General features: G+C 42.0%; 1 protein-coding gene across 1 annotated transcript; it reads right to left on the minus strand.

The window, feature by feature from the left end:
• Positions 1-1,063: 1,063 nt before the first annotated feature.
• On the minus strand, positions 1,064-118,549 carry LOC122565425 (semaphorin-4E-like). Its single transcript, XM_087975981.1, has 15 exons — positions 118,419-118,549; positions 77,599-77,973; positions 76,153-76,298; positions 48,607-48,669; positions 42,632-42,730; positions 41,073-41,172; positions 38,513-38,623; positions 31,333-31,481; positions 29,471-29,646; positions 22,318-22,474; positions 20,943-21,165; positions 16,555-16,670; positions 16,304-16,470; positions 16,079-16,131; positions 1,064-7,169 (listed from the first exon to the last, which is right to left on the minus strand). The coding sequence occupies exons 2-15, from the start codon at positions 77,705-77,707 to the stop codon at positions 6,376-6,378; spliced, it is 2,463 nt and encodes an 820-aa protein (XP_087832107.1). The 5' UTR covers positions 77,708-77,973; positions 118,419-118,549; the 3' UTR covers positions 1,064-6,375.
• Positions 118,550-137,591: the final 19,042 nt, after the last annotated feature.

The following is a 137,591-nucleotide window of genomic DNA, read 5'->3' on the forward strand; positions in this document are numbered from 1 at the left end:
AGTCCTGCCCATCCCTGAGCCAGGTTTCTGTAATTGCTATGATATCCCAGTCCCATGTTCCTAACCATGTCCTGAGTTAATCTGCCTTCCCTGTTAGGCCCCTTGCATTGAAATAAATTTATTAGTCCTACCTTGTCTCTGTCTGCCCTGACTGTTTGACTTGCTTCTGTTCTCAACTGTATCAGTCTCAGATTGACCTCTTTCCTCACTATTTCCTGGGTCCCACACCCCCACCTTACTAGTTTAAATCCTCCCGAGACGCTCCAGCAAATTTCCCTGCCAGTATGTTAGTCCCTTTCCAATTTAGGTGCAATCTGTCCTTCTTATATAGGTCATTTCTACCCTGAAAGAGATTCCAATCATCCAAAAATGTGAATCCTTCTTCTATACACCAGCTCCTCAGCCATGCATTCATCTGCTGTATCCTGAGCCCTCACTAGCTCATAGCACTGGGAGTAATCCAGATATTACTATTCTTGAGGACCTCCTTTTTAAATTCCTGTCTAACTCTCTGTAATCTCCCTTCAAAATCTCAACGTTTTCCCTTCCTATTTCATTGATTCCAATGTGGACAATTACCTCTTGCTGGCCTCTCTCCCCCGTGAGAACATTCTGCACCCTCTGAGACATCCTTGATCCTGGCACCAGTGAGGCAACACACCATTCTGATTTTTCGCTGCTGGCCACAGAAACGTCTATCTATACCTTGGACTAGAGAATCCCCTAAAACAATTGATCTCTTGGAACCCGATGTACCCTTGTTGCATTAGAGCCAGTCTTAATACCAGAAACTTGGCTGTTCGTGCTACGTTTCCCTGAGAATCCATCCCCTCTTACATTTTCCAAAACAGCATATTTGCTTGAAATGGGTATAGTCACAAAAGACTAGCTGCCTACCTCTCTTACCTTTCCTGGAGTTAACCCATCTATGTGACTGTAAAGTGATAACCATAGATAGATAAGTCTGCCTAGGTAGAAAACAACTGAGTGGATAGGGTCATTTATGCAGTTCCCATTCAGTTACTGAAAAAGCGAAACGAAAAAAGCAACACCTGGAGAAGCTTTAAAATCCCTTTTAATCACAATTTCTATACAAGAATGTTGCAAGTGTTTGGTAACAAGTAAAAGAAAAGTACGCTGTTTTTAAAACAATACTAGATTAGTAAATAGCATTTGATAGTATTTGATGGAAGAAACATATGCTGTTTAATAATCATTGGCTACAGCTTATCTCCAGCAACATTACATGTAAATTATCAAAAAATGTTATTCATGCAGAGTCTCCACTATCTCTGCACATACCTACAATTCCACTTTAACTTTGTTTGGCATTACTATACTTTTAAAAAGGCAGCCACCTCTTTGCTGGTTTTAACAAAAAAAACATTTAAAACAAAATATTTGCTGGTTGCACATTGAAACACTCACTAAGATTTTGACAGCTTTTACAAAACAGAGTGAACAACCTTTAAGCAATGTCAATGCAGAAAGGGTCCGTGTCGTAAGTCAGAGTTGACCAGAGTCAATAAAATGCAACAAGAATCACAAAGCTGATACTCCAAATGTGACTTCTTCTTGGTAGCTTTGTGCCTAAAATCAAATCCTTTTTGGATACCAGTTTCATTTTTGGTATTACATTAAGGCTGACTTACCCTCTTCCCATCTAGATTCCCCTTCTGCTATTCTGAACAAAAGAACTCAAGACTGGGATACAGTTCCACAAGCATCAGTCCATTTGGGCACTTCAAAGTAGTTATTTCTCTGATGGGAATTTTCAACGATTTTTGATTGTTGAGGCCATTACAGCAAACACGAACCTTAATCTTGTCCATCACCCACTGCCAGAAAATCAAAAATCAAGCATAATGAACAGGACCACCATCTCATTCTTTCCCCTCACCCTTGAGATTTCCCTGACCATGTGATAGAGAGATCAATTACAGGTCTGGTTGTGACCAGCTAACTCAAGGTACATGGGAAACTTGCTTGGATCTTCTGGTCTCATCCAAGGCAGGTGCATATACACATCTAGCCAAAAGAAAACTTTCCTTTAATAAATAATGGTGTGGATAAGTGATCCCATTGATGTCTATTAGTATTGTTGATCGCTGCAGTAATCTGATGAAAAATTATTACTTAACAGAATCCAGTCCAACAAGATGCATTTGAAATGCCTCCTTTCCATGTTTCTAAAGCAAGGTATTTCTGAAGGGGTAATTTTTTATTGGCTTGAAAACAGAGAGAAATTTAGTTTTTTTAAATTTCTAAGTGCATGAAATGCAGTTAGGATTATAGTCATGGCAAAAAAGTGAGATTTTACGTTTTGCATTGCAAAGCCCATTCTAAAATAAGACACACCTTCCGATTTAACTAGTATATTGTAATAATTGCTTTTTCTCATTCTTCCAGCTTTTTGGCAGATTATACCTTCTGATTCCTGCTGGCAGCACGAACTCATTCAGCCTGGTCTGTGCAGTATTTGCGACAAAATACCATCCACTTATAATATTCTGTACTATGAAGGTAGTGCATTATGCCCCACAATAGAACAGCATTCTACATTTTCCCTCCCCAGTCCAGAAAGGAAGGAAACAGTAAGCAAAGGGAAACATTCACACAAGATGTTTGTTGAGGGCCAAATTATCACTCTTATAAGCCATTCACGATGATACCTCAGCATGGATCTGAGAATGCTGATCAGTGGGTCACGCTAATAATATTAATGCAAAGTTCCTGAATTCAACTCTGCCACTGTAGCCAGTGAGTGAGTACAGGTAGAGAAGGGCAACTATCCCATCGGATCAGAAAGCTCGATTTAGGTAATTCCTTTCTGAAGACATCAAGAATATTGATGATGCTATGATTTTTCTCTTATTGCAGAGCAAATAAATTTCTTAAAAATGCAATGAATCTCAGTTCTATCAGCATCCCGTGACCCAGAGAACCATAAAGAGGAAGCCATAAACTTAGAAATATGGAGCAAAAAACTTAGAATAACAGTAGGGATGGTGGAGGGGTGTGGTGATGAGGTTACTAGCAGTTCCCCAGGTGTATTAATAGGATCAAAAAACATACAGATCAGGTTGTAGTATTATCCAAGTCAACAATAGCGTTTCAGAGATCTCTCGGGTCATAACTTTTCAATGGGATATACAATTTTCGCCCTTTTAAAAACAATCTAAGAGGAGTAAATACCAAGCATTGTGCTGTCGTGGTTTTATATGAAACAGGGATGAATATGTGCTGAAAAAGTGATAACTTACAAAAATGTATGTATAACACACAAACAAATAAAGCAGCCAGAAAACAAAAATAATCAAGTACAAAAATATAAATTTGCCTGTACAATAAAGAATTTGAGCAGTCAGGTGCAAGTTCACTATAAAGAGTGCTACAAATATCAGCTAAAGCATGTATAAAAAATACAGATTTAGTAACACACAACCAGTTTTCCTTCACTAGAAATAAAAGTGAAGGAAATCTGCATTTTAAAAAAATTTCAGTATACTGTCAAGACAGTACTGTAGATCATGTAACAACAACTACTTGAGTTTACCACATTGTAAATTAGGTACTTAACAAGTGTTATTACCAAACAAAATTCGTTACTGAGCCATACGAGCTATAAAGAGGTGATTCATAAAAAGCTTAGACAAGAGGTAGGTTTCATGGAATGTGGCTCTTTAAGGAGAGGGCATGTTCAAAGAGATTTAGGGAGGAAATTTCTGAGCTCAGGGCTTTGACAACAGAAGGCATGGTCACCAATGATGTAATAATTAAAATCAGAAAGCACAAGATTTGGAAGATTGCGGATATATTGGAGTTTTGTAAAATGAAGTTACAGAGTTGGACGGGTGAGTCTATAATGGGATTAAAAACAAAGATAAGAATTTAAAAATGAAGGATAGGGAGCCATGTTGGTCACTGTACCGAGGGATGATATGTGAATGGGCCATGTGATTTAGGATGCAGGTAGCACTAAATGATCTGCCTAGAAAGATGTTTAAGATTTTGTATTGATGGACAATTTTTAAAAGCCTGATGCTTACTAAAATTAAGAAAGCTGCTCAGTTCAGGGACAAGGCTTTGTTCTGTATTCAATCAGCCATGAATTTTTTAAATCACACTGCCAACATTTTCTTGTTCTCCAATTCCTATCCTCCAACTCTTAATCTTGAAAATCAACTCCCCGCTTTTGAAGTAGCAATTTATGCTGTACTTCCACAATACTTTTCTCGCACCTCACTGGCATTCCCATTCACCCTGTTTCAGCTGAGGCAGCAGAATCCAGTGGGATATCACTTCCCAGTACACAACAATTACATAACAGGTCAGACAAGGAAACTCTGGTTGTTTTTATCATGTCTACAAGTCTCAAAGATAACCTCAGTGCTCAACACATTGAATGCTGAGTATGACTGTGGCCATCTCTAACGGAGATGGTGAAATTATAGATTTGTCTTCAGCCGTTAAACAAGAATGAGTGTCAGACAGGGTCAATGGACAATCTACCAGATTGAATCCACAAGCTACTCAATCAAGCTTCTTGGGCTTTTTGTTTCTCTTTTCCGAACGAAAACAAAGGGAAACTTTTAAAACCAAATATTATTATTCCTGGTTTTACTAAAAACATTAGGTTCATTAGTTCATGTGGTGAAAGATTTAAAATTGCTCTAAATATTTGACACTTTTGAACTTTTCACAAAACAAAATTATTAATTTTGCAGACTGACCCCTGCAGTTTAGGCCACTGCTGTTCAAATCATGCCAATGTTATTGCTGTGTAAATAAAGTGATTTGCAAGGTGACTTTACAAATAGGATACACTTGGGGTTATTTTGGATATGGTTCGTCTGTAATTTCAGTAATGCCAAAGCCTATCCTGATAAGTGCGAAAATAGCTGATCAGTAAGATCAGAGTTAAAGGAGGTCATTGGATACTATTTAATCTCTTCACTATGATTTCGTAGTTTGTGTTAAATTGAGTGGTGTGTTCAAATGTATGGTGTTCAAAGTTAAAAATCACACAACACCAGGTTATAGTCCAACAGGTTTATTTGAAAGCTAGGGCTTTCAAGTTAGCCTGTTGGACTATAACCTGGTGTTGTGTGATTTTTAACTTTGTCCACCCAAGTCCAAAACCAGCTCCTCCACATCAAATGTATGGTGTTTTCTTTGGTTGCTTTTATTTTCTGAACACTTTGGGGGTAACGTTCCAATCTCTCTTCTATATCTTTGTCAAGCTGTTTTATGTGCATGAGCATAATTTCATTACTTACCACACGAAATCCCAATCAGCCTGATACTGGCCTTACTTAATAACAATGTGTGTACATTCTACCCTGTACAACTCAGCTAAATGCTGACTAACTAAGCTATTGTGACTGCTCAAGAGTATTTTGGGGTTACTCTGGGACCCCAAAAGATTCTTTCATGGTTTTAGACTGCAGGGCCACGGTGACTGTTCCGCTTCAGAGGATATCAAAAAATACAGAAATTAGGAAAATAATTTAAACTAAAATGTAACAATTTTAAAACAGGATAACAAGAAAGATTTTGATGTGAATAATATAAATATGTTCAAGGAAAAATTAGATGTTAGAAAGGTTTGAGGAATACAATGTTAAAGCTGGAATATAAAGAGGCTTACTGGACTTGAGAATTATGGTACTAGGAACGGGGGGGAGAAGGGGGGGGGGGAATAAAAATCATTATGTTTTACATTACAATGGTTTTCACCAAAGCTATTCACAAGAGCATAAAGCTCAACAAATGTGTGGTCACTGTGGATTTGATAATATGACTGCTAATATCAGTAATACAAGTATGCCATAACAACAGGGGAGAAAACAAATTAAACAAAAACAGAGTAAGACTGAATCACAGCAGCATAGGTATCATATGGTCCTTTTAGAAGAGTGATGGGAAAATTCAGCGAATCCATGCTCCCAGAGGATAGCTACACAGAATGTGAGTCAGAGAGTTGGAAATTGTATTCTTATTACCAATCCATAGTGCATTCAATTATGGTTTCCTTGCTGGGAGTGCTGGACTACTGAGTTAACCTTATAGTACCTTTTCAATATAATGTTTTAGTATTTGAAAATTGTAGATTTTTAAGTGTAAAATGATATAAAGTAGAATTCCATATCTTTTGTAAGATCTCTAAGTCTATGATCTGTTGTTGAACGTATAACTCATATTCTCACATTAACATTAGTCCAGGTAAAGTAGCTCCTTTCAAAAAGATGTGCATTAGTTTGTCAAAGGCGATGTAAAGGATAGGAGAGTTAAAAAAGATCCGACAGCATTGCCTGGTACTTCTCACACAGCAATTCACACCTTGAGATTTCTTGAACCATTAGTATCCTTTCCTTATGCTTTTGATTCAGTGTGATCCGCATCAATATATTCTAACTCATCAAGGACAAACAATGGCCTTGCAGAGCTGGAGTTAGCATTTTCTAGTGGTATAGAGTTATTATTGCTATTCTTCTCAACTGAACCTTCACTCACAACAGCAGTAAGCGGGAGGTCAACATTGCTGACTGCAGCTTCTAATTGAGGGGGCTTAGGTGATGGTGGTTTCTCTTCTAATTGTTGCACTGAGTTGCTAGGAAGGGCTGTTGGCATTCTTCTTGTATTTCCATTCCTTGATGGACGTAAAGGCAAGGGCACATGACCTTTATAAAGATTCCATGCTAGGAGAAGTATGAACATCATGACAAAAAGTACCAGGAAACCCTTTAATGTAAATTCAGTCTGAAGGTAACTCCGTGTCATAGACAAGTTACCCACACGAACATTATTGCCTGCAGAGATTGGCACAATGGAAATTGCAGGTTTATCATCAGTAAGTGCTTCAGTTGGAATTGGTTGTTGACCCATGTGAGATCTGTGCACAGAATGGAGGAGGTATCTTGCCGTGACTTGCCCAAATGATTTCCCAGCCACTGTTTCAACAGATCTGCAATCATATTGTCCTTCATCTGCTACAGAAACATTAAATATTAATAGCCCACCAGTGAAGTAGAGATATTTTGTATTTGTTGCTGGAATCACACTAGTATTTCGTAACCATTGAATGTGAGCCAAGTTAGATGTCGACTGGCAATCCAACACAAGACTGTTTCCAGGAATAATGTTTCGGATTTCTGTTTTCAATTCTTCTGAACAAATAAAAGCAGTACGTGTTAACAATAAAAATAATATCACTGTTGAAATACTTAGATTTTTAAAAATATTGAAGACTACTGTACATTTTAACAGACATTTGCCAAATAGACAATAGGTGCAGGAATAGGCCATTCTGCCCTTCGTGCCTGCACCACCATTCAACTTGATCATGGCTGATCATCCTTAATCAGTATCCTGTTCCTGCCTTATCTCCATAACTCTTGATTCCACAAGCCTTAAGAGCTCTATCTAACTCTTTCTTAAATGAATCCAGAGATTGGGCCTCCACTGCCCTCTGGGGCAGAGCATTCCACGCAGCCACCACTCTCTGGGTGAAGATGTTTCTCCTCATCTCTGTCCTAAATGGTCTACCCTGTATTTTCAAGCTGTGTCCTCTGGTTCGGCACTCACCCATCAGCGGAAACATGTTTCCTGCCTCCAGAGTGTCCAATCCTTTAATAACCTTATATGTCTCAATTAGATCCCCTCTCAGTCTTCTAAACTCAAGGGGAAACAAGCCCAGTCGCTCCAGTCTTTCAGTGTAAGGTAATCCCGCCATTCCAGGAATTGACCTCGTGAACCTACGCTGCATTCCCTCAATAGCCAGAATGTCTTTCCTCAAATCTGGAGACCAGAACTGCACACAGTACTCCAGGTGTGGTCTCACCAAGGCCCTGTACAGCTGCAGAAGAACCTCTTTGCTTCCATATTCAATCCCTCTTGTTATAAAGGCCAGCATGCTATTAGCCTTCTTCACTACATGTGTACCTGCATGCTTACCTTCATTGACTGGTGTACAAGAACACCCAGATCTCTCTGTACTGCCCCTTTACCTAAATTGATTCCATTTAGGTAGTAATCTGCCTTCCTGTTCTTGCCACCAAAGTGGATAACCATACATTTATCCACATTAAACTGCATCTGACCACTCACCTAACTTGTTCAGGTCACCCTGTAATCTCCTAACATCCTCAACACATTTCACCCTGCCACCCAGCTTAGTATCATCAACAAATTTGCTAATGTTATTACTAATACCATCTTCTATATCATTAACATATATTGTAAAAAAGCTGCGGTCCCAGTACTGATCCCTGCGGTACCCCACTGGTCACTGCCTGCCAGTCTGAAATGGAGCCGTTTATCACTACTCTTTGTTTCCTATCAGCCAACCAACTTTCAATCCAAGTTAGTACTTTGCCCCCAATACCATGAGCCCTAATTTTGCTCACTAACCTCCTATGTGGGACTTTATCAAAAGCTTTCTGAAAGTCCAGGTACACTACATCTACTGGATCACCCTTGTCCATCTTCAGAGTTACATCCTCAAAAAATTCCAGAAGATTAGTCAAGCATGATTTCCCCTTCATAAATCCATGCTGACTCTGACCTATCCTGTTACTACTATCCAGATGTGTCGTGATTTCATCCTTTATAATAGACTCCAGCATCTTTCCCACCACTATGGTCAGACGAACTGGTCTATAATTTCCTGCTTTCTCTCTCCCACCTTTCTTAAAAAGTGGTACAACATTAGCCACCCTCCAATCCGCAGGAACTGATCCCGAATCTATCGAACTCTGGAAAATAATCACCAAAGCATCCATGATCTCTCGAGCCACCTCCTTCAGTACCCTGGGATTCCAGCAACAAATACAAATCGATTTTTTGAATATGCAGTTTTCAACAGGTGAGCATTATAAGGCCATTGGGCCACTGCGTGCAGCTTAAATGTTCTTCCCAGTGAAGGGCCGCTAATTGACAATCTGCAGGAGAAAACCTGTCCAATTCTCTTTTCTTAGCCCAATGGTTGTGAAGCTATTCATACTATTTCAACTTTATATTAGGCTTAAGAAGTTGGCAATTCAGTTTCTACAACTTTGTTCAATTTGGGATTGTTTCAAATGCACTATGTGGTGCTGGAAAAACACAGCAGGCCAGGCAGCATCCGAGGAGCAGGAGAATCAATGTTTCGGGCATAAGCCCTTCTTCAGGAATCCTGAAGAAGAGCTTATGCCTGAAACATCGATTCTCCTGCTCCTCGGATGCTGCAGGCCTGCTGTGTTTTTCCAGCACCACATTTTTCAACTCTGGTACTCCAGCATCTGCAGTCCTCACTTTCTCCAAATTGAACAATCCCAAGAAGCAATAAAATAATTAGAACTATATCTAAGTCAGTCAGAAAAACAGCTTAAAAAGTTGTACAGCTAAATGATACTGTTCGTTCTGAAAATTAAATTCATTTATTCACTCACATGTCTGACAACTGCTTGCAGACATACTGATGAATTTATTTCCAGTTAGTGGTGAAATTGTACAATATATTTAATCTTATTCACATACTGCCTTACTGTGCATTAGCACAGGAATAGATAATTCAGCTTCTCAAGACTGCTCCAACCTATAACATCATGGCTGACCTGCCCCAAGCCTCAACTCCTCTTTCTTACCAGTTCATCATAGCCCTCAACTCCCCAATATTTCAAAAATCTATCCACCTCCGCTTTAAATTACTTTCAGTGGTCCAGCTACAACTCTCTGGGGGTTCAGAATTCTAGATATTCACTACTCAGAAAAGAAATTCCCTTGTCTTTGGTTTTAAAACAAGTGTCCCTTATTCAGTAACTATGTCCTCTACTTCAAGAGTCCCCCATTAGTGGAAAATCTTTTCAACATTTCCTTTGTCAAGTCCCCTCAGGATCTTCTATGTTTCAATAAGACTTCCTTCTTCTAAATGCTAATGAATAAAGGCATAACCTGTTTCATCATTCTTGATAACCCCTTCATCAATGGAAACAGTCCAATGACCTGGTTGGTCAGTGGAAGGAATTAATTTGATTGGTGGCAGGGAACAGCAGAAGGGAGGGGGAGGGGCTGGGAAGAGAGGTTATTTGAAATTGGAGAGCTCAATGTTGAGTCCTCCAGGCTGTAGGCTGCCCAGTGGAAGATGAGGTGTTGTTCCTCCAATTTGCACTGTGGTTCATTTTGGCAATGGAGGAGGCCAAGGATGATCATGTCAGAAAGGGAGTGGTTGGAGGAATTGAAGTGGGCGGTCCAGATGAAACAGGTAGACCTGCCTTTCTTCCAACCTAGTTTACTGCATCAGGTGCTCCTGGTGTGGTTTTCTCTACATCGGGGAGACTGAATGTAAACTCATGAAATGGTTCACTGAGCATCACAGCTGGGCCAGCAAGGGCTGACCAGACCACCCAGTCACTGTTCATTTTAATTCCTCTTCTCACTCTCTTTCCGACATGACCATCCTTGGCCTCCTCCATTGCCATAACAAACCACTGAACAATTTGGAGGAACAACACCTCATTTTTTGCCTGGGAGCCTATAGCCCAAAGGACTCAACATAGAGTTGTCCAATTTCAAATAACCTCCCTTCCCATCCCCGGATTCCCTTACAGCTCCTCCCCCTCCCTTCCACTGCTCCCTGCCACCAACTGGATTCATTCTTCCAACTGACCAACCATGACATTCCCTCTACCGTCTTCACCTATCCCCACTTCACCACCCTACCCCCAGCAGTCCCTTTAACTGTAGCTCCCCCAAAGCTCACTCCCAGTCCTGAAGAAGGGTTACACCCAAAACGCCGACTTCTCCACCTCCTGATGCTGCCTGGCCTGCTGTGTTCTTCCAGCCTCCTGGCCTGTCTATTTGGATTCCAGCATCTGCAATCTTTTTGCCTCTAACCAGTGTTTAAAGACCAGCATTTATTAAACTCAAAGTAGCATCATTGTCACAACTTTGACAAATGCCATACTGCACAGAATAAGTTATGATGACATAGATAATCAACATACAAAACGCCCAGATTTAAACTCAGCCACAAATTAAACATACGCTGTAGGTTTGTTGACTTAAAAAATCCCAAATTTCAGCAATGCAGTCACAGCAAGCCATGTAAATCAATAACTGGCAGAAGTAAAGATCCTATCTTCCACCTACTCTAGTCCAAAGCCATCCCCAACGCTGAGGAATGCTTTCCTTTGCCTTGACCCACACTCCAGAACTAACCTTTTTAAATACTGCCCCTCAAACTCTAATCCACTTTCATGGTTCTTGGTAAAACCTTTTTGTCAAACATTTCATCACTCTCCTTCATATCTCTTTGACAGGCCTTGTATCCTTTCTTAATTACAGCTATGCAAAATATTTTGAGATATTTATCAATATTAGATTAAATTCCCATCAGTATGGAAAGAGACCCTTCGACCCAACAAGTCCACACCAACCCTCCGAAGACTAACCCACCTTAGACCCATTCCCCTGTTCTATTTTTACTCCTGACAAATTCATCCAACACAATGGGCAATTGAGCATGGCCAATTCACCTGAGCTGCACACCTTTGGATTTGCCCTTGTTTTCTGTGCACTACTTTATCATAAATTGTTGTAGGCACTTCTGATTTAGTGCAATATCTCCACTATCCAGCAGAGGGGACAAATGTGTAGTTTAAGGTTAATTCTCCAGGCATTGATTCTCCTGTCAAAGATCAGCTTTCGATTTGGCAATGGTCTATTGGTTAAGGAACTATATTAGAAATTTTGACTGCTACTGACAAGAGCCCACTACTCTCTAGATTTAGAGAGAAGATCTAGTTGAGATTTATAAGGTGCAAAAGGGGATTGACAGATTTCTAGTAGTCAGGATGTTTCCTCTTGTGGGGCAATCTAAAATAAAAGATCATAGTTTTAGGATAAGAGTAGCAGATTTAAAGCCAATGAGGGGAAATTAATTCCTTCAAAGGGTTGTAAATGAGGGGCAACTTTTTCCACAAGAGGATGGTTCTTATGTGGAATGTACTGCCAGGCGAAGTGGTAGATGCAAGTACAGATATAACATTTAAAAGACATTTTAGTTAGGTACACAAATCAAAAAGGTTTAGAGGGGTATTGGCCAAATGCAAGCAAGTTGGACTAATTCAGGTTGGGAAACGTGGTCGGTATGGATGAACTGGACTGAAGGGTTTGTTTTGTGCTGTATGACTCTATGACTGATCCTTATGGCATTCCACTTGTTACATCTTTCTATGTGTTAGAGTGAGATCCTTTCTTTTAAAAGAGGCCATTCAGTCCACTGAGTCTACATCAAACTCCTGAAGTGCATCCAACCTAGATCCTGTCCCACTACCCAATCTCTAATCCCACATCATCATGGCTAAATCACCTAACCTCATATCCCTGGACACTATGGGGCCATTTAACATGGTCAATCGACCTGACCTGCACATCTTTGAACTGTGGGGAGAAAGCAGAGGACCTGGAGGAAACCCAGACTGACATGGGGAGAATTTGCAAACTCCACACCGTCACTCAAGGCTGGAATTAAACCCAGGGTCCTTGTGCTAACCACTGAGCCACCATACCATCTATTTTGTAACAACTTTTCATATGACACCTTATTGAATGCCTTCTGAGAATCCAAATACACATCTACTGATGCTGTTTTATCAAATCTCTTCGTTGTATCCTCAAAGAACTCTAGCAAATTTTATCAAATGTGATTTCGCCTTTCACAAAAGCATGTGCTCTCTGTTTGTGTTTACCTTTTCTAAACATCCTACTATTCCTTAATAATGAAGGTGCATTTCCCATTTTACACGTTAGGCGAACTGGCCTACAGTTTCTTGCTGTCTCCCTCTCAACTTGAACAGGGCATCACATTAGTTTTCCAATCTGCTAAAATCCTTCAGGAATCCAGTGAGTCTGGAATATTTCAACCAATGCCTTCACTATATCTCCAGTCACTTCCTTTAAACTCTTGGATACAGGCCATTAAGCCTTGGTGATTTGTCTGCCTTCAGTCCCATTATTTTGTCGAATACACTACTCCTCGTGATACAGTTACAGGACTTTTTCTCCCATTAGCACCTTGCTTATCTGATGTCTTTGGATGATTAGACCATAAGACCATAAGACATAGGAGTGGAAGTAAGGCCATTCGGCCCATCGAGTCCACTCCGCCATTCAATCATGGCTGATGCGCATTTCAGCTCCACTTACCAGCGTTCTCCCCGTAGCCCTTAATTCCTCGAGACAACAAGAATCTATCAATCTCGGCCTTGAAGACATTTAGCGTCCCGGCTTCCACTGCACTCCGTGGCAATGAATTCCACAGGCCCACCACTCTCTGGCTGAAGAAATGTCTCCGCATTTCTGTTCTGAAATGACCCCCTCTAATTCTAAGGCTGTTTCCACGGGTCCTAGTCTCCTCGTTTAACTGAAACAATTTCCTAGCATCCACCTTTTCCAAGCCATGTATTATTTTGTACGTCTCTATTAAGTCTCCCCTTAATCTTCTAAACTCCAACGAATACAATCCCAGTATCCTCAGCCGTTCCTCATATGTTAGACCTGTCATTCCAGGGATCATCCGTGTGAATCTCCGCTGGACACGTTCCAGTGCCAGTATGTCCTTCCTGAGGTGTGGGGACCAAAACTGGACACAGTACTCCAAATGGGGCCTAACCAGAGCTTTATAAAGTCTTAGTAGTACATCTCTGCTTTTATATTCCAACCCTCTTGAGATAAGAGACAACATTGCATTCGCTTTCTTAATCACGGACTCAACCTGCATGTTTACCTTTAGAGAATCCTCGACTAGCACTCCCAGATCCCTTTGTGCTTTGGCTTTATTAATTTTCTCACCATTTAGAAAGTAGTCTATGCTTTTATTCTTTTTGCCAAAGTGCAAGACCTCGCACTTGCTCACGTTAAATTCCATCAGCCATTTCCTGGACCACTCTCCCAACCTGTCAAGATCCTTCTGTAGCCTCCCCACTTCCTCAATACTACCTGCCTGTCCACCTAACTTCGTATCATCGGCAAACTTCGCTAGAATGCCCCCGGTTCCCTCATCCAAATCGTTAATATACAATGCGAACAGCTGTGGCCCCAGCACCGAACCCTGTGGGACACCGCTCGTCACCGGCTTCCATTCTGAAAAAGAACCTCTTATCCCAACTCTCTGCCTTCTGTTAGACAGCCAATCCTCAATCCATCCCAGCAGCTCACCTCGAACACCATGGGCCCTCACCTTGCTCAGCAGCCTCCCGTGTGGCACCTTATCAAAGGCCTTTTGAAAGTCTAGATAGACCACATCCACTGGGTTTCCCTGGTCTAACCTACTTGTTACCTCTTCAAAAAATTCCAACAGGTTTGTCAGGCATGACCTCCCTTTACTAAATCCATGTTGACTTGTTCTAATCAGACTCTGCTCTTCCAAGAATTTAGAAACCTCATCCTTAATGATGGATTCTAGAATTTTACCAACAACTGAGGTTAAGCTGATTGGCCTATAATTTTCCATCTTTAGCCTTGATCCTTTCTTGAACAAGGGGGTTACAACAGCCATCTTCCAATCATCCGGGACCTTTCCTGACTCCAGTGACTCTTGAAAGATCTCAACCAATGCCTCTGCTATTTCCTCAGCCACCTCTCTCAGAACTCTAGGGTGTATCCCATCGGGGCCAGGAGATTTATCAATTTTAAGACTTTTTAACTTTTCTAGCACTATCTCTTTCGTAATGGCAACCATACTCAACTCAGCCCCGTGACACCCTTTAATTTTTGGGATATTACTCATGTCTTCCACTGTGAAGACTGACGCAAAGTACTTGTTAAGTTCTCCTGCTATTTCCTTATCTCCCATCACTAGGCTTCCTGCATCAGTTTGAAGTGGCCCAATGTCTACTTTTGCCTGTCGTTTGTTTCTTATGTACTGAAAGAAACCTTTACCATTATTTCTAATATTACTGGCTAGCCTACCTTCATATTTGATCCTCTCCTTTCTTATTACACTCTTTGTTATCCTCTGTTTGCTTTTGTATCCTTCCCAATCTTCTGATTTCCCACTGTTCTTAGCCACTTTATAGGATCTCTCTTTTTCTTTAATACATTTCCTGACTTCCTTTGTCAGCCAAGGTTGTCTAATCCCTCCCCGGTTAATCTTTCTTTTCTTGGGAATGAACCTCTGTACGGTGTCCTCAATTATACCTACAAACTCCTGCCATTTTTGCTCTACTGTCTTCCCGGTTAGCCTCTGCTTCCAGTCTATTTTAGTCAGTTCCTCTCTCATGCCCTCATAATTACCTTTATTCAACTGTAACACCATTACATCCGATTTTGCCTTCTCCCTTTCAAACTCCAGACTGAACTCTATCATATTATGGTCGCTACTTCCTAAGGGTTCCCTTACTTTAAGATCTTTTATAGAGTCTGGTTCATTGCAAAGCACTAGGTCCAGAATAGCCTGCTCTCTTGTGGGCTCCATGACAAGCTGTTCCAAAAAGCCATCCTGTAAGCATTCTATGAATTCCCTTTCTTTAGATCCACTAACAACATTATTTACCCAGTCCACCTGCATATTGAAGTCTCCCATGATCAATGTAACCTTGCCTTTCTGACATGCCTTCTCTATTTCCCGGTACATGTTGCGTCCCTGGTCCTGACCACTGTTAGGAGGTCTATACACAACTCCAATTATGTTTTTTTTTGCCTTTGTGGTTCCTCAATTCCACCCACACAGACTCCACATCATCCGACGCTATGTCATTCAATACCATAGATTTAATTTTGTTCTTAACTAACAAGGCAACCCCACCCCCTCTGCCCACCTCTCTGTCTTTTCGATAAATTGAAAAACCATGGAGGTTTAACTGCCAGTCCTGACCCCCATGTAACCAAGTCTCTGTGATGCCTACTACATCATAATCATTCACTATTATCTGTGCATTGCATTCAATTACCATCTGTTATTCTGTACACAGGAAGTTATGTTCACCAAAGGCACAGCATTACGAAATAAGCAGCACAATATATCAAAACATTAAATTTTTGAGGGAAACGAGAAGAGTGCAAACGATTACTGAAACTGTAAATAAGGAAATCATACCATGGGTGGAGCATTCTGAAGGATCTCCGTTCTCTATGTTTTGAATTAAGTTCCTAAGGAATGTAAACGTAAACATTAAAATGGACCAAAGACTATTATTTGTTGGTGCAAATATATCTTAGGTAGATGAATCAAAATTGTGCAGCAAACTGTCCTGGCCAAATTAGCATGATACATTTAAACTTTAGCCTTATGGGTACTCATATTGTTGCATAGTTTACTTACAGAACACCAGTTTTTTTCTTTGAAATGTCAATACAATGCCTTGTATTTTTGTCCCATGCACAGTAAGGGTCTCTTGCCAGCACACAGTCCCAACAATTAACATACTGTGTGCAAACAGCCACAGGCACTTGTACAACTTGTGATGGAGATCCAATGTATAACTGACCCTATCAGAGAAAAAATACAATTACAAAATTGATGAAATATATAAAGAAATGTATGTTAAAAGTGAAAAAAATCACTTGTTTTACCCTTTGCGAAGAAAGCTGTAGGTTTTCAACTGGTTCTGCGGAAATAAACAGCTGCACCTGCTCAATAATAAATGTTTCTGTCTTCAAACTGAGTGTCTTATGCAGGTATCCACTGTCTGAAAAAGAGTATATTAACTTTTTGATCAACAGTTTTATGAAAACCGAAACAACAATATTGTGCAAGATATACAATTATAAATTCTCACGTATTTTTTCCAGAAACCAATTAATTTACCCTACTGATACAAATATGGAAATTGTTTAAAACTACAATGAGGAGGAATTAGAATGTAATGCATTAGGAAGCCACTGTCTAGTCTTTGGTTTGGTCCATTTCATGGGGTGAAACTTTCTTCTTTCTCCTTGTTATAAAGGATCTATATGAAATGATGCTGAGTATTAACTCCAATTCCTTTTTGGTTGGTGATACGATTTGAAAGCTCACTAAACTTGTGGTGATCAATTCACCATATTCACCATTTTTAACAAAACATGTAATAAAACAAATGTTGCACCTTTTGAAACTAGTGTAAAAATATGTCTCAAACCTATCAGCAACCTACCAGAGCCAGGTGAAAAGTTTCAAAAGAATTTTGCAATCAAACTGTTAGAAAATGCAAATCTGCTGTGTACACTGTCAATGGATCTGTTAAATGAAAAAGTTCTTTTTCTGTTACTGTGGACCCATTTATTAAGAACAAACTAATTTTTTTGATTTTATCAAAATTAGAAGACTAGAAGAGAGAAAAGAATTGACAAATCTCTATGAATTGGCTTCTGTGCAGTGTTACGACATGTGGTAAACACTCCTGCTTAATTTAAAACAGCAACGCAGAAAAGATTTATCCTGTGCAGTAATCTGTGAAAATTTGAGAGGCCAAGCACTATGTAAAGTAAAAATTAACAACTTTATTTCTTATCAGTGTAACAGAGGATAATTAATTAACAACTATTTACAAGTCCGCCCTTTAACCTATCTTTTACCTTACCGTTCTACAATACTTGTCTGATAAAACCCCTGATTAAGATTTACAAAACGTCTTATCTCAAAACTAGGCAGCTTTCAGTTTTCTCTGTATTCCTGTCTTCTTCAGGATTCTGCTTCACAGGTTACTGATCGATAAAGGTACCTTTAAGAGAGCTATTTTTCAGACAGTCTTTACATGCTGCTATCTTGGCAGTTCTCTCAACTGTTCAATTTCCCCAGTCTTATACCGCCCAAAGCTTTGGATTATGTCATTGGCTTTTAAGATCGTCAATATACTGGATCCAAACTGGATTGGAGTTTGGCATATGTTTTGGGGTATATTTAGACTGATTGGCTGAATTCAAATCTGTTTTTGTCTCCAGGCAACTAACTACCCCAGTAGCTGGACCACATGTTTACATTACATCTTATTGAGAACACTTGGTACTGTCTCTACTATCTTTTTTACTCTCTTAAAGGTACAGCACACCTACATTGTCATAACAGCAGTGACTCTTGCCTCGCTCATGCCATTCCCTTTGCAGTTTCCAGACAGATTAAATGAACATTTCACATCTTTAACTTAGAGTTATACAGTATGGAAACAGACCCTTTAGTCCAATTCATCCATGTAAACTGACATCCCAATCTGACCTAGTCCTATTTGCCAGCTTTTGGCCTATTTCCCTCTAAACCCTTCCTAGTCATATACCCTTTTAAATGTCATAATTTTACCAGCCTCCATCACTTCCCTGTTCCAAACAGGCACCACAATACAGCCCCCTTACATTCAATTGCTCATTTCAAATGGATCTATTAAGTTGAAAGCTGAACACATTTGGAAGTTGCTGCACGCTCAATGCATCTGCAATTGCAATTTCAGCCCTCTTTGATAGCCATGCACACCTCAATTGTTTTGTGAAAAATGCCAACTAGAAGCTAAACAAAATCAAATTCTTCAGTGAGCATGCTCATCATTACCAGATTTCCCCAGAAAACTTTGAAAGAAGATGATCACTGTTATTCCAATCCCAGTATTGCACATGTAAAATCATTGAGATATACCAGAATAAACTGAAACAGAAGTAGTAACAAATGGCAGGCGATTTTTCTTGTATCATTGAACAAATGACCCCTCAGCTTCAGGTCACAAGAATCCTGACACTAAACTATATCCAGAGGATGAGAATAGAAGTCACATTTATCACTTTGAAAAGTGTTTGGAGGAAGCCAAAGAAGTTGCCAGGAGTGAAAGTAAGTTGTGGGAAAGGCTGGCCTTGTGTTTTGGCATTTGTGAAAATAAGAACAAAATAAAACAAAAAAAAAGTCCTTCAGCCTTTGTCCCTTGTGTATTGATATTTTCCAGAGGCCCCATCTATTGGACCCTTCTTCACTTCATGCTCTCAAAGGTTCCTAATATCCTTCATAGCAACTAATGTCCCACACCTAACAACTTTTGTCTTTTCACCTTCCAAAGCAATTTAACCACTATCTACTATGGCTTTAACATCCAAACTGGAGATCAAATAAAGGTCTTAAATATATATGAGTGAACTATTTTTATAAAAAGCCTTAATAATCCATTCACTGCATTTAACTTCCTTGAATTCCATATTAAAAACATTTTGCATTCATGGACACACTTTAAGGACTTTACAAGCACATAGAGCTTGATTACCTCAGAAGAAGCAAATTCACCTTGAAGCCATATCCCATCAAAAAGCACATCTAATTGGAGTACAGAGATTCTAAACAACTACTTCATATTTACCCAAAATATGAAATACTTCATGCTACAAATGAAAATTCACAATACTTAAATGAGGCATTTTCAAATTCAAGGAAGATTAAATGTTTCCATTTACAATTAAGACAAACTTGAGAGACATGGACAAAACAGCTGAACTCAGGAGGGGAGGCAACAGTGACTGCCCTTGTCATCGAGGCAGCATTTGACTGAGTATGGCATCCAGGAGACTTGGCAAATTTGAAGTCCATTGGATTTTAGTTAATACTCTCCATTGATTGGAGTCATACCCAGCACAAAGGAATATGGCTGTGTTTTGAGGTGATTAGTCATCTCATCTCTCAGATATTGCTGCAAGAGTTGCTGAGGGCAGATATTTCTGAATCAACTATCAATATATTATGAACTTCTACTGCACCACAAGGTCCTCCAGAGTTCTTCAGGGTAGTATCCTAGGCCCAAGCATTTTCAGCTATTTCATCAATGTCCTTCCCTCCATCATGAGGTTACAGGGGGTTGCTAAGAAATACACAATGTTTCATACCATTCTCAACTCCTCAGATACTGAAGCAGTCTGTGCCACTATGCTGGAAGACCTGGAAAAATCCAGGCTTGGGAGGAAAGTGACATGTAATATTTATGTCAAACAGATGCCAGGCCATTTCCAATATAAATCCAAACAATCCCTTGATATTCAATGGCATGATTATTGCTGAATGTCCCACTATTCAAACCTATGAGTTATAACTGACCTGAAACTAAACTGGACCAGCCTTAGTAACACTGCAGCTACACAGCAGGTCAGCTAGGAACTAACACAGTTATCTCAGCTCTTGACTCTCCAAAGCTTGTCTACCAGCCACAAGTAAGGAGTTTAATGGAATATTTTCTTCCTGCCTGGAGGAGTAGTAACAACAACCCACAAGAAACTGAACTCTGTTGAGGACAGAGCAGCCTGCAAGGTCGAAGTGGGTACGGCAGATGCTGGAGATTAGAGTCAAGATTAGAGTGGTGCTGGAAAAGCACAACAGGTCAGGCAGCATCCGAGGAGTAGGAAAATTAATGTTTTGGGCAAAAGCCCTTCATCAAGAAGCCTGCATGGTGTATCCTATCCACTGATGATATGGAAATAAACTGGTTTCATTGAGACTTGAAGAAAGGGTACCCCAATTAGACAATGCAAAGTGAGTTTCAATCTATATCTTAGTCATTCTATGCTTGTCTTAGGCATGCTTAATGCTTAAAATAGAGTTTTAAGAATGCAAAAATATTTAATTCTCTAGCATTTATGTCTCGTATCTTAGTGGACGCAAGCACAGCCAGCTGGGAGGCGAGTTACTTCCTTAATGTTACTTTATCTTCAAGATATTCAATCTCCCCAAATACCACAGCTTGATTTACTCACATAAATCACTCCCCTGCAGTTCAATGTTAGCTAACCATTGTAATTGGTTGTATGTCGGATATAATGCAATGTTTCTCTAGTTATTCTGCACATTTTCTTTATAATTTAGTTTCTGAGCCTGTAAGCCTCACTTTCTCAAGAGCCAATTGTCCATATATAATGGCCCTTTTCTCTTAGTCCTGTCAAAGAACAGTAAAAATGTAATACAAATATACATTGTATGAAACAGAGGTTCTCAACAGTGTAGTATGTGCATAAAAATATTTTACCCGTTCCCAGAAAAATTATATCATATTCTTTTTGATTGGCAGCAACAACTCTATCCACAACAATTTGGGTGTACTTTGTTGCCTCTTTAATTAACTTTGGTTCATTGTTGATAGGGGTAACGACATCATCCATCAAAGGATGTTCCCTTACAAACTGGAGTGTCGTGTCTGGCAGATCTAGAGAACTCTTGAATCCATTTGAACGAATATTATTGTTGATACACTTTGAGAAAAGAAAACTGTATTAGCTGGGCTTTCAAATTTAATGCATACTGAACTTCCTGGAGATAACATGTATGAACTTTATTCATTAAACAAAGAAAAATCCACTATTGTCAGATATATTTCTTTTTGTCAATATATAATTTTCTTGCTTCCTCTCCCAAATGTTAGTATGCAAGCCAGAGGTTAGTTTCACAGGTGTCAACAGATTCCACTGCAGGAGCCTAGATGGTGACATTTGGCTGGCTATTTGGCTGTGAAACCAACATAACTGGGCACAAATCTTGATCTCACCAAACAGTCACATATTTCAGCCAAATATGAGGAGTTACTGGCCAGTATTCAGGAGTTATCACGATGGCCGCTAGGCATATAGAACAGCCCTTTGCTCATTTCATGACCAGACCTGCAACTTTCATGGTTTGTAGAATTTTTTTTGAGGGGGGGGGAAACTCTGCTAAAATGATGAAAATGCTTTCATGAAATTATTAATTGTTTGGAGCCTAGCCAAGTTGCATAAACCACAAAGTTCAAATCACTCAACTGGAAAATCACTGAGGTACACTTTATTGAAACTGGATGTGATGAGTATGAGAATCAAAAGGTGCCTTTATTAAAGGATATCCTAAAAGACTCCTCACTGTCAAAAATTTTTTAAAACTTCCCTGATCTATACACGAGTAGCTAATTTCAGCTGAATGAATGGCTGGGGAAATAAAAATAAGCTACTGCACATAGAGCGGAATAAAAACCATCATAATTGCAGTTCCTGATATCTATTTAGTGCCCCTAAACAAAATCCTAACAGAATGTGCCAGAATTTGGATTTATCTTCATAGAATAACACCGACTTAGGACTTGCAGTTAGCAAAGCTTATGGTGGAGCTGAGGGCAGTTCCATGACTAATGAAACTATAGACCCAGCATGAATCAGTACCTTTTAGAGAAGAAGAAAAGAAACAGGGGAAGAAACTACATGTCATGATGATTCAAAGCCAGAGTCAATTTTATCATCTGAATAGCCTTGTAGTGAAATGAAACCATTACTGACAGAATTTTTTAAAAAGCTGCATGGAAAGCACAGAGATGTACTGCAGTTCTAGGTTACTTTGAAAATTTGCTGGCTTTTAAAAACAAAAGATTTAATACTTACAGCTCCAGGACGAGGACTGGGGACTGTTCCTCTGTACATCACCCATTTCATTTCAGATTGTTCTACCATTACATGTGACTTGTATTTCCCTTCATTGAACACTTCCTGAATTTTTTCCATACTGAAGGCACAAATTGCAGAAATGTCCTGTTTTCCCCTATGCAAATAAGAATTTTGAATTATTGCTTTTTTAATAGGACAAAATTAACAAATGCTGATACAGACATATATATATTCCCCTGGATTATAAACGTTTCCTTTCCTCCTGTTGTGGCCAAACAAGTGGCTGCCAGTTTTGTGGACATCCTTGCATATCCAGCATCGTGCTCATTGGTCACGAGACGACCCACAGAAAACAATGATATCACAGTTTGGAGACACAAAAAACAAAAGGTCACAGTTACTGATAGACTGTTTTCAATTATTAAATCAAACTTATTTTCTTCTCTAAATTCTTCTCAGTAACTCGGTGTGGGCATCATCTGCTTCCGTGCTGTATGACTATGACTCTAAATAGAACCATTGAATCCCTAGTGTGGAAACAGGCCATTTGGACCAACAAGTCTACCAACCCTCCGAAGAGTATCCCACCCAGACTTATTTCCTTACCCTATTATTCGACATTTCCCCTAATTAATGCACATAACCTACACATCCCTGAAAACTACGGGCAATTTAGCAAGGACAACCCACCTAACCTGCACATCTTTGGATTCTCAGTTCCTTGAATCTGCTTGGCCAATCAATAGGATCACGGCTGACCCTCTAGCTCAATGACATAATCTTGCTTTCTCCCCTTACCCCTACACATTTCTTTCTTGAATATATTCAGTGACTTGCTCTCCTCAGCCATTGTGGTAGAGAATCGCATTGGTTCATTTGAGATGAAGAAATGTGTCCTCATCTCAGTCCTAAATGATCTAACAACTTGAGATGTGTCCCATGGTTCTGGACTCTCTATCCAGGGGAAACATCCTCCCTGAATCTAGTCTGACCAGCTATGTTAGAATTTTAAACATTTCAATCAGATCCCCTTTCATCCTTCTAAGTTCTCGTGAATACAAGGCCAGTCGAACCAATCTCTCCTCAAAGCTCATCCTGCCATCCCTCTATCAGCCTAGTGAACCTTCACTACACTGCCTCTTATAAGAAATATATCAACACTTAGGTTGGGAGATCACAGCTGCACTCAATACTCTAGGAGTGGTATCATCAAGGCCTGTAAAACTACAGTGAGATATCTGAACTCAAATTAGATTAGATTACTTACAGTATGGAAACAGGCCCTTCGGCCCAACAAGTCCACACCGCCCCGCCGAAGCGCAACCCACCCATACCCCTACATTTACCCCTTAGCTAACACTACGGGCAATTTAGCATGGCCAATTCACCTGACCTGCACATCTTTGGACTGTGGGAGGAAACCGGAGCATCCAGAGGAAACCCACGCAGACACGGGGAGAACGTGCAAACTCCACACAGTCAGTCGCCTGAGGCGGGAACTGAACCCGGGTCTCTGGCGCTGTGAGGCAGCAGTGCTAACCACTGTGCCACCGTGCCGCCCACAATTCTTTTACAATGAAGCCCAACACAGCACTTGCCTCCCTAACTGCTCCCTGTACCTGCCTGTCTGCTTTAACTGACTGGTGTACAAGGATCCCTTTGTACCTCCATACTTATTAATATATCACCATTTAAATAATGCTCTGCCTTTCTGTTTTTCACACCAAAGTATATAACTTTGCATTTAGCCATGTTGTACTGCATTAGGTTTGCCCACTCACTCATCTTATCTAACCACCTTAAAGCCTCTTCCCTCCTCACAATCCCATCCATTTTTGTCAAATCAGCAAAATTGGAAATTTTGAATTTGGTTCTTTCCTGCAGGTCATTTACGTATTGTAAATAGCTGGGGTCCATGCACTGATCATTCCCATAACCCACTAGCTACTGCCACTTCAAGTAAGACCCATTTATAAGACGTTTATATACACTGTATACAAGATCTTAGTTGGGCCACACTTGGAGTACTGTATGCAGTCCTGGTCACCATTCTACAGGAAGGATGTGGAGGCCCTGAAGAGGTTGCAAAAGAGGTCTAGCAGGATGTTGCCCTGATTAGTGTGTATTGGCTATAAGGAGAAGTTGGATAAACGTGGATTGTTTTCACTGGAGCATCAAAGGCTGAGGAGTGACCTGAAAGAAATATATAAAATTATGAGTGGCATGGATAGGGTGGATAGTCAGAGTCTTTATCCCAGGCTGGAAATGACAAATAGTAGAGGGTGTATGTTTAAAGGTGAGAGGAGAAAAGTTTGAGGGAGGTGTTTTTTTTCCCCACAGAGAGTGGTCGGTGCCTGGAACCTGTTGCCAGGCTAGGTGGTAGAAGGAGAAACATTAGCAAAGTTTAAGAGGCATTTAGACAGACACATGCACAGACAGGGAATAGAGGGATACAGACCATGTGTAGGCAGATGGGACTAGTTTAGAATGGCATCATGGCTGGCACAGGCATGGTGAGCTGAGGGATCTGTTCCTGTACTGTGCTGTTCTATGTTTCCTTCTCTCTGTCCTGTCTATCAACCAATTCTCGAGTACAGGAACAGATCCCTCAGCTCACCATGTCTGTGCCAGCCATGGTGCCATTTTAAACTAGTCCATTAGTCTACCATTGGGAATCTTATCAAATGCCTTACTAAAATCCATGTATATGACATCAACAGCCCTTCCTTCATCTTCATCAACTTGGTCACTTCCTTGAAGAACTAGATTAGATTAGATTAGATTACATTACATTACAGTGTGGAAACAGCCCTTCGGCCCAACAAGTCCACACCAACCCGCCGAAGCGCAACCCACCCATACCCTTACATTTACCCCTTACTTAACACTATGGGGATTTTAGCATGGCCAATTCACCTGACCTGCACATCTTTGGACTGTGGGAGGAAACCGGAGCACCCGGAGGAAACCCACGCAGACATGGGGAGAATGTGCAGACTCCACACAGTTAGTCGCCTGAGGCGGGAATTGAACCCGGGTCTCAGGCGCTGTGAGGCAGCAGTGCTAACCACTGTGCCACCGTCCTGCCCACCAACTCTATTAAATTGGTAAGGCACGATCTCCCCCGCACAAAACCATGTTTCCTATCACTGATAAGCCCATTCTTTTCTAAATATAAATAGATCCTATCCCTCAGTACCTTCTCCAGAAACTTTCCCACCACTGACGTCAGGCTCACTGGTCTGTAATTGCCTAGAAAATCCCTACTACCCTTCTTGTACAGGGGGACAACAGGAGCAAACCTCCAGTCTTTCGGCAACTCACCTGTATTTAAGGATGCCACAAAGATATCTGTCAGGGCCCCAGATATTTCCTCTCTTGCCTCCCTCAGCAACCTGGGATAGATCCCATCTGATCCAGGGGATTTGTCCACCTTAACAACCTCTAGCCTACCCAACACATCTTTCCTACTTAAGTCAATGTGATCCAGACTAATCAAACTTCTATCTCTAATCTCAACATTCATCGTGTTCCTCTCCTCAATGAACACTAATGCAAAGTAATCATTCAGAATCTCACCCATTTGCTCAGGTTCAACACACAGCCTTCTTTCATTATTCTTTAGTGGACGAATCCTTTCTCTGGTTACCCGCTTGCTTCTTATATAAGAATAAAATGCTTTGGGATTCTCCTTAATTCTGCTCACTAAAGCTATTTCATGACCCCTTTTCGCCCGCTTGATTCCTCGTTTAAGAGGAATATTCAGCTTCCTATTAGCCAGATATTGAGAATTCGGCATGGAAGTCAGAGCAGATATCTTGTCACTTGCTCAAAAGGACCTCACCTGTAGGATACCAGGCACCAAAATTTCAGGGCAAGCTGCATGGTAATGGCCACATGCACCTTACATTCACACATATTTGCATCCAACATGTGCCAGCCTCTAAGAACCCTCTTGACACATCTCAGATTCACTTACAGAATATTTCTGCACTTCATTGCTGTAGTTCAGGTCACGTGAGCAACGTTCATGCTGCAAAGTAACCCTGTGCTCAGGGATTTGCACCCAACTCATGGACTGGACCAGGCTATATCTCCAGTCTATTCACTAACTATTTCCTCTCCCACACGGTCAACAATGCCCTCTAGCACATCTCCTCCACTTCCCACATCTCCACTCTTGAACTCCACCCCTACAACCACAACAAGGATAGAACCCCCCCCTCTCCCCCCCGGTCCTCACCTTCCACCTTACCAACCTCCGGATACAACACATCATCCACTGCCATTTCCACCACCTACAGTCAGACCCCAACACCAGAGATATATTTCCCTCCCCACCCCTATGAGCATTCCGCAAAGACCATTCCCTCCCTGACTCCCTCGTTAGGTCCACGTCCCATACCAACCCATCCTCCACTCCTGGCAAAGCAAGCTAAGACAAACAATAGTTTCATGTTGCCACCACAAAAGGTGTAAAACCTACATCCACACCTCCCCCCCCTCACCTCTATCCAAGGCCCTAAAAGATCCTTCCATATCCAGCAGACATTTTCCTGAACATCCAACCACCTCATCTAATGTGTCTGTTGCTCTCTATGTGGTCTCCTCTATATTGGGGAGACAGGATGCCAACTCGCAGAATGTTTCAGAGAACATCTCTGGGACACACACACCAAATAATCCCACCGCCCTGTGGCCAACCACTTCAGCTCCCCCTCCCACTCTGCCAAGGACATGCAAGTCCTGGGCCTCCTCCACCACCAAATCCCAACCACCTGACTCCTGGAGGAAGAATGCCTCATCTTCCACCTTGGGACCCTCCAACTACGCAGCATCAATGTTGATTTCACCAGTTTCCTTATCTCCCCCCTCCTCTCCATCTCATCCCAGATCCAACCCGCCAACTTGGCACCACCCTCTTGAACTGTCCCACCTGTCCATCTTCCTTCCCACCTATCTGCTCCATCCTCCACTCAGACCTATAATCAGCCCTCCCCACCTGCACCTAACAATCACCTTGCTAGCTACCTTCCCCCTCCTATTTATCTCTCAGCTCCCTCACACATTCCTGACAAAGCGCTTATGCCCAAAACGTCAACTTTCCTGCTCCTCGGTTGCTGAATGACCTGCTGTGCTTTTCCAGCACCACACCTTTTGACACTTATCTCGTACATCTGCAGTCTTCACTTTCTCCTTTCACACAATGTTCAATTAATCTCAATGTTCACAGCAACCCTGTCTTGCAGTGCATTGTCTTTGTACACTGTGCCCCCTCAGCCAGAGATACCAGGCTCACAGTACTGATGCATTGTCTTGCCATTTTAGCACAGACACAAAGCCAGGAAGGTTTTCATAGTTGACAGCCATCCTCAGCCAATTCAAAGGAAATAGTTTTCGCTCTGGGGGTCCCTACACAGTAAATCAAGGGCAGCTCCTGTCTAGCGGCTTGCACACAATCAGCCAGCCACTCGGGGTGGTCACAGAAAGGTTTCTCTACACATTAGAGTGGAGGAGCCAAATGTTGGGCTACCCATCATTCGTCTAGACTCTTTCTACTGTGGGTTCTTTTCTTCCTGAACGACAGACAGGCAGATATAATGGGAGAAGAAATTAGGTGGCACAGTTGTTACGCTCATTGCAGGTGGTTTGTTGTCCTGCGCTAGTGATTAGGGAGTGCAGAGGACATACAAGGTTAGTTGTGTCAGGAGTTAAGCTGATGAGAGTGAGTGAATGCAGGCAACAATAAGAATGGTAGAGTGTAAGTCTTGATAAGAGGTGGCTACAGAAGCTTACACAGAATGAATGTGAGATATCAGAGAGAAGATAATGGCACTCACACTTGTGGAATGAAGAAGACTTAACTTTCTTCCCACATTTCTATGTAATCCTCCAGACAGCTGAGACTGCACTGACCCAGGAGGACATCTTGGACCAGGCTGGCATGATTAGATTAGATTAGATTAGATTAGATTAGATTAGATTAGATTACAGTGTGGAAACAGGCCCTTCGGCCCAACAAGTTCACACCGACCCGCCGAAGCGAAACCCACCCATACCCCTACATTTACCCCTTACCTAACACTATGGGGCAATTTAGCATGGCCAATTCACCTGACCCTGCACATCTTTGGACTGTGGGAGGAAACCGGAGCACCCGGAGGAAACCCACGCAGACACGGGGAGAACGTGCAAACTCCACACAGTCAGTCGCCTGAGGCGGGAATTGAACCCGGGTCTCTGGCGCTGTGAGGCAGCAGTGCTAACCACTGTGCCACCGTGCCGCCCAGATCTAGTGTCCATGATCTAGTGTCATGGACTCTTCTACTTGTTGTGAGGGAAGAGGGCGTCTCACGTGTGCACCACCCTGTCCTGGAGGGCCCCCAAGTTCCCTTGTCTGCCAATTCTAGGGCAAATGCCAGGAATCATACAGGCAACTCTGGATTAAATTCTTGTCCAAGTGGACAGCAGCCTTTTAAAGATGGTATCACTGCCAGTGATGCCAGTCAATTTTCCAATATCCTCCAGGTATAGCAAGCAATAAGACACGGTGGAAACTGGACAAAAGGGACAGCATGCTGGTGGATAATTAGTTAATGAGGTGAGGTTGATAAGACACAGCGATAGCACTGGCTAGACCTCATGCTAAAGAGTCATCCAAAAAATATTCAACTCCACTGGCACTTCACCAAAAATACTTAAGGTTCAGCTCTGAATATTTTATTATATAAATGCAACACAATAATCATTTGGGCAAGTTATCAGCAAATAGCTGGGTCCCCACAGATATTACCTCAGTAGAACTGAGGCTTTGTTTGGATAGCAGGAGTAAATAAAGAGGAAATTTTTTTGAAATTGAATAAATGGTCCAAGGTAAAAACAATCAAGCATTTGCTGTACAGCTAAACCTTTTTGCTTCAATTTTGAAATTTTAAAGAAAAGCCCATTCAACATCTTCGTTAGCATCATGTCCAGTGAATGCCACTGATGAGTCCATCAAACACAAGTTAAAATGACAAAAACAGCTGTTGAGGAAATACAACCACTGAGGACACTGATGTATTTAAACTTTCGTGACAAACTAAGATTACACAATCTTGGGCGACATCATTCCTCTGGATTGTAAGTACGTAATTTTGTTTAGTCCTACCACTGAGAAATAAAAACTGCATAGAAAATATTGTTCCTCCAGTTTGATGTCTTCAGCATGAAAACATCTTGAATGATGTTAAATGGACATTTCAAGTCTGGGGAAGAGCACAGTAGGCTGGCTTTCAAGAAGGTGGTCCATTTCCTCTGGAGAATTCGCTGACCACCACGATCACCCTGAAATGAAAAACAATAAGCAAACATCAGCAGAAGCTCATTGTATAACTGACCAGTAGATAACATATCCAAATGTCCAATCTTGGCCCAAGGTATTGCTTAGCGGAACGATTCACATTTAAGAGTGCTGGGGTGGAGAAATGGTACACCAAATGGGAGGAAAAGATCAGTGATATTAACTTCCATAAAGTCTCTTCCACCTGTCTTAAGAATGGGATGAATAGAATGTCCAATGTGATTTAGAAAAAAAAATTAATCAAGAGTCCCATTTGGTTCAGTGGGTACCTAACATTGTGGCACTTAGTGATGAGGAGACCATCTCTGATGAAATGTGTCAGCTCATTGTTAATCATTGGTAAATTTTCAGTTGCTAACTGGCTTACTCTGTGCTTTCAGCACTTTGTTTTGAAAAAAGTCTACTCGGTCACAGATTTACAATCTAGTTCAATAGAACGAAGAAATTAAATTCAAAATAGTTTATTGATCTTCTGCACATTTTTAGCACATTCTTGTTTGGATTAAAATAAATTCAGTCACACATTTATAATTTAGTTTAATGTAATTAAGCAATTATCCTGAAAACAGCTGCAGTGACCAGTTGTATCTACTGGGAGGAACAATTCATTTTTTTGGAATGTATACAATCACTTCAGTCCCTTTTGGTTGGGTGGGTATACTTGAATTCAACTTTTTGTATTACTTAATCACTAGCAACAGAAGATAGACTTCTCAAGAGTCAAGATCACCCCTATATTCACCATTTTCTTCCTCACAGTGAGCCTGTTATAAGATCACTGATACTGCTAGTAGATGTAATAAGAGCAATGTGTGCATTCAGTGCAACTCTGAAGTTTAAATTACTCCACCAGGCAGTCACACACAACTACAGGATGCTTTACGGCTTTTTCTTAAAAAGGGATCTTGTTTAATTATCGGAGGGATATTTGCTGTTGTTGGTTTGCCTTCTTTATTGAAGTTTGTCATTTCTTATATGCAAACAATCATCTGTTGTGCATTCTAACATTGGTTGTGAAGCCTGAGTGATAAATCAAAACTGTACACTTTTGCACAGCATACAATGGATGAGTTGTCTGATTTTGTTGGACTGCCCTGTATTTCTAGCTTGCCTTATGTTGTTAGCTGCTTATATTCTTCGAAAGGAGGGATATCAATGCTGGGAAATTGAGCATTCAGCAACTCACAGATGTTATACAGCAAGATTAGATGCAGAATAAAGTTTTATTTACTCAAACACAAAGATCTGTCTCAATTCTAAATGAGCTCTCCCCTTACCCTACATTCTGGGATTAGTGGCAATGATATAAAAAAGAATTAAACAAACACAGAAACTGCTAGAGAAACTCAGCAGGTCTGGCAACATTTGGGAAGAAAAAAAATTAACATTGAGTTTGATTTGGTTTGGTTTAGTAGCCATGATATTCAAATGGGGACAAGCATGAATGCTGTGCATCCATACTGAATTAAAACTGAGCTGTAAATATTCAACTTAACTTATTTCGTGGACTGAGGTCAGTTCTGTCCTATCAGTCGGGGCTTGATTTACACGAATGTCCAGGTGTTCAATGCAGCGCATGGCAATACTAGCATATTGCTGAGCATATTAAATCATAACAATTAAATTCTGCCACTGTAGAATTTTATAGACTACCTTATGTCAGCACCTACCTTACATACGCGAGCAATTCTTGAAACCACAAGTTTATTGTAAAATTCAAACTCAACAGCAGTTTCACTGAAGAAAAGGTAGATTTTATCATCATCTCCACCAGCACTTTCACTCTCTTGCACCACATCCAAGTGAATGAAATTAGGATCTGTTTTTTAAAAAAAACACATTACTACAACAATCCAGTGATCAATTTATCAAAGAAAAATGATCAGCTCCACAAAGGGAAATTTAGAGTACAGAAGAGGGCATTTTGGACTTGAAACATTAATGTTTTCCACACATGCTGCCAGATCTGAGTTTTTTCAATACTTGGTGCTTAGGAAATCTGCAAACTGCATAACAAGTTGATGATATTGAGTAGACAACAAGTGTGCTCTGAAACACAACACTTCACAAGATGCAAATGTGGCAGTAATGTTATAGTGTTAGCAAATATAAACCCAGTTCTATTTTGGTAAATATTTTTTACAAAGTATAGTATCTGGTTCAATCCAAAATAAGTATTTAATTCGTAAAATTCATGTAATTTGTTGCTACTAATATAATTTACGGTCTTACACATGAGTTCCCCAAGTTAAACAAATTAGACAGTGTAAAATGTAGATTTGATCTCCCCAGTCTGCCCAGTTTCCAATCGCAGTGCATTACCAGAGGTGATTAAATAGAAACAAGGCATCTACACACAAGAAATGCAAATAAAGGTTTAGGAGAACCATCATTGAGTCACTCATGTACTAGCTAGTGAATAAATTTGAATATTTGGGAGACTATCAGTTGATTATTTGATTAGCTTAGCATGTACTCTCAAGCAAGCCAGGAAACTGTTAATAATTTAACCTCGAGTAATCAAGCAGTAAGACACTTAGTTCAAATCTTGCTTGGATTGATCCATTGTGCCTTTTACCCTCAATCGTCTGGGAAGTAATTTATTGGGGAGGGATTTAATCATGCTCTTGGGACTGGAAATTGGAGTATGGGACTGGAGATTAGTGACACAAATGGCCATCCTGACCGAGGAAGAGGAGAGAGAAATAGAACCCACGGTATGGGCTCAAGAAGGGAATCGCGGAGGATTACAAATACCTCCTTTGGAGATCAGTTTAAAGAGAAAGGGAGACGTAGTACGCGAAAGACAGTATCCAATTTCAACAGAGGGATGCAGGGGATTGCAGCTGGTAATTGAGGGGTTGATTGAGGATGGATTATTGGAGCCCTGCATGTCCCCTTACAATACCCCTATTCTTCCAGTAAAGAAATCGGACGGCACTTACCGTCTGGTACAAGACCTGAGGGCATTGAACCAAATAGTACAAATCCACCACCCTGTGTTCCCTAACCCCCATACACTATTGAGTAAGATTCCCCATGACCATAAATGGTTCAGTTTAGTGGATCTAAAAGATGGCTTCTGGGCATGTCTACTGGCAGAAGGAAGTAAGGAATATGTTTGCCTTTGAGTGGGAGGATCCAAAGACAGGATGAAAACAACAGTACAAATGGACAGTACTCCCACATCGATTCACTGAATCCCCGAATCTCTTTGGTCAGGTATTGGAACAAGTCTTGGAGGAATTCAGTAGTCCCGAAGGGACTACTCTGTTACAATATGTGGATGATCTTCTGGTAACAGGCAAGAGGAGAGACAAAGCAATAGAGGCCACAAACAAATTACTAAACTTTCTGGGACAACAAGGATTGAGGGTCTCCAAGAAGAAATTACAGTATGTAGAAAAGGAAGTTCAGTATTTGGGACATCTAATCAGTAAAGGAAAATTAAAAGTAATCCCAGAAAGAATAAAGGGAATCGTGGAAATTCCACTGCCCAAGACCAAAAGGGAGTTGTGGAAATTCTCGGGGTTAACAGGGTACTGTAGATTATGGATAGACTCATATGCACAGAAACCAAAGAAATTATATCTGAAACTATTGGAGGAAGTACCTGAATTATTGAATTGGACAGATGGAGAGAGGAAATTGGTCGAAGAACTAAAGAAGAGCCTGATCCATGCCCCTGTCCTTGCATTACCCTCCCTAGACAAGCCCTTCCACTTGTTTGCCACAGTGGATAGGAGAGTGGCTCTAGGGGTCCTAACCCAGTGATGGGGGGAAATGAAACAACCTGTTGCCTATTTGTCTAAATTACTAGATCCAGAGTGTGTGCACGCAGTGGCAGCAACAGCCTTATTGGTAGAAGAAAGTCGGAAACTTACCTTTGGAGGACCCCTAATAGTCAGCACTCCACACCAGGTACAGACCATATTAAATCAGAAAGCAGGACGATGGCTCACAGACTTTAGGACCTTGAAATATGAGGCAATCTTAATACAGCAGAATTACCTCGTGTTAGTCACAGATAGTTGCTTAAATCCGGCCACATTCCTGTGGTGGGGAGAGGGGGAGGCCCCTGGTAATCCAGTACACGACTGCCTTGATATTATTGAATATCAGACGAAAGTGCAGATGGACTTAAGGGACATCCCGCTGCAGGCGGGAGCTTGGTTGTTTATCGATGGGTCCTCCCAGACGATTGAGGGTAAAAGGCGCAATGGATATGCTGTAGTAGACTGGATAGAGGGAAGCGTTATCGAGGCCGGGAGACAGCCCAAACTTGTGAACTCTATGCCCTAGCAAGAGCTCTCAGAGCCTTACAAGACAAGGAAGGAACGGTGTATACAGACTCCAAATATGCATTTGGAGTGGTGCACAGCTTCGGAAAAATTTGGCAAGAAAGAGGACTAATAAATAATCGAGGAAAAGAACTACCACATGAGGAATTGATAGAACGAGTACTAGAATCCCTGTTACTCCCGAGGGAAATAGCGATAGTTCATATAAATGGACATCAAAAGGGGAATGATCTGGAAGTAAGAGGAAATAGACTGGCCGATGAGGTAGCTAAAGAAGCGGCCCGGAATCCACAAGGAGTAGCGATATACTCCCTAATACCTGTAATTCCGGATCCTCAAGGTACCCTGTTGTTTACTGCAAAGGAGGAGGAGGAACTAAAAGATTTAGGGGCCGCAAAGACAGTGGTTGGACACTGGATGTTACCCGATGGGAGGGAGATGTTGAATAAAATAATGATGCAAGAGATTATGGCTGTCCTACATCAGGGGAGTTATTGGGGAGTGCAAGCAATGTGTGATTTAGTCTTAAGGAAATATGGATGCAAAGGGATATGTATGATAGCCAAACAGATATGTGAGGGATGTATAACATGCAGGAAGGTAAACAAGAAGGTGCTAAGGAAACAAGTCCCAGGAGGGAGAGAACCTGGGCTATGACCATTCCAGAGCATCCAGGTAGATTATACCAAATTACCCAGAGTGGCAAGACTGAGATATATATTGGTAATAGTTGATCATTTATCTGGATGGGTGGAGGCGTATCCTCTGGCCACTGCCACCGCAAGTAGGGTGTCCGAGATAATACTTGAACACATAGTTCCCAGATACGGGATAGTGGAGTTTATAGATTCGGATCAGGGAACTCACTTTACTTCCAAGGTACTCCAAAGAACGATGAAGGGGTTAGGAATCTCCTGCGAGTTCCACACCCCTTGGCACCCACCCTCATCAGGAAAGGTTGAGAGAATGAACCAGACACTCAAGAGGCAGTTATCTAAATTAATAATAGAAACCAGAGTCCCTTGGACTGAGTGTTTACCTATAACCCTTTTGCGAGTACGGACGACTTCAGGGAAAGATTTGGGGCTGTCCCCTTATGAGATATTGTTTGGCCGGTCCTTACCTGGGAACAAAAGGGGAACTGCCAATCCCAGAAACTAGAGACTTGTTCTTAAGTATATACTGGGCTTGTCCTCCTCTTTGCCTTGCCTCAGGAAACAGAGTGTCTGGTTCATTCTCTCAACCTTTCCTGATGAGGGTGGGTGCCAAGGGGTGTGGAAATGCCAGGAGATTCCTAACCCCTTCATCGTCCCCTAGAGTACCTTGCAAGTAATGTGAGTTCCCTGATCCGAATCTATACACTCCACTATCCTGTATCTGGGAACTATGAATTCACCGTTCATCCTATCCAGCTAGGAGATTGAGTCCTAATTAAGTCATGGACAGAAACTAAATTGCGACCGGATTGGGAGGACCGTACCAGGCTCTTTTGACTACCGAAACGGCGATAAGAACGGCGGAGAAAGGCTGGACTCACTACATTAAGGGACCAGTGGAATCCCCGGTTGAGAAAGAAGTCTGGACAGCCAAATCAAAGAACCACTGAAACTCAGACTAAAAAGTCTTTAAGTGACTGATTATACCGTGGCGACGCGAGCGCTGGATGGTTTTTTTTATAGATTGCATGTAAAGTCTCTCGGTGCTTCAATACTATTGTAGAATGCTGGGGATGTTTAGGGTTATGATATTAGCTCTCATAGTATTGGGATTTTGTCAAACATCATCTTCATACTTGTTATTAACGGTCCCAGAGTCTGATAATCCGCAAGTAATAGATGCCGATGCATGCAGCTTAGTAAATTGTGGGGATGTAGATAATCAGAGACAGTACAGCAGCTCAGAGATACATCTTAAGTCCTTGGGGATGGTACTTGGTATACTGGTCTTGTCACAGTACACCAGGCCCCCTTCCGACCAGCTCTCGATTGTCCCGATAAAAAGTGTAACCCAATATACTTAACGATAAAGAAAACCACATGGCACGAAGTGATTCTGGGGGGGGCACCTGTCAGGCACAATTAAATGAAACATTTGGGATAGAAATGAAAACAAACGGGAAGGATTTCTCAGGCTGTTGTTTCCAAATTAGCGTAGGAAAGGGGAAATGGGCAGAACAACTGGATAATAAGATACAAGATTTCACCCCTCCCGAAGACCCTAAGGGTGGTAATGCCTGGGTTGAATGGGTAAAGTATACTGTAAAAAGTCTGATTAAGAGCAATTGCTATGCATGTGCCTCTAGTAGACCAGTGGCCCAGGTCGTCCCCTTTTCCGCTCGAGTGGAAGTGAGACAGGAAGGGCATGAAATGTATGATAGCCCTGTATCAGGATAAGACTGCATGGAATGAGAGGAACTTTACCTCCCTATCTCTAATGTTCCCTCCCTTGGAGAAGAAAGACTTCAAAGCTCCCCTACGTTTTCAGCCGCAGTCGGTAATCACATGTCGTGTGTACGGAGACAAGGTACAAATCCGTCCAGAGACTTGGGGAAGCTGAAATTACGTATAGAAATTGATAATGTCACCGAAACAGACAAGGGGGAGAACTACTCAGCACTGAAGATTCCCTGAGCAGACCTGTGGTGGTACTGTGGAGGCAAAATATTGAGACCCACCCTACCTCCAGATTGGAGAGGGATTGCGCAATTGTACAATTGGCAATCCCATTCACCTTGGCATTTGAAAAGGAGAAGATAGCAATAAAAAGGGGGAGGAGTAAAAAATCATTATTAGACACCTCTTTTGATGATAGGATTTATCTATACCCTATCGGAGATCCTAGAGGGGTACCGGATGAGTACAAGGCTCGTAACCAGATTGCAGGCTCTATTCTGGTGGGTAATGATCAACAAGCATATGGACTGGATAAACTATATTTTCTATAATCAGCAAAGATTCATCAATTACACTAGGGATGCAGTCAAAGGCAGAACAGCTTGATACAACCAGTAGAATGGCCCAGGAAAACAGAATGGCCTTAGATGTGTTCTCAGCTGAAAAAGGGGGTGTATGCGTGATGTTAGGAGAGAGCTGTTGTACTTTTATTCGAAATAATACAGCACCTGACGGGTCAATCCCTCGTGCCTTGCGAGGATTGACCACCTTGGCGGAAGAACTGGCTGAGAATTCAGGAGTAGACACATCACTCATGGGATGGCTGGAATCATGGTTTGGGAAATGGAAGGGAGTGGTAGTCTCCATCCTCACCTCCCTGATAGTGGTAGCAGGAGTACTGGTAGCAATTGGCTGTTGTATCATACCTTGTGTACGGGGACGAACCCAAAGGCTGATTGAGACAGCCTTGGAAAAACAGATGACCCTAAAAAGTAATCAGGCAGAGGAACTCTACCTCTTGAACAATGAGGGATGAGTGACCTTTAGGCCAAGATGGACGAAGTCTCAGGGATGATGCTTGCAAATTTGGGGGCGACATGTGAGAGAAATGCAGAAAACAACAATTATTTTTAAAAAGGGGAAATTGTGAGAGGCGCTTGCAAATGTTGTTGTTTCTGCAAAAATCACAAGGCTGAATCATGAGGGGGGTTGTATGTTAAGCTACATATGCTTGCATAAACAGCTACAAGTAGCTGCATCTTGCTTCTGCAGAAATCGCAAGGCGGAATCATGAGGGTGTATACCAAGAAATAACTAACTGAAAAGGGAGGTGGTTGACTGGTAGAAACAGATGCATTGACATGACAGTTGCAATTGTCACACACATAGGGAGTTAGTATGAACAAGATAACCAAATAAGACCCAGTGTTGCATCAGCAAAAGTAATAAGACCCAGCTATCAAGGGGCGGGGGGGGGTTGGGTTGCACACTAACAACAGGCCACAGACAGATGTGGTAAGCCGATTAGATTAGCAGATGCACAGAGCAATACAACTGTCACATATGAGGTAAAAGGGGAGGTACAGGGAGGCTCATAGAAAACTGTATAAATGTGCAATAATATTATTCAGAAGTGTGCCTACTTTGTGGTCACCCGGGCTTCCAAGAACATATGAATAAAGACTGCTTCAGAATTTGACTCGGACTGAAATTATTGAACAGTGAGCTTCGTTTCTCACACTTCTCAAAACTTCTCATTTTAATGATACAGGGAGAATTTTCACAAACTCCTAGGTTTCAGCTTTTGAGTAAGCTCAAGATAATCCTATTTGTAACAGCATCATTAGTAACCAAGAATGTTTAAACAAGTGCTTTAATTCCCAAAAGCACCAAATAAAAATTGGTTGGTTTCATTTTATTACTTTGTTTAAAAAGTGGTTAACTGTCTTCAGTAGCCTATCTGCAGCAAAATAAAAACAAATAATCAGTGAACAAAATTCCTCTAGCTTTTTCCTTTCAATGTTGTAGTTGACATAACAAACCAAAAGTTTACACCTTCTCCACTGTGCTTCCTGCCCAAAAAATGAAAAAAAATTCAGAATGGTGAAAAGAACCCACTGGGGACTTTCAGCATCACACACAAGAATTGTGCTCACCATTTAGCCAGGAAATCCAGTTTTCAGACCTCAGGTTGTTTTGCAGGCTACGCAATAGAATATACTCAGTTCCAAGGAAGTTATTGGCTGTTGCAGAGTAGAATTCTCCATCTAAAATACATGAAATTATGTTAATCTAAATATCAATAGAAACTACAGCTGTCACACCTTGCAATGTCAATAAATTCAAATTTATTAGAATGGGAGTTACATTTCCAATTTCTAATCATTCTACTGTTTCCAGCTGGCTAATTGAATGTTTGAATCTCATTACATGCTTTATCCAGCTTTCAATCTAAATGACACACATTCTTTCTATTCATCTCTCTTGAAGCATGCGATTGACGTTGAAATAGGTGTCAGGTATGACTCTGTAGTAGGACTCTCAGAGGGGTCAAAAGTGCATGTGTTCCAACTGCACAGCAGAGACTCCACTGCAGTGCAGGGAATGCTGTACTATCCGACATGCTGTCATTCAGATTTGACTTTAACCAGAGGCCTTGTCTGTCCTCTGTAGGTGCACAGAAGGTGTCTACATGACTGCTGGGGAGACAGAGAGCACGAGAGCCCGCTCGCACGCGCGCGTGTGTGTGTATGTATATATGCGTGTGTGAGATATAGAGAGAGAGAGAGAGAGAGGAGTGGAACAGCTCCACAACACAACTGGTGGATGTTGACGTAATTACACCTTCCCACTCTTATTCATTGAGTCATAGAGATGTACAGCACGGAAACAGACCCTTCAGTCCAACTTATCCATGCCAACCAGGTATCCCAACCCAACCTAGTCACACCTGCCAGCACCTAGCCCATATCCCTCCAAACCCTTCCTATTCATATACCCATCCAGATGCCTTTTATATGTTGCAATCATATTAGCTGACGACAAGCCAACATCAGGGCTGATCTCAAAAAAAACATTGTTTTCTTGGCGCAATACCACACCAGGCAGAACTCTCTCACTTATCTGCTCCATTTTGTTCTATTGCTTCTGGACCTAATGTATTGAACAAAATACTGCTCAACCTCGAACTGCACAGCATTTCTACTATCCTCAAGTTTCACTTCAGAATTCCAGAGTCAGCAATTTTCTGGGCAAAGAAATGTTGTCCGTTTTGGAGCCTAAATTCCAATAAAGTTTTCGTCCATTATTAGTGGTGCTTCTCATGTTGGTTCTGCATTTGGGGATAATGCCACTACTAGGTGGAGCAACACAATGTTGTTTCAGATGTGGTGGACAAATAACGTAAAGTTGCTATAGTTCCAGAGGACCACAGGGTTGCTCTCTCATTAGAGACAACTAGTGGTGGTTTAACCCAAAGGACAACGCGCTTCAGGTGAGGGGAGACATTGAAGCGCAGAACCTTCAAGATAACCTCACTTGGATGGGAAACGAACCTGCGATATTAGCACACTTTACATCATAAAGCAGCCGTCTTGCCAACTGAACCAATCCCATTATAGTAGGGAATCTAGTAAACAGGAACAATAGTTAATTCTTGATCAGATCCAGAAAACAAGTCTGTTCTGCAATAAGGACTTTCACCAAATTTAGAAACTCTGGCATTTGAAATTCAGCCCCATCGAATTTCAGAACAATAAAATGTACAGAATGTATTACAAGAAGTAACTACAGCTTTGCATCCCAAATACCCACTGAAATTGTTTCAATCACTTCTTGTTAAACTGCAGCGTTGGTGCATCTATGCACAAGCAAATGGATCATAGTGGACATTTTTAATGTTGCACTCTTATCTCAGCATTGATAACACATAATCCATTAACCTATTGATCAGCTGTAGCTTAAGGTTCCATCCAGACATGATTACATCTTTAATCTCACATTTAATTACACTACTATCGAAGTGTTGCAGGTTCTGTGCTGCTGCCATTTGGCGGCTATTTTATACTGAAGCCCTCACTTGTTCACGTGCATATAAAAGATCTCATGGCACTTTCCAAAGAACAAAAGGTGTTCATGTGTCCTGGTCAACATTCTGCCTCTGTGGCTATGAACAAAAATATATTAACAGACCATTTATCTAAACTGTTGTTTCTGGCATTGTGCTGACTGCATATCTACATAACATTAAATACTGTACAGAAGTAATTCCTTAGACACAAGCTTATTTTTAGTTTAATTCATTCATGTGATGTGAGCCAGGCCAGCATTTATTACCTGTCCCTAATTACTGAGGGTATTTAAGAGGCAACCATATTGCTATGGGTCTGGAATGATCAGATTGAAAACAACAAGGTTGATGTCCTTCTCTAAAGGATATTAGTTAACCAAATATGTTTTTACCACAATCAACTGCAGTTACATGGAACATTGCAATCTCCAATTTCAGATTTTTGTTTAAAATCACTTCCAAATTTCACCAACTACCCGAATGGGATTTGAACCTTTAACCCTAGAACTTTTGGATTACTAGTCTGAATTGCTGGTTTGGTGACATTAACAAGATGCCACTGCCTCCCTTACTAAATTCTCTCTTACTTACAGTGCAAGAACTACAAATCAAAAATATTTCCAAAGATGATCATTTACATTACATACCAACCATCAAAGAGGCATATCTCTGAATAGGGTCAAATGGGCACTGTCCTTTACTCTCTTCTGGCTTGTTTTCCAGTTCAATTTTGCCATTGTTAATTACCTATCAAATAACAGATGTGTTATTTTATGTATGTCACATTCTATGGAGGTAAGATTGCAACGACAATGTGTGAACAGGACTTCTTATAACATTGTAGTTTGGAACAAAAGAAAGGACAGGTAGTCCAATCATTCAATGAGTTCTTATACAGTAGAGTACGAAAGCCAATTTAGATGCTCACTTTAATCCTTTGCAAAGAACACACAATTTTATTCACAGATATAATTTTTTTTGTTACTTTGGTACAAAATTCTCTTTTTTCCCTCTCCCAGCAAAAAATTTACAAGGATATAAATCCAGTAGGTCAAGATGCACAGCGGAGTAGCACACTATTTTAACTACCCTGTGACCCAGGTTTGGCCCAGCTTGAGTTTCATATCTCCTGGATAAGGAAATGGAATGGGACAGTGAAAAAAAATCAAACATTTCAGTCTGGATCACTATCATGTGATTCTTGTTTGAAAATGGATGTGTGAACTTTGATGGGAACAAAATCTGGCTTAACTGTGATGACTGTGATGACAGAATAGTGCACGAGCAATGAAAGATGTTAGATATCATACATTCATAGTCAATGTGTGTAGAACCATGTTTACTGTCTTTGGATATAAGTGAGAATGGCCACTTGATACAAGTTATCTGAAAACTGTACATCTGCAGGAGTAGATCCTTCAGTATCAGTATGGAGGGCAAGGTGGAAAAGGAAAAAAAATGAGCGAAATATACAGAAGGCAAGGAGAACAGGAGAAGTTTTAACTAAAAGAAATTTCAAAATCAATTGTATAAGGAATCTTCAAAAGGAGAGAGAATGTGGCCTTGATTAATTATATTGCCTCCACTAGTACCTCAGCCTGATGTGTTGTAGTGGTTTGGTATCTGGCGAACCACAAACCAGAGATAGAATCAGGAAAATCTATGTCACATATTGAAACTGTTTCTGCATATCACTTCAGCAATACCACCTCATTCAGTACAGAATAGCAATGTGTAAGGTACATTTCGAATTTTACTTTGGTTACACAATACATTTTTATGTTCTGTAGGTTTCAGTGTAATTGAACAGGTTCTGTAATGTAGCTTTCTTTATAAAGGTAATTTAATACTCAGTAACCAAGCTTATTGTTGACAAAATATAATATTAAAATTAGTATTTCTATGGCAAAATCTGTGGCAATGAGCTGCAGATAATATCTCATATTGTTCATTTTTATCACAAAGTAGAACTAGATTAGCTACTGGTAAGATCTGTACAGGTAAGATTTCACATATCAATTTTTACATAAATTACAATATCAATTCTTTGTTCATACTTTACTTCAGTTAAATTGTATGGTATGAAATAAGCTGAAAAAAATTCACAATGTGAATTGATCTGAACTCACACCTCACTTCAGTGCAAAATTCGAAACTAAAATATTAATCCAATGAATGTGATACTAATCTCTACAGGTGTACTGACCATATAATCACATGTCGGCTGAAATGCATTTGTTCCACAAACGTACATTCTAGTTTCAGTTAAACGTTGGAGAATGCGTATGTAGTTGCGGCAATCAGTCTACAATGAAAAAAATAATTAGCTTAAAATCTTGAAGACAATGGGTGCCCTTTACCAACTAATACAACTCACAGATTAACGTCAACAGACAAAGCTGGGAACTATAGACCAGTAAGTATAGACCAGTTACTTGAGAAGATTCTGAGAGACAAGATATACATGCATTTGGAAAGACAGGGTTTGATTAGGAATAGCCAGCATGGCTTTGTGTGTGGGAGATCATGCCTCATAAATTTGTTAGAGTTCTTTGGTGAAGTAATCAGGAATGTTGACAAGGGTAGGGTGAGAGATGTAGTCTATTTGGATTTCAGTAAGGCCTTTGATAAAGTACCACTGGGTAGGCTGTCTGGAAAATGCATAGAATCCAGGGGGACCTAGCAAATTGGATACACAATTGGCTTGATGGTAGGAAGCAGAGGGTAATACTTGCAGAATATTTGCAGGATTGGAGGCCTGTGACTAGTGGAGTGCCTCAGGGGTTGGTGCTGAGCCCCTTGCTGTTTGTTATCTATATCAATGATTTGGATGAGAATATCCAAGGCATGATTAGAAAGTTTGCAGATGACACTAAAATATGAGGCATCTTGGACAGTGAGGAAGGATATCAGAAATTGCAGCAGGACCTTGATCAGCTGGAAAAGTAGGCCAAGAAATGGCAAATGGAGTTTAATATAGGAAAGTGTGAGATCTTGCATTTTGGAAAGTCCTGAAGAAGGGCTCATGCCTGAAACGTCAATTATCCTGCTCCTTGGATGTTGCCTGACCTGCTGCGCTTTTCCAGCAACACATTTTCAGCTCTGATTTTCAGCATCTGCAGTCCTCACTTTCTCCTTTTGGAAAGTCAAATAAAGGTAGGAGCTTCACGGTGAATGGCAGGGCCTTAACGAGTGTAGTAGAACAGAAAGACCTTGGAGTTCAGGTGCATAGTTCTCTGAAAGTGAAGTCTTGGCACACTGGCCATCATCAGTCAGGGCACTGAATATAGAAGTTGGGAATTTGCAGTTGTACTGGACGTTAGTGAGGCCACACTTGGAGAATTGTGTTCAGTTTTGGTCATCTTGTTATAGAAAGGATGTTATGAAATTAGAAAGAGTGCAGAAGAAACTTACAAGCTTGTTGCCAGGACAGAAGAGTGTGAGTTATAGATAGAGTTTGGACAAGCTAGGAGTGTTTTCTTTAGAGCGTAGGAGACTGAGCAGGGATTTTAAAGAAGTGTAGAAGATCATGAGAAGTACAGATAGGGTGAATGCACTCAGTCTTTTTCCCAGTGTTGGGAATCAAGGATTAGAGGGCATCAGTTTAAAGTTAGAGGGGAAAGAATAAATGGGAACTTGAAGGGCAACTTTTTTTTTTAAACACACAGAGGGGGTTATGGTTATGAAATAAGCTGCCAGCGGACGTGGTTGAGGCAGGTACATGAACAACATTTAAAAGGCATTTGGAAAAATACATGGATAAGAAAGGTTTAGAAAGATATGTGCAGGGAAATAGAGTTAAAGTGGATGGCCATTTTGGTCAGCATTGACCAGTTTGGGCCAAAGGGCCTATCTCCATGCTGTAGGACTCTATGACTCTGAATTCAGATCCAATTATGGGTGATATGAAATTCAGAAGGATAGAAAACTGAAAGGGACTTTTACTGCTGCAGTTAGGCTACAAAGTAAGATGCAATATCAATATGGTTTACTCATTTTGTGATTACTATTCCCTCAGTCAATGACAGAACATAAAAGTATTTTAAAATTGATATAAAATATTATATAAGCATAAGGTATGATTTACAGATTGGTCTACTCCTCTGATCAAGGAGCTATAGCTTAGGCGCATGTTATATTGTTATGACATGGTGTGAACCCTTCTGTTAATTAAACCAAACACCCAGAAAAGCTCACCTTGCCTCGTAATCTGTTAAAATAAGTGACAGAATTCCCAAATTCCACTATTGAAAAAGTTAATATCAATTTGTTTTACTCTAAAAGTGAACATTAAATAATAACTATTCTGAACTCTAAACATCCCTTTCTCTTAACTGCTTATTATCTGCCTCCAATTCTATAACAATATACTGTTCCAAGACTTAATATACACTTAATGGTAAGTCCTAGGGAGTGTTGCTGAACAAAGAGACCTTGGAGTGCAGGTTCATAGTTTCTTGAAAGTGGAGTCGCAGATAGATAGGAGAGTAAAGAAGATATTTGGTATGCTTTCCTTTATTGGTCATAGCATTGAGTATAGGAGTTGGGAGGTCATGTTGCAGCTGTACAGGACATTGGTTATGCCACCTTTGAATATTGTGTGCAATTCTGGTCTCCTTCCTGTCGGAAAAATGTTTTGAAACTTGAAAAGGGTTCAGAACAGATTTACAAGGATGTTGCCAGGGTTTGAGGGTTTAAGCTATAGGGAGCGGCTGGGGCTGTTTTCCCTGGAGCGTCAAGGGTGAGGGGTGATCTCATAAAGGTTGATAAAATCATGAAGGGCATGGATAGGGTAAATAGACAGTCTTTTCCCTGGGGTGGGGGAGTCCAGACCTTGAGGGCATTGGTTTAGGGTGAGAGGGGAAAGATATAAAAAGGGATCTAAGGGGTAACTTTTTCACGCAGAGGGTGGTACATGATTGGGATGAGCTGCAAGAGGAAGTGGTGGAGGCTGATACAATTGCAACATTTAAATGGCATCTGGATGGGTATATGAATAGGTAGGGTTTGGAGCGATATGGGCCAAGTGCTGGCAAATAGGACTAGTTTAGGTTAGATTATCTGGTCAGCACAGATTAGTTGGATTGAAGGGTCTGTTACTGTGCTGTACTTCTCTATGACTCATAAGAGACTTATTAAAATTACATCAACTTAATTTCAAAACCACACAGCTGCTGTCATCTTGTGTGACTTCACTCTTCCAGCTACTGAATTCCCTGGGTCATCATCTTTCTATTTACTGCGAATATGTTTCATATGAAGAGATACCTTTAATAGAGAGTTTCCTAATTTCTTGGATCTCTTTCGATGGCAGTTGCTCTTTCTGCAATTTTCAAAATTTCTGCATTTTTATATCCCCAACATTGGACTGTCTCATTGGTTCAATGTTGGCTAAACAATAAATTCAAACTCTATTGGGCTTTAGTATCCTGGGGCATAATTTAAACTGGTTGGTTAAATTCAAATTGTTGTCAAGATAGCAACCAATTCAGGTATCCATTTCACAGCCAAATGTTACATATTTTCAATTTTCAAGTACACTCTGGGACTGCCATTAGTCATATACACAGGTGATTGTAATATTTCAGATGAGAACAGCATTCACTCTTTCGTAAAGGTACTGTACATGCCTTCAACTTCATAACAATATCAAAGGACAATGAAGTGTCAAAATTATCACTGAAGGGCAACTAGCTCTCATTCTAGAGAATGCCAAAATTATGCTGTACTACAGAAACTGGTATCAATCTCTCCTAGAAGTAAAATTGAGCATCAATTTCAACATGGTTATCAATCCAGAACAAAAATATAATTTTATTAAAAAGTTTAAATGATCTATTCATTTCACAAAATGTAATGCTGAAGTCAAGATTGCAATAATTAAAAAAGACATATGACATACTGAATTTAGATACATGTTTTGGCAAAATAAGCTTTGCTGGATGGCATAAAAGGCAAAAGGGTGCTCTGTAAGATTGCCAAAACAGATATGAGCTTGTGAAAAGTATGTGCATAATTTCACAAAAATTATCTATTTGTCAAAGCTTTTAAATCTGCTGGCCTTAAGCTTTTGGAAATAAAACTTACAATAAAATAGCAGTAAAATAGATTTTCTTTATCAGCTAACATAAGTCTGAGGACCAATACTACAGGATTTGAGCTGCTTGACAGATTTCATAAACTATCAATATACAGTGGGTGCCTGTAAACTCTCAGTTTGCCGGAAAACATCAAGTACTTGCAGTTTTGAAAGTGGGGATATGAATATAATGAATTATTTTATAAAGGATTAAGTACTTGAAAGAATTTAAATGCACGGAATGCCTTTTTTTGTGTTCTTTTCTTAAGTAATGAATTCATTAATTGTACTTAATAACATTTTATTTAATGTCAGCATAGATCCTGGCCATGGTAAATATTAGGTGTGTTGGCAAGGAGGTTCTAAGGGCAAAGAGTAGAGAGGCTTATGGGTTGACATGAGTTGATACTAAGTTGGCATGGCGGCTATAAAAAGACTATGGGATGGATAAAGACCATAGGTTGATACAGTGGAAATAAGATGACATTGGGTGGGTGGAGGTCATGAGATAGATATGAAGTGCAAGGAGAGGTGATGGGGTGAGCGGGATGGAGACTGTCTTTTGTTTTATAATTTAAATTTCAAATAGCTGCAGCAAAACCCTAGATCACCAAAGCAGGCCATTCCCACAACCCACCTTTGCACCCAGTAACCAACCTGCTATCTCCATCTGTTTCTGTCACTCCAGTTAATACACATCTCCTCAAAATGAAATTCAGATATGCAGGATAATTTCAGGCCCTTTACTCTCCAAGTCAGGTTTGAGAAGCTGAAATTTTCACAAATCTGAAATCTCAGGAATGAAAATTCAGGGTCTGCTCTCAGAAACCCTGTGGTATGGATGAAAAGCAAAAACATCACTCTTGGCTCCTGGGTTTCATCACAATAACATAGGATTGTGAAACTGAAAAGCAGGGTGGAATTAAGCTTGATGGCTATCCTCAATAGCTTTCTGATATTCCCCACCTATGTTCACACATGAAAAACTGCTGTGGGCAACTTGTGACCATACACCAGTGAACAGGTAAGGTGGTAGATTTGAATGATAGGACCTCAAGGAGATACAGAGGATCACAGGGACCATGGTGTGCATGTCCATAGATCCTTGAAGGGAGCAGGACAGGTAGATAAGGTGGTTAAGAAGGCATATGGGATACTTGCCTTAATCAGTCAAGGCATCGAATACAAGAATAAGGAGGACTCGATGGAGCTGCATACAACATTAGTTAAACCACAGTTGGACAACTGTGTGCAGTTCTATGTGCCACACTATAAGAGGGATGTGATCGCACTAGAAAGGATACAGAAGAGATTCTGCAGGATGTTGCCTGGACTGGAGTGTTTCAGCTATGAAGCAAGTTCAGATAGAGATTATTTTCGTTACACCAGAAGAGACTGAGGAGTGATCTGATTGGGCTGTACAAAGTTCTGATGGGCATAATTAGAGTAGATAGAGAGAGATTTGTCCCTTATTAGAAGGGTAAATAACCAGGGCTGTGTTTTAAAGTAAGGATCAGGAGGTTCAGAGGACACTTGAGAAAAATTGATTTTACATAAAGGGTTGAAAACATCTGGAACTCACTGTCTAAAAGGATGGTAGAGGCAGGAACTCTCAAGACATTTAAAAACTAATTCAGATGAATCCACTTGAAATGCCATAGCATACAATGCTATGGGTTAAATGTTGGAAAATAGGATTGGAATGGATGGATTTTGAACACCGGCATGATAGACCAAAGGGCCTTTTCATGTGCTGTAAAAACTCGAGACTCTCACAAAAACAAAATTTTGCTTTCGTTTTTACAAAACAAGCTTTTTCTGATATGAATGAATATCATTTATGTTCAAGAGTTGAGATGTTTCACTTCTTTGGAAATAGCCAGGAACAGACTAATGATAATTGACAGTTTATGGAAAGTCCTTGGTCACAAATCTTAATTTTGTTGTATATTTCTGAATAAATAGTAGATTGTTCTAATAAACCTGAAGTCACTTCAGAATGTTCCTATGTGCTAGGGCTCCACATTGTTATAAACCATTGTTGACGACAGCTATAAAGGTAGTTAGTTACCACTGCATACAATATTAATTGTAGAACATACCTCTCTTGACTTTCCTTTGTACATACACTCATTCCGTTTGCTTTCAGGAACAGCCCATATTGCCTGGAAAAAAAGGGAGAGGAAGTCTTGTAAACATGTACAATTAGAGATGAGCACAGAGTCATTATTTGAGGCAAGCTTGGGAGGCTTTAAACAAAATTTAAAAATGAAAGTACTGCAGGACTTGCACCATCTTTGCAAAGATGAACCAATTGATCTTTCAGTCATTATGACGAGTCATCAGAACAGATTATTAGAAAGATGAATCACATTTAAGAAGGAACACAAGGAAAAGGGAATAGGGAAAGATATGGCAAAAAAGTGACCTGTCCCAAAGAGACAAATAAATGACAGACCTAATGTCAATAGGAGACAAAGGAATGTATAATTACAGGAATCAATGAAATGAAAAGCACATTTTAAATAAAACATAGTTTGAACATGGGAATCATGAAAAACCTGAAGGTAGAGGCTTTAAGTGAAGTGGGTCAGGGATCTGATGACAAGGAGGCAAACCATCAGTCTGAGAGATGCTGGCCTGCACCTTTATTGCAGACTTTGAGGCACTACATGCTGCTCATAGAATCATAGAGTCATAGACAAGCATTGAGGCATGCACAAGCATCCAAAGGAAAACCCATGTATTCAAACCTTCATGCACCACCTGCATCACTTGGCACATTAGACTTATTGGTCATCTCAAATCATCGAACCGGTGCTGCAGCAAGTAATCTTTGATCCTGAGGGACTGTCTAAGAAGGACGTGTGTGTCTGTATATGTTTTTCCCTTTTCCTTCTTGGCTTACTGTTTAATGCTGCTCATCTGTAACATCTCTCAATCCTGAGGGTTATGAAGCCTAAAAAGTAAACTAACTCAGTTTTCTACATACACTCCCTTATCAGTTTGAAACTTTATATTCTGCTTTCTGCACCAGGACAGACATCTACAAATCCATAGCAAATGATCAGCACAAGGAACAAATGTTATTTATCACTTTCTTAGCATGTCAAGAAGGTTAACAAAATAAACCATATGCAGTGAAAAGCAAACCTAATTCTTGAACACAATGCCAGAATCCCAAGCTACTTCCCAGTCACGGAATCAGTGGAACCTACAGTATAGGAGGAAGTGATTTAGCTCTTGTGCCTGTGCTGGCTCTTTGACACAGCAGTCAGGCTTAGTTACCAGCGCCTTTTTTTTTGACAATAATCCTATAAAGCTCCTCATCTTCAAGGACCTGCTCAGTTGTCTTTAAGATAATTTATGGAATCAGGTTCCACCACCTTGTCAGATAATACTCAGTCAGATTAAAAAAGAATGGTAGAGAATAACTAACAGGTTAAATCAGGTGATATAAATTAGAATACAAGAAGAAGCTAGTTAAGTATATTTAAAAAACAAGAGTATCTACACATATGCAAAAAAGAAAAGGGTAAGTAAAAGATGTATTGATCCTCTAGAGTGAGAATAGGAATTAAGAGACAATATGAAGGAAATAATTGATGAAATGAACAAATGTTTACTTCTGTCTTCACTATAGAAAATACAACAAATATTACTGGAACAGTTGTAATTCGGGAGTTCAAAGATAAACTTTGCAAAATTACAAATCACTAGACCAAGATGGAGGACAGGAAAAATTTCTGGCTGTAACAGCTGTTCCTTTTTTGAGGTATTTTAGGTATTGGAGGTGATTTCCTCAAATTCCAGGAGCAGCAATTACTCATATATGCTGTTGCATTGTTTTGGAACTTGGTAGAAAAAAAAAGTCAAAACAGCACTTTTAAAAGGGAGAGGTACAGACAAAGGAAGCACAGGGTGAGGTCAGTGCAGGAAAGAGACAGAGAAAGAAACCCACACTGCTAACTGACAGAGCAGTGAACCTGCACAGTTACTGCCTTTGCTGTTTGAATCCATGTATCGCTGGATATTGGAGTGCATCTGGGAAAATTAACAAACAGTGAAATTCACAACTGGTCTTGGAGGAGAGGACACAGCACAGAAACAGATAAGTGGTTGTTTTAAGCGTGGCCTTACAGTAAGTTTGTAGTAGGGAGTAGAGTGGGTTCTTTCTTGATTAAATGTTTTATTGTTTTGGAAAATGTAGGAGGTGATGGATTCTTAGGGGAATGTAGCATAATCAGCCAAGTTTCTCGTATTGAGACTGGCTCTAATGCAATGAGGGTACGTTGGCTTCCAAGAGATTGATTGTGTTAGGGGACTCATTAGTCTGAGGTACAGACAGACGTTTCTGTGGCCAGGAGCGAAAAATCAGAATGATGCATTGCTTCCCTGGTGCCAGGATCAAGGATGTCTCAGAGAGGGTGCAGAATGCTCTCAAGGGGGAGAAGGGCCAGCAGGAGGTCATTGCACACATTGGAACCAACGACATAGGAAGGGAAAAGGTTGAGATTCTGAAGGGAGATTATAAAGAGCTAGGCAGGAATTTAAAGATGTCCTTGATAGTAGTAATATATGGATTATTCCCAGTGCTACGAGCTAGTGAGGGCAGGAATAGGAGGATAGAGCAGATGAATGCATGGCTGAGGAGCTGGTGTGTGGGAGAAGGATTCACAATTTTTGATTGACTAGAAGCTCTTTTGGGGTAGAAGTGACCTGTACAAGGAGGACGGTTTGCACCTAAATTGGAAAGGGACTAATATACTGGCAGAGAGATTTGCTAGAGTTAGATTAGATTCTCTATAGTGTGGAAACAGGCCCTTCGGCCCAACAGGTCCACACCGCCCCTCCAAAGAGAAACCCACCTAAACCCATTCCCCTACCCTACATTTACCGCTGACTAACGCACCTAACACTATGGGCAATTGAGCATGGCCAATTCACCTGACCTGCACATCTTTGGATTGTGGGAGGAAACCCATGCAGACAAAGGGAGAATGTGCAAACTCCACACAGGCGGGAATCGAACCCAGGACCCTGATGCTGTGAGGCAGCAGTGCTAACCACTGAGCCACCGTGCTGCCAAAGTTGCTTGGGAGGATTTAAACTAGTAAGGTGGGGGTTGGGGACATTGTGGGACGCAGGGAGATAGTGAGGAAAGAGAGATCAATCTAAGACTGGTACAGTTGGGAAAAGAAGTGAGTCAAACAATCAGGGCAGGTGGGGACAAAACAGAGAACAAGATAGGACTGATAAATTAAACTGCATTTACTTCAATACAAGAGGCCTAACAGGAAAGACAGATGAACTCAGGGCATGGTTAGAAGCAGGGGACTAGGATATCATAGCAATTACAGAAACATGGCTCAGGAAAGACAGATGAACTCAGGGCATGGTTAGAAGCAGGGGACTAGGATATCATAGCAATTACAGAAACATGGCTCAGGGACTGGCAGCTTAATGTACCAGGATACAAATTCTACAGGAAGGTCAGAAAGGGAGGCAAGAGAGGAGGGGGAGTGGCATTTTTGATGAGGGATAGCATTACAGCTGTGCTGAGGGAGGATATTCCCAGAAATACATCCAGGATGTTATCTGGGTGGAAGTGATAAATTAGAAAGGGATGATCACCTTATTGGGATTGTATTATAGATCTTCTAATAGTCAGAGGGAAATTGAGAAACAAATTTGTAAGGAGATCTCAGTTATCTGTAAGAATAATAGTGTGGTTATGGTAGGGGATTTTAACTTTCCAAACATAGACTGGGATTGCCATTGTGTTAAGAGTCTAGGTGGAGAAGAATTTGTTAAGTGTGTATAAGAAAATGTTCAGGTTGAGTATGTGGATATATCTACTAGAGAAGGTGCAAAACGTGATCTGCTCTTGGGAAATAAGGCAGGGCAGGTGACTGAGGTGTCAGTGGGGGAGCACTTTGGGACCAGTGACCATAATTCTATTAGTTTTAAAATAGTGATGGAAAAGGATAGACCAGATCTAAAAGTTGAAGTTCTAAATTGGAGAAAGGCCAATTCTGACAGTATTAGGCAACAACTTTCAAAAGCTAATTTGGGGCAGATGTTCGCAGGTAAAGGAACGGCTGGAAAATGGGAAGCTTTCAGAAATGAGATAACGAGAGTCCAGAGAAGGTATATTCTTGTTAGGGTGAAAGGGAAGGCTGGTAAGTATAGGGAATGCTGGAAAACTAAAGAAATTGAGAGTATGGTTGAGAAAAAGAAGGAAGCATATGTCGGGTATAGACAGGATAGATCGAGCGAATCCTTACAAGAGCATAAAGGCAGTAGGAGTATACTTAAGAGAGAAATCAGGAGGACAAAAAGGGGACATGAGATAACTTTGGCAAATTGAGTTACGGAGCATCTGAACAATTTTTACAAACACATTAAGGACAAAAGGGTAACTAGGGAGAGAATAGGGCTCCTCAAATATCAGCAAGGTGGCCTTTGTGTGGAGCCATAGGAGATAGGGTAGATACTAAACGAGTATTTTGCATCAGTATTTACTGCGGAAACGGACATGGAATATATAGAATGTAGGGAAATAGATGGTGACATCTTGAAAAATGTCCAGATTACAAAGGAGCAAGTGCTGGATGTCTTGAAACGCATAAAAGTGGATAAATCCCCAGACCTGATTAGATGTACCCTAGAACTCTGTGGGAAGCTAGGAAAGTGATTGCTGGGTCTCTTGCTGAGATATTTGTATCATCGATAGTCATAGATGAGGTGCCTGAAGACTGGAGATTGGCTAACATGGTGCCACTGTTTAAAAAAGATGGTAAGGACAAGCCAGGGAACTATAGACCAGTGAACCTGATGTCAGTGGTGGGCAAGTTGTTGGAGGGAATCCTGAGGGACAGGATATATATGTATTTGGAAAGGCAAGGACTGACTAGGGATAGTCAACATGGCTTTGTGCTTGGGAAGTCATGTCTCACAAAATTAAGTGAGTTTTTTGAAGAAGTAACAAAGAGGATTGATGAGGGCAGAACAGTAGACATGATCTAATTGGACTTCATTAAAGCAGTCGACAAGGTTTCCAATGGGAGATTGGGTTAGGAAGGTTAGATCTCATGGAATACAGGGAGAACATTTGGATACAGACTGGCTCAAAGGTCGAAGACAGAGGGTGGTGGTGGAGGGTTGTTTTTCAGACTGGAGGCCTGTGACCAGTGGAGTGCCACAGGGATCGGTGCTGGGTCCACTACTTTTTATCATTTATACAAATGATTTAGATATGAGCATAAAAGGTTTAGTTAGTAAGTTTGCAGTTGACACCAAAATTGGAGGTGTCGTGGACAGCGAAGAATTGTAACGGGATCTTGATCAGATGGGCCAATGGGCTGAGAAGTGGCAGATGGAGTTTAATTTAGATAAATTTGAGGTGCTGCATTTTGGGAAAGCAAATCTTAGCAGGACTTATACACTTAATGGTAAGATCCTCAGGAGTGTTGCTGAACAAAGAGACCTTGGAATGCAGGTTCATGGCTCCTTCAAAGTGGAGTCGCAGGTAGACAGGATAGTGAAAAAGGCTTTTGGTATATATTCCTTTATTGGTCAGAATACTGAGTACAGGAGTTGGGAGGTCATGTTGCGGCTGTACAGGACATTGGTTAGGCCACTGTTGGAATATTGCATGCAGTTCTGGTCTCCTTCCTATCGGTAAGATGTTGTGAAACATGAAACGGTTCAGAAAAGATTTATGAGGGTGTCTCCAGGGTTGGAGGATTTGAGCTATAGGGAGAGGTTAAATAGACTGGGGCTGTTTTTTCCTGGAGTGTCGGAGGCTGAGGTGTGACCTTTATAGAAGTTTATAAAATTATGAGGAGCATGGATAGGATAAGGAGACAAAGTATTTTCCCTGGGGTGGGGGGCCAGAACTAGAGGGCATAGGCTTAGGGTGAGAAGGGAAAGACGTAAAAGAGACCTAAGGGACAACTTCTCATGCAGAGGGTGGTACATGTATGGAATGAGCTGCCAGAGGAAGTGGTGGAGGCAGGTACAATTGCAACATTTAAACGGCATCTGGATGGGGAATATGAATAGGAAGGGTTTAGAGGAATGTGGGCCAGGTGCTGGCAGTTGGGACTAGATTGGGTTGAGCTATCTGGTCGGCATGGACGAGTTGGACCAAAGGGTCTGTTTCTGTGCTGTACATCTCTATGATTCTATGACTAGAGATGTAATACTAAGCATACGAATGGAGCAACAGGCAGACAAGTATCTGGGTTCAGATGGACTTCATCTTAGGATCCTAATGAGGTCATAGATACATTGATGTTAATTTTCAAAAACTCCCTGGATTTCAACTGCATTAGATAATAGAAAATATGGCACCTGTATTCAAGATACAAGGAGGCAGAAAACAGGAGAGACTGCAGCCTAGTCAATTTGATGTCTGTTGTGAACAAAGTGTTAGAATCGATCATTAAGAAATTCTAGCTGTGTACTTAGAAAAACATCAAATTAATCAGGAACAGTCAGCATGGTTTCATTAAAAGGAAATCATGTTTAACCAACTGATGAGTTCTTCAAAGGAATCAGATGCGATGTGGATAAATGGGAGTCTTTGGACACATTAGACGTGCATTTCCAGAAGTACTTGATAAGATGCCACATCAAAAGTTACTGCACAAAGTGAAAGCTATGGAGGAGGTTCAGAGATGGTTTACTAAACTGATACCAAGATTGAGCTGTTTATTTTTGGTAGCTTGGACAGGCCAACATTGTCTCTGCTGGAGCTTAGAAGATTGAGGAGTGACTTTGTTGAAGTGTATAAGATCTTGAATGGGCATAAGGCAGATTTGAAAAGGATATTTCCTCTTGTGGATCAGAACTGGGGGCACTTTTAAAATCAGGGATTGTCCTTTCAGGAGAGAGAAGAGGAGAATACTTTTTCCTGCCCTGAATTTGTGCAGCTTCAGAATCCTCTGGCACCAAAGACAGTGGAGGGCAGGACCAGTGAATATTTTTAAAACAGAGGTAGATTCCCTTACCTGACAAGAATCATATATTAATGTGGAATTTAAAACATAAACAGATTAGCTATAATCTTACTGAAAGGGGGAACGACTCAAGGGACTAAATGGTGAGTGCCTGCATCTATTTCGTATGTGTGTATTCAAATTAGGAAAATTCCAGATTCACAACACTGAAAATAAAATAAAATGCTAAAATAAATAAACTGTATCCCTAATTAAATCAGTGAGCATTAAAATTGAAATAAAAAGGGAATTATTTCAATATAACATACATCCAGAGCTAAATTTTGAGTGTTATCTGAAACACAAAGCTGACCTCCAGTTAAAAAGAAAATAGAGGGGTAGAGATTCCACTCCTTGTCGCCAACAAAAGCAGTATAATCTAGATTAAATGATGTAGATGTTCAGGGACTTTAAAAACATCTTAAGGTACTCCCAAATACACTTGCATTTGAGATTTAGATCTTTTATGCTGATTTAAGATAAAATTTGCCTTCATCAGGCACAAAACAAAATACTATCCCCAATTATAAATTGCAAGACTTTACCAATTGTGCTTGTTCAAGAATGCTCTGAAAATTAGGCTAATTTAATTTGGTGTGCAGGTTTTGAAATTGGCACAGTATATTTTTTTTAAAAACTTTTTTGGAAAGACAATATACCAAGATACATATTGGAGCACACCAATTGAACTAGTAACTCGTTGAGTATAGTTTTTGTAAGTACTTTTGACTTAATTTAAATCAAGTTAATCTCAAGGGGAGGATTGGACACTTCTTAAAAATGCATACTTTTTATGATAAAGTTACTTTCAGCTGTATTGAAGAGGCTGAATCGGGCTCCAATTCAAATATATAAAGAAATACTACTGAAATTGAAAAAAATATTCTTTTGTCTGATTGGACTGCTGCACCAAGGTTGACATTTGTATATACCAAATATTCATTTTTTGCAAAAACTGAAACTACTCAATCATTGCAATTTTGACCACGTTCTGGTCACACAACTTTCCACTTACGGGCAAAGAGAAACTCTACACCTAACTTTTGACTAAGACTACCATAATCATAGCATTTCAAGGCCTGGATGTAGAATGACAACATTTTGTGAGTTGTCCTTGACTTCTAGCACACACTTTACTGACTATCTCTTTAAATGAGTAAACAGTTTATGCTCAATTCAGAACATTGTATCAACATTGTGCTTGGATCAGGACCTAAACACAGTTGGAACGAATAGTTAACAACTTATTATTCTGGATGTCTAAGCACACCTCCATTGCTTGCACAGTTTTAAATAGTCTTCGCTGGACATCATATTTGTCGTTGAACTGGTGATTTAATGGATAAGACTACAAATATTGACAAGTTGGTTATCATGTTGCTGCAGCCACTTTAACACGTTGCACGTTGATTACCAAAAGAGGTCTCTCAATACTCAGTGACATTGGAGGATATAGAATACCAACTTCCGTTCAGCTGCCTGCAAAGATTCTCTTTTACTTTGTGGAAATGTGCTGAGCTGGTCACTGAAAGACTTAGACATTAAACAAAAAGCGTAAACTATTTTTCAACTTTAAACATTCTATATATTGTGTCTCTTTTTGACGGATTTAAATTGGAGCATAGGAACAACACGGAATGTAAAAGACAAAGGCACACAGACAAGTAAAATGTAAAAGTATGAGAAATCTCAGCACAAAACAACTTGGCAAACTGTCAAGGCTGTACGATAGCACAATATTTGCACCAAAAGTAGTAGTCAAGACAGCATATTACAAGTACCTGGAACATCACCTTGAGGAAACATACAGTAGAGAGTCCAAGCACTTCCTCACAGAGGAAGGAGGTCAGTGAAAAAAGCAAGACATTATTGGTCTGTTTTGCCACACTTCCCTTACCCACTCACTCACTCTCTTTGAGTTGGCCTGAGTCACAGAATTTAAACTCTTATCAACTGTTAACTGTTAAGGCTTTGTAAATCATTATGCTAATTTTAAGAGTGTGAAGTGGTTGATGATGGTGTTTAAACAGTGTACAGAGCTCAATAACTCCCACATCAATATCAAACTATATTAGCAGAAAGAAAATACTGTCATACTGTGTTTAGGCTGACAGGAAAACTGCAACATAAACAGTTGATGTTTACATTGACACTTTTAAAATATCATGAACTTTGTTATAGCTTTTGCCAAAATTGCAGTTAGCAATAGAGAAATAAGATTTTTCTTTTTTTTTGGTCTGTTTTTCTGATCATTGAAGAAAACCTCAGAACTGAGAACTAAAAAGGCTTGTGGAATTAAATTTTCTGCCCAGTTTAGATGGGAAGATGCTTAACTATATCATAGTTGCATAAACATTTCAGCAGAGGAAGAATATCTATTTCCACCTCACCAGGTTATTGTCCAACAGGTTTAATTGGAAGCACACTAGCTTTCGGAGCGTCGCTCCTTCATCAGGTGGTAGTGATGCTCCGAAAGCTAGTGTGCTTCCAATTAAACCTGTTGGACTATAACCTGGTGTTGTGTGATTTTTAACTTTGTACCCCCCAGTCCAACACCGGCATCTCCAAATCATATTTCCACCTCAGCATCATGGCGCAACTCAACTCCCACTTCAAACTGTTTTCTACTGAAATCCTCATTTACAACTTTTGCACCTCTGGGAGTTCTATTTCAATGTTTTCTTGGCTAGTTTCAGTGTACTCCTCCTCCATCTTCCCCACCCCACCACCAATTCAATCATGTCCTTGGCTATCAGTAGATTCAGAACCTCTGATGAAGGGCTTTTGCCCAAAACATTGATTCTCCTGCTCCTCAGATATTGCCTAACCTGCTGAGCTTTTCCAGCACCACACTCTCGACTCAGAACTTCTGCCAGCCCTAAAAGTGATGTAAACTTAGATTTATATATATTTTTAATATCATCTGTACTAAGTTTGGATTCTTGAATTCTAGGTGAATGATCAACATGGGACAAAATCTTACACTGACCCGAGTGACATGGACAATGGCTAAATATGTAAGAAATCTGGTCAAGTTGATCTTGATGTTAGAAGTCCCACACTTCACCTTCTGCATTTGACAAGCAACGATGATGCAGTTACAGTCACCAAGCTGACTGTCTGACCTGAATGTCACCTGCTGAAGGAAATTCAGTCATTTGCTGCTGAGCCACGGCATTCCAATGAATTAAATGGACTACAGCAATTTTGAACATTGCAGATCATACAGATGCATTGGGAATGGTGAAGTTGCTTCCTGGCAGAAGAATAGTGAGGCAGGAGTAGAACAAGAGATGAAATTGTGTTGCTGGAAAAGCGCAGCAGGTCAGGCAGCATCCAAGGAGCAGGAGAATCGACGTTTCGGGCATGGGCCCTTCTTCAGGAATAAGGAAAGTGTGCCAAGTAGGCTAAGATAAAAGGTAGGGAAGAGGGACTTGGGGGAGGGACGTTGGAAATGCGATAGGTGGAAGGAGGTTAAGGTAAGGGTGATAAGGTGAGGGTGATAGGCCGGAGTGGGGGTGGGGGTGGGGGCGGAGAGGTCAGGAAGAAGATTGCAGGTTAGGAAGGTGGTGCGGAGTTCGAGGGTTGGGACTGAGACAAGGTGGAGGGAGGGGAAATGAGGAAACTGGAGAAATCTGAGTTCATTTCTTGTGGTTGGAGGGTTCCTCGGCGGAAGATGAGGCGCTCTTCTTCCAACCGTCGTGTTGCTATGGTCTGGCGATGGAGGAGTCTAAGGACCTGCATGTACTTGGTGGAGTGGGAGGGGGAGTTGAAGTGTTGAGCCACAGGGTGGTTGGGTTGGTTGGTCCGGGTGTCCCGGGTGTGGAGGTGCAGGTGAATTTGTGGCGGATATGGAAGGATCTCTTGGGACCTTGGAGGGAAGTAAGGGGGGAGGTGTGGGTGCAAGTTTTGTATTTCTTGCGGTTGCGAGGAAGGTGCCGGGAGTGGAGGTTGGGTTGGTGGGGGGTGTGGACCTGACGAGGGAGTCACGGAGGGAGTGGTCTTTTCGGAACGCTGATAGGGGAGGGAAGGGAAATATATCCCTGGTGGTGGGGTCCACACACATCATTTACTGCATCCGCTGCACCCAATGTGGCCTCCTCTATATTGGGGAGACAGGCCGTCTACTTGCGGAACGTTTCAGAGAACACCTCTGGGACACCCGGACCAAACAACCCAACCACCCCATAGCCCAACACTTTAACTCCCCCTCCCACTCCACCAAGGACATGCAGGTCCTTGGACTCCTCCATCGCCAGACCATAGCAACACGACCGCTGGAGGAAGAGCGCCTCATCTTCCGCCTAGGAACCCTCCAACCACAAGGGATGAACTCAGATTTCTCCAGTTTCCTCATTTCCCCTCCCCCTACCTTGTCTCAGTCCCAACCCTCGAACTCAGCACCACCTTCCTAACCTGCAATCTTCTTCCTGATCTCTCCGCCCCCATCCCACCCCTGCTCCGGCCTATCACCCTCACGTTATCACCCTTACCTTAACCTCTTTCCACCTATCGCATTTCCAACACCCCTCCCCCAAGTCCCTCCTCCCTACCTTTTACCTTAGCCTGCTTGGCACATTGTCCTCATTCCTGAAGAAGGGCTCATGCCCGAAACGTCGATTCTCCTGCTTCTTGGATGCTGCCTGACCTGCTGCGCTTTTCCAGCAACACATTTTCAGTTCTGATCTCCAGCATCTGCAGTCCTCACTTTCTCCTAGGAGTAGAACAAGAACAAAGAAAATTAAAGGACAGGAACAGGCACTTCAGCCCTTCAAGCCTGCATCGATCCAGACCCTCTATGTAAACCAATCGCCTATTTTCTAAGTGTCTGTATCCCTTTGCTCCCTGCCCATTCATGAATTTGTCTAGATACATCTTAAATGATGCTATCGTGCCCGCCTCTACCACCCCCTCTGGCAATGTGTTCCAGCCACCCACTACCCTCTGCGTAAAGAACCTTTCCCCTCTCACTTTGAATTCATGACTCCCAGTAATTGTGTCCCCCACTCTGGAAAAAAGCTTCTTGCTATCCACCCTGTCTATACCTCTCATGATTTTGTAGACCTCAGTCAAGTTCCCCTCTCAATCTCAGTCTTTCTAATGAAAATAATCCTAATCTACTCAACTTCCCTTCATAGCGAGCACCCTCCATACCAGGCAATATCCATGTGAACCTCCTCTGCATCCTCTCCAAAGCACCCATACACTTTTGGTAATGTGGCGACTAGAACTACAGTATTCCAAATGTGGCTGAACCAAAGCCTTATACATGTAACATGACCTGCCAACTCTTGTACTCAATACCACATGCGAAGGAAAGCATTCCGCATGCCTTCTTGCCCAGTCTATTGACATGCATTGCCATCTTCAGGAAACAATGGACCTGAACACCCAGATCTCTCTGTACATCAATGTTCCCCAGGACATTTCAATTTACTGTAGAGTTCACTCTTGAATTGGATCTTCCAAAATGCATAATCACCTCGCATTTACCCGGATTGAATTCCATCTGCCATTCTTCTGCCCAATTCTCCAATCTATCTATATTTTGCTGACAGTCCCCTTCACTGTCAGCTACTCCACAAATCTTAGTGTCATCTGCAAACTTGCTAATCAGACCACTTATACCTTCCTCCAAATCATTTATGTATATCACAAAACAGTGGTCTCAGCACGGAACCCTGTGGAACACACTGATCACAGATCTCCTTTTTAAGAAACTCCCTTCAACTACTACTCTGTCTCATGGTGCCCAGCCAGTTCTCTATCCATCGAGCTAGAACACCCTGGACCCCATGCAACATCACCTTCTCCATCAGCCTACCATGGGGCACCTTATCAAATGCCTTACTTTAGTCCATGCATTTGCCTCACAGTACCAGAGACCTGCGTTCAAATCCGGCCTCAGGCAACTGTCTGTGTGGACTTTGCACATTCTCTCAGTGTCTGCGTGGGTTTCCTCTGGGTGCTCCGGTTTCCTCCCACAGTCCAAAAATGTGCAGGTTAGATGAATTGGCCATGCTAAATTGCCCGTAGTGTTAGGTGAAGGGGTAAATGTAGGGGAATGGGTCTGGGTAGGTTTCTCTTCAGAGGGTCAGTGTGGACTTGTTGGGCCGAAGGGCCTATTTCCACACTGTAAGTAATCTAATCTAATCTAATCGAATATGACATCTACAATCCTTCCCTCATCAATCAACTTTGTCACTTAGAGTCATAGAGTTATAGAGATGCACAGCACGGAAACAGACCCTTTGGTCCAACACTTCCATGCCAACCAGATATCCCAACCCAATCTAGTCCCACCTGCCAGCACCCGGCCCATATCCCTCCAAACCCTTCCTACTCATACACCCATCCAAATGCCTCTTAAATGTTGCAATTGTACCAGCTTCCACCACATCCTCTGGCAGCTCATTCCATACACGTACCACCCTCTGCGTGAAAAAGCTGCCCCTTAGGTCTCTTTTATATCTTTCTCCTCTCACCCTAAACCTATGCCCTCTAGTTCTGGACTCCCCGACCCCAGGGAAAAGACTTTCTCTATTTATCCTATCCATGCCCCTCATGATTTGTAAACCTCTATAAGGTCACCCCTCAGTCTCCGACGTTCCAGGGAAAACAGCCCCAGCCTGTTCAGCCTCTCCCTGTAGCTCAGATCCTCCAACCCTGGCAACGTCCTTGTAAATCTTTTCTGAGCCCTTTCAAGTTTCACAACATCTTTCCAATAGGAAGGAGACCAGAATTGCACGCAATATTCCAACAGTGACCTAATCAATATCCTGGACAGCCGCAACATGACTTCCCAACTCCTGTACTCAATACTCTGACCAATAAAGGAAAGCATACCAAACGCCCTCTTCACTATCCTATCTATCTGCGACTCCACTTTCAAGGAGCTATGAACCTGCACTCCAAGGTCTCTTTGTTCAGCAACACTCCCTAGGACCTTACCATTAAATGTATAAGTCCTGCTAAGATTTGCTTTCCCAAAATGCAGCACCTCGCATTTAGCTGAATTAAACTCCATCTGCCACTTCTCAGCCCATTGGCCCATCTGGTCCAGATCCTGTTGTAATCGGAGGTAACCCTCTTCGCTGTCCACTACACCTCCAATTTTGGTGTCATCTGCAAACTTACTAACTGTATCTCTTATGCTTGCATCCAAATCACTTATGTAAATGACAAAAAGTAGAGAGCCCAGCATTGATACTTGTGGCACTCCAGGACATCACCCGTGTTCAAGGATGCTGCAAAGATGCGTTAAGGCCCCAGCTATTTCTTCTCTCGCTTCCCTCATTAACCTGGAATATATCCCATCCGGGCCTGGGGACTTGTCCACCTTAATGCCTTTTAGAATATCGAACACTTCCTCCCACCTTATGCCGAACTGACATAGAGTAATCAAACATTTATCCCTAACCTCAACACCCATCATGTCCCTCTCCTCAATGAATACTTTGCATTAGTATTCACCAAGAATCTCACCCATTTTCTCTGACTCGACGCATAACTTTCTTCTTTTGTCCGTGACTAATTCCTTCCTAACGACACTAAATAGTTCACAGACCACCATTGTGATCACTGATTGTAGGAGTGGAAATGTGGTATCATGCGCATGTGCAGGAACTGCAGATCAGTCCTCGTCCAAGTTATTCAGGGTTGAAACAAATATGCATGTTAATTATAGTGATCTTAACACATACTTTGAAATTCCACACCTCTCACTGTTTACCAACACCATTTGTCTTTTACAGTTCTTATTGTTGGTCTGCACCTTTGTAACAATAAAAAGTGTTTTACTCGTGGTGAATTAAGAAAACTGCTAATGGTGAGAAAACAAGACAGCTCAGAGGACAAACCTCTCGCACTCATTTTAAAAGTCTAATTTTTTAATGGGAGCTATTGGCATCACTCTTTCATAATAGGAACCCACAAAAATCCTTTAATGTACTGGAAGATACAAGTGGAAACTGTACTCATTTCCAATCACGTTCCTTCCTAAAATAAATGTTTGGCTCTAAATTTCGGTCTCCATTTCCTTCTATTCCCCAATCCCCTCCCCAACAACCCATAATTCTGTTAATCTTGCTTAGATATTCAATCTTCTTTTCTGCATCTTTTCTGCTGTTCCTTCCAATCCCTCCTAGCTAACACCACTTCCTCCAAAGGGGTAGCCACGGGCACCCATATAGGCCCGAGCAATGCCTGTCTCTTTGTCAGGTATATGGAACAGTCCATCTTCTGCAGCTACATCCGCACCATTCTTCACCTTTTCCTCCACTAATTTGATGACTGTATTGGCGTCACCTCATGCTCCCACAAGGAGGTTGAACAGTTCATCAATTTAAACAACACTTTCCACTCCGATCTTAAGTTCACCTGGACCTTCTCGAACATCTCCCTCCCCTTCCTGGACCTCTCCAGCTCCATTAACAGTGACTGACTCAACACAGACATCTGTTACAAACCCACAGACTCCCACAGCCACCTGGACTACATCTCCTCCCACCCTGCCTCCTGTAAAAATGCTATTCCTTATTTCTAATTCCTCCGCCTCCGCCACATCTGCTTCCAGGAGGAGTAATTCCACCATAGAACATACCAGATGGCCTCCTTCTTCAAAGACCACAATTTCCCCTCCCACGTGGTTGATGATGCCTTCCAGCTCATCTCATCTACTTCCTGCACCTCCGCCCTCAAGCCGCAACAAGGACACATCTCCCCCCAACCCCGGTCCTCACCTTCCACTCCACCAACCTCCAGATACATTGCATTATCCTCCGCCATTTCCACCACCTTCAAACAGACCCCACCACCAGGGATGTATTACCCTCCCCACCCCTATCTGCATTCCATAAAGACAATTCCCTCTGCAACTCCCTTGTTAGGTCCACACACCCCACCAACCCATCCTCCCCTCCCGGCACCTTCCCCTGCCACTACAAGAATTGCAAAACATGCACCCACACCTCCCCTTTACCTCCATCCAAGGCCCCAAAAGGAGCCTTCCACATCCATCAGTGATATATCTGCACTTCCACACGTTATCTACTGTATCCATTGCTCCCGATGAGGCCTCCTCTACAGTGGGGAGACAGGATGGCTTCTTGCGAAATGCTTCAGAGAACATCTCCGGGACAAACACACAAAACAACCCGATGGCCCCTTCCCACTCCACCAAGGACATGCAGGTCCTTGGTTTCCTCCAACAGCAAACCCTTACCACCTGATACCTGGAGTAAGAACTCCACATCTTCCGCCTTGGGACCCTCCAACCACAAGGGATCAATGTGGATTTTACCAGTTTCCTCATTTCCCCTCCCCCCACCTAATCCCAGATCTAACTTTCCAATTCGGCACTGCCCTCTTGACCTATGCTACTTGTCCATCCTCATTCCCACCTAGCCACTCCACCCTCCTCTTCAACCTATCATCACCTTTACCCCCAACTTCATTGACCTATCGCATTCTCAACTACCTTCACTAGAGCCTCACCCCCCCCTCCCATTTATCTCTCAGCTCCCATGGGCCACCCTCTCATTCCTAATGAAGAGATTATGCTCGAAATGTCGATTCTCCTGCTCCTCGATGCTGCTTGATTAGCTGTGCTTTTCCAGCACCACGCTCTTCGACTCTTATCTCCAGCGTCTGCAGTGCTCACTTTCTCCCACCACTTTTTAAACAGAGTCATAGAGATTTACAGCACAGAAACAGACTCATCGGTCCAACTCGTCCATGCCGACCAGATATCCTAACCCAATCTAGTCCCACCTGCCAGCACCAAGCCCATATCCCTCCAAACCCTTCCTGTTCATATACCCATCCAGATATCTTTTAAATGCTGTAATTGTACCAGCCTCCACCACTTCCTCTGGAAGCTCATTTTCCACACACGTACCACCCTCTGCATGAAAATGTTGCCCCTTAGGTCTCTTTTATATCTTTCCCCTCTCACCCTAGACCTATGCCCTCTAGTTCTGGACTCTGCCACCCCAGGGAAAAGACTTTTTCTATTTATCCTATCCATGCCCCTCATGGTTTTATAAACCTCTATAAGTCACCTCTCAGCCTCCGACGCTCCAGGGAAAACAGCCCTAGCCTGTTCAACCTCTCCCTATAGCTCAAATCCTCCAACCCTGACAACATTCTTGTAAATCTTTTCTGAACCCTTTCAAGTTTCACAACATCCTTCCGATAGGAAGGAGACCAGAATTGCACGCAATATTCCAACAGTGGCCTAACCAATGTCCTGTACCACCGCAACATGACATCCCAACTCCTGTACTCTGACCAATAAAGGAAAGCATACCAAACGCCTTCTTCACTATCCTATCTACCTGCAACTCCATTTTCAAGGAGCTATGAACCTCCGCTCCAATGTCTCCTTGTTCAGATTTGCTTGGGAAAGATTTGCTTTTCCAAAATGCAGCACCTCACATTTATCTTAATTAAACTCCATCTGTCACTCCTCAGCCCATTGGCTCATCTGATCAAGATCCTATTGTAATCTGAGGTAAGTTTTGTTGCTGTCCACTACATCTCCAATTTTGGTGTCATCCGCAAACTTACTAACTATACTTCTTATGCTCACATCCAAATCATTTATATAAATGATGAAAAGTAGTGGACCCAGAACCGATCCTGTGGCTCTCCACTGGTCACAGGCCTCCAGTCTGAAATTGACTGAAGCAACATGGTTTTCATGTGTGCTTGTTTATAAACAACAGGGTATTGAAACTTAGAATACTATAGTGTCAGAAATTATGGTTCCACCATTCCTTTTCCAAGCAACACAAGATTTGCCAGAACGTTTTAAAGCAATGATCCCTTTTAAGGAACTTCTCATTTGGTGCAGATTGAACTTGAAAGAAACAACATGTTCCCTGCTAGATAAAACCTTTCCCGTGACACAGAATTACAGCCGACACTAACTGCCTGACCTCAGTTGAAGAAACTCTGCCAAAGTCAAAAACACTTTCCAAAACAAAGACATCAACAGAACAGCAACTTCCTGCCCACTACAGGAAAGACTCATCCCAGCCAGCTGTACAAACGTAACACAGTAGTCCCATGGTACATTGTCTCTGAGCTGACTTCTGTAGCAGAAGTGAAAAACCTATTTTTATTCAATTAATCACTAGTTGTAAATTAGGATGCTTCATTAATATGTTTATTGACACACAATAGTTTTCCTTTCATGAAGGCTGCTTTCCCACACAATTTGAAATGCTAATTGTTGCTTCACACCCACTGTTACAAAAAGCTATTCTCATTGCAGAAATGAACTATAAACAAACCTATTTCGAAGGGTCAGTGCCCAAGGCCAATTATCCAGTAGGCAACTGACAGCCCCATGTCAGCATAGTTGTAAAAGGTTTCGAAACAGACATTTCTCGTAAAACAGTGTTAATGTGTTCTAGCACATCTCTTTGACTCATCTTTTTTAATCTATTCATCAAGAAGGTTTAACATCTACAACATGGCTAACTTGAAGAGTAAGAACACTTAATAGAATGGAAGGTTGCCTTCATGAGTAAATAAATTATTTTTAATTCAAATTATGAGAATTACAACTTATTTCAAGTGCTAAATATTTTGCACCGTTTATGTTGCTTAAATCAAATAATGGGATTTTTCTTAAAAAGCTTATTGACTGAAAACACAATCTGCTACTGACAATTCAATTAGTTCTTTTACATAAGAAAAACTATTCCTTTGGCAAGTTACATTTTATTTCTGTAACTGACACTTTATTCCTCTCTGACTTACTGCACGGGAATCATTGTGCAGGCACTCCTTACATGGCATTCCAAGTGGCTATTCTTTGTGAGCAATCCCAGAGAGAGAGTATATCAGTAGCAATGTGTCTTTTAGGCAAGAGGAAAGTCATAGATAAACCCAGTTCCGTACACGCCTATTACCCGCACACATGCTTTCCAGCAAGCAGTTCTAGATAGCCATCAGCAATGGGACCCCAGCCAATTTGTTTTGCTGCTGAATTTGAAACTCTTGAGGCTGATGTTGAGCTCTTTGTGTTACCTTGCCAAGATTGATTTGGGAGGTGCCGATGTTGGATTGGGGTGGACAAATTTAAAAATCACACAACACCAGGTTATAATCCAATAGGTCTGTTTGGAGGCACTAGCTTTAGTTGTGGCTGCTCCACAATCACATGATGAAGAAGCAGCACTTCGAAAGCTAGTGCCTCCAAATAAACCTGTTGGATTATAACCTGATGTTGTGCAATTCTTAATCTTGCCAAGATAGGCCAACTTGCAGCAAGATCACTTTCCAGTTGTCCTTGTTGGTACAAAAAAGGGGGATAAAAAAGACTTGCATTTATTTAGTATTTTTCATAAGCACCTAGCTCTCAAAGGTTTTTACAAACAATTAAGTACTTCATTGAGAAGTAGTCATTACAGTCATAAATGCAGAAGTAATTTTGCACACAGCAAACTCCCACAATACAGATTTTGATAAATGACCAGATAGGTAATCTGTGTATTTAAATTACGATGCCTGTGGGATAAATTTTGTCCCAGGTCACAGCGGATTATATCCCTTCTCCAAACCAGTGCCAGCGGATGTTTTATTCACCCACACAGAGACTGTTTTCATGTTTTATTTGAAAGAAGGCACTCCAATAGCCAGAGGGTAACCAACCTCTGGTTGAAGACAATAGCAGATACATTGCCATAGGGAGTACTGCTGAAGCATTTAGAACAGGATTGGGGGCCATAGTTAGCTGGCAAAACCTAGAATGCTGTGAGGACTGATGAAGTCTCAAAGGTGAGGAGGACTGCAAGCAACCCCTTTAGAGTGGGGAAGGGGTAGGGGTCCTGCAGCCATTGATCCTTGCCCAATCTGAATTTTGACATTGCCAGTGCTGAGTACCATTACTCCATACACACTCAGGACAGCCCGGCACACAGATCTGCTGCAACTAACATGTGGAAAAATAAAAGGTCTGCCAAAAAAAAATGAAATCTGGGACAAAGCCCATTCCATCAGTAGGTCACCCAGGGAATATTACGCTGAATAGTCAATTCAAAGCCCTAGAATTGAGCTTGAATCCATAACAAAGTGGATTGTGATACCAACTAAGCCACAGTAGACATGCTGTGGAGCAGCATGACAGATTGAGCTGGTCGGGTCCTAAAGGACACTGCTGCTAAACTGGATCTGCAGCAGGTGTTGGGGGAACTTGACCTCATCCTCACCAATTCGCAGGCTGTAGATGCATTTGTTCATGATGGTATTGGTAAGACTGACCACCACACATTCCCTGTGGAGACTAAGACCTGCCTTCACATTGAGAATATCCTACATCATATTGTATGGTACCATTACCATGTTAAATGGGACAAACTTCGAACAGATCTAGCAACTCAAAAGTGGGCATTCATGAGACACTGTGGACCATCAACAGGAACAGAATTGTACTCTGAAAGAATGTGCAATCTCATTACTTGGCATATAACCCACTCAACCAAAACAATTAAACCCAGGGAATCAACCCTGCTTCAATGGACAATGCAGGAGAGCATGCCAGGAGGTAGCACTAGGCATACCTAACAATGCCAAATGGCATTGACAGTGATAGAGCTAAGCAATCACACAAACCAATCAAATGAAATCTGCAGTCCTGTTGCATCTAATCGCAAACAGTGCAAGCAAGATAATTAAACAACTCGCCAGAGCAGGCAGCTCCACAAATATCCCCATCCGCAATGATGAAAGAGCCCAGCACATTAGTACAAAGATAAGGTTGAACTACTCACAACAATCTTCAGCCACAAGCACCGAGTGGATGATCCATCTTGATCTTCCAAGAATCCCCACTTTCACAGATGCCAGTCTTCAGCCAATTCGATTCACTCCACGTGATGTCAAGCAACTGTTGGAGGCACTTAATATGGCAAAGGATATGGCATAGAACATTCTGGCAATAGTACTGAAGATCTGTGCTCCAGAATTTACCGCTACCCTAGCAAAGCTGTTCCAATACAGTTCCAACACTGACATCTACCAGACAATGTGGGAACTCTGAGGTATGCCCCATACACAAAAACCAGGACAAATCCACCACGGCCAATTACCGCCCCATCAGTCTAGCCTCAATCATCAATAAAGTGATGGAAGATGTTGTCAACAGTGCAATCAAGCAACATCTGCTAAGCAACAAACTGCTCGCTGATGCCCTGTTTGGGTTCTGCTGGGGCCACTCAGCTCCTGATGTCATTATAGCCTTGGTTCAAACATGAGCAAAAGAGCTGAATTTCAGAGGTGAAGCAAGAGTGGCAGCCCTTGACAGCAAGGCTGCATTCAATCGAGTGTGGTGTCAAGGAGCCCTAGCAAAGCTGGAACTAATGGGAATGAGGAGACAAACTGTTTGCTGTTTGGAGTCAAAAGCTGGCACGTAGGAAGATGGTTGTGGTTGTTGCAGGTTCGTCTCCTCAGCTCCAGGACATCAATGCAGGTGTCCTTCAAGGTAGTATCCTAGGCCCAACCATCTTCAACTGCTTCATATTGAACTTTCCTCCATAAGGTCAGCAGTAGGCATGTTCATCAATGATTGCACAATGTTCAGCACCAATCATGACTCCTCAGTTACTGAAGCAGTCAATGCTCAAATGCAACAAGACCTGGACAATATCCAGGCTAGGACAGACAATTCCTAATGAGTGGCTTTTGCCCGAAATGTCGATTTTCCTGCTCCTCAGATGCTGCCTGACCTGCTGTGCTTTTCCAGCACCACTCTAATCTAGACTCTAATTTCCAGCAACTGCAGTCCTCACTTTTACCTAGGACTAAGAAGTGGCAAGTAACATTCATGACAATGCCAGACAAGACCATTTCCAATAAGGAACGATCTAATCACTGCCCCTCAACATTTAATGGTGTTACTATCACTGAATCTCTTACTTTCAATATTCTCTGGGTTACTATTGACCAGAAACTTAACTGACCCAAGGGCAAGTCAGAGGCTAGGAATACTGAAGCGAGTAATTCACATCCTGACTCTCCAAAGCCTGTCCACTATCTATAAGGCAAGAGTGGGATGGAATACTCCTCATTGCCTGAATGAGTGCAGCTCCAACAACACTCAAGGAGCTTGACACCATCCAGGACAATGTAGCCTGCTTGATTGACAGCACATTCATAAATATTTGGTCATTCCACCACTGATGCTCAAGAACAGAAGAATTTGCCACCTACAAGATGCAATGCAGAAATTCACCAAAAATCCTTAGACAGCACCTTCCAAAACCCCGATTACTTCCATCTAGAAGGATAAGGTCAGCAGATACATGGGAACACCGCCACCTGCAAATTTCCCTCCAAGCCACTCACCATCCTGACTTGAAATATATTGGCATTCCTTTACTGTCGCTGGGTCAAAATCCAGGAACTCCCTCTCTAATGGCACCATGGGTTGACCACAGCATGTGGATCTACCCACAGCACGTGGATTGCAGGGTTCACGAAGACAGCTCACTGCCACCTTCAAGGGTAACCGGGACAGGCAAGAAATACTGACCACCATGTCTCATAAGTGAATTAAAAAATTCTCCCTTTATTATTCAGAGCTGAATTAATCTGTCAGAGATAAAAAAAAGTATTTTAAAATGTGCCATATTTTGTCAAATATTAAAAATCTGAAATGAAAACAAAAAATGCTGAAGAAGCTCACAATGTCTGGCTGCATCTGTGAAGAGAGAAACAGAGTTAATGGGCTGAATTTGTTTAAATGTCAATTTTGTCAAGTTGCATGGATAGTTTCTCTTGCAAGATCCATAACATGCTAAACTACCTACCCCACCCCATAACAATGCAGTCATTGGACACTAGCCCAATTTGACTACTCATTGTATTTGAAAGCACTTGCCACTGTTGAAAATATCCTGTAGTTGAATGCCATCCCTGGCATCAGTGCCAAGTTTAAAAGGCTGTTGTGCGCAAAGACAAGCACTTTTAGTCTAGAGCTGCACTGCACAATGACCGACTCCAATAAGGGAAAATCTAAGGGGTTAGATTTTACCATCACTGAAATCAGTGATTTACCATCATTGAATCTCTCATTATCAGCATCCTCTGGGTTACCATTGACCAGAAACTTAACTTACTCACTATATAATGATAAAAATCACACACCAGGTTATAGTCCAACAGGTTTATTTGGAGCCACACTAGCTTTCGGAGTGACGCTCCTTCATTAGGTGATAGTGGAGGGCTCAGAAAGCTAGTGTGCTTCCAATTAAACCTGTTGGACTATAACCTGGTGTTGTGTGATTTTTAACTTTGTACACCTCAGTCCAACACCGGCATCTCCAAATCATGACTATATAATGAGGTGGCTACAAGGGCAGGTCAGAGGCTAGGAATACTGAAGCGAGTAACTCACATCCTGACTCCCCAAAGCCTGTCCACTATCTTCACACAGCTCTGGCCACCGAACTCTGCTAGCCTGGTCTGAGGTTGCCACCAGGTCAGTGTGGTCTCAGCCACCTAGAGCATAAGCAGCAGTCCAGGAAGAAGGGCAATTACCTTCTTCACTCTGCCAGACTAACAGCCATCAACTTCTCTGCTATTTCACATGCATCCCATCAAGGCTCAAGCTCCACCACTCGCACTATTGCATGCAACATTTTCCCTATTAGTTCTCACTCACCTTAACACATGACATTACAAACTCTGCAGGTACTCTACACTGCCTAAGGACTCACTCTTCCCCCCACCTGCATGAGCACCAACAGCTATGACACCTACTTTCATTTCGGTCATTCCAGCAGAATACAGCACATATACAGTAGAAAGTGTCAAGACGGTTGGTGTACTACCCAGTATTTTACTCCTCATCCCAATGAAGGAAGTCTGATTGCCCCAAGTGGCTGAAAGGTCCACTGATTGATATCAGAGGCTTGCCTTACCTTACTGAACTGGAACCCCCAATGGAAAGTGGACCTCCTTGACTTGACTAAGGACTGCTGACAACTTCGAACTTCGAACTCCTGCAGTGTGGAAACAGGCCCAACAGGTCCATACCAACCCTCCGAAGAGTAACACACCCAGACCCATTCCCTTATTTCTCTACATTTTCCCTAAAGCACCTAACATTCCAAATAGCATCCCACCCAGACTGATCCAAATCTTGTAATCCTTCATTTCCCATGGTCAATCCACCTAACCTGCACATCTTTGGATTGTGGGTGGAAACCGGAGCACCCAGAGGAAACCCACGCAGACACGGGGAGATTGTGCAAACTCCACCCAGACAGGTGGCCGAGACTGGAAGCGAACCCGGGTCCCTGGTGCTGTGAGGCTGCACTGTTAACCACTGAGCCACCATGACAATATGCCAGGCCTGATGTCTTCAAGAACTCACTTTGACTTTCACATCAGGAACTGTCAATATCTTGTTTCTTCACAGGACAGGGGTAGAACAGAAAGTTGCATATTGCTAAGGTGGCATTTGTTTTTAATGAATCCAACAACAAACAATAGTCACCATGAATGGGATCACACCACTGTCTAGTGAGAATCTTGCTTTGATGCCAGAAAGTCTTTGTTTGAAAATGCATCGAGTTGCTCCTGAAATCAAGAAAGGCGTTGCCCAATTTTGCATGTGATTTTTGAAAATGTTTTAATCAGATTACAATCAGATGTGATTTTCTCATCATAGTTTTCGTTGTTCAAGCCCCAATAAGATTCTGTTCAACTAATCAAATGCAAAGACTCTTCTCTGAATAGATGCTAAAAAAACTGGAGTATTTCTTCAGCACTTTGTTTTTATTTCAGATCTCCAGCAACGGCAGTATGTTGCTTTCATTTTAAAAAAATGCCATGCAAGTGACAATACCACAACGAGAACTCCTACTCAATCTCTAATGCATGACACATTGCTGAAATATGTAAGCATCCAATGACAATGAGAGAGGGACATGAGAACTATTGGCTGCGATACTCCTGCCCCATTAACTGAACAGGCTGCCAAACATCACTGCCTAAGCTTATATGTAAAAAAGGGGACTTGGGAAAGAAAACACAAGGTCATACCAAATATAAGTCTGTATTCTCAGGAAAGGAAGGAATAAAATTAAAGGGGATATGAGGGAAAAATGTGTGTTGAAATTACATGGAACAAAAGAAAACTGAGGATTTTCAGATACTGAAAATCCTCAGCAGATCAGATCATAATAAATCAGAGAAGCAGGTCATTCATACTCTTGAACCTCTCTCCATTATTCAGTAAAATCATAGTTGATCAAATTCACTTTGCTGCTTGACTCCTTGCTATTCAAAAAAATCCATCTGACTCAGCCTTGAACTTACTCAACATAGCCACTATTAAGGAAGATTAACCACCCTCAAGAGTAGAAATTCCTCCTTCTGAGTAGAAATTTCTCCTCCGTGTTTTAAAGGGATCCCCTTATTTTGAAACTGTCCTCTGGTTCCCAATTCTCCTCATAACGGAAACATTCTCCCACATCAAAGTCCCTTAAGGATCTTATATACTTAAATAATATAATCTCTCATTCTAAGTACAACCCTTATCTGCTCTGCCTTACTGCAATAACTCATTCATCCTAGACATGCTGGTCTTTATTGTAGGATAACAGAGGGTTATCAAAGTTTGCAGATGATACCAAGTTGAGCGGTAGGGTGAACTTTGATGAGGATGCAGAGATCTGTCAGCATGATCTGGAGAGGTTAGGTGAGTGGACAAATCAATGGCAGATGTAATCTCATTTGGATAAATGTGAAGTTATTCACTTTGGAAGCAAAAACAAGAAGAGAGATTACTACCTGAATGGATGTAAATTGGGAGAGGAGAGTGTGCAGCAGGGTGTCCTTGTGCACCAGTCGCTGAAGGTAAGCAGGGCAAAAGTGAGAACTGCAGATGCTAGAAACCAGAGTTTAGATCAGAGTTGTGCTGGAAAAGTACAGCAGGTCAGGCAGCATCTAAGGAGCAGGAAAATTGACATATCAAGCAAAAGCCCTTCATCAGGAATAGAGGCAGGAAGCCTCCAGGGTGGAGAGATAAATGGGGGGAGGGTGGGGCTGGGGAGAAGGTAGCAAACAGTACAATAGATGAATGTAAGCATGCAGGTGCAGCAGGCAGTAAAGAAGGCAAATGGTATGTTGGCCTTCGTTGCAAGTTTCAAATACAGGTGCAACAATGTGTTGTTGCAGTTATACAGGATCTTGGTGAGCCACACCGAGAATATTGTGTGCAGTTTTGGTGTCCTTTTCTGCAGTAAGCTGCTCTTGCTCTCGAGGGAGTACAGATTTAGATTTAGATTAGATTACAGTGTGGAAACAGGCCCTTCGGCCCAACAAGTCCACACCGACCCGCCGAAGCGAAACCCACCCATACCCCTACATTTACCCCTTACCTAACACGACAGGCAATTTAGTATGGCCAATTCACCTGACCCTGCACATCTTTGGATGGTGGGAGGAAACTGGAGCACCCAGAGGAAATCCACGCAGACACGGGGAGAACGTGCAAACTCCACACAGTCAGTCGCCTGAGGCGGGAATTGAACCCGGGTCTCTGGCGCTGTGAGGCAGCAGTGCTAACCACTGTGCCACCCTGCCGCAGCAAAGGTTTACCAGGCTGATTGGGATGACGGGACTGAGGTACGAGAAGAGATTGACTAGGTTAGGACTGTTTTCACTGGAGCTCAGACAAGTTGGGGAGGTGGGGTGGGGTTCCCCTCTCACAGAGACTTATAAAATTCTAACAGGACTAGACAGGGTAGATGCAGGAAAGATCTTCCCGATGGTGGGTGTGTCCAGAACCAGTCTGAGGATTCAGGGTGGTCAATTTAGGATAGAGATGAGGAGACATTTCTTCACCCAAAGAGTGGTGAGCCTTTGGAATTCATTACCACAGGAAGTAGTTGATGCCAAAACATTGTGTATTCAAGAGGCAGCTAGATATAGCACTTGAAACGAATAGGATCAAAGATTATGGGGCAAAAGCAGAATTAAACTATTGAGTTGGACAATCAGCCATGATGACGATGAATAGCAGAGCAGGCTTGAAGGGCTGACTGGCCTTGTCCTATCTTGTATGTTTCTATATCTCGTTACATATGTACAAGGCATAGGTGATACAACATAATAGAGTGCTTTCTATTGGTTGCCATACTTGAATCAAAAATTCAGTACAGTATATCCCTCAAGAGAGAACGGAGGTGGAGTCATTGAATATATTCAATGTTGAGATAGAAAACTGTTTGATTCATGAGGGAGATGAGGTTGTAGTTGAGAGGCAATCAAGTGGAAAATCCAGGTCAAGTCACAATCAGATCAGCAATGATCTCATCAAATGGTAACATGCCGAATGACTTATTTTTGTTTCTGTTTCTTTCTTCTGTTGTCATGAAAGATCCTTGGATTTCCTACAAGCAGCATTCGCATAGGTTTCAGTGAGAAACAGTAGCACAGGAAGATCTAAAGATGAAAGCAGGGTTAAAGAAAAGTAAACATGAGAAACAACTTAGAAATGAATGATCTTTAAAAGACAGGTCTTGCATTGTGGAACTATAGATTTTCCAGTACATTACCAGTTTTATTCACATCAACAAACATGATTTATATAATAAAAATGGAGAATTCTCTCAATATGCTTACTTGCGAAATACTATCTGAAACATTGTCAATATTGAGTGCGAAGATTGCATCTCTGGCTCCTACAAACAATAGGTTATGCTCCTCACTAAGCAGCAATGTTGAGTAATTAGAGATTCTTTGTTCAGTGAACGTTTTCAGATTTGCATCTATAAAGATAAAACCGTATGGAAAGCTGTTAAAATATTAAAGATTTAAGGAAGAGGTCATCCCCTATTTCCAGATATACACTGCACATTAGAGTTAGGTTTGTGCTTGTAACTGTTCCAGATATCTGCAATAAAAAATCACCATTAACAAGTGAGATTATTTAAAAAGGTGCAAACAAATTACGGACATAGAAAAAAGACAAGAGTTTTGAATATCCTTGCTGCCATTATCAGAATCTTTGAGAGTCAGAAGACAATTAGAGTTGGACTTAGTTTCACTTGAGATTTTAGAATTATAGCTATTTTACAAAGAGGTGTTCCTAATGGTTCCTGGGTGACCACTCTCTCATTCCTCAGAAACCTTTAGAAACTACAATTAGATGTGCATTTCTCTCTGATTTGCACCTTGTCGGGTAGAATTTCTGCACAGCAATGTACAAGGAGAAGGATCAAGTTTCTAGACCTGTTTTATCCAAACCAGTTATAACCTGAAAATAATTTTATTTGGAACTCCACTGCGTATGTGAAACTATCATATAATTAAACTAAATTGAATTTTGGAGTTGCGTACACATAATTTAGTGACAGGAAAGTTGAGTATGTTAATCTACTTCATGGAACTGAACAGCTACAGCAAAACCAAATCTCTCCAGGACTGAATAGTTTGCTGGCTTTCAATGAAGCATTGACTGTTTGAAGAAAATATTGGAGGATTGTTGGCTGCAACTCTATCAGAGGTCAATGCCTTCAAAAAAAGAGATATATTCAAGACATAGACTGATAGCAATAAAAAATCCTTTCATAGAACAGAGAAATTAGATTTTGGGTACAGCAATTCATAGTGCTATTCTAGTAAATAAGTGTTTAAGTATCACTAAGGCAAATTATTTAACCAATAAATGAAGCAGCAGAAAAAAAACATGCAAATCTGCAGAGTGCCAATAAAAACACAAATGGATTTTCAGGAAGGAGAAATTGTGGGGTGAATGGAGAAGGGTACAAGCAAGACCAATCTGACACAATTTTGTTGACTCTGAAATGGAATCTAAATTGCCCAGTAATTCACTTGTTTTGAGTAAAAGGCCCACCACTATTTTCAGGGCAACAAGAGATCAGCAATTATTGCAGCTTTGGTAAGGATCACTAGTTGCGAAAGGACAAATGAAGAAAACAGTGGAAACAGAAGGAACCAAACTAAGTACTACTCCTCTACTTTTGGAAGCTGTGGGGAAACTGGAAGCAAATGCTACTCGATTTAAAATTAAAGTACAATTTATAATAAAAGCACATGGTTTCTTACCTTCAAAATTCACAGTTTTTCTTGGTGTATAATCTGGTAGAAAAGCTTCTGAATGGAGTAGATATCTGATCAGCAGATTAGAAAATAGGAACACAGCAGCTTTTTGCATGTTTAACAAGTTGATTTGCAGCAATGTTTGGATGTTTAATGTTTTGGAGTGATGCTACTGATAAACATACTTAATTGAATATTTTAGAATGTCTTCGATAAGCTTCAAGAACCACTTTGCTGAAGAAATTTTTGTTCTGCAAGACCAAGGTCCACAACAATAATCGACATTGTCAGGTAAAATGCATTTGCGGCAAAAAGAAAGAATCTCCTAGGTTGTACCCTTCAACACGATTGACAGAAGCCTTCATGAAGCACAGTTTTAACCTGAAATAGAAGTTGCAGTTCAATATCTTTGCTCAACTAGATATCCTTGAGTGTAACAACATACTTCCTCCTGCCAAACAAATCATGTAAACATCCCAGTTTTACAGCAACCTTTACTGTAAATTTTTAAAGCATTATCGCAATGATAAACCCAAAGTAGTCTTTTAAACATTTTGACAGTTTTAAATTTTCTGCATGCAATAAGTACCAACTAACAAAAACATTGCTGAGCCTCTCCTGCTGGTACAAAGAGAGTAGAGAGTAAAGACAAGCTACTGTCATCTTCATTGAATATCAATCCAACTTACTGCTAAACTATTGACTTTCTGAATGATAAATGATGATTCCAGTATGCAGCCAAAGATTAGCATTTAATTTTTCAAATGCCTTGATGTGACACTGAACAGATCCTTTCAGCTTATCCCATAAATAGATTATTGGTGAAATTGCTATGACATTAGGGCAATGATATTTTCTAAAATCTGAAGTGACATTCAAACATTTCTTTCAGTTCAGAAATTGCAAAGCATTAGCTTTTTTCCAAATATCAGAGAATCTAAACATATTCTCCTAGGTTTTTGAGTCTGGCTAATTTGGATTTTGGATACTTATGTGGTGTACAATGGATTTAATACAGATGTGTAAGATCTTTTGAAAGGTCTTACTTTTCATTTTAAAATGGGGAGTTGGTGTCACTGGAAAGGCCACCACTTATCGCCCATCATAATTTCCTTTGAACTATTTGGCTTGTTAACTGCAGTTAAGAGTCAACTACATTGTTGTGGGTCTGGAGTCACATATAAGCCTGACCTGGATTGTGAACCAGATAGTCTCATTCAACAATTGACGATGGTTTCGTGGGTCATTACTCAGATTACCCAGATTTTATTCATTGAATTGAAATCCCACCTGCTGCCATGGATTTTGAATTAATGTGCCAAGGCATTAGCCTCGGCTCTGGATTACTGGTCCAATGACGTTACCATTGTCTCCTTCATGTGTTATGTCTATATGCAGATATCTCTGGATGAAATACACTTAAATTTAACTTCACCTGTAAAACTGTAAAAACGGTCTTCTAATTCCTGTTATATGGGGGATAGTTTGTAACTTAACTCTCCATTATTAACTTTAGAATATGCTCTTGATTGGAGCCTACCCCCGCCCCCCCCCCCGCCCCCCCCGTCATCAAATACTTATGCTGATTCACACGAAGGAAAGAGGAAGAGCAACATTAGACAACTAACAAAGTCTACTGCTTGAAGAGCTCTATGACTAAATAAAGTCTACAAACTGTAAGATTCTATTTCAGATTCACTTAAAACCATATGTTAACAGCTGGAATTTCATTCTCTCACACCTCTCCCAATGTCTGGGATACTTAGACATCTCAGGCTTCAGAGGAGTACAGTGGTTAGAATATGAAACTTTTTACCACAGGTAGTAATGAGTGAATTTGATAGATGCATTAAGGGGAAATAAGATAATTTTTTAAAAATTAATTTTATGGGATGTGCTCATCGCTGGCTGGCCTGCATTTAGTGCCTGTCCCTAGTTGCCCTTGAGAGGGTGGAGGTGAGCTGCCTTCTTGAACTGTTGCAGTCCACCAGCTGTGAGTTGACCCACAATACCCTTAGGGAGGGAATTCCAGCAGTTTGACCCAGCAACAGTGAAGGAATGGTGATATTTTCAGGATGGTAAGTGGCTTGGAGGAGAACTTGAAGATGGTGATGTTCCCATATATCTGATGCCCTTGTCCTTCCAGATGGAAGTGGTTTTGGGTTTAGAAGTGCTGTCTGAGGAACTTTGGTGAATTTCTGCAGGGCATCTTCTAAGTTGTACACACTGCTGCAACTGAGCGTCAGTGGTGGACGGAATGGATGCTTGTGGATTCTCCTGACTTCTGCCTTGTAGATGGTAGGCAGGATTTGGGGAGGTAGGTGGTGAGTTACTTGCTGCAGTATTCCTAACCTCTGACCTTATAGCCATTGCAAGTATGTAGCGGGTCCAGTTGAATTTCTGATCAAATGATAACTCCCAGGATGTTGGGGGATTCAGTGAATGGTAACACCATTGAATGTCAAGTTGTCTCTTGTTGGTGATGGTCATAGCCTGGCATTTGTATGGCGCAAATGTTGCTTGCTGCTTGTCAGCCCAAGCTTGGATATTGTCCAGATCTTGTTGCATTAGGACTGCTTCAGTTACTGAGAAATTGTGAAATAATGCTGAACATTGCGCAATCATCAGGGAACATCCTCACTTCTGACCTTATAATGGAGGGAAGGTCACTGATGAAGCAGCTGAAGATGGTTGGGCCTAAGACACTACCCTGAGGAACTCCTACAGAGATGTTCTGGAACTGAGATGTCTGACCTCCAACGACCACGATCTTATGTGTCAGGTATGCATCTAACCACCGGTATTCCTGATGAAGGGCTTTTGCCCGAAACGTCCATTTTCCTGCTCCTCAGATGCTGCCTGACCTGCTGTGCTTTTCCAGTACCACTTTAACCAAAACCTTCAACATATTGTCTAGCTAACACTAATTGTTACAGTTAACCTGAGAATGCAACTTTTAAAAAAAAGTTTTGTGATTTATACATGAAAGAAATGAAACTGTCATGGTATTCGAACAGATGAGAGACTCAACAAACCATCAAGGTATTTTTTAATGTGTAATTTCAGTTACATCACACTGTAAACTTTTGCTATAAATTCTGTGTCTTACAATTGTGTCCTCCACAACCACCTGGTGAAGGAGGAGCGCTCCGAAAGCTAGTGTGCTTCAAATTAAACCTGTTGTACTACAACCTGGTGTTGTGTGATTTTTAACTGTATTTTTGATGCTTTGGTATTTGAATGTTAAAGTATTAGTTAAATGAAACTAATGACAATTCCTTAATGACCCAGATGTATCTTTTGATTCTGAACTGCACATACCCAGCAACATATTCAGGCAATTCACCAAAGGAATTTTTAAAAATCCCAAAGAAAATCATAGCAGGCCAGTTAAAACAAGCCCTCAGATAGTTAGCTAATGCATGCATGTGGATAAAATCTCAGGTCTTGTAAGGATTACAATTTTAGTGGTTCCAGCTGAAAACTGTGTTCATCTAGTGTGGATGGAGGAAGAAAGTTAGGAGGAGAGAAAGCAAGCATTCATTACATATCGAAAGGATATTTAAAAAGAGTGGTCAAAAGATACACTTTATGGCTTTCTATTTAACATTATTACTCATATGCAATGAGTTAAAAAAAACTTGCAAAAATACATTTAGAAAAATCCATTTATTTTCCATGCAGTTTGTTACTTCATTATATTTACACATTATTTTGCAAATAATTAACCAAAAAATGTTAAAGGAAAAATTTTCATTTAGAAAAGCTCAATTCTACAATTTAAGATTATGAATTTATGTTTCACTTTTTCTTTGTTGCTAAAGTTTGTTGCTCATTAAAATGTCTAGCAATTCACTGCACAAATGCTTTGAGACATTTCATGTAAAAGGTTACAAATCACAGTGCCAAGTATTAGTCCAACACGTTTATTTGTAAGCACTAGAATTTATAGCAAAAGTTTACAGTGTGATGGAACTGAAATTATATATTGAAAAAGACCTGGATGGTTTGTTAAGTCTCTCATCTTTTAGAATGACCATGTTGGTTTCAGTTCTTTCATATGTAAATCCCAGAAATTTTATTTTAAAGTAACATTTTGAAGTGAACTTTCACAATAGGTGCCATGTTGGCCCAGATAATGCATTGGAGGTGTGAGGCTGCCTGTGCCCCAGTATTCAGACTGATTCTATAGGAGAGTGTGTGTCTGTGTGCGTGCGAGAGTGCATAGTGCAGTGGGGTCACCTGTAGTGTGACATGAACCCAAGGTCCCGGTTGAGGCCCTCCCCATAGGTACCAAACTTGGCTATCAGCCCCTGCTCAGCCACTTTGCCTGTCCCGAAGTCAGCCTTGGAGGATGGTCACCCAAAAGTCAGAGGTCGAACATCCCAGACCAATGAAGTGTTCTCCGACTTGGAGGGAACACTCCTGTCTGTTAATTGTTGCGGGGTCTGTTCATCCGTTGCCGTAGCCTCTGCTTGGTCTCGCCAATATACCATGCCTCAGGGCATCCTTGCCTGCAGCATATGAGACAATGTTGGCCAAGTCACGAGTACCTGCCGCGTACATGGTGGGTGGTGTCCTCATGCGTAATGATGGTATCCATGTCGACACTGACATGTCTTGCAGCGTCTGCCACAAGGTTGTACAGTGTTGTCCTGAAAGCCAGGCAGTTTGGTGCGAACAACAATCTGTTTGAGGTTTGGTGGTTGTTTAAAAAGTGAAGTGGAGGCATGGGGAAGGTCTTGGCCAGGTGCTCATCCTCATTGATAATTTGTTTCAGGCTGCGAAAAACATGGCATAGTTTCTTGGCTCCTGTGAAGTACTAGACAACGAAGAGTACCCTGTTGGTTGCAGCTCATGTCTGTCTCCTGTGGAGGTCCTTATGGAACTGGCAGTCGATGAGTTGAGCATCGTATCCCGTTCTTATGAGGGCATTCTTGAGTACTTCCAAGAGCCCATCACATTCCTCCTCATCTGAACAGATCCTGTGTATGCGTAGGGCTTGTCCATAGGGGATGGATGTTTTAATATGTTTCAGGTGGATGCTGGAGAAGTGGATAAAAACAATGACTGCAGATGCTGGAAACCAGATTCTGCATTAGTGGTGCTGGAAAAGCACAGCAGTTCAGGCAGCATCTGAGGAGCAGTAAAATCGACGTTTTGGGCAAAACCCTTCATCAGGAATACAGGCAAGTGTTTGAAGGGTGGAGAGATAAATGAGAGGAGGATGGGGGAGGGGAGAAAGTAGCATAGAGTACAATAGGTGAGTGGGGGAGGGGATGAAGGTGATAGGTCAGGGAGGAGGGTGGAGTGGATAGGTGGAAAAGAAGATAGGCAGGTAAGACAAGTCATGGGGACAGTGCTGAGCTGGAAGTTTGGAACTGGTGTGAGGTGGGGAAAGGGGAAATGAGAAAACTGTTGAAGTCCACATTGATGCCCTGGGGTTGAAGCGTTCTTCCTCCAGGCGTCGGGTGGTGAGGGAGCGGCGGTGAAGGAGGCCCAGGACCTCCATTTCCTCAGCAGAGCGGGAGGGGAAGTTGAAAAGTTGGGCCACAGGGCGGTGTGGTTGATTGGTGCGGGTGTCCCAGAGATGTTCCCGAAAGTGCTCTGCTCGGAGGCGTCCAGTCTCCCGAATGTAGAGGAGACTGCATCGGGAGCAACAGATACAATAAATGATATTGGTGGGTGTGCAGATAAAACTTTGATGGATGTGGAAGGCATCATAAGGTTATCTGTGGTTTGTGGTAGAGTGAGGTGCCGAGGTGCCCATCTTTGATGGAGATGCATGTGTCCAAGAATGGCAGTTGTTGGTGTTGAGTACTGAGGCTGTTGCTGCAAAGCCATCATTATGGGGGATGCTGGTGTAAAGTGCTGAAACATCCACTGTGACGAGGAATGTTCCCTGTTTGACTGGTCCGTGGGTGCTAAGTTTCTGTAAGAAATCTGTAGTGTCGTGACAGAAGCTGCGGATCCCCTGTACAATGAGTTTCAAGATGCTTTCGACATAGCCAGAGATGTTCTTACACAGGGTCTCATTGCCTAATATGATGGGATGTCCTGTTGGCTGAATCACAGGATTACAATTTATTTTGCTCGAAAACTGCATGAATCCATGTAAGACTCTGTAAATCCCTTTTTTAGAAATAGGATCAGTCTGTATATTCGGCACAGACAGCTTCACATAGGGCACCTCACACCTTCAATGCATTAACAATAAGTGCCATGTTGGCTCAGGTAAAGTTCAGAGCTGAAAATGTGTTGCTGGAAAAGCGCAGCAGGTCAGGCAGCATCCAAGCAACAGGAGAATCGACGTTTCGGGCATGGGCCCTTCTTCAGGAATGAGGAGAGTTTGCCAAGTAGACTAAGATAAAAAGGTAGGGAGGAGGGACTTGGGGGAGGAGTGTTGGAAATGCGATAGGTGGAAGGAGTTAAGGTGAGGGGGATAGGCCGGAGCGGGGTTGGGGGCAGAGAGGTCAGGAAAAAGATTGCAGGTTAGGAAGGTGGTGCTGAGTTTGAGGGTTGGGACTGAGACAAGGTGGGGGGAGGGGAAATGAGGAAACTGGAGAAATGTGCATTCATCCCTTGTGGTTGGAGGGTTCCTAGGCGGAAGGTGAGGCGCTCTTCCTCCAGCCATCGTGTTGCTATGGTCTGGCGATGGAGGAGTCCAAGGACCTGCATGTCCTTGGTGGAGTGGGAGCGGGAGTTGAAGTGTTGAGCCATAGGGTGGTTGGGTTGGTTGGTCCGGGTGTCCCAGGAGTGTTCTCTGAAATGTTCCGCAAGTAGGCGGCCTGTCTCCCCAACATAGAGGGGGCCACATCGGGTGCAGCGGATGCAGTAAATGATGTGTGTGGAGGTGCAGGTGAATTTGTGGCGGATATGGAAGGATCCCTTGGGGCCTTGGAGGGAAATAAGGGGGAGAGGTGTGGGCGCAAGTTTTGCGTTTCTTACGGTTGCAGGGGAAGGTGCCCGGAGTGGAGGTTGGGTTGGTGGGGGGTGTGGACCTGACAAGGGAGTCACGGAGGGAGTGGTCTTTTCGGAACGCTGATTGGGGGGGGGGGTGGGGAAGGGAAATATATCCCTGGTGGTGGGGTCCGTTTGGAGGTGGCGGAAATGACGACGGATGATATGATGTATATGGAGGTTGGTGGGGTGGTAGGTGAGGACCAGTGGGGTTCTGTCCTGGTGGCGATTGGAGGGGCGGGGCTCAAGGGCGGAGGAGCGGGAAGTGGAGGAGATGCGGTGGAGAGCATCGTCGATCACGTCTAGGGAGAAATTGCAGTCTTTGAAGAATGTAACTTTCAAAAAAAGTTCTGGAATTTACATATGAAAAGAACTGAAACCGACATGGTCATTCCAAAACATGTGTCTTAAACAATCCAGATCTTTTTCAATAGATAATTTCAGTTGCATCACATCGTAAACCTTTGCTGTAAATTCTGTGCCTTACAATCCTATACTCCACAACCACCTGAAGGAACAACACTCCGAAAGCTAGTGCTTCCAAATTAACCTGTTGGACTATAGCCTGGTGTTGTGTGATTTTTAACTTTGCTGTACAAAGTCCAACACCGGCACCTCCAAATCATATAAAAGGTATTATATTAAAAAACCAACAGATCCACAACTGTTCAATGTATTTTCCCTGAATCTCCTTTCTCTTCTAGGGACAGTGATTCAGGTTAAGCACAAATCAAAATACAAGCAGAATATTATTACTAATCCAAGTGACTGTCGGTGACATTTGAGATGAATGCTATCAGGCTATTTGATCATGAATTCATTTTCCAGCATTACTAGAAGAACTGATGTAGAAAACTGACCCAAAGACAAAGTTGGTAACTGTTGGGACCTCAATACTGCCTCGTCCCAGATATGTTAAACCAATACGACGTGACAATGAAACTTCACACCTACCTTGTATGTATTGATTAACAATACCCCTGAAAATTTATTCACTGTTTGAAGTATCAAGGGTGTCCCATTAAATGATCTTTAAACAAGGTAGGTGCCTTAACATTTAAATTGCATAGGAACTAAAATGCTTTAAAGCCTTAAAGTTGAGGAATAAACTGACATATTCTGTTAGCTGTTAAAAAGCTTGTAGCAGATTCTTAAGAACTGGCCAGAGTACACCTAAGTGTAGCCATTTGGCAAGATGTCTCAGTCAGTGGTGAGATGTGTGCTTTAACCTAAATCTTTCATTCAATTCAAGTATTTACTTTGTTTTTCTAAAACACTTCCCTGAAGTCCCTGTATGGCAGTTTCCACTGAACCTTCAATTTCAGGACAGTTAGGATAGAAGTTCTGCTGGAGCTGACATGGACTTTTCAAACTGCAGTTGTTGTGGGTATGATGGCTGAACTGTGAATTTGGTTTGCAGGTGTTTCATCCCCTTTCTAGGTGACATCCTCAGTGCTACAGAGGCTTGTATGTAGTGCTGTACTGTATCTGTTGGCATTTATTTGATTTTGTTCCCGGTACTTCCAGTTGCTGGTTCCAGTGTTTGTTGCAGTGGTTGGTATATTAGGTCTAGGTCAATGTGTTTATTGATGGAGTCCATGGATGAGTGCCAAGCTTCTAGAAATTCTCTGGCTGTCGTCTGTTTGGTTTGTCCTATTATTCTGGTGCTGTCCCAGTCAAATTTGTGGTACTTGTCATCTGTGTGTCTAGATACTATGACAGCTGGGTTGTGACGTTTAGTGGCTAGTTGATGTTCATGGGTGTGAATGGCTAGTTGTCTGCTTGTCTGCCAGATTTATGACAGCACATAAACTGACAGCCATACTCAGATAACAACTCAATAGAACAAAAGACCCATACCCATCATGTGCAAGACAAACGAAGTGTACACGATTCCACGCAGTGGCTGCACGAAACACTATCAAGGATAGAGAGAGACAGACAACTAGGCACGAAACACCACTACCACCTAGCCTTAGTATCTATACACACAGACAACAAATTCAACTGGAACAGCACAACAATAATAGGACAAGCCAAACAGACGACAGCCAGATAATTCCTCAAAGCTTGGTATTCATCCAGATTCCTTCAATAAACACATCGACCTCGATCTAATATACCGACCACTGCAACAAACAACCTGAACCGGCAACCGGAAGCAGTGGGAACAAAATCAAATAAATTCCAACCGACAGTACAGCAGCCTCACAGGAGGCTCCACTGCTGTGATGATGTCACCTAGACAGGGAACAATACGTTTGCAAACCAAATTCACAGCTCAGCAAATATACCCGCAACAACTGCAACTGGCACCCGAGCTACAATCTTTACACAAACCTTGAACTTTTCAAACTTCACAGCATCAGTGTTGAAGTAATAAGAAACTAAATGTACACAGTCCATTTACACTCCAGATTGTTAAAGGAACTTCATCTCACAATTCAAGTTTGTACAAAAACATTTTCTGCTTCCAATTTCAACAATATTGTGATTATTAAACAGATTCAACATTTTCATATCCAAAGACATACTAAAGCACTTTCCAGCAAAAGGTCGCTTTGAGATTCAGTCACCATTCAGCAAACAAACATGGCAACCAACTCATGGACACATTAAGATCCCACAACAACGATAGAATGACCAGATGATCAATTTTTGCTAGCATTGTTCTAGGGAGAAAGTTTGGCTTGGATTGGACATTTTATCTATGGGTATATATAAAATAAGATGTTTTATGTCTTGCTCAGTAGCCAGGCTAAAGCACTCTGTTTAATGTCACTTGTCCAATAGTGGGCTTGAACCCCTAAGCTTTGACCCAGAAAGTTACTAAATAAGCCAAGCTTACAATTGGTGCCACTGTTAATTTGCTAGAAATAGCACAGTGCACCAGCTGCAGCCAAGTTGGTAGTGTTCTCACCACATGGTTCTGGGTTCAAGTCCAACTCCAACCACAAAATTTCAGGCTGATACTCCAACATAATATGGAGGATGCAATGAACTGCTGGATGTGCAGCCTTGTCAATGGTGTGTGAAACAGGACAAAACATTTACCTGCTTGGGCAGATGCAACTGCAAAAATAACCCGCGGCACTACTTAGAAGAACAGCAGAGAAGACATTCCCATCCGCAGGACAATATCTTTCTCTTCCCTCAAATCAATATTACAACAACAGATTATCTGGTTATCACCATATTCATAAATATGAATGTTAGTCCAAAATGCTGACACAAATGAAAGCAGGACTACTGACTTGTTAAGCAGACCTATTTAAAGTTGAAGTCATTCTCTTTCCTGGTCAAATGCTGAAGTAGTATGCAGCTGTAATGTTCTCAAAACTGATTATTTCCCCAATACTACTAACCTGGTTTATAAAGAAACGTTTACCAAGTTCTTGTTTTTATTCCATTATTCTTCAAAACATCTCAGAATAGTGCATCAAATTAAGTGAACAGGAGTTGTGAAATAAGAGACATTTGAAGCAGTTATCTAAAAAAGAACAGAAGTTCAACTTTCAGGTTATGAAAATAAGAGGATAAAGTACTGCAGTTAGGGTGATTAATCTTATAATGATTTACCATGAGAAAGAGGCTTTCATGGTGCTAAGCTTAGTAAAGACAAAATGTGTCACACAGATGGATTGGTTCAATTATTAAATGTCTCAGTTTGGTTCACAGGTGATAAACTGACCAAAAGATAATCAGACTGGTTTTGCAATATCTTAGCTTATCAAAATGTTGAAAAATCTATGAAGTTGTAAGTTTGGTACCTGTAAGGGTTAATGTTAAGACTGTTCTTACTCAAACTTGTAAAATAACTTTCAGCACAAAATCAGAATCTTAACAAGCAGTGCAGTTGGACAAAAGCCAGAATTCAAACTAAATAGAGTCATAGAATTATACAGCATGGAAATAGACCCTTTGGTCAAACTTGTCTGCGCCAACCTGATATCCGAAACTGATTTAGCCCCATTTACCAGCATTTGGCCCAAATCCCTCTAAACCCTTCCTATTCATGTACCCATACACATGCCTTTGAAAATACAGTAACTGTACCCGCCTTCACCACCTTCTCTGGCAGCTAGTTCCATTCACATTCCACCCTCTGCGTGAAAAAGTTGCCCCTCAGGTCCCATTTAAACTTTTTCCCTCTCACCTACCTTGGGAAAAAGACCTTGGTTTTTCACCCTATCCATGTCCTTCATGATTTTATGAATGAAACTCTATGTTTGACAACTTCTTAGTCAGCTACTGTACTGCAGTATGGATAGGAAACAATGTACTGGTCACACAGAACATTTGATAATTTTTTTTCAATAAAAAGGCAAAGAATAAAACACAAGAAGCCATAAAATATTTCCCAACCTACAAAGAGTTTTACTAATAATAATAATAATTCAGGAAGAAGTTTACATCTCCAGCAAGGAAAAGATGACGACTGGGAGACCGGAAAATAGTCCATGAATTGATCCTATATCAATTCTAAGAGATCATGAGATTCTATGCTGTTCTGCATTTCATTGCCTATCTCATTCAAATTTTAGTTCTTATTCATCAACTTTGCTGCTAAGAAGCAGTCTCTGCATTGGCTAGAATACTTATAAAATCAATTATCTATCCCAGAGGATGTAGTCAGCATGATTAACCTTATAATGACTTAGCATGAAAAAGTAAAGACAAAATGTATCACACAGACTATCTAATCACTATCCCTAGTCAAATGGAAGGGTGGAGGCAGTTATGAAAAATTGCCAAAGGAATCATTAAAAAAAAAGCGAATCCCACATTGATGTATACAAGGCAATCTTCAAGTGAAGCAGTGCTGAAGGAATGGAAAGTAGTCCAATACAAAAGATCAATGTCATATTGCACCAAATCTACTCTTCCAATAGCAAAAAAGCTACTGAACTAGAAGAAATAATCGGCGAGAATGAAAACGTCATGGTGAAAAGACAGGGTAGATAAAAGAAACTATTTCCACTGGTTGGGGATTCCAGAACTACGGGACACAGTCCGAGAATTAGGGCCAGATCATTCAGGAGCAATGTTAGGAAGTAAAGAGTAGTAGACGTTTGGAATTCTCTTCCACAAGTGTCAGTGGATGCTGGATCTGTTGTTAATTTTAAATCTGAAATAGATCATTTTTGTTAAGCATTGGTATTAAGGAATATAGGCCAAAGGCAGGTTAATGGTGTTAGGCTACAGTTCAGCCATGATCTCACTAAATGGTGAAACAGGCTCAAGGAGCTAATGGCTTACTCCTATAACTGTGTTGCTATGAAACAGCAGAAAGCCAAATTTAATTTTGAAAAGACCGCTAAATCATTGTCAGAGTTGGGTATTGAAGGTACACAAGCAGGAGGCTGGAAGAACACAGCAAGAATGAAGAAGGGTTATATCCAAAACAGTGACTTCTCCACCTCCTGCCTTGCTCCTGCTTGTCTACGTTGGATTCTAGCATTTGCAGTTTTTTTCGTCTCTAACCAGAGTTGGGTATTGGACAGCTAAAATTTCAAGTGCATTTACAACAACCATCTGAGACATGCCAAATAGGAAGGCTTTACACTCAATCTGCAGTCAGCGCTGATGTAGCCAAGCTTCTCCAAGGAAAAGTGTGAGAGTGCAGTGAGAGAGAGAGAGAGAAGTGAGAAGAGAGACAAGTCAAGTGAGGAGAGAGAGAGAGACGGAGACAGCAAGGCGTATGTAAAACCTCCACTACAAAATGCACCAATGCACCTTGACTTTGTCCTGATGCAGCACCAGTGGCGCAATCGGTTAGCGCACGGTACTTATAGAGCAGTACAGGCGGTGGGCAATGCCGAGGTTGTGAGTTCGAGCCTCACTCGGAGCACTGGCTTTCCAGGCGACATGGTTGCTCAGTGGTTAGAACTGCTGCTTCACAGCACCAAGGTCCCATGTTCGATTCCATCCTCTCGCGACTGTCTGTGTGGAGTTTGCACAATCTCCCCATGTCTGTGTGGGTTTCCTCCGGGTGCTCCAGTTTCCTCCAACAATCCAAAGATGTGCAGGTCAGGTGAACTGCCATGCTAATTTGCCCATAGTGTTAGGTGCATTAGGCAGAGGGAAATGGGTCTGGGTGGGTTACACTTCGGAGGGTCGGTGTGGACTGGTTGGGCTAAAGGGCCTGTTTCCACACTATAGGGAATCTAATCTAATCTAATTACCATCTGATGTGTGCAAAGCAAGCCACGCAATGCATCTGAAATACAGAGGCACACTTCGATGAAACACGGAGGGGTTACTGCATCCGTAGAACTATACCCAAATGAGAGTGAACCTTCAGAAGTGGAATACACGTGGGAAAAATCTTCAGTAAACTCAAAAGCAATGCAAACAATAGACCACATTCACTACTATCAAATTAATTTTACTGTACAGTGCAACTGCTGTTCTCCTGTTATCAGCCTTAGTCCAGATTCAGTCACTGAACCAAGGATTACCTGGCCTGTTCAAATTCATTTCAAACAACTTAGTACTGTACCTTTATCCATTTGGTCTTCTGCCAAGAGAATATTATTAGCTACTTGTCAGAGATGTACATTCTGCTATTAGAGCAAATAATCAGAATGAATCTTTTATCATTGAACAGTGAAGCCTTGCATGTACATGAACATAAGTCACAACCCAACATTACCACAGTGATTACACTTCAGGAGTAACTCACTGATTTTAAAGACCTTTGCAAACTCCAGGATTGTGTAACGTGCTAAAGAAATGCAAATTCTGTGGCGATACACAAGGGGATTCAAGGTTAAATGAGTGTCTCACGGCCTTCTGGTGTGTGACTTCAATTGCAGAATGTTAAATTGAATGAATTATCATATTTCTTTTATACTTTGAGTTTATTTTGATTTGTTATTTCATTTACAAGAATATGAATGCACAGTATTTCAACTTACAATGTATAAAAGTTTCAATTATTTTTCGATGCAAAAGGTTCCATAGAACATAACTACAGATTTTACATAGGTTGTAAGGCGAAAATCTGATTTATTTAAAACTGTTATACTTTTCAAATTCAACTTTCAGTGAAGAACTATTGTAGGCAGATTTTACTGTTAATATCGGCACGGATGTTATAAATGGGCAAGGTAAAAGTAAGGGTGCGTGGATACAATTTTTAAAAACAAATATATAGACAACTCTACTTCACTAATTTCAATAGCAAGAGCATGCAATATTAAGCAATATGCAGACTGTAGTATACCATTTCAGTAAAGTAAATGGATAGCAGAAAATGATGAGCATTAATTTTTGTTATCTATTCATGGGATATGGACATCACTTGCTGGGCCAGTATTTATTTTCCATCCATAGGTGCCCTTGAGATGGTGATGGATAGCTGCCTTCTTGAATCACTGCAGTCCATGTGCTGTAGGTAGGTTGACTATGCTGTCAGGAAGGGAGTTTCAATTAGGTCACCGCTCTAACTTGGTTAAAGTCTTTGGATCATCTGTTTTCATTCACTTTGTTGACCGTAGAATTTTAGCACTTAATTTTCCAAGCCAAAACAATCATAAATACAGCCATTTTAGAAGTGAAGACAGTTTATGGGTAAACTTACAGTAGAACTGGCAAAACCTTCGAATAATCTGCGTGTTCTGATCATAGTGCAGCAAATTCCCCACCAAAATTTAAAAATTCCACCCACCAATAATATAGCCAAAGAAAACTCCTATGTAAATAAACACACAAACAATTTTAAGTCCCCTAGCATGCTTTTGAAACCCATGTGCAGTTTACATTCATCCAGAAGGATTGCTAATAAGACGTTTGCACTGTGATTGCAAAAGTCAATTTATGACCATAATCTGCAATATCTTTTCTTCACTAAATAAATTGAAAGCTCTTCTCCATTTTCACACTTCCAGAAAGTACTGTCATTATTCTGTAGCCTCATTCATGATGAGAATCAAACCAAATGACTGAAATAAATCAACTCAAGTAACATAGTTTGCCCGACATAGGGTGCGTGTTGGGGACAGACTAGAGTTTAATTAAATTCAGTGATCGTAGGCAATGCTGAGGAACTCTTCCCCACATACCCCTCCAATACCATAAAGTATATGCAGAGATAGCGAATGGACTTAGCTCATCACAAAACATGCAGTTGACCAACATATATGTACTGGGAGAAAGTGAGGACTGCAGATGCTGGAGATCAGAGCTGAAAATGTGTTGCTGGAAAAGCGCAGCAGGTCAGACAGCATCCAAGGAACAGGAGAATCGACGTTTCGGGCATAAGCCCTTCTTCAGGAATGAGGAAAGTGTGTCCAGCAGGCTAAGATAAAAGGTAGGGAGGAGGAACTTGGGGGAGGGGCATTAGAAATGCGACAGGTGGAGGGAGGTCAAGGTGAGGGTGATAGGCCGGAGTGGGGTGGGGGGCGGAGAGGTCAGGAAGAAGATTGCAGGTTAGGAAGGCTGTGCTGAGTTCGAGGGATTTGACTGAGAGAAGGTGGGGGGAGGGGAAATGAGGAAACTGGAGAAATCTGAGTTCATCCCTTGTGGTTGGAGGGTTCCCAGGCAGAAGATGAGGCACTCTTCCTCCAAGCGTCGTGTTGCCATGGTCTGGCGATGGAGGAGTCCAAGGACCTGCATGTCCTTGGTGGAGTGGGAGGGGGAGTTAAAGTGTTGGGGTACGGGGTGGTTGGGTTGGTTGGTCCGGGTGTCCCAGAGGTTCCGCAAGTAGGCGGCCTGTCTCCCCAATATAGAGGAGGCCACATCGGGTGCAGCGGATGCAATAGATGATGTGTGTGGAGGTGCAGGTGAATTTGTGGCGGATATAGAAGTGTCCCTTGGGGCCTTGGAGGGAAGTAAGGGGGGAGGTGTGGGCGCAAGTTTTGCATTTCTTGCGGTTGCAGGGGAAGGTGCCAGGGTGGAGGTTGGGTTGGTGGGGAGTGTGGACCTGACGAGGGAGTCACGGAGGAAGTGGTCTTTTCGGAACGCTGATAACTCCCCCTCCCACTCCACCAAGGACATGCAGGTCCTTGGACTCCTCAATCGCCAGACCATGGCAACACGACGGTTGGAGGAAGAGCGCCTCATCTTCTGCTTGGGAACCCTCCAACCAATAGGGATGAACTCAGATTCTCCAGTTTCCTCATTTCCCCTCCCCCCACCTTGTCTCACTCAAATCCCTCGAACTCAGCGCCGCCTTCCTAACCTGCCTTCCGGCCTATCACCCTCACCTTGACCTCCCTCCATCTATCACATTTCCAACGCCCCTCCCCCAAATCCCTCCTCCCTCCCTTTTATCTTAGCCTGCTGGACACACTTTCCTCATTCCTGAAGAAGGGCTTATGCCCGAAACGTCGATTCTCCTGTTCCTTGGATGCTGCCTGACCTGCTGCGCTTTTCCAGCAACACATTTTCAGCAACATATATGTACCACCAATTTGAAGAATTAGACCACAACAGAGTCAGAGTTAGACAGCACGGAAACTCATCCGCATCAACTAGATGTCCCAATCCGACCTACTTCCATTTGCCAGCATTTGGCCTCTCTTTTTTTAAATCCTGAAAATAAAAAAATGCTTAAATTCACAGCAGTCAAGCAAGATCCATGGAGAGAAAGCAAGCTAACATTTCAAGTCTAGAAGACTCCTCCTCAGAACTGCCTGACCCACTGTGATTTCTAGCATTTTTTTTGTTTTCAGTACAGATTCCAGCATCTGCAGTGATTTGCTCCTACTTTCTCTAAACCCTTCCTATTCATGTGCCCTTCCAGATGCCTTTTAAGTGTTGTAATTATACTAGCCTCCACTACTTTCTCCGGCAGCTTGTATACATGCACCACCCTCTGCATGTAAAAGTTATCCCTCAGGTCCTTCTTAAATCTTTCCCCTTTCACCTTAAACCAAAGCCTCTAGCTTTGGATTCCCCACCTTAGGAAAACCACTTTGGCTGTTCACCCTGTCCATGCCCCTCATGATTTTGTAAACCTCTATAAGATCACTCTTAGTCTGCACTCCAGGCAAAAAAGCCCCAACCTATTCAGTCTCTCCCTACAGCTCAAACCCTCCAGTCCTGGCAAGATTCTTGTAAATCTTCTCTGCACCCTCAAGTTTAACAACATCCTTTCTATAAAATGACATCTGGAATTGTACGCAGTATTCCAAAAACGGCCTCACCAATGCTTTTTACAGCTGCAACATGACATCCCAACTCCTATACTCAATGTTATGACCAATGAAGGCAAGCATGTCAAACACCTTCTTCACTGCCCTGTCTACCTCAGCCTCCATTTTCAAGGAACTATGCACCTGTACCCCTAGCTCTCTTTGTTTGGTAACACTCCCCAGGGGCCTACCATTAACAGTATAAGTTCTGCCCTGGTTTGCCTTACCAAAATGCAAGACCTCACATTTATTTAAGTTAAACTCCACCTGCCAGTCAATCTATTAGTCCATCTGATCAAGGTCCTGCTCATCTGAGATAATCTTCTTCAAATGTCCACATTACCAACTATTTTGGCGTCATCAGCAACTTACTAACCATACCTTCTATATTCACATCCAAATCATTGATATAGATGAAGAAAAATAGTGAACCCAGTTCTGATCCTTGAAGCAAACCAGTGGTCACAGGCCTCCAGTTGAAATATAACCCTCCACTACCACCCTCTGTCTCCTACCTTCAAGCCAATGTTGTATCCTATGGCATTCAGGGGGAACTAGCCAATGTGACCTAACCTTACTAACCAACCTACCATGTTTAGCTCTCAAACGCCCAGGCTGGCTGGCCAATTACTAATTATGTCTGGAGTACTGCAGAGTTGTTTGCTTAGACAATTAGTTACCAGATTTCCGATAAAGGTTGACATAGTTCAAAGTCTTCCATTATAGTCATCTTGGAATTTTTCAGATTCCAAGTAGTTGGGATGCATCAAAGGATGATAGTCACTGGTTTGCAAAATATTATGAGGGGCCTAAAATCTGATGATATGCAAGACAATTCACCACAAAATCTGAGTCCATACTTGATTAAACAATTGTTCTACCAGGTATGAAGCAGAGTTTCAGAAGAAGCTGTTTGCTTCTCTGCAATCCAATTATGACAGGCACAAAATCCTGGAAATCTCAACACATGTTCACCTATCCAGCTGAACTTCTCATACTAAAATACATCAACAATTAGGACAGGCAATCCTTATACCTTCTAAAACCTCCTAACATGGAGCTCAAACCAATAAGCTTCTGATTCAGAATGAGAGACTTACAGATGGGCCTAACTGGCCTTATGTCTGATATTAACATCGATCAGCAACAAATGCAGATCAGCAACAAATGCAGATCAGCAATGACTAGGTGGAATTACTGCTTTCCTTTAAAAGAGCTGGTCTGAAATTCAATGCAAATCAATGGGATAATTTTAGATTTAGCTTTTATGGTCAATCACAATGTTATTCTCAGTTGAATAGGTTTAACAGCACAAATAATTTGTTTAATTTTGCCCACGGAGTCCACAAAACAAAGATTACTGGACTTACTGGTCGATTATCCTACTGATAATAATAGGGGTTTCTTGTGATTGTGAAATTTGTTCGGAACATTCTTGGAGTACAGCAAGTTCTTTTTCTGTCTCTGGCGTATGAAGTATCTTAATTTTGATACAATATATATAAAGTTTCATACAGTCCATTAACCTGAACAAAAAATAATTTAAGTTTTAATTTCAAATGCTTAAAACTGTTTTTTTTTTAAAAACCCACTCACCTTTAGCATGTAAAGCTGAATCATAATCTGCACTTCTGTAGCTCTCCTCACATACAGAAAAATGCTTTTTGAACAAAAGGAAGATGAAAGGATACACAAATGGTTATGGAGCAACGACTAAGGCACAAGAATGTTATTTTCTTTAAAGTTGGATTTTTGAAAATAGGGAATAGGTTCTCATCCAGAAAAACTTTAAAAATCTTGTGTAAAGTACAATATCTTGCAAATAGTGGAGAAGAATGATCTTTGATTTGTAACGTATATTGAAAGAACAGTAAGTGGAGAAGGTAAATGTAAACGGTCTCATGGAAATGAATGGCGTATGTAGACACAAATAGAGATCACTATGGTAGGGTAAGGGGAGGAGATAGAAGTAATTGAAAGTAAGATATAAAAAAATTCAGTGAGGCTCAACAAAGACACTCAACTTGGCAAAGAAGTTAGATGTCAGACGATGTATCATTGTAACTATTGCAGGATATAAGACCTACACTGTTTTCCTCACACGCTGCTACATCATGAGTAAATGTTTTAGGTCCAATCCTTTACTAACCCAATAACCAGTTATGTGCACTTTCTAGCAATGGATAGCAAACAGAAACTGTGGCCTCAGTTGCATATTCGCATGTACCCAACTGATTTCCTGGTTAGTCTAGAGAAAGATTATCATCCCGACTACTTCTAGCACATTGTGAAACTTCAACATATTTTGAATGCTTTTCTGTCATATTGTGTATGTTCTTCTGGCATATTGCACAAGGTGATGTATCTCTTTCCAAAGCAACATTAATTTCTTAGTGAGCATGCAGATAATATAAATTGAATGTTTTGCAATGCAAAGGTAAAAACAAAAAAGCATAAATAAATGTTAACTTCCTAAAATCAGAACACAACTTCCTGACATAGATATTTTTATTGTGGAACTGTTTAACTTGGGACCTTCCTTGTGTGTACATCTCATTAATACAGCAGGCAGTGTATCAGGGATATATCAAGTTGAACTGAACTGTTCAACACCTCCCATTATACTTTGGGAATCTTCAATGAGTTACATGATCAAATTCAGGAGTACTTGAAAAAAAGGTCTATTCGTCCATCCTTCAGATGGAACATCGTAGCCAGGCCCATCTGATTGCTTTTTAAAGAATCCATTGAACTGTTCAAAGAACAGGAAGTTCTAGTATTCTCATAAAATTGCTTCCTCAACCAATATTTCAGAAACTTCTAACATTCTGTATAACATTCTATGTGAAGCACTTTGGGAGACTTAAAACACAGTACGATTTTACATAAATGAAAATTTATCTTTTGCCCACATAGAAGAAATATGGGCAGCTAAACAAGTTTTCACTTAAGGTTTCTTCATGTTTGAAACAGATGCATGCCCTAGGACAGATGGTGTTCCAGAAAACAGTGGTGTTCCAGCTAAAATCTGACCCACCAAAATGCAACTTAAATAGTATCAGATTCAAAGAAATCCACAACAGTTTTGCAACTTGGGCGGAACTTGTCTTATCAGTTAAGACACTAATCTTTAGTTTTCCTGCTAACATTGTGTACTCTACAAATGTTATATTCACATTTTTAAACTCTAATTTGAAACAAAATTTACATTTACAGATTTAATGTTTTTATAAAATGTAAAAGACAGGGGCAAAGATTGCAACAAACTTCCTGAAACATTCTGGACATCAATAGGAACCATACATTTTAGGATCAAAATTCTTGCGGTTTGCTGGTGTTTCTGTAGGGACTAAGGCCTTGTGAATTTTTGCATATCACAAAGAAGTATGAAATGGAAGGGGAAAATCACTAGCTTCCCTTCTTAATTAGAAATGCCAATGAGATCTCCGGCACCAAAAGCAGACAGACATTTTGTTTTTATATTGTCACAACTCACTGGGATAGTTCACTGGAAATCAAGCCCCACTTTTCCTGGAGTCCTCACATTGATGAATCATTAAAATGCCTAATTTTACCCAACTGTCTAATTCAGGTTAAAAGAATATGCACAGTAGTTTCAAGAAGATAATTATTAATTGTAATTGATTTGTTCAACTAATGACAGAGAACAGACAAATTAAATTGCCAATCTGTAACTCTATAACAGAACTATTGGTTACAATAACATTTAACAAAATTCCCATTCACATACAAGCTAACAAACAAAAAGAGAAGACAAAAACAAATGGTGGGTGGGTTAAAAGGAGGAACAAAAGAACATTAGAAGTTTAGTTCTGGCACCAGTCTCAATCATAAATGTTGTTAAGTTGTTTTATTTTGGTCTTCTTTCAATTCTGATTCTTTGCTAATGATGCAAGATCGAGGGTACACTGATCTTTAGTCTCACATTTAATGGTTGAGAATCTGCCCTCTCAGAAGTATTTTTTTCTCCTACTTCGTTCCATGAAATTTCACAGAGAGAGCAGTTAACATAGGAAAGTGAAGAAGAATTGCTAACTATGAGGATTTTGTTTTACTTTGCCAAAAAGAAGGGAAAGAAGATGGATGCTTTCTCTGCATTGGTTGGACTTTTCTATATTGTCCACACCAAGGCTGTAGCCACCACTCAGAAACTATTTGTTAGTATGCTGAACCCTCCTGAGCCAAATATCCCAATTCAAAAAAGCCAAATCAAAAGATTGTTTCTGGGCAAAATTATCCTGAACAACACAGGTGGTGTACCATTCTGTCTAGAATTCCCCCTTATTACTTGAATAAGGCAACACTGCAGAAACAACAATTATTGTGTTCCAATAATTTTTTTTAAACTGCAAAGAACTTGTGGTTTTCTTGGTTTGAAGCAGTTTCCCATTTTAGTTCATAGACCAAAAAAGATGGGCTTCGGAAAGAGAACAATTAACAACTTCACTATTGTTGATATTAGACTTAGCCAAACTTCTACAGTATTCTGTCATGCAGATATGTACCTTAAAGATGACAGCATGATTCTAGAGAGTCAGGAGATACTTCACCTGCTGCAGAATATGCAGCCTACTCCGGTAGCCCAATTATTTGTGAGGCTGGCCCAATAAAGTTTCTACCCAATCATGACCTTCTCATGATGTTAGAAACAGAAATATAGGAGGTTATGTAGGTCATTCAGTCCATCAAGACTGCTCCCTTATTTAAACAGATCATGGCTGGTCATCTCAACTTCACTTTCCTGTACTATCACGAAATCCCTTGATGTAATTAGTTTTCAGAAATATATCAATTTCTGGCTTGAACATGCTCAATGATTAAGCTTGCAAAGCTCGCTGTGGTAGACAATTCCAAAAGATTCATCACCTTCTAAATGAAGAAATTCCTCCTTGGTTTTAAATGCTTGCTCCTTTCTCCGAAACAGTGTTTCCTGGTTCTGGACTCACCAATCTGGGGAATGTTTCTACTTACATCACTCTCTCACGTACTCTAAGAATTTTATATGTTTCATTATTATCATCTCTCATTCTTCAAAACTCTTGCAAATACAGGCCAATTTCCTCAATCTCTCCTCATAAAATAATCCTCCCATTCCAGGGATTAGTCTGGTGAACCTCTGTTGCACTTCCACAATGGCAAGTGTATACTTCTTAAGGAAATTAAAACTGTCCATAATGTTAAAAAAATCACAACACCAGGTTATAGTCTAACAGGTTTATTTGGAAACACTAACTTTCGGAGCGCTGCTCCTTCATCAGGTGGTTATGGTGTAGAAGGTCATGAGTATAAGATTGTACACCCCAGTTCAACACCAACATCATGTCCATAATGTTGATTGTAAGAGTTTCAACAATAACAGCTTCAATCAAATCAATTCCAGGGGATACAATTTGTGTAATCTCTCACATCTGATTGTATTCCCATCTCACTCCAAGTCATTCTCAGAACTCACTACTCAGCAGACAATTGTGGAAAAACCAGCATTCCTCATGTCTGTGATATCTTTGAAAGACAATAGACAATAGGTGTAGGAGTAGGCCATTCTGCCCTTCGAGTCTGCACCACCATTCAATATGATCATGGCTGATCATCCTTAATCAGTATCCTGTTCCTGCCTTATCTCCATAACCCTTGATTCCACTATCCTTGAAAGCTCTATCCAACTCTTTCTTAAACGAATCCAGAGACTGGGCCTCCACTGCCCTCTGGGGCAGAGCATTCCACATACCCACCACTTTCTGGGTGAAGAAGTTTCTCCTCATCTCTGTCCTAAATGGCCTACCCCTTATTTTTAAGCTGTGCCCTCTGGTTTGGGACTCACCCATCAGCAGAAACATGTTTTCTGCCTCCAGAGTGTCCAATCCTTTAATAATCTTATACGTCTCAATCAGATCCCCTCTCAGTTTTCTAAACTCATGGGTTTACAAGCCCAGTCGCTCCAATCTTTCAACATAAGATAGTCCTGCCATTCCAGGAATTGACCTCATGAACCTATGCTGCACTCCCTCAATAGCCAGAATGTCTTTCCTCAAATTTGGAGACCAGAACTGTACACAATAAAGGCTGCTGTGTACCTAGACAAATGTTGAAATCCAGCATTGCTCCTCATTGGCACCACAAAGCCAAACTACACATGGCATAGTTGACACTCCCTCACACCTGCAACCCTATTCTCTCACCTGGTCACCATAAGACAATCATGTACACAGTTTAACTGTCCTTAAATACATCAGACTCACTCACTTTCTAATGCATTTATTAGAGTCCATCATCATAGAGCCATGATTTATGATGAGGTGAGGTTCTCCTCATCCCACACCATCCTTAGTAGTTTCACAAATGATACGGCACATTTGCCAATATTCACTTCCTGTTACATTACTGCTGCTAACTTTTGACTGAAATGGGATGTCAATTTGGTTCGTACTAATTGCATAGTGCAATTCACTTTTGAACAACATTGGATACACGTAAACGTTCACTCAATATGCAATGTAAAGAAGTGTTTGCAAATTAAATGTAACTAGAGTTTGCAAAACAACATGCTTCACATATTGCCCCTTCAATGTCTTAATGTTCAGCAGAAATGGATCTTGCGTTCACTCATTCCTGAAGAAGGGCTTATGCCCGAAACGTCGATTCTCCTGTTCCTTGGATGCTGCCTGACCTGCTGCGCTTTTCCAGCAACACATTTTCAGCTCTGATCTCCAGCATCTGCAGTCCTCACTTTCTCCTCGAAGATACTACCCAGACAGTCCATTTCCACCCACTGCCCCAAAGTGGAGACTCACCACATATGTATACTCCCTATCCCTGAACCTATATGCAACTTGAACAATGCCCACCCTGCTCCTCTAAGCTCCCCATTTTGAGGCCCCTGTGGTGGTCGCTGCCAATAAACCACCCTTCCCATAGCTTACCATGCCCTCCCATACTGTTTCACATACCCCTCATCCACCTCTGGACTCCCTGGTCACCACCTTTGTTCCCAACTCCACAAATGCCTCTGCTTCCACTGTGTCCACCTCCACAGATTTCTTGCTGCCTCTACAGACTTCCCGATCACCCTCCATAACAATGGACCAGCCCAGAACGATATTTTCCCCCAGATCTTTGATTTGACAAGTAGGTCCTAGACATGACTGGCCAGATACATATTTTTGTAGCTCCCTAACTGATAAGGTGCAATTCCCTATGCTGCTATTAACCCAACACGAAGGGCTGTTCCTCCCTTCCTGTACTGCAGTTGGAAAGATCCTTTGACAGCGATGTCCCAAGATAACTGTCCATGGCCAATTTTTGTAGATGCACCATAGAAAGCATCTTATTTGGATGCATCACAGCATGGTTTGACAAGCGTTCTTCCCAAGACCACAAGAAACTACAAGGTTGTGATCACAGCCCAATCCATCATGCAAACCAGCCTTCCACCAATAACTTCATCTATACTTCCCACTGCCTCAGGAAAGCAACCAATATATTCAAAACCCCTCCCAGCCAGTTATACTCTCTTATATCTTCTGCCTGACTGAAGAGTTTGGAAAACTTTGACTACACATACGAATAGATTCAAGAACAACTTCTTCCCTGCTATTATCAGACTTTTGAATGGACCTCAAAATGTTAATTCTAATCTCTCTCTCTGCAGTTGTAACATTGTATTCTGCTCTCTGTTCTGCTACTCTGATACACTTTATATGGCATGATCTGCCTGTAGACCATGTAAAACAACACTTTTCACTATATCTGGGTACACGTGACAATCAATCAATCAGTTCCACAGATTCTCCACCCTCTGCCTGAAAAATATTTTCTTCATCTCATTTTTAAAGGATTGCTCCTACAATCTGAGGTGTGCCCTTAGGTTCTCATCTCTCCTATCAATGAACACATCTTCTCCTCATTCATATTATCCAGCCTCATTATATTCAGTAATTTTCAATTAGATTCCCCATCATCCTTCTAAACTCCAATGGGTACAGAACCAGAATCCTTAACCACTCCTCATATGGCAAGCCCATCATTCTTGTAAACGCCTCTGGACCCCCTCCAATACCAGTACATCATTCTTTAGATACAGGGCCCATAACTGATCACAATATTCCAAATGTAGTCTGACCAGACCTTTATACAACCTCAACAGTACATCCTGCTCTTGTTTACCAGCTGTCTTGAAATCAATGCTAACATTTCATTTGTCTTCCTAACTGCCAACTTAACCTGCATATTAACATCAAGAGAATCCTGAACTAGGACTCCTTAGTCCCTTCGTGCTTCAGATTTCTGAAGCCATTTCTCCGAACTAGAAAATAATCTACACCTCTATTTTTCCTACAAAGTGCATAAACTCATATTTGCCCATATTGTATTCCATCTGCCACTTCTTTGCCACTCTCTGAACCTGTCAAAGTCCTTCTGCAGCCTCCCCACTTCCTCAACACCACCTGTTCTTCCACCCATCTTTGCCTTCAGTTCCTTCATCCAGATTGTTAACGTATAATGTGAATAGTTGTGCCCCTAACACAGATCCCTGCAGAACACCACTGCCGCTATCCTGAAGAAGACCCTTTTATTCCAACCCTGCATTTTGCCAGTCTTCCAATCCTCTATCCAGGTCAGTGCCTTGCCCCTAATATTATAGCTTCTTATCATTAGCAAGTTTTGAGAAGATTTGTAGCTCAGGTTGAGGTTCTGGATGTAGGTTTGCTCGGTGAAAATGAACCTTCCGGCTCAGTGAGCAAATCTACATCCAGTTTATCACATTTAGCAGCCTCGTGTGCAACACCTCATCAAAGGATTGAATTGGATGTTGCCAGATTTCTTAAGCTAAATATTAACAAGGTGAGTTGGGCTATTAACAAGGCGTTTAACTAGCAATGATCCACCTTAATGGTAAGTTGCCACTGCCTAGTAATAAACTTGCCTTGTCATATGACAAGAGTGTAAATGATGGGGAAAGATAGACTTGACTGGACTTCTTATCTGATTCTGCCACAAAGTGTGCCATAGTCCACATCAGACAAACCCCAAGATTTTGCTCAACATAACTAACCGATGAAATACACTAATTCCATTGCACTGAAACAGAGAACCTTTATACCAGAGTATCACATGCTGTGATGTTGTGTAACAGTCTTAAAAAGGCACATTGACTGTCTGATCTGGAATCTATACAAGCACACAATAAATACATTAATAATTGAGATCCCAAAACAGATTCTTGCAAGGGACAAACCATGCTACTAACTAGAATACCTGTCAATTATCTATACTAGGAGACAGTAAGGATTGCAGATACTGGAAGCCAAATGTGGAGCTAGAAAAACACAGCAGGTCAAACAGCACCCGAGGAACAGGAAAGTCAACATTCCGGACTGTAACCCTTCATCAGGACTCACATTAATTGCACTGACATTATCTGTACTCACTGTTTCCTGCTGCTCAGCTAATCCTCTTACCAGAGTCAATAATTTACCTTAAAATTTCATGAGCTTTAACTTTAGCTGACAGTCTCTTCGAAGGAACTTCATCAAATGGCATCTGAAGGCCCATTTAAAACTACATCCAGAGATTCACCTTTACAAATCCATGTATGCTGTCACATTGTATCAAATGCTGTCTTACATCAAGGGTAATCACTTTCATTTCACCTCTGAAACTTTGTTCTTTTGCTCAAGTTTGACTAAAACTACAAAGAGCTCCAGAAATGAATGTCCAAGTGGAATATAGCTTATTTGCTGATCCTTTATTAAGCAGCAATATGGAAAGTCAGTGTAGGCTAATTGCTTGCATTAAACTTATCCAACCTTTTGTGCCCGTATTTACCTTGATAACTTTCTGTTTACATGTATCAATTCCAGTACTGTTTCCATAGTGGAACAGCTTGGAAAGAGGTGCAGCTGGATCCAGAGGCATCATTCTTCAGAAGCACATGCAGGATTTTGTTGGGGCCCCACACCATTCAGCAATTTCTTGATATCAAACAGTGTGAATTAAACTGAGAGAAGACTGACTTCAGTGAGAGTGAAGATTTTGGAGAATGCAAGCTCTTCAGTTTTCTCTTTTCAGAAGTAATTGGAATTTCTGATTGCTTTCTGGTAATAAGAAAGAAGTAAATATGTGGATATTATCAGAGGACAAGAACTTCTCACTATCAAATAGTCTGGCACCTAATTTGTAATAAACATTTGGTTTAGGTATAGGCTGTAGCTATGAAGTTGTATCGCATGAGAGGTCAAAACAAGAAGCATAGAAAAGAGAGTTAGGGAGGTCGAGGTGAGTTTGAAGACTCGCAAACCACACATTCTCATATCAGCGTAGACAGTGAGAAAATCACAGAAAATTGCAAACCCAGCTCTTAGCCAGCATCAGTGGGAGTCAATGCACAACCTCCACCTAGTCCAGCAGCATTGAAATCAATTACAGCACTCCAAATGCTCCCCATTTGGGAACTAGTTCCTATGGCTTACCACAATAGGAGTCAGTTACCTTTATCCATCGATCCATTATGAACCCAAATTCCAAATTCTCTTTTTAATAAAATAACCCAAGTCAGTTGGGAATGTTAAGATTTGCCAATTGCTTGGTGAATAAACCAGATATTACAATATAGAGGACAGGCTGAAAAGATTCCAGATTATGTCTCAGATCTAAGCTTCCATTAGATAATTTTAACTGACAGTAAGAGAAGTATTAGAATACAGCTTACATCCTTGCTCAGGAAGGGAAGAAAGGTGGGGACAAATTCAATTCTTGATGGAAAGTTGAATAGAAGGGGGTGACCAGGCAAGATGAGATACAGCTATGATGATGCTGTGGTAAAACAGCCGGACTACTGTTATGAAGTTGAAGGTGTGCACTGTACCTTTAAGAGAGAGTGAATGCTGTTCTGAACTGAGAGATTGGGCGGCACGGTGGCACAGTGGTTAGCACTGCTGCTTCACAGCGCCAGAGACCCGGGTTCAATTCCCGACTCAGGCGACTGACTGTGTGGAGTTTGCACATTCTCCCCGTGTCTGCGTGGGTTTCCTCCGGGTGCTCCGGTTTCCTCCCACAGTCACAAAGATGTGCGGGTCAGGTGAATTGGCCACGCTAAAATTGCCCGTAGTGTTAGGTTAAAGGGGTAAATGTAGGGGTATGGGTGGGTTGCGCTTCGGCAGGTCAGTGTGGACTTGTTGGGCCGAAGGGCCTGTTTCCACACTGTAAGTAATCTAATCTAATACAAGCACCTGTACATGACCTGCTGGCAGTCCCAGAGTGTACTAGAAAATTGAAAATATGTAACATTTAGTTTTGAAATGGATTGGTTGCTGTTTTGACAATAATTTGAATTTAACCAGTTTAAATTACGCCCCAGGATACTAAAACCCGATTGAGTTTGAATTTATTGTTTTGCCAACATCAAACCAATGAGCCGATTCAATGTTGGGGATATAAAAATGTGGAAATTTTGAAAATTGCAAAGAAAGCAACTGCCTTCATAACAGATCCAAGAAATTAAGGAACATTTCTATCAAAAGGTACCTTTTCATGTGAAACATATTCGCAGTATAAAGAAAGACAATGACCCAGGGAATTCAGCAGCTAGAAGAGTAAAGTCACAGAAGATGACAGCAGCAGTGTGGTTTTGAAATTAAGTTGATGTAAAAATGTCTTATTGGAACAGCATATTATTATAGATGCAGGTAATAAGCAGTTAAGAGAAAAGTGAATAATTGTTTAATGTTCACTTTTAGGTTAAAAAATGCTATTTTCTTTAAATAGTGGAATTTAGGAGTTCTCTGTCACTCATTTTAACAGAGCTTTACTGGGTGTTTGGTTTAATTAACAGAGGGGTTAATCTCTGTGTTGTAACACTACACAAATGAAGATTGTTGCTTTGATGAAGTATTGAGTGGCACCAGAACATAATGTGATCCAATTGTTTCATTAACTCATGGACTTTTCAACAACCCTAGGTTGATGCTTGGTAGAATCTTGACAAATATTTTCCAAATATGTATTGTTTGCTTAAGAGCAGATAATACAACAGATAACAGAACTCTGATACATAATCAATATACACCATACATTGTCAGAAAATATGAATTGACCAGCTCTCTCCCTGCACTTGGCAATACCTACTAACACAACACCTTTTTTTTATAAAATATTCAAAACAAATGATCCACATTAGCACTTTTTTTATTGAATGGCAAGGCCACCATGTATTGCTTATCCCTAATTGCCTTCAAGACAATGGTACAAGCAACCTTCTTGAACCGCTTGAGTCCATGTAATGTAGGTGTACCCACATTGCTGTTAGGAAGAGTTCCAGGATTTTCACCCATTGCTAATGAAAGAATAGTAATAATCATACCAAATCAAAAGTTTGAGAGGTTTGGAGGGAGCTTGCTGTCCTCGTCCATCTGGGTGGTAGACTTAACAAGTTTGGGAGGTCCTGTTGCAGTGCATCTTTATACACGCTGCTGCCACAGTAGTAGGAGTGAATATTTAAGGCAGCAAATGAGCTACCAATCAAATGGGCTGCTTTGTCATGAGGGGTTCAGCTTTGAGGTTTTCAGAGCTGCACTCATCCAGGGAAATGCAGAGCATTGCATCACACTCCTGACTTGTGAATGCAGGACAAGCCTTTGTGAATCATTGCAGAATTCCTATCCTCTGACCCACTCTTGTAGCCACAATCTTTATATGGCTAGTCCAATTCAGTTTCTGTTCAATGGTAACTCCACAGGATGTTGATAGTGGGGGATTCAATTATGGCAATGCCACGAAGGTCATGGGGAGATTGTCAATTGCCTGCTAAATGTTACTTGTCACTTATCAGCCCAATCCTAAATAAAGTCTTGCTGAAATAAGAAACAATACTGCTTGACTACAAGTTGTCACAAAAGGTTGTTAACACGTTGTGTAATCATCGGAGAACATCTCTCTTCTCATGAAGGGAAGTTCATTGATGAAGCAACTGAAGATGTTTTGGCTTTGGACACTACCTGAAGAACAATGATGTCCTGGATCTATGGTGATTGACCTTCAAGAACTACAACCAATTTTCCTTGTGCTAGATATGACCCAACAATTGGACAGTTCTTTCCTAATTCCTATGAAATGCCTACTTTGCCAGGGCTATTTAATACTACACATGGTCAAAACCAACTTTATGTCAGTTTTGAGATGTGGGAGGGCGCGGGGGGGGGCACTCTCACTTCATTTCTGGAGTTAGCTCTTCTGCCTCTGTTTGAATCAAGGCTGTAGTGAGTTCAAAAGCCACTCACCATCACTGAACAGGTAAGTACTGCTTTGGTAGCACTGTCAACAATACTTTTCATTACTTTGCTGATGATCAACAGTCAACTGCTGTTGAGTCAAATGGCCAGGTTGGTCCTGCTTTTCACATACAAGACATACCTGGGTAATTTTCCATACTTCTGGGTTGATGCCAGTGTTGTAGCTTTATTGAATAGCTTGACTACAGACTTGATTTGGAGCACATCTTCAAGATATTGCTGGAAATGTGTCAGGTTCAATAGTTTTTTTTCAGTATCCAGTGTCTTCAGCTATCCACTGGTAGCACATGGAGTGAACTAAATTGGTTAAAAAGTAGTATCTGTGATATTGGAAATTTCAGGAGGAAGCCAAGTTAGATCATCCACTTGGCACTTCTGGCTGAAATCAGTTGGAAATGCTTTAGCCTAGTCTTTTGCATTGATGTTCTGGGTGCCCCCATTTTTGAGGAAGGGGTTATTTTTGGTGCCTGATCCACAAATATGGTTATATGATGGCTTAGCATTTCAATAAAAATGATGAAATCCTATTTATAATGGTTTGCTACAATAGCTGTTCATTGTAGATTAGAAAACTAGTACACACTTCGCTGCCAAGATCAGACACATTGACACCCTGCCGCTCATTAAATAACTTTACCAGACAGATACTGCCTTCCTAATCTCTTACCAGAAATCAAACTTGCATTCATATTGCATATTTAAGAATAATTTATGTAGTACAATTAACTCAAAGAAATATCCAAAAGTGCTTAACTGCAGTATTTAAAAACAAAGCATGATGCAAAGCCACAAGCTTAGTCAAATAGATGGGTTTTAGAGTGGTGTCTTAAAAGACGAAGGTAAGGAAGAGAGACAAAAGGGGTTTGGGCATGAAATCCCAGAACTTGGGGCCTAGCCAACGGAATGCAAAGCCATCAATGGCGGAATAATTAAAACTGGGAACACACAAAAGACCAGAACAGGAGGTGCACAGATATCAGAGGATTGTGAGGCAGCAGATTAGAGAAAGGGATAGGTGAATGATAATGGAACTAGAGAGAGGTTTTGTGGTGAAATCTAATTTTACAGGTGCTTCAGATTGAATGGATCAGTTGGAGCGGCAGTTAGACGCAGTGAATAATTCACAAGAGTAAAGGGGTGTGATGGATGGCACTTACACAAGGGAGAAAAGTCACAATTGCAGTCAGGTTAGTGGATTAACTCCAAGAAAGGTAGGAGAGGTAGGCAGGTAGTACAGAGGTATCCTGTGGCTATCCCCATTTCAAACAAGATGCTGTTTTGGAAAAGGTAGGGAGTGATGGACTTTCAGGGGAATGTAGCACGAACAGCCAAGGCGGGTTCCAAGCAATTGATTGTGTTAGAGGACTCTCCAGTCAGGAGCACAGACAGCGAGTTCTGCAACCAGCAGCGAAAACTCAGAATGGTGTGTTGCCTCCCTGGTGCCAAGAACAAGGATGTCTCAGAGAGGGTGCAGAATGTTCTCAGAGAGGAGAGGGACCAGCAGGAAGTCATTGTACACATTGGTACTAACAACATAGGAAGGGAAAAGGATGAGATTCTGAAGGGAGAATATAGAGAATAAGGCAGGAATTTTAAAAAAATCTCGAAGGTAGTAATATCTGGACTACTCCTGGTGCTACGAGCTAGTGAGGGTAGGAATAGGAGGATAGAGCAGATGGGAATGCATGGTTGAAGAGCTGGTGTGTGGGAGAAGGATTCACATTTTTGGATCATTGGAATTTCTTCTGGGATAGAAGTGATCTGTACAAGAAGGACGGATTGCACCTGAATTGCCAGGGGACTAATATACTGGCAGGGAGATTTGCCAGAGCTGCTCAGGAGGATTTAAACTAGTGAGGGGGTGTTGGTCAAATGGTCATGGACAAAAGGAACAAAGCAGAGAACAAGGTAGGACTGATAAATTAAACTGCATTTATTTCAATGCAAGAGGCCTAACAGGGAAGGCAGATGAAATCAGGGCATGATGAGGAACATGGGACTGGGATATCATATCAATTATAGAAACGTGGCTCAGGGATAGACAGGACTGGCAGCTTAATGTTCCAGGATACAAATGCTACAGGAAGGACAGAAAGGAGAAGGAGTGGCGTTTTTAATAAGGGATAGCATTACAGCTGTCCTGAGGGAGGATATTCCTGGAAATAAATCCATGATGTTATTTGGATGGAATTGTGAAATAAGAAAGGGATAATTATTGGGATTGTATTATAGACCCCCTAATAGTCAGCGGGAAATTGAGAAACAAATTTGCAAGGAGATTTCAGTTCTCTGTAAGAATAATAAAAAGTAGTTATGGTAGGGGATTTTAACTTTCCAAACATCGACTGGGACTGCCATAGTGTTAAGGGTCTAGGTGGAGAGGAATTTGTTAAGAGTGTAAAAAAAAATTTTATGAGTCAGTATGTGGATGTACCTAATAGAGAAGGTGCAAAACCTGATCAATTCTTGGGAAATAAGGCAGGGCAGGTGGGGTTGTCAGTGGGGGAGTACTTTGGGGCCAGCTACCATAATTCTATTAGTTTCAAAATAGTGATGGAAAAGGATAGACCAGATCTAACAGTAGAAGTTCTAAATTGGACGAAGACTAATTTTGACGGTATTCGGAAACAACTTTAAAAAGCTGATTGGGTGCAGATGTTCGCAGGGAAAGGGACGATTGGAAAATGGGAAGCCTTCAGAAATGAGATAACGATAGTTCAGAGACAGTATATTCCTGTTAGGGTGAAAGTGAAAGGATGGTAGGTGGAGGGAATGCCAAATGTAGAGAAATTGAGGGTTTGGTTAAGAAAAAGAAGGAAGCACATCAGGTATAGACATGAGAAATTGAGTAAGTCTTTTGACTGGAGGCCTGTGACCAGGGAAGTGCCACAAGGATCAGTGCTGGGTCCACTACTTTTCGTCATTTATATAAATGATTTAGATATGAACATAGGAGGTATGGTTAGTAAGTTTGCAGGTGAGACCAAAATTGGAGATATAATGGACAGCGAAGCAGGTTACCTCAGATTACAACAGGATCTTGATCAGATGGGCTAAGGAGTGGCAGATGGAGTTTAATTTAGATAAATGAGAGTGCTGCATTGTGGGAAAGCAAATCTTAGTTGGACTTATACACTTAATGGTAAGGGCCTAGAGACTGTTGAAAAATGTGTTGCTGGAAAAGCGCAGCACGTCAGGCAGCATCCAAGGAGCAGGAGAATCGACGTTTCAGGCATAAGCCCTTCTTCAGGAATGAGGAAGGTGTGCCAAGCAGGCTAAGATAAAAGGTAGGGAGGAAATCCTTGGGGAGGGGCGTTGGGAATGCGATAGGTGGAAGGAGGTTAAGGTGAGGGTGATAGGCCGGAGAGGGGGTGGGGGCGGAAAGGTCGGGAAGAAGATTGCAGGTCAAGAAGGCGGTGCTGAGTCCGAGGGTTGGGACTGAGATAAGGTGGAGGGAGGGGAAATGAGGAAGCTGGAGAAATCTGCATTCATCCCTTGTGGTTGGAGAGTTCCTAGGCGGAAGGTGAGGCGCTCTTCCTCCAGGCGTCACGTTGCCATGGTCCGGCGATGGAGGAGGCCAAGGACCTGCATGCCTTTAGCAGAGTGGGAGGGGGAGTTAAAGTGTTCAGCCACGGGGCGGTTGGGTTGGTTGGTGCGGGTGTCCCTGAGCTGAAAATGTGTTGCTGGAAAAGCGCAGGTCAGGCAGCATCCAAGGAACAGGAGAATCGACGTTTCGGGCATAAGCCCTTCTTCAGGAATGTCCCAGGAATGCGGATATCCCAGAGGTGTTCTCTGAAACGTTCCGCAAGTGGGCGGCCTGCCTTCCCAATGTAGAGGAGGCCACATTGGGTACAGCGGATGCAGTAAATGATGAGTGTGGAGGTGCAGGTGAATTTGTGATGGATATGGAAGGATCCCTTGGGGCCTTGGAGGGAAGTGAGGGGTGAGGTGTGGGCGCAAGTTTTGCATTTCTTGCAGTTTCAGGGGAAGGTACCGGGAGTGGAGGTTGGGTCGGTGGGGGGTGTGGACCTGACGAGGGAGTCACGGAGGGAGTGGTCTTTCCGGAACGCTGTTAGGGGAGGGGAGGGAAATATATCCTTGGTGGTGGGGTCTGTTTGGAGGTGGCAGAAATGACGAAGGATGATACGATATATCTGGAGGTTGGTGGGGTGGTAGATGTGGACCAGTGGGGTTCTGTCCTGGTGGCGATTGGAGGAGCGGGGTTCAAGGGCGGAGGAGCGGGAAGTGGAGGAGATGCGGTGGAGAGCATCGTCAACCACGTCTGAGGGGAAATTGCGGTCTTTGAAGAAGGAGGCCATCTGCGTTGTTCCGTACTGGAATTGGTCCTCCTGGGAGCAGATGCGGCGGAGGCGAAGGAATTGGGAATATGGGATGGCATTTTTACAGGGGGCAGGGTGGGAGGAGGTGTAATCTAGGTAGCTGTGGGAGTCGGTCGGTTTATGGTAAATGTCCGTGTTGAGTCGGTCGCCCAAGATAGAAATGGAGAGGTCTAGGAAGGGGAGGGAGGAGTCTGAGACGGTCTGGAAGGTGTTAGTAAAGTGGATGAACTGTTCAATCTCCTCGTGGGAGCACGACGTAGCGCCGATACAATCATTGATGTAGCAGAGGAAAAGGTGGGGGGTGGTACCAGTGTAGCTGCGGAAGATGGACTGTTCCACATATCCGACGAAAAGGCAGGCACAGCTGGGGCCCATGTGGGTGCCCATGGCTGTTCCTTTGGTTTGGAGGAAGTGGGAGGATTGGAAAGAGAAGTATTTCAAAGTGAGGACCACTTCAGTCAGTCGAAGGAGGGTGTCAGTGGAAGGGTAGTGGTTGGATCTGCGGGAAAGGAAGAAGCGGAGGGCTTTGAGGCCTTCGTGGTGGGGGATGGAGGTGTATAGGGACTGGATGTCCACGGTGAAGATAAGGCATTGGGGGCAACCACTCCCTCCACAACTCCCTCCTCAGGTCCACACCCCCCACTGACCCCTCCACTCCTGGCACCTCCCCCTGAAACCGCAAGAAATGCAAAACTTGTGCCCACACCTCACCCCTCACTTCCCTCCAAGGCCCCAAGGGATCCTTCCATATCCATCACAAATTCACCTGCACCTCCACACACATCATTTACTGCATCCGTTGCACCCGATGTGGCCTCCTCTACATTGGGGAGACAGGCCGCCTACTTGCGGAACGTTTCAGAGAACACCACTGGGACACTCACACCAACCAACCCAACCGCCCCGTGGCTGAACACTTTAACTCCCGCTCCCACTCCGCCAAGGGCATGCAGGTCCTTGGCCTCCTCCATCGCCAGATCATAGCAACACAATGCCTGGAGGAATAGCATCTCATCTTCCGCCTAGGAACCCTCCAACCACAAAGGATGAATGCAGATTTCTCCAGCTTCCTCATTTCCCCTCCCCCCACCTTATAGGCAATAGACAATAGGTGCAGAAATAGGCCATTCTGCCCTTCGAACCTGCACCACCATTCAATATGATCATGGCTGATCATCCTTAATCAGTATCCTGTTCCTGCTTTATCTCCATAACTCTTGATTCCACTATCCTTGAGAGCTCTATCCAACTCTTTCTTAAATGAATCCAGAGACTGGGCCTCCACTGCCCTCTGGGGCAGAGCATTCCACGCAGCCACCACTGTCTGGGTGAAGATGTTTCTCCTCATCCCTGTCCTAAATGGTCTACCCCGTATTTTTAAGCTGTGTCCTCTGGTTCGGCACTCACCCATCAGCAGAAACATGTTTTCTGCCTCCAGAGTGTCCAATCCTTTAATAATCTTATATGTCTCAATTAGATCCCCTCTCAGTCTTCTAAACTCAAGGGTATACAAGCTCAGTCGCTCCAGTCTTTCAGCATAAGGTAGTCCCGCCATTCCAGGAATTGACCTCGTGAACCTACGCTGCACTCCCTCAATAGCCAGAATGTCTTTCCTCAAATTTGGAGACCAGAACTGCACACAATACTCCACCAGGGCCCTGTACAGCTGCAGAAGAACCTCTTTGCTTCTATACTCAATCCCTCTTGTTATGAAGGCCAGCATGCTATTAGCCTTCTTCATTACCTGCTGTACCTGCATGCTTACTTTCATTGACTGGTGTACAAGAACACCCAGACCTCTTTGTACTGCCCCTTTACCTAAATTGATTCCATTTAGGTAGTAATCTTCCTTCCTGTTCTTGCCACCAGAATGGATAACCATACATGTATCCACATTAAACTGCATCTGCCATGCATCTCACCTAACCTGTCCAGGTCACCCTGTAATCTCCTAACATCCTCCTCACATTTCACCCTGCCACCCAGCTTAGTATCCTCAACAAATTTGCTAATGTTATTACTAATACCATCTTCTATATCATTAATATATATTGTAAAAAGCTGAGGTCCCAGCATTGATCCCTGCGGTACCCCACTGGTCACTGCCTGCCATTCCGAAATGGAGCCGTTTATCACTACTCTTTGTTTCCTGTCAACCAACCAACTTTCAATCCAAGTTAGTACTTTGCCCCCAATACCATGCGCCCTAATTTTGCTCGCTTAACTCCTGTGTGGGACTTTATCAAAAGCTTTCTGAAAGTCCAGGTACACTACATCTACTGGATCTATCTCGTCCATCTTGAGAGTTACATCCTCAAAAAATTCCAGAAGATTAGTCAAGCATGATTTCCCCTTCATAAATCCATGCTGACTCTGACCTATCCTGTTACTACTATCCAGATGTGTCGTAATTTCAGCCTTTATAATAGACTCCAGCATCTTTCCCACCACTGAAGTCAGACTAACTGGTGTATAATTTCCTGCTTTCTCTCTCCCACCTTTCTTAAAAAGTGGTACAACATTAGCCACCCTCCAATCTGCAGGAACTGATCCTGAATCTATCGAACTCTGGAAAATAATCACCAACGCATCCACGATTTCTCGAGCCACCTCCTTCAGTACCCTGGGATGTAGACCATCAGGCCCCGGGGACTTATCAACCTTCAGACCTAACAGTCTCTCCAACACCAATTCCTGGCAAATATAAATTCCCCTCAGTTCAGGTCCTTCAGCCACTGTTACCTCAGGGAGATTGCTTGTGTCTTCCCCAGTGAACACAGATCTGAAGTACCAATTCAATTCTTCTGCCATTTCTTTGTTCCCCGTAATATATTCCCCTGTTTCTGTCTTCAAGCGCCCAATTTTAGTCTTAACCATTTTTTTGCCTTTCACATACCTAAAAAAGCTTTTACTATCCTCCTTTATATTTTTGGCCAGTTTACCTTCGTACCTCTTTTTTTCTCTGCGTATTTCCTTTTTACTACTCCTCTGTTGTTCTTTAAAAGCTTCCCAGTCCTCTGTTTTCCCACTTATCTTTGCTATGTTATACTTTTTCTCTTTTAACTTCATATGTTTCTTAACTTGCCTCGTCAGCCACGGCCACCCATGCCTCCTCCTAGGATCTTTCTTCCTTTTTGGAATGAACTGATCCTGCATCTTCTGCATTATACACAGAAATATCTGCCATTGTTCCTGCACTGTCATCCCTGCTAAGGTATTGCACCATTGTACTTTGGCCAGCTCCTCCCTCATAGCTCCATAGTTCCCTTTATTCAACAGAAATATTGTCACTTCTGATTGTACCCTCTCCCTCTCAAATTGCAGATTGAAGCTTATTGTATTATGGTCACTACTTCCCAATGGCTCCTTCACTTCAAGATCCCCGATCAATTCTGGTTCGTTGCACAATACCAGATGCGGAATTGCCTTCTCCCTGGTAGACTCCAGCACCAGCTATTCTAAGAATCCATCTCGGAGGCACTCCACAAAGTCTCTTTCTTGGGGTCCAATACCATCCTGATTCTCCCAGTCTACCTGCATGTTGAAATCCCTCGTAACAACTGTCGTAACATCTATGCGACAGGCCAATTTCAGCTTTTGATTCAACTTACATCCGACATCCAGACTACTGTTTGGGGGGCTGTAGATAACTCCCAAGAGGGTCTTAGAATTTCTCAGCTCCATCCATACTGACTCTACATCCCCTGATTCTAGGTCCCCCCGCGCAAGGGACTGAATATTATCCCTTACCAACATGGCCACCCCACCCCCTCTGCCCGTCAGTCTGTCCTTATGATAGCATGTGAAGCCTTGAATATTCATTTCCCAGGCTCTGTCCACTTGAAGCCACGTCTCAGTTAACCCCACAATATCATATCTGCCAATTTTCAAAAGAGCCTCAAACTCATCCATCTTATTTCTAATGCTTCGTGCATTCATATATAGTATTTCTAATTTACTGCCCTCACCCTTCTCATCAACTCCTATTTCACTCAACCTTACAGCATGATCCCTTTTTGAGTTTTCTGCTTCATTGATACAGTTGTCTTTCTTGACTTCCCTTGTTCTAACTTTCCCTTCAATTTCCTTCTTAAACATCCAGTTTGTCCCCTACTCCCCCGCTACTTAGTTTAAACGTAGCTTAAATTAAGTTGCAGTAGCAAACCTGCCTGCCAGAATGCTGGTCCCTAACCTACTAAGGTCGTCTCTCTTGTATAATTTATGCTTACCACAAAACATACCCCAGTGATCCAAGAATTTAAATCCTTAAATCCTTATCTCAGTCCCAACCCTCGGACTCAGCACCGCCTTCTTGACCTGCAATCTTCTTCCCAACCTCTCTGCCCCCACCCCCTCTCCGGCCTATCACCCTCACCTTAACCTCCTTCCACCTATCACATTCCCAAAGCCCCTCCCCCCAAGTCCCTCCTCCCTACCTTTTATCTTAGCCTGCTTGGCACACCTTCCTCATTCCTGAAGAAGGGCTTATGCCCGAAACATCAATTCTCTTGCTCCTTGGATGCTGCCTGACCTGTTGCGCTTTTCCAGCAACACATTTTTCAGCGCTGATCTCCAGCGTCTGCAGTCCTCACTTTCTCCTAGAGAGTGTTGCTGAACAAAGAGACCTTAGAGTACAGATTCATAGCCCCATGAAAGTACAGTCACAGTTAGATAGGATAGTGAAGGTGGCATTTGGTGTGCTTTCCTTCATTGGTCAGAGTTGGGACGTCATGTTGTGGCTGTACAGAACATTGGTTAGGCCATTTTTGGAATATTGCATGCAATTCTGGTCTCCTTCCTATTGGAAAGATGTTGTGAAAGTAGAAAGGGTTCAGAAAATATTTACAAGGATGTTGCCAGGGTTGGAGGATTTGAGCTATGGGGAGAGGCTGAATAGGCTGAGGCTGTTTTCCCTGGAGCATTGAAGGCTGCGGGGTGACCTCAGAGGTTTATAAAATCGTGAGGGGCATGGATAGAGTAAATAGACAGTCTTTTCCCTGGGGTTGGGGAGTGAAGAACTAGAGGGCATAGGTTTAAGGTGAGAAGAGAAAGATATAAAAGGAACCTAAGGGTAACTTTTTCATGCACAGGGCGGTGCATGTGTGGAATGAGTTGCCAGAGGAAGTGGTGGAGGCTGGTACAGTTGTAACATTTAAAAGGCATTTGAATGGGTATATGAATACGATGGGTTTAAGGAGATTTGGGTCAAGTGCTGGCAAATGTGACTAGATTAGGTTAAGATATCTAGTCTGCATGAACAAGTTGAACCTAAGGGGCTGTTTCCATGTTGTACATCTCTATGTCTCTATGACTCTATATGGCAGGATAAAAATTGACATATTGGATGCATTCGGACTGAGAACTTTAAACATGCACACAGATGAAGTCATGTTCAAGGAACAATCAAAGCCTAGATGACAAACCTCTAGAGTACGAAACCCATTAAGAGATCTGGTATTCAAAAGCAATAGCAAACTCGAGCATCATGGGATCGACGTGGTCCACCTGAACCTCTTGGGGACTGACTGGAGATGGTTATACCTGCCCAGAATCTCATCCATGACTCCCAACTTCAACCCAAATAATATAAGATCCAGATAACAGGAGAACTACCATCTCTTCACAGCTTGAGGTACAGATAACCCTCTCGCCACCCCCAAAAAGACCGATGTTGCGAGCCCCGCCCACAGCATACCTTTAAATAATTTGACGTTTACTTACTCCAACCAGCGGACAAAGCAGAGTCACATTTCTGTCAGAAACACCTTCCACGCCCTCAGAAACCTACAATCTGCGTCGGGATCGTCGAATGAAATTCAAAACAAACCGAGCACGACAACGACAACGGCCACGGCCTCGGCCTCGGCCTCGGCCTCCGCCCCCTCCCCCGATGGAATTCCCGCGAAACCCGCCGGCAGCAACCGACGAGCACGAGCTCACTCACCCCCCCCCGCCCAACGGTCGGAGAAAGGGAACGACCAACAGACATCTTAGCTTTATTCATATACATTAATTCCTAATTACCAACCTAGTTAGAAAAATCTCGTCTGTTTTTTTTAAATGTCTACTATCCAACTCACCTGAAATAGATAAAATCAGGTTAGAGACAATGTTTGCTGCGTTCTCCATCTCAGTTTTCCATCCATTTAGATTTACTTCTCTTAAAAGAAGTTTTGATTCAAGGGTTTTTACTCGGTAGTTGTGCTTGCTTACTGCTAAGACCAATCCTTCGTAACTAACTTACGAGTAACACTAAAAGTTCAATAGGATTTCCACAATTCAAAACTGGTGAAAGTTCTTGGTGGCATTCGGAATGGACTTCATGCGCCATCAACCGGACAAAGAGATAAAAGCGACGCACTCTCTCGAGCTGAAGATCAGGATCGAAATTAACGGTATGTATCTTTTAAAAATCAGTTTATTTTAGCAAGCAATAAAGTAAAGTATAAGAAACAGATGCTGAACAACTAAAATGTCAGCAGAAAATGTTAAGCAGCATCCGCGGAAAGAACAAAATAATTTGCGATTCCAAGTGTTCGTTAACTTTTTCAAAGGGACGTATTGGAAAGATGTTAGACTCACTTTATATATTAATGATCTGCAATGAAGGGACTGGGGGCATTCTGGCGAAGTTCGCCGATAATACCAAGTTAGGTGAATCGGCAGGTAACACTGAGGAGGTGGGGAGGCTGCAGAAAGATTTAGACAGTTTAGGAGAGTGGTCCAGGAAATGGCTGATGAAATTCAACTTCAGCAAGTGCAAGTGCACTTTGGAAAAAAAACAGGCGTGGACTTTTTTTTTAAATGGAGAAAATACATAAAGCCGAAGTACAAAAGGATCTGGGAGTGCTAGTCCAGGATTCTCTAAAGGTTGATTTGCAGGTTGAGTCCGTGATTAAGAAAGCAAAGGTAATGTTGTCATTTATCTCAAGAGAGTTGGAATACAAAAGCAGCGGTGTGCTACAGAGACTTTTTAAAGCTCTAGTTAGGCCCCATTTAGAATATTGTGTCCATTTTTGGCCCCCACACCTCAGGAAGGACATACTGGCACTGGAACGTGTCCAGCGGTGATTCACATGGATGATCCCTGGAATGGTAGGCCTAACATTATGATTGGCTGAGGATCCTGGAATTGTATTCATTAGAGTTTAGAAGGTTGAGGGGAGTTCTAATAGAAACTTACAAGATAATGCATGGCTTAGAAAGGGTGGATGCTGGGAAGTTGTTTCTGTTTGGCGGGGAGACTAGGACCCATGGGCACAGCCTTAAAATTAGAGAGAGTCAATTTAGAACGGAAATGAGGAGACATTTCTTCAGCCAGAGAGTGTGGGCCTATGGAATTCACTGCCACAGAGCGCAGCGGAGGCCAGGATGTTGGGTGTCTTCAAAGCAGAGATTGATAAATTCTTGATCTTGCAATGAATGCTTTGGGGAGAGTGCAGGCAAGAGGAATTGAAAAGCCCATCAGCCATTATTGAATGGTGGAGTGGACTCAGTGGGCCGAGTGGCCTTGCTCCCATTCCTATGTCTTATGGTCTTAAGGTCTCAAGATTAGAAATGCATTAAATGTGACTTTGGGCAACAGGACAGCTGTAGTGAAGGAGATGGACCTAACATCTAGGTTTACTTCATCCCCTTTGTAACAACATTAATCACACCATGTAACTTGCATCTGGTTGTTGTCATGCAATAAATTACATCTTGTTTCAGACAAAAAACTCGTGTTTGGCCATTAAGTGGGTTTCTTCTACATCACTTGCCTGAGCAGGCCCTGTAGATTCCAACCAGCAAATCTACTTGATAACCATTCATCCAGATCGCCCAAACAAAGTGATGAGGATTCATCAAACACAGCAAGAGGGAAAGAAACCTTCATACATAACACTGAATCACCAAATGACAAAGGATGAAACAAAATACTGCTAATGCTGAAAATCTGAACTAAAATAAAAATAGAAAATATTGAAGGATATTCAATAGCTCAGGCAGTACTTGGGGAAAGAGAAATTGTTACTGTTTCAGATGTCACCATCAAAAGGTGGTTCGCCTAGATTAGGTTAGGATATTCAAAGTTTGTGAGAAGATTTGTAGCTCAGGTGCTCGTTGTTGTGATTCTGTTCGCCGAGCTGGGAATTTGTGTTGCAGACGTTTCGTCCCTTGTCTAGGTGACGTCCTCAGTGCTTGGGAGCCTCCTGTGAAGCGCTCATGTGAAGTTTCCTCCGGCATTTATAGTGGTTTGTCTCTGCCGCTTCTGGTTGTCAGTTCCAGCTGTCCGTTGCAGTGGTCGGTATATTGGGTCCAGGTCGATGTGCTTATTGACTGAATCTGTGGATGAGTGCCATGCCTCTAGGAATTCCCTGGCTGTTCTCTGTTTGGCTTGTCCTATAATAGTAGTGTTGTCCCAGTCAAACTCATGTTGCTTGTCATCTGCTTGTGTGGCTACTAAGGATAGCTGGTCATGTTGTTTCGTGGCTAGTTGGTGTTCATGGATGCGGATCGTTAGCTGTCTTCCTGTTTGTCCTATGTAGTGTTTTGTGCAGTCCTTGCATGGGATTTTGTACACTATATTGGTTTTGCTCATGCTGGGTATCGGATCCTTCGTTCTGGTGAGTTGTCTGAGAGTGGCTGTTGGTTTGTGTGCTGTTATGAGTCCTAGTGGTCGCAGTAGTCTGGCTGTCAGTTCAGAAATGCTCTTGATGTATGGTGGTGTGGCTAGTCCTTTGGGTTGTGGCATGTCCTCATTCCGTTGTCTTTCCCTTAGGCATCTGTTGATGAAATTGCACAGGTATCAGTTTTTGACGAATACATTGTATAGGTGTTCTTCTTCCTCTTTTTGCAGTTCTGGTATACTGCAGTGTGTTGTGACCCTTTTGAACAGTGTCTTGATGCAACTTCTTTTGTGTGTTGGTTGGGGTGGTTGCTTTCGTAGTTCAGGACTTGGTCTCTGTGTGTGGCTTTCCTGTATACCTTTGTGGTGAATTCGCCGTTCGGTGTTCTCTGTACCATCACGTCTAGGAATGGGAGTTGGTTGTCCTTTTCTTCCTCTCTAGTGAATCGGATTCCTGTGAGTGTGGCGTTGATGGTCCGGTGTGTGTTCTCTATTTCTGTGTTTTTAATGATTACAAAGGTGTCATCCACATATCTGACCCAGAGTTTGGGTTGAATTTGCGGTAAGACTGTTTGTTCTAATCTTTGCATTACCACTTCTGCTATGAGTCCAGAGATGGATGAGCCCATGGGTTGATTTGTTCATATATTTTGGTTGTTGAATGTGAAGAGTGTTGTGAGGCATAGGTCCAGTAGTTTGAGTATGCTGTCTTTGTTAGGTTCACCGTCCTGTTGTCTGTTCTGTATGTCCAGCAGGTTGGCTATTGTTTCTCTGGCTAGGGTTTTGTCGATAGAGGTGAACAGAGCCGTTACATCGAATGAGACCATAGTTTCTTCCTTGTCTATGTGTATATTTCTGATGATGTCCAAGAATTCCTGTGTTGACTGTATAGAGTGTCTGATCAGGTGTTTCAGTTTCTGCTGTAGTTCTTTAGCCAGTTTGTGTGATGGTGTCCCTGGTAGTGATACTGTTGGTCTGAGTGGGATGTCTGGTTTGTGCACTTTAGGTAGTCCATAGAATCTGGGGGTGTTGTTGCATTCAGGTTTCATTCTTTGTAGGTCAAACTTGGTTATCTGTCTGTTTTTTTTGTAGGTTCCTCAGTGTGCTGTTTATCCTATTGGTGAGCTGTGGGGTAGGGTCAAACTCCCTCTTTGGTAGGTGTTGGTATCTGCAAGTTGTTGTTGCGCTTTTTGGATGTACTCTGCTTTGTCCAGGATGACCGTCATTCTGCCTTTGTCTGCCGGTAGTATGATTATGTTCTTATCGTTTCTTAGTAATTTTAGTGCTTCCCTCTCCTGGGTGTTGAGGTTATGTGTTTGTCTTTTCCTTGTTATCAGAGGTACGATACTTTGTCTCACTGTTTGTTGTGTCTCTTCTGTCAGTCCATTGTTCCTGAGTGTGCATTCTAGTGCTACTAAGAAGTCTGCTGTCTTGGCGTCCCTGTGGTTGTAGTAGAGTCCCTTGGCCAGTATTGTTCTTTCCGTGTCTGTGGGAGAGGTTTCTAACCCAGGTGTGTGTTGTGGTGTCCTCTCTGTTGTGTGTTAGTTTGGCCATTTTTTGTTTTAGTGCCTTTTTTTGCGGTGTGTGGTCCTGTTCTGTCCTATGGCAACGGCCTGTTCTATGGTCCGGGTCCATTCCTGATTGGTGGTTTTTGAAATTAACGATTTTTGGCACGCAATTTCTTGTCTGTATTTGTGAAGTCTGTTGTAAGCGTCTGTAATCATTACCTGGATCATCCTGAATCCTATACAATGTATTCACCAAAAACGGATACCTGCGCAATTTCATCAACAGATGCCTAAGGGAAAGACAATGGAACGAGGACATGCCGCAACCCAAAGGACTAGCCACACTACCATACATCAAGAGCATTTCCGAACTGACAGCCAGACTACTGCGACCACTGGGACTCATAACAGCACACAAACCAACAGCCACTCTCAGACAAAAACTCACCAGAACAAAGGGCCCGATACCCAGCATGAGCAAACCCAATGTTGTGTACAAAATCCCATGCAAGGACTGCACAAAACACTACATAGGACAAACAGGAAGACAGCTAACGATCCGCATCCATGAACACCAACAAGCCACAAAACGACACGACCAGCTATCCTTAGTAGCCACACACGCAGATGCCAAGCAACATGAATTCGACTTGGACAACAATACTATTATAGGACAAGCCAAAAAGAGAACAGCCAGGGAATTCCTAGAGGCATGGCACTCATCCACAGATTTAATCAATAAGCACATCGACCTGGACCCAATATACCGACGACTGCAACGGACAGCTGGAACTGACAACCGGAAGCAGCAGATTCAAACCACTACAAATGCCGGAGGAAAGATCACAGAAGCGCTTCACAGGAGGCTCCCAAGCACTGAGGAAGTCACCTAGACAGGGGCCGAAAGGTCTGCAACACAAACTCCCAGCTCAGCGAACAGAACCACAACATAGGTTAGGATATCTGGTCTGCATGAACCTAAGGGTCTGTTTCCATGTTGTACATCTCTGTCTCTATGACTCTATAGAGTAGGATAAAAATTGATGTATTGGATGCATTAGGACTGAGAACCTTAAACCTGCACACAGATGAAGTCATGTTCAAGGAACAATCAAAGCCTAGATGACAAACTTCTAGAGTACGAAACCCATTAAGAGATCTGGTATTCAAAAGCAATAGCAAACTCGAGCATCATGGGATCGACGTGGTCCACCTGAACTTCTTAGGGACTGACTGGAGATGGTTATACCTGCCCAGAATCTCACCCATGACTCCCAACTTCGATCCAGATAATAGGAGAACCACCATCTCTTCACAGCTTGAGGTATAGATATCCCTCTCGCCACCCCCAAAAAGACCGATGTTGCGAGACCCGCCCACAGCATATCTTTAAACTAATTTGACGTTTACTTACTCCAACCAGTCGACAAAGCAGAGTCACATTTCTTTCAGAAACACCGTCCACGCCCTCGGAAACCTACAATCTGTGTCGGGATCGTCGAATGAAATTCAAAACAAAGCGAGTACGACAACGGCCTCGGCCTCCGCTCCCTCCCCCAATGGGAATTCCCGCGAAACCCGCCGGCAGCAACCGACGAGCACGAGCTCACTCACCCCCCCGCGCCCAACGGTCGGAGAAAGGGAACGACCAACTGGCATCTTAGCAATGCCCAACTCTCCAACAAACTTTATTCATTCACATTAATTCCTAATTACCAACCTAGTCAGACAAAAATCTCGTCTGATAACTTTTTTAAATGTCTGCTATCCAACTCACCTGAAATAGATAAAATCAGGTTATAGAGAAGAGAATCGTGTTTGCTGCGTTCTCCATCTCAGTTTTCCATTCACTTTTTTTTAATCTAAAGGAAATTTTGATTGAAGGGTTTTATTCGGTAGTTGTGCTTGCTTACTGCCAACACCAATCCTTGTAACTAACTTACTAGCAGCACGAAAAGTTCAATAAGATTTCCACAATTCCATAACACTTGCGGAATCACCAAATGACAAAGCATGAAACAAAATACTGCTAATGCTGAAAATCTGAACTGAAATAAAAATAAAAAATGTTGAGAGTCAATAGCTCAGGGTACTTGGGGAAACAGGTGTCACCATCAAAAAGTGGTTGGCCTGAAATGTAAATGCTTTTTCTCTTTCCCACAGATCCTGCCTAACTTGCTGAGTATTTGAAGCATGACCAGAATCTTTTATAACATTAAGATATTCAGAAGCAATTTATGACCAATTAATACTTTTAAGCTGTAATAGTTGAGGGAAACAGCAATAATTTGCACATGGCAAATCCCATAAAGAGCAGTTTCGAAGAGGAGTCATATTGGACTTGATGCTGCCAGACCCACTTGAGTTGGTCCAGCAACAATTGTTTTTATTTTATATTCCATGAAGAGCAATTAGATTTTTAAACGTTTTTTTCATGTGGTTTAGGTCTCATCACTGTTACATTGCAGTGCCAGCCAAGTTTATGTATTCAAGCGACTTGAGAGGCAATCTAAATCCACAAACATCTGACTCAGTGCACGAATGCTACCAAAGAGACAAGCTGGGCATTTAAAATGGAATTGGGGTCCAGAGTAATTTTGAAATAAACTTCATGGGATCTTGCCATGTGCAAATTGTTGCTGTTTCCCTCAATTATTGCAGCTTAGAAGTATTAATTGGTTATAAGTTGCTTCTAAATAGGGGCGGCACAGTGGTTAGCACTGCTACCTCACAGCGCCAGAGACCTGGGTTCAATTCCCACCTCAGGCAACTGTCTGTGTGGAGTTTGCACGTTCTCCCCGTGTCTGCGTGAGTTTCCTCCGGGTGCTCTGGTTTCCTCCCACAGGCTAAAAATGTGCAGGTTAGGTGAATTGGCCATGCTAAATTGCCCGTAATGTTAGGTGAAGGGGTAAATGTAGGGGAATGGGGCTGGGTGGGTTGCCCTTCAGAGGGTCAGTGTGGACTTGTTGGGCCAAAGACCCTGTTTCCACATTGTAAGTAGTCTAATCTAAACTGAGTCGGTGCTGCTGGAGGAAGACATCAAATAAAAGGGAGATATGTTTGTTATATCCTTCTATAAAAAGTCCCTCAATTTTGTTCTCCTAGCAGTATAATGCAACATTACACAACAGATATTGGATCAATTTGAGAGCAGGGTCACAGGATGACTTCCCCTCTACAAAACTTAAAGGACAAAAAAAACTACAAAGAAGCATGATTTGCTGAAGTGAGAAACAAGTCTTAGCATCTGTTATAATCTTAGCATCTGTTGGACTTTGGCTCAATCTACCAACTTACTTTCTTCTATGTGTGAGCCAAGTCCTGCGTGTTCTTTTAAATGAAGCAATAGGAGAAGATATTCAGTCTCACACTCTTAATTTATTTTAAACAGTAAGTGGATAAAGCATTCAGAGCTTTGGGTCTAAACCTTTTTGTCCCTGACAAACTACAAAGTGTGCCAGTTCAAAAAGTAAGACCCAGTTCTGTCCCTGACCCAGTCTTTTTATATAATAAAAAACGTCATACAATCACTGAGGTGGAATTATCTTCTGATTGGCTGTTGATCTGACTCCATTCTCCGCCTCCTCGCATTCCCGGATGTCTGACCCCACGTGACCTTCTTTTGCCCACGAAACGGAGCATCACGTGACCTCCTCGGCCCGCGAAACGGAACATCACGTGACCGCCTCGCACTCTTCTGGAGCGCGAACAGAACGTCACATGACCGCCTCGCACTCTTCCGGGGCGCGAAACGGAACGTCACGTGACCCCCTTCTGCGCACGTTAAACAGCATCACCACAGACTTCCGAATGCCAAATACATTTACACTCTCAGCCAGCCTTCTATTTTACAAGTAAGCCATATTTTTACAAGTCCCTCTTTTGGTCTTATAAAAATGAGACCAACCAACCAACCAGTTCTATACATCACATTCACTCTCTGATGCATAGACTTCCCTTCTTGCCAAAGCCATGGTTTCATCTCCATCTGTGAGGGCGGGGGAGCCTTCCTTTCAATTGCTGTGATAATTACCCCCTGCAGTCTGACCGCATGGGATGTCACCTCCACCACCCTGTTAGGTCCTGTCCACCTTGGCTCCGACCACTTCCGTTTGATCACTTTCTACAGGACCCAATCCATGGTAGATGGCAGCTGGCTCTGTAGGGCCCCTTTTTCCGATCCAACCTGTTTGGAGAAAGCTGACACCAAAGCTGTTAGTTGATCATAGTAAAGTTTGTACCTTAGAGAGGCTCCTCCTCCCTCTAAGATCTGTATTCCAGCTCCTTGTCCCGGGAACTGCTGCCCTGTTATTAGCTCGTACGGGGTAAACCCTGTGATGGAGTTTACTGAACTTCTAATGGACAGTAAAGCTAAGGATAGGGCCTCCGCTAATCTTTTCATATCTTTTTCATGTTTAATTGGGGTTTTTGCTGCTGTTAAGAATCCTGCCCTGATCCATTGACTGAGTTCTACTTGTATAGCCCCTGCCACATATGCAAAATCGGTGTAGATATTTACTCTTTTTCCCTCTGACCATTCTAATGCAGCTATCATTGCCTGTAGTTGAGCCAATTGGGCTGATACTTTGCCTGTCACTTTTCCTGTGAACACTTCCTCAAATCCCTCACTTGTCTGTCGCACCACTGCATAGCCTGCTTTAAGTCCTTCAGTTGGATGTCTGTAACAGCAACCATCTGTGAACAGCACTTCTTCTGGGTCTACTAATGGAATTGCCTGTAAATCTGCCCTAACTTTGGTATCTCTCTGTACCCTTTCCTCACACATGTGTGGCTCTCCTTCTCCCATGTTATCAGCCATGTTAATTCCTTCATGTGTAAAAATTATATGTGGTGCATTCAAGATTTTCTCTAACCTGGTTTGCCACAGTGACGTCATTGTAAAGGCTGTTGAGTTCACATAGGCCACTATACTATGTGTCGTCAGTACTGTTAGTGAATGGCCCATGACTATATGTGCTATCTTTTGGAGAATTTTGCTACCCCTGCTGCATGTCTTGTACATGGTGGGTGTCTGTCCTCTACTGTATCAAGGGTAACACTTACATCCATCAGCACCTGCCTGCCTCCCCGTTTTTTCTGAAAAAGAACACCATTTATTGTGTGTAATTTTTCAGAAATAAGGAGGAAAAATGGCTCTTTGTAATCAGGGACCGCTAAATCAGCAGCCCGCGATAGGGCCTGTTTAAGAGATATGAAACTTTCGTCTGCCTCCGTGGTCCACTGCAAATGGGCTGACAAATTTCTCATGCCTTGCTCATTTACCATGGCCCTGAGAGGGAAAGTGAGCTCTGATGGTGAATATTGTAAACCGGGTAACTGAGTCCACACCCAGTCCGTTAGCACCATCAAGCGTTTGGACATAGGTCCCAGATCCTTGGCCTGATATTCAGCATGCATGGCCAATGTGACATGCGGTATAGCTTCTTCAGACATCTCATACCATTCCAACTGTTCTGCAGTTAATTCAACAACACCCGCCACACCTTCTTTTCCGAGCAGAATGCAACTGGAGGAAATATCCCATTGAGTTCCTTCCGGATGCTGATAGAATGCATGCTGATAAATTTCATTATCATCTCTATCATAATATAAGGTAACATGAAGGGGATCTGCAGGAGGAGCATAGGGATGCAACATCTGAACCCAGGGTCGCCATTGGTTGTATAAAGACTATATACCGTTGTTCTGCCTGTTTTCGGGTTCGAGGAGTCCCCAGTATATATCTGCCCACTGTCCTTCTGCCATTGGTGACGTGTCCAGTGATAGCATCATTTGGGATCCAGAGTGAATCACTGTCATAGAACAGCTGACGGAATGGCCATTTGGAAAGATCACTACCAGTCCGTCTGGTCCGCACAGAACCGAGACCCCACATCTCACCAGCAAGTCACAACCCATCAGATTCATAGGGCATGCAGGTGATGAAATGTACTAGTGACGAAAGGTCTGTCCGGCCACTGATGTGATCAGTGGCGATGTCAAAGGCAGATTTTCTGGTTTACCCAAGAACCCTACTAACTGGACGCTGGAGGATGACATATTTGACCGAGGTATATCACAAGTGATGGTAGAAAATCTTGCACCCGTGTCAACCAAAAAAGACAGATTCTTGTCCATTACCCTCATTTGCATATAGGGGTCTGCCAATCCCACATGCCCCTGGATTCTCAGGCCCCGTCAATATTCGTACCCCTGCCCTTCCGGGATAGTCTGGGGGTACTGTCCTTGCACTGGGGCTGCAGCTACATTTGGGGCTTGGTATGGTTGAGGAACCTGTTGAAAAGGAGGCTAACTTGAGCAGACATACTGTCCTTGGATCAATCCTTGGCCTCCCTTCTAGCCTCTTCGAGCTGTAACTTCAGCAACTGCACTTGAGCTGACTCGTTGCTCTGTTTATCTTCATCCTGTTTCGTCCTGTAACGCTTCATGTGGTGCATCAAGTGTTTCTCCCACTGTTCTGTAGAACAACCTGGGATATCAGGATTACTCTCCCTTGCCTCTTTTACCTCCTTAGGCATCCCTGCCATAACGGCATTCCTAAATAATGTGGTCTGTAGCTGACCCGACCCTGGATGGCTCCCTGCATTATCTGTCCACGTGCCCTTACACCTAGCCAAAAAGGCAGGCATATCCTCACCCTCCTTCATTGTGAAGGTGAGTGAGTGCATCGCTCCTGGTGGAATTGGAAATCTATCCCTCATTGTCCTTCCCACACAGGTGGCATGCTGCGCAAATGGGTCTGAATCAGGTAGTAAGGTGGTCCCCATAGACGCTTCAATCTGCTGTATTTCCCATATACTCAATTGCTTATCCAACAATGCTCTCCAGTCGCCCATAGCTAACTTGTGGCCTAGTGTATATTGGGAAAATTTAGTCATCCAGGGCCCACCTCCCTCCATGGGTGGGGGCATTTTATCCAGGATGCAGTTCATGTCAGTAAATGTGAAGGGCTGATAAACATCCCCCAAATAAGAGCCTCTGTAAATTAATGGCATTTGGTGGTGCTGATACTGTATGGGTTGTCGTAATTTGTCTCTGTGACGCAGGTTGTAACTTGGTTCAGGTAGGGGCTTCATTGGAGGGCCATGTTCAGTATGCATTGTGAGTGAGCCTTTCAAAGTGACGGGGTAGGTGTGTGGGTCATTGTCGCTCAGGGATTCTTCGTCCTCAATATCTGTACTATTTTCAGACTCCTCCCCATCCAATTTCTCTCTATCCCATTCTTCCAAATCTCTCCTTCTTCTGTCTGAGAACCCATCATCCAATAACTGACCTGAATCATGTAATCTTCCCTTCTTTTCATTCTCAGCACTATACGGCGTCGAATGAGCATCCGGCTCTTCCAATAATGAATGCCTCCCTTGTTTCAGCTATTCTTTGTTTCTACTGTGCGTCATTATCACCCTGCTTGCCTCCTCCACTTCTTTAACTCTCTGTTCAGCTTCTAGTGTTAGTTTTTCTACCTTTCTAATGCTTTCTTCTACTACTTCTGCCAGTCTCTCTTTTTCTGCTTCGTACTCTCTTAATCCTACTTCTTGCACATCCAACATCCCTTCTTGAACATACATAAGTGTCATTTGTGTTACAAGATATGGGGGCAGTGATTGTGCCCCAGGCAATTTAGGATATAATGGCACGGTTGGTCCTGCCTTTTCTGTCTCCTTTGCCAGTTCTGTTTTAGAGGTACCACCTACTCTTTGTAATGTTTCTACTGCCATACAGGCTAACGTCATGTTGTGCAGATAAATCCTCCTCTCCTCTTTCTCCTCATCTTCTTTTGTCCACTTTCTTCTAACTAATATTGACCCTGCCTTTCCCTTCATGTGCTCTTCAACTTCTAATTTAGCTTGCTCTTCTGCTTTTCCTAAAAACGGTGACAATTTCTTCCTCTCCTCATCTTTAGGGACTTTGCCCTATTTCTGTAATTCCTCCCAAATCTTATCATATTTCTCCATCATTGTTTTTTGTTTGTTCTTTGCAAGCCCACTGACTAACTGACTTCTGGCTTTACCCCACTGCTGTTTTCGGGCAACATTAAATCGGAAGAACATCCTCCGTATCCCTCACACTCTTTATCAAATTCCCCTTCCATTTTACGTATTTTTGTTTTAATCCTCCCGTCTAGCAGTCATCTGGTTTGGATATAATATAACCGAGCAACTAACCCAATCAGAGACAAATCCAGTGGCCAGTCAGTTTGTATGGAGTACACCCGAGCAACTGACCCTTTCAGTGAGATTTATCAGCAGTGTCGTTGTTATCACCATTAGGTTTCCACTGCCAACTCTCTCTCGCTAAGACACCACCTGTCTTCAAGACACTACTGGCTTTTCTGCTACCCTCCATACATTCCCCAATATAAGTTTTAAAACATACAACACAATCATACACCACAATTTGTGAGCGTTGCTTTTATGAGATCCTGCTCAATGGACTTTAAACCTCCTCACATTTTCGTACCTTGTTGCTTTTATGGGGACTCTAACCCCACGGGACCTTAAACCTGTACGTATTAAACTTTAGTAAATTTGTGAGCGTTGCTTTTATAAGATCCTGCTCAATGGACTTTAAACCTCCTCACATTTACGTACTTTGTTGCTTTTATGGGGACTCTAACCCCAAGGGACTTTAAACCCGTATGTACCTTGTTGCTTTTATGGGGACTCTAACCCCAAGGGACTTTCAACCTGTACGTACTATATCAATACTTTATCCACTGACTATTACTAGGACACTTGCAGTATAATGACAACAATCAATTTAGTATTTCCAATTGCAGAACTTCGATATAAACAGGTGTCTGCTCACCTTTTTTTATGCGGCGCTGCTTGTTGTTGTCATCAGACGTCAGTTGTCCATTGTTTCTATTTTTCTCTCTTTTCCGTCACTACTCCGTCTTCATCACGTCGGGGTCACCAATTTGTTGGACTTTGGCTCAATCTACCAACTTACTTTCTTCTATGTGTGAGCCAAGTCCTGCGTGTTCTTTAAAATGAAGCAATAGGAGAAGATATTCAGTCTCACACTCTTAATTTATTTTAAACAGTAAGTGGATAAAGCATTCAGAGCTCTGGGTCTAAACCTTTTTGTCCCTGACAAACTACAAAGTGTGCCAGTTCAAAAAGTAAGACCCCGTTCTGTCCCTGACCCAGTCTTTTTATATAATAAAAAACGTCATACAATCACTGAGGTGGAATTATCTTCTGATTGGCTGTTGATCTGACTCCTTTCTCCGCCTCCTCGCATTCCCGGATGTCTGACCCCACGTGACCTTCTTTTGCCCGTGAAACGGAGCATCACGTGACCTCCTTGGCCCGCGAAACGGAACGTCACGTGACCGCCTCGCACTCTTCCGGAGCGCGAAACGGAACGTCACGTGACCCCCTTCTGCGCGCGTTAAACAGCATCGCCACAGACTTCCGAATGCCGAATACATTTACACTCACAGCCAGCCTTCTATTTTACAAGTAAGCCATATTTTTACACATCCGAGGCTTAGCATCAGTTATACATCTAGTGAGTTTTGAGAAGATTTGTAGCTCAGGTTGAGGTTCTGGATGTAGGTTTGCTCGCTGAGCTGGAAGGTTTATTTTCAGACATTTTGTCACCATACTAGGTAACATCTTCAGTGAGCCTCCGGATGAAGCTATGGTGGTGTAGCCGGGTTTCTATTTATGTGTTTGGGTGTCCTTGGGTTGGTGATGTAATTTCCTGTGGTGATATCATTTCCTATGTCGATGTCATTTCCTTTTTTTGGTCAGGGGATGGTAAATGGGATTCAAGTCAATGTGTTTGTTGATAGAGTTCCAGTTGGAAAGCCATGCTTCTAGAAATTCTCGTGCATGTCTCTGTTTTGCTTATCCTAGGATGGATGTGTTGTCCCAGTCGAAATGGTGTCCTTTCTCATCCATGTGTAAGGATACTAGTGAGAGTGGGTCATGTCTTTTGTGGCTAGTTGATGTTCATGTATCCTGGTGGCTAGTTTTCTGCCTGTTTGTCCAATGTCGGGTTTATTACAGTTCTTGCAAGGTATTTTGTAAATGACATTAGTTTTGTTTGTTGTCTGTATAGAGTCTTTGAAGTTCATTAGCTGCTGTTTTAGTGTGTTGGTGGGTTTGTGGGCTACTATGATGCCAAGGAGTCTGAGTAGTCTGGCAGTCATTTCCGAAATGTCTTTGATGTAGGGGAAAGTGACTAGGGTTTCTGGACGTGTTTTTCTGCTTGTTTGTGTTTGTTGCTGAGAAATCAGCAAGCAAACCTAGATTCAGTTATAATTCTGTCTTTCAAACCAGAAATGATTTGTCTTGAAAAGATTACGTATGTTGTAAGTATGAAGATAAAATAGCTATACAAACTTCAATGGAAGTTTATAAGATTCTGTTTTTGGCTGTAGAAATTTAATTAAATTATGCCATTCCGTATTTACTCAATTCCTATTTTGTTGTCAACCTTGAAAGTGTCACAAATACAGAGATAGGAATACTAAAGTAAGCTGATTAAGGCATTTACACCAAGCAATACTCTTAATGTTAAAAAAAGCACTGAAAGAACAAAACGTTTCAGAGAACACCTCTGGGACACCCGGACCAACCAACCCAACCTCCCCGTAGCCCAACACTTTAACTCCCCCTCCCACTCCACCAAGGACATGCAGGTCCTTGGACTCCTCCATCGCCAGACCACAGCAACACGACCGCTGGAGGAAGAGCGCCTCATCTTCCGCCTAGGAACCCTCCAACCACAAGGGATGAACTCAGATTTCTCCAGTTTCCTCATTTCCCCTCCCCCCACCTTGTCTCAGTCAAATCCCTCGAACTCAGCACCGCCTTCCTAACCTGCAATCTTCTTCCTGACCTCTCCGCCCCCACCACACTCCGGCCTATCACCCTCACCTTGACCTCCTTCCACCTATCGCATTTCTAACGCCCCTCCCCCAAGTCCCTCCTCCCTACCTTTTATCTTAGCCTGCTGGACATACTTTCTTCATTCCTGAAGAAGGGCTTATGCCCGAAACGTCAATTCTCCTGTTCCTTGGATGCTGCCTGACCTGCTGCGCTTTTCCAGCAACACATTTTCAGCACTGAAAGAACAAAGCCAAGAGTGATTAAAGGCGCAACAGGAAAATAAGAAGTTTTTAAAACCTGTACTTCAATTTTTTAATAGAGATTTCATTGGGATGAAAGACAAAATAAATACACACTCTCAACTTTCTTAAAAGCTTTGGCTCACTTCAGAAATTCTCCCCATCAAAGCTAAAACATGTGTTCAAATCAGTAGTGATGACATTTAAACAATTACAAATGGAAATATGTTCTCTGAACCAATGCTGGCATCAGAATGCCAACTCAGTGTAATATTAGACGTTAATCACAGCCCACAGATGCCACATTTCCTGAGACAGCAATTGCTGAAGGAACTGCATCAAAAAGACACAATTACACTCATTATGGTGATGTCTACTTGTATTTAACTATTCTAGGAAACACTTAAAAAAGCTACAGGGAGCATGTATTCTCCACAGAATCTTGGTTAATCTTTACTGGATACTGAATTCTGATTTGTTGTGCAACTTCGCATAATCATTCATGCTGACTGTAAGAAGATATGTTCTTTCACAGTAGCAAATCACATTGCTTTCAGTAACATCTGAGGATGAGACATCTGAGTCCTATGTGAATTACAGTAAGTAATGTATGGACTTTGCCTGGAATTCCAGAGGAAACAGACAGTCTGAAGCTCTTTCTTGGCAATTCAGTTGACACAAGCACCCTTTCATCTACACCCAGACCACTTCCCCCTGCTAAAAAAGACCACAGACCAATGAACCACAGCCAAATGCTTCGTAACTTGACACTAAGTAAAGAAGCAAGCTTGATATCTCTTTGATGAAGTAGAACTCCAGGTTTGTGAAATTAGCCTTATTCTTACTATACATAACCCTTAATTTACCAGCGTGATGAGATCGTACAATTGTGCAATTGACTTCACAGACTGTGTGTAAGTATTCACTTTTCTTAAAGGAAAACAAAGAAATACGATTGATGTGTAAAATGCATTTGATTTGGAATTTTGATTCCCAGTCTCTGTTGAAGTAGCCAATCTCAGTTGGACAATAGTAAACAGACTAATTTGGTTTTCAGTTAAGAATTGAAGCAAATAGACCAAACAGGTAGCCTTACATTTAGCCATGGACTCCGAACCTCTAGTGTCAGATTTTCACCTTTGAAAGAAATAGATTAATGAGTTCCTCATATTTAAGGTCAAAGTTTTTGACAAAAGATTCTAAAGTTAACTGTTAATCCTTTTCCACAAATGCAGCCTAATGTGCTGTATGTTTCTAGCTTAATCTGTTTTTTTTGTTTTTATCATTTTGAGCATCAGTAGCGATTTGCTTTTTTCCATATTTATTTTGCTTATCTAGTTCTGAGAAATAATTACCAGAACTTGGTGCAAATGTGACCCATCCTACCCATTTGGACATCAGCTTGCAGTGGGTATTTGAAGTCACGTTTATTCCTTCAGTTGTCTGTGTGAAATAGATTAACTGGTCAGTCATCTACAGTATTATTGACCTAATAATTTAGTAGATTATCAAGTCTTCCACAGAGACTCAAATCCAAACTTCCATTCTTAGATTAGCCATCTTCAAAGACTCAAAGGAATGCAATTACAGAATCAAGGTGAGGAATGGAGAACAGTACAGAGACAAAAGAAGAGGGTAAAGATATGGATGAATATGAAAGCAGGAATAAGAATGTTAAAATTGACGTGTCAGTGCAGGGACCAATGTAAACCAGAGTAATGGATAAATGGCATGTGGTTGCATCAGGATCTGGGCAGTAGAGTTTTGGGTAAGTTTACGTTTATGGAGGTTTCAATTTTGAGGGCATCTAAGAGAGCATTAGACAATATGTTAACAAAGGAGCAGGAAAATCAACATTTCAGGCAAAAGTCCTTCATCAGGAATGAAGGCAGGGAGCCTCCGGTGTGGAGAGATAAATGGGAGGGGGGGGAGGGGGGGGGCGGGGGGGCTGGGGAGAAGGTAGCCAAGGGTAGGGCTCAATGAGGATTTGTGAATTAAGTAATTTGTGCATGTATCAAGAGGACATAGGTTCTAAAATAGGTGGATGGAGGTGGGGATGAAGGTGATAGGTCAGAGAGGAGGATAGAGCGGATAGGTGGGAAGGAAGATTGGCAGGTAGGACAGGTCATGAAGATGGTGTTGCCAAACTGTGCTGGTTTGAATGTAGTCCAGAGTCCATGTGGGATCAGTTGGCTGCAGAGGCAAGCACTGAGGAAGCGGATGTGGCTGTGTAGCGAGTCTGTTGCAGGAAATGGTTGAAGAGCTTCAGGACAGAGGGGATGACCTGGGGGTTGCAGTGAGAGAGAGACTCACTGAGATTCTTCTAGAGAGAGGAGGAGAACTTCTTCAAGGTAGGCACCCTTGCAAAAGGATTCGCAGTAAGGTTAAAATCAACTTGGGAAAAGTGAGGACTGGAGATCAGAGTCTAGATTAGAGTGGTGCTGGAAAAGCACAGCAGGTCAGGCAGCATCTGAGGAGCAGGAAAAACAACGTTTCAGGCAAAAGCCCTTCATCAGGAATAAAGTCAGGGAGCCTCCAGGGTGGTGAGATAAATGGGAGGGGTGTGGTTATGCTTGAAACATCAATTCTCCTACACCTTGGATGCTGCCTGACCGGCTGTGCTTTTCCAGCACCACACTTTTGACTCTGATCTCCAGCATCTGCAGTCCTCACTTTCTCCCCATAAAAGAATAATGGTAGATATTTTAAAAGGAAAACCTAAGTTATTTTACAAGTACGTTAAGGGTAAGGTAGGGCTCAATGAGGATTTGTAATTAAGTAATTTGTGCATGTATCAAGAGGACATAGGTTCTGAAATAAATTAACCTCAGAAGAAATTTAGAATCTCTTGTATGTCTAAATGGTGTTTGTCAGTGAGAGGAATGATGTAGGTATTGATTGAAAGCCTGTATTTCTCTGTGTCAATGCTAATTCCTTTAACAAGGAGGTTCTGAATGGTCTGCCAAGCTTAAAAGTAGATTATTCTCTAGGGCCAGGTGAAATGCATTCCAGGTTGTTGATTGAATGGATTGAATTCAATGGAAGAAATAGCAAGGGTGCTGGCATGAATTTTCAATTCCTCTCTGGCCCCAGGAGAAGTGCTATGGGCTGGACGATAGCCAATGTACTACTATTATTGAAGAATGGAGCAAAGGATAAACCAAGAAACTACAGTCAGGTCAGTCAAACTGCATGATTTTGTGAAGGGGATGTCACGCCTGACTAATTTGAATTAATTTTTCAAAGAGGTGGCCAGGTGTGTACATGAAGGCAATGCATTTGACATAGTCTACTTGAATTTCAGCAAGGCTTTGATAAGGTCCTGCATAGGAGACTGATCCAAATAATAAGAGAATATGGGATTCAAGGAAATTTGGCTCATTGGTTCCAGAATTGGCTGAGAGATAGAAGCCACAGATAATAATTGGGAGGCATTTTTGTAACGAGAAGCCGGTGCCTGCAGGGATTTGTTGAGCCCACTGCTGTTTAGATTTGAATGTAGGAGGGTTTATCAGTAAGCTCGGAGATAATACAAAAATTGGTGGAATGGTAAATAATGAGAAAGATACTCTTGGATGACAGGGCTGGTCAGATGAGTTGATTCGCAACAAATGGAATTCAATTCAGAATAAGTGTAAGATGATGCACTTAGGCAGGACAAACAAAGAAAGTGATGACATGATTTACAGTTGGAAGCTGGCAGTACGAAGGGATCTTGGTATGCACATCTACCACTCCTTTAGGGTTAAAGTAGTTAAGAAGACATATAGGATATTTGCCTTTATTAGCTGAGGTATTGGGTTTAAGAAAGGTTATGCTGGAACTGTATAAAATATTGGTTATGCCACAGCTAGAATATTGTGTGCAATTCTGGAATCTGATTATATGAGGGATTGATTGCACTGAAGAGGGACAGAGGAGATTTACCAGTGTATGTTGCCTACCCTGGACAGTTTTTAGTTATGAAGAGAGTTTTTGGATAGACTGGGGTTGTTTTCATTGAAGCACAGGATACTGAGGAAAGATTTGATTA

The sequence above is a fragment of the Chiloscyllium plagiosum genome, unplaced genomic scaffold, assembly GCF_037043375.1.
Source record: "Chiloscyllium plagiosum isolate Xiang-an unplaced genomic scaffold, Cpla_swu_hap1 HiC_scaffold_28, whole genome shotgun sequence".
Lineage (NCBI taxonomy): Eukaryota > Metazoa > Chordata > Chondrichthyes > Orectolobiformes > Hemiscylliidae > Chiloscyllium > Chiloscyllium plagiosum.

Bases quoted from the DNA above. Each gene is read 5' to 3' on its own strand.
- LOC122565425 (XM_087975981.1), bottom strand. From the start codon at position 77,707: ATGCAAAAAGCTGCTGTGTTCCTATTTTCTAATCTGCTGATCAGATAT. The intron at 41,173-42,631 runs GTCAGTACACCT...GTTATTTGATAG, and splicing joins AGCCGACATGTGATTATATG to GTAATTAACAATGGCAAAAT. The intron at 16,671-20,942 runs GTAAAATATTTT...ACTCTTTTTCAG, and splicing joins TATAATTTTTCTGGGAACGG to ACAGTGGATACCTGCATAAG.